This window comes from Leptodactylus fuscus, chromosome 11, assembly GCF_031893055.1.
Source record: "Leptodactylus fuscus isolate aLepFus1 chromosome 11, aLepFus1.hap2, whole genome shotgun sequence".
Classification (NCBI taxonomy): Eukaryota; Metazoa; Chordata; class Amphibia; order Anura; family Leptodactylidae; genus Leptodactylus; species Leptodactylus fuscus.
This window is the reverse complement of record NC_134275.1, coordinates 45515261-45659439: the sequence shown is the minus strand read 5'-3', so window position 1 is coordinate 45659439 and position 144179 is coordinate 45515261. Positions and strand designations below refer to the sequence as shown.

Genomic DNA, 144179 nt, shown 5'->3' with positions numbered 1-144179 from the left:
TGAAACTGGGGGCAGATGAAGGGTATATATGAAACTGGGGGAGAGATAGAGGGGGACATATAATTTACGGGTGACTGTAGGAGGATTATACTGTGTGCGGGCACATGAAAAATTAATGAGTGGGCGAAGTCAGCACAAAAGTGGGTGGGATTAAATTTGTCCCTCTTTCGGTTCTTCAAAAGTTGGGAGGTATGCCATAGCACCTGAATAAATTAATATATGTTATCCACTATATATCTGCTTTATATTGGCTTCATCTTTTAAGTGTTCTTCAATCCTTCAAGTCGGCCAAAATTCCTGCTACACTGTGTGCAAACTTGGTTAAGAACTACCGGACACACTTGACCTCTGGAATTAAAAAACAAAGGTTTCTGAACCAAATATTAACTGGAAAGTTCTGTTTTTCTAGTGTATCAAATACTTATTTTATGCACTAAAATGCAAATTAATAATTTTATTTTTTTTAATTTTTTTTTGTGTGTGTGTTTCATGGCAGCATGGTGGCTCAGTGGTTAGCACTGCACTGCTGGAGTCCTAGGTTAGAATTCTGCCAAGGACAACATCTGTAAGGAGTTTGTATGTTCTACCCATGTTTGCCTGGGTTTCCTCCCACACTCCTGTCTCTCACGGTTGAAGTGTCACCTACGATAAAAATTGTAAACTTCTCTGTGGTCGGTGCTGTTTTTTTGGGGGGGGCATTCCTCGCGGACTGTCGGGGGTGCCCTTCTGACAGTGGGGAGCTGGCGGGTCCTCTTTAAGTATTGCCACAGTCTATCAATACAACTGTAATGTTATTTTCCCTACAAGATGCAATTTTTTTCTGTTGGTCATTAAAAATGTTACAAAAAAGTGTTATGTTCCCTAAAATGGCAATAATGAAATCATTAGGTCATCCCAAAAAAAAAAAAAATTATAGACTTCTCCATTTTTTGTAGGAGGGAAAACTTGCAAAATCTCTGGTGTAACAAATACTGATTTCCCCCACTGTATGTGGTTCTACTCTGCGGTATGGGTACATGGGGATGAAGGGGGCTTGGTCCGGATAGAGCGCTATTTGGCTTTTGGAGGACAGATTTTACTGGAATAGTTTTTGGCTACCAGGTCTCATTTGCAGAGCCCTTAAAGTACCAGTAAAATGGAAAACCTCAAAAAGTGGCCCCATTTTAAAAATTACACCCATAAAGAAATGTTCAAGGGGTATAGTCAGCTTTCTGACCCCAAAGCTGGTTTATTTTTTATTTTTTTAACATTGGGTCAAATGTTCATTTACACAAGAGGTTAAAGGAGAAAATGTATCTCACAATTTGTCCCATATACAGAAATACCCAACATATTGATGAAGTCTGCTGTTTGAGCACATGGCAAGGCACAAAAGACTAGGAGCGCCATGCCGTGCCATGACACATTTGCTCGGTACAATTATGGCGACACCAAATTTATATATTTTTGTTATGCTTTAATACCTAAAATTCACCACTTTGAAAAAATTTTAAATTTCTTTCTGGAACCAAATTTTCATGTACATGTATATTTTTAACAGGGAAACTTTTTATTAATAGTTTTTATACATTCTTATTAATTTTTTGGGAGGTGAAGCAACAAAAAAAATGTTGGGGTTTTTTTTAGATTTTTTTTTTCTTGCTATACGTATGGCATACGTATTTTTATGTTTATAGTTTGGACATTTTCAGATATGAGGTTACCCAGTTTGTTTCTGTTAACTTTTGTTTATTTATTTTTATATATAATCAAGGGAAAAGGGTTCATTGAAATTTTTATTACTTAAAATTTTTGAAATACTTTTTGAAACAATTTTTTAACTTTATTTTTATATCTTCGGAGTTTTCTCACTATCAATGACATCATGATGTAATAGGACATCATGGCATGAAAGGAGTTATACAGGACTTACTTTTTTGGGGGACACATTGTACTTCATAACGGTATCATTTAATATTTTGGACAATGTATTGGGGAGATGGTATTAGCAAAAAAATGCATTTATGACAATTTCTTATGGGTTTTGTTTCCCACAGCATTTACTATGTGGTGAAGATGACATGTTACCTATATTCCGCAGGTCAATTATACAAAATTTTTGTTAAATTTTAATATATTAAAAACTTATTAAAACTTACATTAGTTTTAAATACATTTTAATTGAAAAATACCCAAAAAAATTTTTGAGTCTCTATATTCTAACACTCGTAACTTTGTTATATGTGCAAGCATAGAGCTGTGTGATGTATCAGTTTTAGCAGGGCAAGTTATAGTTTTTATTTACACCCTTTTGGAAAATGTCTGGTTTGGGGGGTTTTTTTTGTTTTGTTTTGTTTTGTTTGGGGGGGGGGCAATAGAGCAAAAAAATCTTTGCCACTTTGCCAATTTTTTTTCATCATCCATGATATTCAAGTGCTTCCAAATGTGAACTTGTATATTAGCAGGACTTGGCTGCTATTGGACATGGCCAATAATTCATATTGATGCAGTTATATGTCCCTGTAGGCATTTACATTGCGTTATAAAAAACTTTCCACTGTTAGGCTCATTTGCAGGGGTGTAGCTGAGGAGGGGGCCATGTGCCCAGATGATAGTTGTCAGGAGGTGTCAACAAGCCACTTGTATGTATGTAAGACTTTGTAAAGTCTTTTGTTTCCAACTTTGAGGGCAGCATATCCCCAGTTTATGTGGACAGACGTGACCCCAACAAACCATCACTTCAATGTCATATAAAAATTGTGATTGGTCAATAAAGAAATATTTTCTCTTATGTTGGCAAAACTCATGATCTTATACATGGGGCAACTATTGAGAACCTCCGCTCTGGACCCCATCCAGTTTGCCTACCGGCCAGGCATTGGGGTAGATGACGCCATCATCCACCTTCTTCATAGAGCTCTCTCTCACCTGGAGAAACCCGGGAACACTGTGAGAATAATGTTCTTTGATTTCTCCAGTGCGTTCAACACCATTCAGCCAGGGCTACTGAGGGAGAAGCTGAACCTTGGTGGTGTGGACCATCACCTGTCCAACTGGATCCTAGACTACCTGACAAACCGCCCTCAGTATGTGAGAGCCCAGGACTGTGTGTCTGACACTGTGATCTGTAGTACGGGGGCACCACAAGGTACAGTTCTTGCCCCATTCCTCTTCACACTGTACACTGCTGACTTCAGGCACAACTCCTCCAGCTGTTACTTACAGAAGTACTCCGATGACTCTGCTATAGTCGGCCTTATCACTGATGGCGACGATAGGGAATACAGAGACTTAAACCGGGATTTTGTTGAATGGTGCCAGCAGAACCAGCTCAGGATTAATGCTGGGAAGACCAAGGAGATGGTGGTGGACTTTAGTAAACGGAGAGGTGCTCCGACCCCGGTGGAGATCCAAGGAACATGTATTGAGATAGTCAGGACCTATAAGTACCTGGGCGTGCTCCTCAATAATAAACTAGACTGGGCTGATCACCTGGAGGCGCTGCACAGAAAGGGCCACAGCAGACTCTACCTGCTCAGGAGGCTGAGGGCCTTCGGAGTCCGGGGGACACTTCTTAGGGCCTTCTTCAACTCTGTGGTTGCCTCAGCCATCTTTTTCGGTGTGGCCTGCTGGGGAAGCAGTATATCAACCAGGGATAGAAATAGACTTGACAGGCTGATCAGGAGGGCCAGCCCTGTCCTGGGGAGCCCCTTGGACCCAGTACAGGTGGTGGGTGACAGAAGGATACTGTCTGTGGTGACCTCCATGCGGGAGAACAAATCCCACCCCATGTATGGGACCCTGATGGGACTTGGCAGCACTGTAAGCGACCGTCTGCTTCACCCCAAGTGTGAGAAGGAGCGCTATCGCAGGTCCTTCCTTCCAACCGCGACCAGGCTGTATAATCTACATCAGACCAAACGAAGATCACTCCGCACAGAGAACTAATGATTATGAGGATGACCATGAAGTCTTCCTCTTTCTCTTCTGTTTTTCCTTAGCTGCCATGGACTCCTAGTATATCTTCTCTTCTCAGCTTATCTGTGTCTACATCTGTAATATATTACTCTGTATTATCCTGTATCTGTATTACTATGCTGCTGTAACACGCTGAAATTTCCCCAATGTGGGACTATTAAAGGATTATCTTATCTTATCTTATCTTAGAAGAAGCCCCCCAAAAATTGGGCAAGTTTTATGGGTATATAGAACTTGCCTGACACTGATATAATCATGCTATAGAAGAACAGAAGATATAATGACAATGGATAAGACTGGAATTCAACAGGGCCAGGCCTAGACAAATGGGAGAGGGATTTGGCCCGGGGCACATGTGGTGTTGGGACACTTGGAGTCTCCTGATAATCTACCTTTCATATAAACAACTTTCTTTTTATCTCTTGGAGTCTTTTAAATTGCACATTCCTCCCTGGAGGAACATTCAGTGGACACATAAGTCTGCTCACACCTAGGAGTCTTAAGGAACTTAACGAAGTGCTGGATCTAATCCTCATATCTGTCAGGGTCCATCTGACATCTGGTCTAGGGTGTAATGCGGGTCGAAGAGATCAGCCAAACTTTATGTAGTACTCATTAAATTAATCAATGGTGAACCATAAGTTTCACCATGTTCATATTCCATACTGGTCAAACCCTGACACCAGCAGATGATCACCATTATGGATACTATATAACATATTAGGTCCATCTATAGTAGAACTGTGGTGCTTTGCTTCTAATACCCTTCCTGTAGCATGGCCATGGCCTTCTTCTACGGCTACGGCATGAACTATTTCCTCAGTACTGCCAAGTATCTATCTTAAAGACATATACAACCCTGTAAAGATACATTTTGTGTTATTGCCCTCTATTTAGTTGATAAAAATTCTACTCATAATGGTTGGCAGTAAATATCACCACCATTGAGGTATGTTAATATGACATTGGATTAGTAGGTTCAGAATATGGACAGAGATGCATAAACCAAATCTATCCATGGGGCCTTATTGATCCAACATATGCCAAAGAGTGCGTGTGCCCCTATGCTGTTCCATACAGCAGACACATATGGGACACTAGTCAACATATGCCACATGTTGGTAAATACTCCCTGGGTATATTTTTGATGGAATGTTCTGGCATAGTATGAATAGAGCCTAACAGCTCCAGCAGTTTCTCACTGATATCCTTCTGGTCATGAAGCAACATACTCGATAACTAGGAGAAACAACGGGACCCCAAAATTGGACATAAGACAAGGATCTAAGGATCTTCTGGCCTTCAAAGTCTTAAATAGCTGGTGGTCATTCAGATTTTACTAGAAGTCCCCATCAAAAAAGTTGCATCTTTGAGCTGCTAATGCTCACATGACCTTTGCCGAAGCCCCCAAAATGCCTGACTTCTAAGTCTTATTCATCGAGTGATGGATGTTTTTTGCATATCTATTGTGTGATGGATGATTCTATCAAATCCCATCCACACACTGTAAAAAAAATATGTGCATCAGATATGCTGTAATTTCCAAAACCATTGCGGTTTTAGAATTCGTAGCATGTCAATTATACCTACAGAAATGCCGGCGGTTTCTCTACAGGTATAATGGAAGCAGAAAGTCTTCAGAGTCTTCTGTGGACTTTCTATGAAGAGCAATGTGAGAAAAACCGTGATGCATTGCGCTGCGGTTTTTTCTGCAGCAATGTTGGGCCTTAGCGTTAAAAGCATCGAGAGTGAATAAGTCTATTCACATGTGTGTTTTGCTTTTTATGAACCAATACACTGATATGTTCTACCTTTGTCCATTTTTACACTTTTACCATTGAAGTTAATAGATCTACATTTAACAACTGTCAAAACAGATCAGTAGGTTGGGTGAAAAAGAGCAATGAAATTATTCCATTTTTTAATTTATTTTTTTTAATCTGTGTTAAAAATGAACGCAAACAAACACAGAACGGAGACACAAGTGCCATTAAAAATAGGCCAAATGGCCAAGACATGGATGACTGGGTCCATTTTGCATCTGCTCCATGCCCATTTGTCTGTTTTTGATGGCCGTCATCCATTGTTAACAGACGTTAAAAAACAAATGAATTTCATTGATATTTTTGTTTTTTTGACCCAATCCACTTAACCAGGGCATCCATTAAAAATTGACCCATTGATTTTTACCAGGTCCATTTGTCTTCCATCACTACAGACAAAGATCAAACAAGTCCATTTTTTTTAACTGACCATTTTCTCTCTCACATGACCATGTGAATAAGGACTAAGCACCATCAGAGTGTGGGTCCTTGGGCCCACCCTTTAAAAACCCCTAGGAAATAGATCATCCCTTCAAATTTGGGTGTCTTCTACTGGACTATTATTGAGTTGGGGCCCACCTGATGATTCTCTGGTACTGGTGGACCAGTTTGATACTGGGTCTAAGTGGGTTTCCATTCTTGTGTTCATCCATTTGTAGATATAGACACACGGACTAAAAATTAAAACAGATCCGCTGAATGGTTGTTAATAACAGTGCCCACGGGAACCCATTTAGTATTAAGGGATCTGTTGGATATTCATTGTTTTGGGGTCACATCATTAGGAAAAAAAAGTTGTGCTTTTCATCCATGATCTTATACTGTTTCCATTGCAAATGAGAACCTAACATGACTTTACTTAACATACCATGGAGCTCTGGGCCCTGCTGGTCAGATAGAAGGGGATAAGGGAAGCAAAATTAGCATTGAATTGTAACACCCTACTTCAAAGAAATGGTGATCAGGTCAGATCCTGTGAGTGACACATTCACAATAGAAACTAATCTATATGTAAAACACACAGAGGAGTCAGGAAGATAATGGGCTGATAACAGGGGCTGGGGAGAGGTCCTCTGAGGCCACAATGTCAATGGAGATATCTCTGATACTTCGAGTCCTGTCTCAATATCTTTACTTGTGAAACAGGTTTATTGCAGAAAATACCCTAAATTTAGTTGGGTGTAACTTATTATAGATGTGGGCACAACTGACAAGAGAATCCAATGCAAGGACATAGGTATAGGAGACACATGGGCAATGGGCCCTCTGCCAGTAGAGGACACCAGTTTTACAAAGTGGATCTCAGAAGGTGGGGACCCAGATTTAGCATCAGAGTGTGATGCCCCTAATTCATATGTAGTAAACTACAGTTATTAGACAGAAGGCAAGCGTCAAATAACATTACAAAATCATAGGCAAACCTGGCCAAGGGGAACAATATAATGTGTGTTGTCCATAAGGAAGGGGGATTATATTGTACGGGGTCAAAAAAGGGGACATTATACAATGTGGGGACAAAAGGTAACTCATTATACCATGTGAGGCCACAAAAGGGTTCATTAAACAATGTGGGATATAAGGGGAGCCACTATATTGTGTGGGGCCCCAAGAGGCAAATTATAATGTGTGGGGGACATAAGTAGAGGCATTATGCTGTGTGGGGACCACAAAGCGGACATTATACAATGTGGGAGCCACAGGTGGCAATTATTCTGTGTAGGGACTACTGGGGGTACATTATGCTGTGTGATCACTACTGGGGGATGTTATACTGTGTGGGCACCAATAGTGCATGATACTTCATTGGGGCGCTAAGGAGGTATTGTATTGTGTAGGGGTACAAAGAGATCACTCCGAGACACTACAGGGTGAGCCATAAGTATGGAGACACCCAAATAAAATGGAAGTGGTTGCTGATATCACCTTACCATTTGAGGCATATTAGTACATGGGAGGGGGGAAACATTTGAGGCGGGTGACGCCCATGGCGGCCATCTGAAAAGCCGCCATTTTGGATTCAACTTTACTTTTTTCAATGGGAAGGGGGTCATGTGACACAAAAAACACAAAGAGAATTGCACAAGAAAAACAATGGCGTGCTTATTTTTAATGTAACTTTATTCATTATCGAGTTATTGACACATTTCTTATTGTTACAGCCATTGACATGTCGCAGAGGTTAACCGACAAGGAGCGGACAGACATTGTGTCTGGACACCGACCTATCCTTCAAGTCACACGTTCAAACCCTCAACACTTCCTGCTGCCTCCAAATCAAGAACATCCACCGAATCCGCTCCTTCCTCACCCCTGAAACTACTAAGATGTTCGTCCATGCCCTCATAATCTCCAGCTTAGACTACTGCAACACCCTTCTCCATGGACTCCCAGCAAACACCCTTGCCCCCCTCCAGTCCACCTTAAACTGCGCTGCCCGCTTAATTCACCTCACCCCCCTTCATCTTCATCGGCTGCTCCCCTCTGCCAGTCCCTCCACTGGCTACCCATAGCCCAGCGAATTGAGTTCAAGCTACTAACGCTAACATACAAAGCCATCCACAACCTGTCCCCTCCATATATCTGACCTAATCTCCCACTACCTGCCCACACGTAACCTCCGATCCTCCAATGACCTCCTACTCCGCTCTCATCCGATCCTCACGCAACCATCTCCAAGATTTCTCCCGTGCATCCCCCATACTCTGGAACCCCTTACCAAGACACATAAGACTGACCCCCACAATCATAGGCTTCAAGAAGGCCGTGAAGACTCATCTATTAACCCCTTCCGGCCGATGGCACTTTTTGACTTCCTGACCAATCTCGATTTTTAAAAACTGTCATGTGTCACTTTATGTGGCAATAACTTTGGAATGCTTTAACTTACCAAAGTGATTTTGAGATTTGTTTTTCATAACACATTGTACTTCATGTTAGTGGTAAATTTTGGTTGATATGTTTTGTGTTTAATTATGAAAAAATAGGAAATTTGTTGGAAATTTTGAAAAATATGCATTTTATAAAGTTTGAAATTATGTGCATTGCATACAGATAGTCAGTCTGCCAAAATTATATCATAAATCTCATGTCCCAGATCTCTGCTTTATGTCGGCATCAAACTTTAGGCTCCCTTTTATTTTTTACGGACATTATAAGATTTACAAGTGAAACAACAATATTCAAAATTTTCAAGAAATTTCAAAAACCCATTTTTTAAGGGACTAATCCAGTTATGAAGGGGTTTTCAAAACTGCACCCCTTAAATAAGCCCAAACAACATATACCAAGTATTTCAACCCTATAAGTGCTTAACAGAAGTTGAGACAAAATGGAGGTGAAATTTTCAAATTTGATTTTATTTTACTAATATTTTCGTTTAGCCCTAGAATTTGCACATTCACAAGGGGTTAAAGGAGAAAACGCATCCCACAATTTGTTATGCAAGTTCTCCGGACTACCATAGTACCCCACTTGTGGGTGTAAACTAATATATGGACGCACAGCAAGACGCAGAAGGGAAGGCGTGCCAAAGAGCTTTTAGAGGGCAGATCTAGATGTGATCAGTTTCAGGAACCATGTCGCATTTACAAAGCCCTTGAGGAGTCAAAACAGTGGAAACCTCTAGAAAGTGACCCCGTTTTGAAAACCGCACCCCTCAAAGAATTTATCAAGTGATATAGTGAGCATTAGTAACCCCGAAGTGAATATGTAAGCTGTGCGGAGTAAATTGGGTACACCAAATCCCATTCTATTTTCCCACTAGCTCCTATGACAGTCGGGGAAGAGGGGCATTCTGGGGGATCGGCGCTGCTGTATTCTCTCTCATAAGCTCTAAATATGGGGTATCCCCTGAAAACACTCGCACAGCTTATACATTTCCTTCTAGTCGCAGCCACGTATGTCCTAATGATTTGGCGACTTTTGGGGTTTTTATCTTCACATTGTACAAGCTAGATTTTTATTTTTATTTTCTGGCAATGTGGCCATATGAGGGCTTGGTGTTTGCGGTATTAGATGTACTTTTCAATGCCACCATTTTGGGGTGCCTGTAACTTATTGACTACATTTTATTAACTCTTTCTGGGTGGGATGAACAAGGAAACTCTAGCATTGCTTTTAGCATTTTTTTTCCCGTGCAGAACAGCATAAGTAACATGTTACCTTTATTCTACGGGTCAGTACGGTTATGGCGATACCTCATTTATATTATTTTTTAATGCGTTGCTATTTGTGCAGAATAAAATTCAATTTAGGGGGAAAAAAAAAATTATTTTTGCATTGCCATCATCTGAAAGGCATAACATTTTTATTTTTCAGTAGACAGAGCTGGTTGAGGGCTTATTTTTTGCAGGATGACCTCTGATTTTTATTAGTACCATTTTGGTTTTCATCTGACTATTTGATTACTTTTTATTGAACATTTGGTAAGGAAAAGGTGGTGAATAATCACTATTTTGTGCGGTTTTGTACGGTTTTTTTTATGATGTTCGCCGTTCGGGTTAAATAATGTTTTAATTTTATTGTTCAGGTTATTACGGACGTGGTGATACCAAATATGTAATGTTTTTTTCTATTTTTATTTATTTTACATAAAGAAACATTTTATATGGGAAAATGGGATTTTGGGGGCTTTATTTATTTCTAATTTATTTTAAACTTATCTAAACTTTTTTCTTTTTACTTTTTTATCTGCTGATCTCTGCTTCACTAGATGTAGCTGCAATACACGTGTTACACGTGTATTGAAGAGCACAGGAAGCAGTCATCCTGTGCAGGACGCACAGGATGACAGCTTCCATTCCTGGCAGGATCAACCAGGTACGTGGAGGGACGGCATGGGGCAGACCCGGGGTTACTGATCAGACCCCAGGCTGCCCACTACCAACACTGGCACCCCCTGAAACCGGAGTGGGGGGTGCCGATCGGCACCATTATGCAGCGAAACCCCGGAGATGTTTGACCGCCGGCATCTCAGGGGTTAACACCCGCGATCAGACCCAGTTCCGACCGCGGGTGTAACAGGGCATTGTCAGCCGTGTGTTATGGCTGACACCCACAGGGCATGGTGCGCACACAGGTTCTGTGTGTGCACCATGCAGCCGCCGTAGTACTACGGCGGTTTGCGGGAAGTCCTTCCCGGCAGCGCCGTGCTATTACGGCGGATGTCGGGAAGGGGTTATGGAAGGCCTACAACCTCCAATAACACTATCACCACACCACCATCTGAACAGTCTCCCCCTCTCCTTCTGTCTCTATCCCCCTTCCCTCATAGATTGTAAGCCCTCGCGGGCAGGGCCCTCTAACCCACTGTGCCAGTCGGTCACTGTTAGTATTATATCTACCTGTATATTTTGTGTACTGTATGTAACCCACAAATGTAAAGCACCATGGAATTAATGGTTTTATATAAATAAATAATAATACTAATAATAATAATAATAATAATAATAATATTGTGTTGATGTCTGGTGAACGCAGCACCCGGGTCATTGCAGAAGACTTCAATGCAAGAAGCTCTACAAGACCACCCATCTCCCATGCCACAGTTAGCAAACTGTTCACCAAATTTCGTACAACTGGTTCGGTGTTGGATAAGCCCAAATCTGGATGTATGAAGACTGTCACCAGTGACTAAACATCAGTGGCTGTCCTAGCAGCAGCAGGATCTTGTAAGAGTGCCATCTGTGTGTAGCCAGTATCTATGGACATTCGACTGATGCCACACTCCAGAGACATACGGCGAGTGCTATGCTGTGGGCTCTTGGTAAATGCTGGCAGGACAGCCACTGATGTTTCGTCATACAGCTACAGCTTTCATACGTACATCAGGATACCAATCATGTTTCTTTTTTTTGTTTATGTTATGTGTGGGTTTTTTCAGGGCAGTCGTTTTATTTATTTTTTTACTTTGTATTGTTTGTTTATTTTTTTATTTTAAACTTTAATATTTTTTTTTCAAGTTTTACATATCCCGCAAGGGAACTTGAACAGGGGGAATTGTTGCTTGGCCTCCAGGCTGCAATGGCAACCCCTCAGATTATCCAAAAATAGCATCATTTATCCCATACAGTGAACGTCCTAACAAAAATACATCGCAATGTGCAAAATAACGTATTTTAGGCACTTTTCTGTTCTCAAAAAATAAAAAGTGATCAAAAAGTCATCATACACACCAAACATTGGTCCCAATAAAAATTACAACTTGTCCTGCAAATAAAGAACCCTGCCTTATCTCCACCAACCAAACAGTAAAAAAGTTACAGCTGTCAGAATACGGTGACCCCAGGAAAATCCTTCATTTTCAAAAAGTGACGTTTTATTTGTAACGGCAGTAAAATGTACGGTAACAAAATCCAATATAAATATGGTATCACCGTAGCCGTAACCGGCCGGACACAGCTGCCATGGCATTATTAATGCAGAGAGAATTCCATAGAAACAAAGTCCAAAAAATTATGATAAAATTGTGTGTTATTTCACATAGATCCTCCCCAAAAAAAATTATAAGAATAAGCCCCTACATAGCGATGCAGACAGAAAATAAAAAGTTATAAATTATGGAAAGCAGGAAAGGAATGTATTAAAAAAAGCACCGAAAACATGAAAAAAGTCGCAGAACATTAACGTACAAACTATCCGGCGTCATTAACCACTTCAGTACCGGGCCAATTTGTGGTACAGGACCAGACACATTTTCGGGGTTTTTTGTATGAGCGGTTTTGAGGGCTGTAACATTTTTCCCGTATGTCTCAGTCAACTAATTTTTGCGTCTTTTTTCAGGGACACATGGGGCTTTATTTTTATGTTGTTTTTATTTTCAAATGTGTTTTAATTTTTTTTTATATCCGGGAAAATATAAACATAATAGGAGGGAAATTGTGTTTGTTTTCACTTTATTATTATTTTTTTTATTTAATAACACAAAGTGCCACTGAAAAACTTTAATAAACTTTAATAACGGCGTTTTATTAGCGTATTTTTTTTAATTATTTTATTTTCATTTTTAAAAAACTTTTTTATTATATTTTTTTTTTTTTCAGATTGTGTCCCCATAAGGACACAATCTGATCACAATCTGGGGACATCTGATCACTTTTTTTGTTAGGGAGGCTGATTTCCCCTATAACTGAGGCTGCTGCATTTAGCCTCAGTTGCAGGAGGAATCCAGCCTCCTGCACACTGTTCTTTAGACTTAGGCTGCATTCACACTGAGTAACGCTGGCGTTTTTTGTGCTTATTTTTGCACGTAGTGCTGTGTTAACGCCGGGCAACGCCACCACAAAATAGCGCGGCGTTAACGCGGCGTATACGCGGCGCTACGCAGCGTTAATGCGGCGCTATGTGCAAAAATAAGCACAAAAAAACGCCAGCGTTACTCAGTGTGAATGCAGCCTTAGAGAGCTGATCTGGGTCCTGTAGATCCCAACAGCTCTTGTAAGACACTGAGCCCGGCGGATCACGTGCCCGCTGAGTCAGAGGGCGGTCGCATCATGGCGGCGCCTATAGCCGTGCATACAACGCTCATTGAGCGCTGTATACACAGCAATCAAGAAGGCAGGGAAGGGAATAAACCTTCCCTGCCATCTCTCTGGCAGCTCCGGCTGAAGTTACAGCCAGCTCCCAGCTTCAGCAGCTGCACAATCTCCGTGCAGATGCTGTGTTCCTATTGGACGTACCAATACGTCCTGTCAGAACTAGGCAACCACTTCCTGGATGTTTATAGTCTATGGGTGGTCCGGAAGTAGTTAAAAACAGATGCAGGTGAGTAACTCCAGCCGGTAACAGGCCTTATTTACTCGCCTCTCCTGGCTCCAGGCAGGCTTCAGGCCTACTTGTGTGATGTCCCTGACGTCACATGGCGAGGCCTGTTTCCTTATGCGGCCCCAGGTCACGTGATGTCCCGTACGTCATTGATCATGGCCAACATCAGTGGAGAGTGCAGCAAAGCCAAGGAGAGGTAAGTAACAGGGTTTTTTTATGTTTGTATCCCCCAGGGACACCGATTATTATACTCTAGGGTATGAAAAGACCCCAGAGTATAATAATTGTTCATGGTTGTCCACAATGGGACATAATACTGTGTGCAAGGGCCACTATAGGGCATCATACTGTGTGCAGGAATGGGGGGGGGGGGGGGTGTCAGTTGGTCGGGATCTTCAGCATTGGTCGAGGGGGCTCCTATGTCAAAAGTTTGCCACGGGGCCCCGCCATTCCTAGTTACGCCACTAAACAGATGTAAAACAGGTGACACTCAAAAACAGACATGGTAGTGTGAACGCACCCTAAAGCTTGCCATAGACTTTAGATCGTTTACCAAACCCACCAGTTTCTGCAGGACCTCCCCAACCATCCCTACTTTCTGCTAACATCAGATGTTAGGTGAAAAAGTTGGGAAGCAACATGCCCAATCCTTATATTCTCAAGGAAGATAAACCATTGATGGTGTCCTGCAGCAACTTTTTTTTCCTTCTCCCTATTCAGATCACATGCATGCTTGGTCAGGCCCAGTGTGCATGTACAGTGTGTATGGGGAGATCGAAAGAAATAGCTTTCAGACATTATAGCCAAATTTAGACACCATTAATTTTGTTTATCTTACCCAGAATATCTTGCAGCCCCCATGGGCATTTGCCTGAAAACATGTAAGGTCTGTGATTGGGGGGTAAACTGAAAGAAATTCTACCATCCCTCTATGAGTTGTATGGCCAGATCACTAAGGCCTGTAATGAAATGTTCACAATATGGTGGACTTACTGGTGAGCACCTCATGGTGACCATACAGTACAGATATAAGTGTGTATCATGGGGCAGTATATGATTATTACCCAGTATACACCAGGATTGCATTAGAAGACTAGCTGCCTAGATTATAAATTATTTAGAGGTCTTGATAAATTCAGGTGAGGTCCATGGTCTTTGTCCCTTCCCTTTGTATCTGTAACATGTAGGTGACCTTTCCTATCTGGAGAGAGGGTGTGGACATTTGCCTCTCTGTTTGCCCCTGGCAGGGGGTTTAATTGCTTCATTCCATTCATTGATATTTCAATAGACCCCCTTCTTGTGAGGGAGGTGCAGAATATGCGGCGTTACCCAAATCCTCATCATTTGCACACATATCACAAGGACATCTGTTGTCCTAGCTAAATCTGAGACCCAGGAATGCAGGAAGAGCGGCTCCCTGAATCTTTGACCTGAGATGAAAGAGATTCTTACCCCACTTCCCAAGTAGTCTAACCCAACTGTGACATTCCTCAGGAGGGTCTAATCTCAGGACATTGCAAGTTAAGAATCACTAATATTTTGAGAACATTGACATGAATTTATAACCTAATAGTAGCAGTCATCTCTATAATGGGAGCAGATGGTTCCCAAGTGGCAATGTAACAAGGTTCTGTCACCCAAGTATCCAAGCTATACTATGCTTCACCCCTAGGAACCCATCTGTCCTTGGTAGCTGATCATACTTGTCCAAATGAACTTTGTCAATAACTATTCCTAATGAACTCTCCAGACATATACACCAGGCCAAGCCCAGTATTCACGTCTACTGGGTTTTCTCTTCTGAGAACAAAAGGGTTAGGATGCCCCATTATATAGAAGTCAAGCAGCCAGTCTCCCTAAAATGGGACAATTTTTTTCTTATCTATAAGGGGGCCTTATATGGATATTCCAGTAACACAAAGTTAGATAATGTGATAATCATGGAGTTCTGACCAGTGGTGCTCCCAACAATCAGGAGAATTGGACTTGAGGACATGATTCATTGCTGCAAGGACAATGGCACATATTCGGGGTCATGAAACAATGCTTGACTGCAATTTGAAGACCAAGTATAATGACCTATGAATATTTCTGGACTAAAGACAATGACCCACAGACATTTGAAGGAATATTCAGATAACACAAGTTACTTCCTATCCAAAGCACAGGAGGCATCTTGCTGATCAGTAGGAGGTCCAACCTCAGTGTTTAAGCAAAGCACCCCAGTTCTCTTGATCATTGAGAGTTGCAGAGTTCAAACCCACCTCTAATAAGTAAGATAACCCTTGTTCTTTGAATAAGGGGTAATATTGTGGTAACAGGATACCCCTTTAAATTTCTGTGGGTCATTGTCCTTCATCCTAAATTATCCATGGGCTATTGTACTTGTTCCCCAAGTCGCAGGCAAGCATTGTTCTGTAACCCCAAACATATGCCATGGTCTTTGGTGTCCAAGTACATGTGGACCATTGCCCTTGGCCCTTAAGTGTCCGTGCGCCATTATCCTTAGTCACCAAGTTTATCGGAGTAATGCTCTTTCAACGCAAGTGTGGGCCATTGCCCTCTAGGTGTAAGTATCTTATTATCATAGATCACTAAAGTTACTGTGTGCATGTAAGGATATGTGGTAAAATGGCACATAAATTATATCTCTGTACTACTTGTGCTTCCACAGACCCATTCTCTGACCAGGGTACACAACAGACAGGTTTTGGAACTGTCCTGAATTTTGCTGCTGACTTGCAGCCTCACACATGGACCCGAGTGTGTATGGGGCCATAGAAAATAAGGTGAGCACACTGATCAAACACATGTTCACATGCATGGAGCCTAACAGTCCATGTACCATATTCCCTGGTTTAAGTGTACCATTATCCTGCACCCCCGGGGTCTATTCAACATTGTGCATTTTTCTCAGGATGCAGCAGGTTATTTGGGCTAATTTATCATCATCTGTGAGCAAGAAAACTGCGATATAAGGAAAAAGTTGAACATTCGCACAAGTAAAAAATTTTGGCATCCCCTGCACACCATTTTCCATAAATGAGCCTCCAGATTTATCATCACTTACACAAGAGCTGAGAGTCTGCACTTTACCAAAAATTAAGTGGAAACTTCAGTGGAGCGGTGACCATCAAGAAACCGCTGGGCTTACTAGATCAACGTCATTGTCCCTGATCCCAAAGGGTCAATGTATCTTTATTGTATTATCCCAAGGATGTGCTATGTTCCTTACCCTGCAAGCATTGATGGGACATTGTTCATTGTAAACATGCAATTGTTCTATTATCTCAGGCATGTGCCATTATTCTTAATTGCCAAGGATCAACAACTCATTCTTCTGTCACCTTGCATGTCCTTGGACCAATGTCAATGTACCATTGTTTGGTCACCCCAAGTATCCTATTCTTGAACTAAATCTCTAGCTGTGACTGGCCATTGCTCTTGTTCACCAAGCATATGTATACCATGTCTTTGCGTTTTTGGGGGAATGAGAGGGGTTGGGTTTATTTGGACTTTATAATTAATGAGCCTTAGCATCAGTCAATTAAATACAGTCAGAGGTCTGACACTCGGGCCGCAAGCTGACCTCACTGTAGAAGAAGAGCACATTACACTTGTGCAGCAGCAGCTGTGCTTGGTATCACAGTTCAGGCTATTCACTTGATGTGACTAGGCCCAAGATGCAGCACTACTCAAGGAGTGCACCTACCACTTCAGACAATCCATGGTGGACCTGGTTGTCAGATCTTCAGTTAATGGTTAGAGATGAGTGAGTACTGTTCGGATCAGCCAATCCGAACAGCATGCTTGCATAAAAATGAATGGACGTAGCTGGCACGCGGGGGGTTAAGCGGCCGGCCGCTGTCAAAGCGGAAGTACCAGGTGCATCCATTCATTTCTATGGAGCATGCTGTTCGGATCGGCTGATCTAAACAGCACTCGCTCAGCTCTGTTAATGGTCCATTCTAAAACTAGGTCAATCAATGAGTTCAAGGCAAGCCACACCCCCCCTCCCACCCACTAAGAAAATTAGACTGGTCAGTTGGGCAGGCTTTTGCTGAAAGATAGTCAAATGCCACCCACCTGACAGTAGAAAGCCTAATCTGTCTCTTGGGTGCGGACACCAACAGGATTCATTGCTCAGGAACAAATGGGGGGGGCTAGAAAAAGTCATCTGTGCTGAAATCAGTGGTGCAAAACCGCCGGCCATTTTTGGGTAGCCACTCTTGCAGTTCAACACAGGAGCCGGCCGGCGGCCATTTTGGGGTGGCCTCTCTATGCTCATATATAGAACTACAAGAGCAAGAGAAGCCAGAAGAGGCGGAGCTGCTGCAGAACAAGGAGGTGGCGCAGGAAAGAGCTCTCGGGCAGCAATGGGGATGCACTCATCGGCCTTTCAGCGCTTGGGCCCGCCCTCATTGCTGCGGAGAGCTCATTTGGATACCGGTTAAAACCGGTATTTCTACAGAACGGCGCGGCGGAGACCACATCCAAAAAGGTAGGAGACGAATAGCCTGTCTTAAGGCTATTCCGAAGTGTTCATTAGAGAGAAGAAAAAAAAAAAAAAAAAAAAAAAAGTAGTTTAATGGTAGAATCCCTTTAAAGTGATGGAAGTGTCATTTGACTTTTTTTTGAGGGACACTTGTTATGGATCCCAAATATTCCAGGTGCCCCAAATATCAGAACAAGCACAAAGTGACTGACTCAGTGTTCCCAGTCAAATGGCAAGTCTACAGTAGGTGATCTTATGACTGCTAGATCAAGGCATCATGAAAGTCCACATTTAGGAGACCTGTCCAATCTATAAGACTTTTCTATATTCCATCCCTCCGTGAACATTTACTAAGAACTGCACATGTCGACATCAATTCAATTTCAGTAATATTTCCCTCCGGGCATAGTTTGCTACAAAAGAAAGAAAACTGTATAATGAAGCCGAAGCTTCAAAATCATGTCCCTGTGGAAGAGCCAGGGGTCTTGGGATGAAGCAGCCACAGCCTCCCCCTCTTAGGGCCTCATTAGAAGTCTCGCTTTCATAACAAAGGCCACAAAGGAAAAAGTGACGGCTGCTACAACCTCAAGTGGAAAGTAGTAACATGGAATTACATGAGTAAATCTACAACCTCAAACTAATATACTTTTTTTTTTTGGATGGGTAGGAATTCTAAAGAATTAAGCAGCTAACTATGTATACCTCAGTCACCAGACACATCCCCTACAAATACCACCATAGGGAAGTGAAGTTACTGACCAATGGAAGGGAGACTATAGCCACAGACGCACCTTTCCAGCCCCACTCAGTTCAATGAGACCACCAGAAATGGCCAAGTGCTGTACTTAGATACTGCTGGTGCTCCCACTGACTAAAGTAATAGGGGGTGCATATGAACAGGGCCTGCTCTCAGGATTGGAGAGGGTCTTGGCCTTGAGACACCCCAAAACCCACACGATCAGCAGGTTTATCATCTAGACACTCCAAGGAGGGCTATTGCTACTCCACTACAACCCAAGATCAGTGTAACCCTAATACATTCTTCTCTAATGCAAGTGAAGAAAACTAGTGACCCCAAAAGTGATGTGACAATTGCAAGAATTGACCACTAGTATTGTAGGTAACTATTTGCTCAGTCAGGATGACTGATTATGTGGCCAGAGTTATGGTCAAGGTCTTATAGGTGTAACCCAACACTCAGCATGAAGTAATGCAAAGACTTGCGGTCAGCAGCTATTCCTCCCACCCATGCTGGGTATGTCAGAGCATGCATGTAGTGTCAAGGGAAAAGGTGAGTAATGCTGGACACAGTACACTTTAAATTAGTCAGAAATTCTTCTGACCCCTCAAGTATATGCATGCTCAACCAAGTGTTTTAGAGAGAACAAGGGAGATAAACACTTTTGGTGAAGTCTTATGTCCTCTGAGACTAGGATGTGGTACCAGCCTCAGTTTAGCCTAGACTTAAATATTCTGTATGTAGGGTGTGTATATTCTTTATCTAGTTAGACTAGATCTTTTCTTCCATGAGAGTTTATTCACATGAGTAAAGAGCTGACACCACTGACCTAAAGTCAACGCAAGACTATGGACCAGTTTACACCTGTCTAAATTCTAATTTTGGCCATTTTCTAGGTTCTATAGTCGAGTCTGATTAATAGGCCAATGTCACAGCATACAATTGAGAAATGTCTCGATTTTTTTTTCCCCACCTCCAAGCTCGGCTGAGGGATTGTTGATGTAGAACCTTAGTATTCCAGCACAATTTTCCTCTGCTGATTAGACCCATGTGGATAGGCCTAGTTGGCAAGGATTACCAAGCCACATAATCCATAGCAAGGTTGAGCAGGATGCCAATTTGTCCCCACACACATCTCTACCCTCCCATTGAAGGCAAATTTTAATGGAGTATGGTTACTCAGTTTTTTGGTGGGTAAAATGTAAGGCGTTGTGAAAAATCAAGGAAGCAAATGTGTCATTTAGCAACCATACATTGACTGGACATGTATGGATGAATTACCCATGAGGAGCGTAGATACACAAGTTACTAATAGTTATGCAAGTCTGAAGCTCACTTATCAGTTATATAAAGCCGGGGGGGGGGGGGGGAGGTAAGGGTTGTCTTTGGAGACCACTCCAACACTTCATTGACGAGTGGTCTCCAAAAACTGGCCTCTCTGGTATAAGTGAACATAGGATCTCCTTGGAGGTGGTCGTATCAAAGACCTACAGATAAGCAACACAGGCATAGTACTGCAAATTGCAATTTATTGAAAAGTATCAGATTCTTCTTTTAGAAAGGTGAAGGGTACTTCCATAAAACACTAGTGCAAATCATTCAGAAGTAGCAGTACCCCAACTAAGTGACAAACACCCCAGTCAAGACAAAAAGATGGACAAGAAAGCTGAGATATCAGGTGGTCTTATATATGGCTTCAAGACCTCAGGAAACTCCTTGGCCATATCCAAGTTATGCAAATACTTCAGGGTCTAAACGCAAGGAGTTTATCACAGAAGAGCCATAACAGTTGTCTACGATGACCAAGTCTTCTCCAATAGTCACAGGTTTTGACATTAGCAGTAGAGAGTCCATCTGATCATGGATGATGGAAGTTTCTGTAGAGTATTGTGACTTTCTTTAACTTGCTTGACATGTAAAATTATCCCATGCAGGTTCCTCCTTGGTCTCCACAGTTATGTTATCATACACAAGTCCCCTCCATACCCCCTTTTCCTCAAAATGAAGGGTTTCTCCAATCACTTTTGTCTTGCGGATCAGGGCAGTAAAAGGGATGGACGCTTTATCAATTTTATGAACCACTAACATAGCAGTGATTTTCCTGTGCTGTGGAACATCGACTGTAATGCTTCGCTTTTCCACTATGGACCTGTTCGTGGTTGCAACCTTCTTAAAGTGACCATTATAAGTTACACTCACTGTAACCCCCTTGAGATCAAATTCACTAGAAGTAGTAGTGTTCAGGCCCCAGGTTGTTTCCCATTCAGTAGTATCTTGGGTTCGGGTCTCCCACGTAAGAGTGAAGCTATGGCTCTGGACAGTGTCCAACTTATTGACAAAGGTCTCCTTCCTAACCACACAAGGTTTGCAGGCAAGATTAGAGATATCACTCAATACCACTTGAGATATATCAAGAGATGGCGCATACATGTCTCCCATAGCAGTACGAAACCGGCAACAATTGTCCATGGTAGGATGACTTACTTCAATGAGGTCATTGTATCGATAAGTCCTGCACACAAAGAGGCCATTGGAAGCTTTGAATAGAACTTTCTCCTCATCGTGGAACACTTCAAACTCACAATACTCATCCGGAGCGCACTTGTCTGCATCCAGATAGACAAGTTCTTCATCTGTCCAGCAGAGATACACGTTACGATAATCCTGCAACAGAACCTTGCCATTAGGGAGTAAAGATACATAAAACTTGCTATGAGTGTCCTTGACGTCGCAGGGTTGGATCCGGAACATCATGCCGATACAAACTGAACACAGGTACAACCCATTATCTGTCTGGAAGCAGACCCCTTCCTCAGCATTTACATACATGGCAAGTGGTCCAAGGCCTTTGGTAGTTCCCTGCAGGAAGAGACAACATGTAAGTCTAAGGGAATTCAGTCATATGCCATCTCTTAGTCTTACAAGGGCAGATTCCCCATTTGGGACTCCATGGCAACCATTGTTTGGGTTAGAGGAAAAAAATATTTAAAAAAATTCCCAAAGAAAAATCAAATCCAAGAGTAGAATTTATACTAGTGAAGAAAAAACCTCAAGCTTTCATACATTCAATGTGATCAGAGCAAGAATTAAATGTTAGAAGATTTTTTTTAATATATTACTTACCATCTGGAGACTGTGGGGGGGCAGATCCTGTCAAAGAGAGAATTTGTCAAAATTAGGTCATTAAGAGGAGAGAAAAAAAATTATATATAATCCCTCAGAACTTGTATTTCTGCACATTTACCGAAGTCCTACAAGGAAGCTTTAACTTGCAATAACCCTTCGCACATGTCTTAGCGATGGCGCCACCATAGACCATTCCACATGTGTCCAATTGTCAGATTCCTGCCCCCACCATGCTGACTGCCATTTCTAGGTGGAGATTAAATTGGAAGTCTACAATTCTCTCCACGCAAGCCCATAGGGGCTACAGAAAACCATTTTGGGCACCACACACACTTTAGTGCACCATCACAGCTATAGATATCTAGAAATTTTCAGCAAGTTTAATGGTAGACTCCATAAATTTATATAACATGGGGGGGGGGGGGGGACTACCATAACCTTAATGTTTCTCTATTAGGGTCAGGCCTAGTACAGGGGAAGAGCTTAGCAGATGCCCATAGTAACCAGCCAGGCCACATTGGTTGCTATGGGCAATTACTCTACTGCAGCCACACGTTTTACCCAAACCAGTTTACAGACCTATGTTGGCAGATACCAGCTGCTGATAATACATGTGCCCAGACATGCACAAATCTCAGTTTCTCAAAATTTTACCTTCAAAAACATTCAGATATTGCCCATGTGTGAACCAAGCCCTAGGCCAGCTATACACTACAGCAGGACATTATGGGGCCAGCCACTTGATGGTCACATTCAAGATGGTGACAATAAGGATGTGTGTGGGGCAATACCCATCACCCCACATGGCAGTTCTATACACATGACAAGTGAACACCTTAAAATATTATGTAGATTATAAAACCACAGGTATATACCATGCAAGGGCCTCACAACAAGTCACTGGCCCAACCTCAGAGTTTACCATCTGAGTTGTTTTGCAACATTTTTCCCAGGCCCATACACAAGCCCTTACCACATAGGCAGGCCCATACACAAGCCCTTACAGTGACCACATAGGCAGGCCCATACACAAGCCCTTACAGTGACCACATAGGCAGGCCCATACACAAGCCCTTACAGTGACCACAGACAGGCCCATACACAAGCCCTTACAGTGACCACATAGGCAGGCCCATACACAAGCCCATACAGTGAACACATAGGCAGGCCCATACACAAGCCCTTACAGTGACCACATAGGCAGGCCCATACACAAGCCCTTACAGTGACCACATAGGCAGGCCCATACACAAGCCCTTACAGTGACCACATAGGCAGGCCCATACAATGACCACATAGGCAGGCCCATACACAAGCCCTTACAGTGACCACATAGGCAGGCCCATACAGTGACCACATAGGCAGGCCCATACACAAGCCCATACAGTGACCACATAGGCAGGCCCATACAATGACCACATAGGCAGGCCCATACACAAGCCCTTACAGTGACCACATAGGCAGGCCCATACAGTGACCACATAGGCAGGCCCATACACAAGCCCATACAGTGACCACATAGGCAGGCCCATACACAAGCCCATACAGTGACCACATAGGCAGGCCCATACACAAGCCCTTACAGTGACCACATAGGCAGGCCCATACACAAGCCCTTACAGTGACCACATAGGCAGGCCCATACACAAGCCCTTACAGTGACCACATAGGCAGGCCCATACACAAGCCCTTACAGTGACCACATAGGCAGGCCCATACAGTGACCACATAGGCAGGCCCATACACAAGCCCTTACAGTGACCACATAGGCAGGCCCATACAGTGACCACATAGGCAGGCCCATACACAAGCCCATACAGTGACCACATAGGCAGGCCCATACAGTGACCACATAGGCAGGCCCATACACAAGCCCATACAGTGACCACATAGGCAGGCCCATACAATGACCACATAGGCAGGCCCATACACAAGCCCTTACAGTGACCACATAGGCAGGCCCATACACAAGCCCTTACAGTGACCACATAGGCAGGCCCATACACAAGCCCATACAGTGACCACATAGGCAGGCCCATACACAAGCCCATACAGTGACCACATAGGCAGGCCCATACACAAGCCCATACAGTGACCACATAGGCAGGCCCATACACAAGCCCATACAGTGACCACATATGCAGGCCCATACACAAGCCCATACAGTGACCACATAGGCAGGCCCATACACAAGCCCATACAGTGACCACATAGGCAGGCCCATACACAAGCCCATACAGTGACCACATAGGCAGGCCCATACACAAGCCCATACAGTGACCACATAGGCAGGCCCATACACAAGCCCATACAGTGACCACATAGGCAGGCCCATACACAAGCCCATACAGTGACCACATAGGCAGGCCCATACACAAGCCCATACAGTGACCACATAGGCAGGCCCATACACAAGCCCATACAGTGACCACATAGGCAGGCCCATACACAAGCCCTTACAGTGACCACATAGGCAGGCCCATACACAAGCCCTTACAGTGACCACATAGGCAGGCCCATACAATGACCACATAGGCAGGCCCATACACAAGCCCTTACAGTGACCACATAGGCAGGCCCATACAGTGACCACATAGGCAGGCCCATACACAAGCCCATACAGTGACCACATAGGCAGGCCCATACAATGACCACATAGGCAGGCCCATACACAAGCCCTTACAGTGACCACATAGGCAGGCCCATACAATGACCACATAGGCAGGCCCATACACAAGCCCTTACAGTGACCACATAGGCAGGCCCATACAATGACCACATAGGCAGGCCCATACACAAGCCCTTACAGTGACCACATAGGCAGGCCCATACACAAGCCCATACAGTGACCACATAGGCAGGCCCATACAGTGACCACATAGGCAGGCCCATACACAAGCCCATACAGTGACCACATAGGCAGGCCCATACACAAGCCCATACAGTGACCACATAGGCAGGCCCATACACAAGCCCATACAGTGACCACATAGGCAGGCCCATACACAAGCCCATACAGTGACCACATAGGCAGGCCCATACACAGACCACATAGACAGGCCCATACAACGACCACATAGGCAGGCCCATACACAAGCCCTTACAATGACCACATAGGCAGGTCCATATATGAGCTAAAATATAAGCCCAGCCTTCAGTCAACCAGTGAAAAGCCACAAAAATAGAGGAATAAATAGCTCCATAAACCAATGCCACAAGTGCTAACCCCAGACATCCCCTCCATAGCCCAGGACCACCATACTCACCAACAATACTGCAAGCACACCAGCTCTGCCATACTCCCACCCTCTGGGGGTATTTATCCTCCTGGGATGGGGCAGGTGATCTGGGTTATTTCTAATGAAGACCTAAATAGAGGGAACAATTTTGAGTTCAGTTCACATGATGGGATTTTTGCTACAATTGCTCCATAGCCACAACATATGACTGCAGAAATGATACAATGGGGTAATAATATCAGTACAGTTACCCCTGATCATTGCCCCAGCATCAGCGCCATTTTTATCAACCACTTTTATAAGAGTCATAAGTAAAATGTGATCCTAAGTAACATACATATAGGCTGGGGCTATGTACAACGTATGCGACATTGTGCGACTGTGATGCGATAGTCGCAGAAAACTCAAAAATGTTCAGTTTTGGTCGCAGGTTACAAGTTGCATGCAACTTTTTTTTTCTGTAGACTACAGATGCATGCGACATGTCTGTGGCTTGAGAGACCAAATATCACCTGTGAAAAAGTCGCAGGTCGGACGACTTTTGTGTGACTTTTTATATATACGTCGCCGTGTAGCCCTCGCCTTACTTAATCCTGGTCTGCTGCTGTGTGTGAACCTGCCTCTATGTAAATGTCAATGTTATGCAGAATGTATAATCTACCGTGAAAAGTTTGAAATAATCTAAAAATAGAATCTCCCCCTTAACCCCTCACCAAAAATAAGTAAAAACTTACTATAAAATTATCCACGATATTCCGCAAGGTCTCCTCACTAATACAATATATTAACTGCAGGCCTCTAATATTCAAGAAAATCTTTCCTACCTGAACAGTATCAGCGGGGAATGGGGAAGGAGGTGGGGAAGGAATTGAAGAATACAATGCAATAACTGCAGTGAAGACTGACACACTGAAAGAGGTGTGTGTGTGTGTATATATATATATATTAGAGATGAGCGAACAGTGTTCTATCGAACTCATGTTCGATCGGATATTAGGCTGTTCGGCATGTTCGAATCGAATCGAACACCGCGTGGTAAAGTGCGCCATTACTCGATTCCCCTCCCACCTTCCCTGGCGCCTTTTTTGCTCCAATAACAGCGCAGGGTAGGTGGGACAGGAACTACGACACCGGTGACGTTGAAAAAAGTAGGCAAAACCCATTGGCTGCCGAAAACATGTGACCTCTAATTTAAAAGAACAGCGACGCCCAGCTTCGCGTCATTCTGAGCTTGCAATTCACCGGGGACGGAGGTTTCCGTCCAGTTAGCTAGGGGTTAGATTCTGGGTAGGCAGGGACAGGCTAGGATAGGAAGGAGAAGACAACCAACAGCTCTTATAAGAGCTAAATTCCAGGGAGAAGCTTGTCAGTGTAACGTGGCACTGACGGGCTCAATCGCCGCAACCCAGCTTTCCGCGGATCCTGAATGGAATACACTGTCAGTGTATTCCCGTATACCCGATATATACCCCCGATACCCGTTCCAACGGTGTGCCCCCCCACCTTCACCCCAGAAATACCCTGCAAGTCCCCTAGCAATAGAATTGGGGCTATATACACCCACTATTTTTGCTACTGCCATATAGTGCCATTGTCTGACTGGGAATTCCAAGAATATATTGGGGTTACATATAACTTCAATTCCAGGAAGAAGCTTGTCAGTGTAACGTGGCACTGACGGGCTCAATCGCCGCAACCCAGCTTTCCCAGGATCCTGAATGGAACACACTGACAGTGTATTCCCGTATACCCCATATATACACCCCAAATCCCCGTTCCAACGGTGTGCCCCCCCACCTTCACCTCAGAAATACCCTGCAAGTCCCCTAGCAATAGAATTGGGGCTATATACAATTTTTACTACTGGTATATAGTGCCATTGTCTGACTGGGAATTCAAAGAATATATGGGGGTTACGTGCACCCACAATTTTTGCTACTGCTATACAGTGCCATTGTCTGACTGGGAATTCAAAGAATATATGGGGGTTACGTGCACCCACAATTTTTGCTACTGGTATATAGTGCCATTGTCTCACTGGGAATTCAAAGAATATATTAGGGTTACGTGCACCCACAATTTTTGCTACTGCTATACAGTGCCATTGTCTCACTGGGAATTCAAAGAATATATTGGGGTTATGTGCACCCACAATTTTTACTACTGGTATACAGTGCCATTGTCTGACTGGGAATTCAAAGAATATATGGGGGTTACGTGCACCCACAATTTTTGCTACTGCTATACAGTGCCATTGTCTGACTGGGAATTCAAAGAATATATGGGGGTTACGTGCACCCACAATTTTTGCTACTGGTATATAGTGCCATTGTCTGACTGGGAATTCAAAGAATATGTGGGGGTTACGTGCACCCACAATTTTTGCTACTGCTATACAGTGCCATTGTCTGACTGGGAATTCAAAGAATATATTGGGGTTACAAATACCCTCATTTCTTGCTACTGCCATATAGTGCCAGTTTCTGACTGGTAATTCAAAGAATATATTGGGGTTACGTGCACCCACAATTTTTGCTACTGGTAGATAGTGCCATTGTCTCACTGGGAATTCCACAAATAATTTGGGGATTCATTCACCCTACATCTCAGGCTCTTGCCATATTCACCCAGGTTGTCAGTGCTGCACCAGCTCGTTCCCAGACAGCTCGGCCCGAAAAACACGTTACCTATATAGAGGATTTGGACAATGAAGACAACATGTTCTAAATCTAATGTCTGCACCTTCTCCAGAATTAAAATAAAGGCAGCGTTTAACTTTCAAATAGCACTGCACAAAGGAAGAGCTTATCAGCTTGTCTCATGACATGCTACTGAAAAGTGTCATTTGTGTATCTTAATGTAAATATAGTTGTATAAGCTTTTTGGGTTTTAGGCACTGCCAAGTTATTTATTACCACCTGCTCCCTTATAATGATGATGACGCCAAAGTCACTGTGGGTGTTCAGAGCTCACAGCTTTGGTTGACATTTGTCTTGCTCTCTGTCGGTACCAGCTGTCTTTTTGGATACCGTAAAGTTATGTTGACTTTATTAACAGCTATAGAAGCTTTAGCCAGGTTGTGACGGTGTGTAACCCTAACAACACTAAGTGGGATACACATTAATAGTCAGTCTATGTACGCTAAACGTATCACTGAAGTAATTTTTTTTCCCTCTCCCCTAATATAAGAAAGGAACAGACATTAGACCTAGACCGGGGTTCGAGGCTTGTAAAAATCCAGTATTATTTGTTCTTCATGATGTGAAATATGTGTTGAAAAGCAACCCAAGATGAAGTCAGCCATGTGTGCCAGTGTGTTACTTGGCATGCCTTTGCTGGCCCCAACTGTAAGGATCACTCTCCATTTCCTCCATTTTCCACTCCCCTTCACACCATTTGTGGTGAAGCAATGGGATGCACTGAAGTGCACCCTCTAGCCTCGTGTGGGATAGGGACATCAGATGCCACTCCAACCCCCTCGTCTTCCTCCGCCAGCCAACGGTGCGAAGATGAGAGGAGTGTGCTCTGAATGTTTTCTGCCTATCAGAGGCTAGTTCTCACTTACGAAAATGGCCCCACTTTGACCTGTATATCAGGCACAATGGTGTAGGTTTCAAAGAAACATGGCACCAACAAGTTGGAAAACGTGGGCCATGCGTGGACCGTGTTTGAGTCTGGCAAGCTCCAGATCTGCTACCAGGTTCCAGCCATTATCACAGGCGCAAAAATGCCAGGCCCCAGGTGTAGCAGGGAAAAAAAAAATGCTCTTAGCCAGGATGGCATCCCTGACCTCGGAGGCACTGTGCTGTCTGTCCCCCAAGCTGATCAGTTTCAGCACAGCCTGCTGACATCTCCCCATGCCAGTGTTACAGTGTTTTCCGCTAGTAGCTGGGGTGGAGGTTGCAGCTTCGTAGGGTTTCAGTCTACTCCTGCCATGAATTTTGGCCTGGGAGAGGAGATAGGCCACCCCAGTTTGCACCCGGGGAACAGACTCCACCACATTCACCCTGCCTGTCATTAAAGATAAGCACTGCAGCATCCCTGACCACAGGAGCTTGTCCATGTGTCGATGGTCAAGTGGACCTTGCAGCAAAGCGCAGAGCTCTGGGCCCGACTGATGTTATGGGACACATGCAGGCGCAAGGCAGGGACAGCACACCAAGAGAAGTAGTAACGGCTAGGCCCAGCATAGGGAGGTGCCCCAGCTGCCATCTGCTGACGGAAGGCCTGGGTCTCCAGAAGCATAAACAAACACCAACATCTCCAGGGCCAGCAGTTTATCGATGAGGCTGTTAAAGGCTTGGGCATGGGGGTGGGTTGTGTTGTACTTCTGCCTGCAATGAAAAGCTTGGGAAATGTGGAGTGGCTGGGAAGAGGCGCATGATGGTGCAGGCCAAAAGGGCGCATGAGGGTGAACTCCCCAATGTGTCAGAGATAGGTGTGTAGGTGTCCTTGCATCATATACTTGCACCATATTTGGCTTTGGAAGTTAATTTTGTGCCAAAAAGTGGTTAAGACAGCGATCCCTCAGCTACTCCCGTTACACTATCTATTGAAGTTACCATCTGTGGAAGTGGACCACCATTTCTAAGATCCCAAAGGAAGCAGGCAAGAGATGTGCAGTTCAGAAAAAAAGATGAGAAAATAAGTGTAGGCTGTAGAGCACAGAGAGATCGGAGAGGACAGAGCTGGTGTCGGCCAGGTATTCCCACAACATGCGCCTATACTTGTCCCTCCTGGTGACACTAGGCCCCTGAGTGGCAGTAATTTGTCCAGGGGGGCCATTAACGTGTTCCAAACCTAGGAATAAGTCTTCCAACAGGGTAGAGTTTTGCATGCCTTTGCTTCTACCCACTGTTTTTGCTGCTTAGCTTCCCTCCACATCTACACTGCTTTCACCCCTAAACATCACCCCAGTTTATGCCTTTGCTTCTACCCAGGTTTTTTGTTGATTTAGCTTCCCTCTACATCTACACTGCTTTAGCCCCTAGACATCACCCCTGTCCATGTGGGGTCGGTGGCCTCGTCATCCACCAACTCCTCTTCCAATTGCGCACTGCCCCCTTACTGCAAACCGCACATGACCACAGCTTGCCTTGATGGCAACTGTGTCTCATTATCCCCACTTAGGTCCAGACAAGTCGGTGGCGGGTCCAAAACCCCAAAATTGGAAGGAAATGGCAGATGCTGCAGTATTTCTAACACCTGTTCCTGGTGCTCGGGCCTGGTCTGTGTTGTACCCTGCACCCTGCTTAACGCAGCTGCCATATCCGAAGTTATGCTGAGCGCATGCTAATGTTTCGTGTCCAGTGCAATGGATGGGATGGGATTTCACATAAGTCTGCCACCCATGGCCACTCATGGTTGAGCAACTGAGGGAGTTGACTTTGACGAACCCGAGGGTTTTGGAGTTGGAACTACATGAAAGGTCTGTGCTGCTCACACACTCTGCTCAACACATGATATGTTTAGTGCCAGCAGTGTGGAGACGTCGCACAACAGCCGTTGTTCCAGCAGGTACAGGCGTTGTAGGAGTGCATAGAGGCTAGCAGCGGCAACTATAGAATTTAAAAACTATCCGCACAAGCGCCACACTTTCACCAGTAGCTCAGGAACATTGGGGTACCTTTTTCAAAAGATTAGCAGCAATGAGTTAAAAACGTGGCCCAGGCATGGAATATGTTGCAGGCTGCCAAGCTACAGAGCCAATCCCAGGTTACGGCAATTATCACACATGACAACATGCCTGGGCCCAGGTGCAGTGGCAAAAACCACATTGCCGTCTCATCGAGGATGGCATGACTCACTTTGTAGGCAGTGTGCTGTCTGGCCCCCAAGCTGATGAGCTTCAGCACGGCCCGCTGACGTCTCCCCACACCAGTGTTGCAGCGTTTCCAGCTCGTAGCTGGGGTCAATTTAACAGCGGAGGAGGGTGATGTTTCAGCCCTCCTCCCAGGAATGTTGTGTGGGGAGACAAGTCAGGCCACCACATTTTGCGACCCGGTCCACGCCTCAACTACATTCAACCACTGTGCCCAAATTGAAAGGTAGCGTCCCTGTCCGCATGCACTTGTCCATTCGTAACTGGTCACATGGAACTTTAGGGCTAAGCGCTGAATTTAGGGACCGCCTCATGTTTGGGGGAAAGTGCTGGTGTGGACGGCACAGTGCGGTGGCGCAGTAGACACTCTGCCCAAAAAGGGCAGAGTGTCCCCCAGCCGGGATTCCAACATCTCCTGGGCCAGATTTCTTGAGATGAGGCCGTTGAAGCCTTGGGCATGTGGGTGGGTTGCGCTGTACTTTAGCATGAAATGAAAGGCTTGGGAGATGGGGAGTTGCTGGGAAGAGGCGCATGATGGCGCGGGCAAAAGGAGAAATGGCAGGAAAAGGTGAGGTGAACTCCCCAAAGTGTCAGAGGCAGATGTGGAGGTGTCCTGGCTGCTGGTCTGGACTACAGCGTCAGCCTTGTCAACAGTGGGAGAGGCAGTGGCCGCCAGGCCAAACGACGATTATCCTGCGCTTGCTCTCACCCACTGAGCCCAGGGCTTGCCTTCCAAATGAGGGCACCCGCAAGAGGTGGTGAGATTCCTCTACGCAGATCTCCAAACCATCTTGGACTTGCAAATTGCACTAAATTTGTCATGTAACTGACATGTATATGATGAGTCTATCCATTGTCTGTTCATTTTGGTGAAAGTCAGCCGTCAGTGATGATGCCACCGGCTGCTTGTACCCCCAGTTTTTGCTGCTTAGCTTGCCTCCACATCCACACTGCTTTTGCCCCTACACATCACCCCTATCCATGCCTGTGCCTCTAACCATAAGTCTGCCACCCATGGAAACTCATGGTGCAGAAAGTGAGGGAGCTGACTCTGAGGAACCCTTGGGTTTTGTAGCTGGTACTCCATCAAAGGTCTCTGCTGCTCACACACCCTGCTGAACATACGGTATCTAGGGTTAGAGCGTGTGGTGACCTCGCACAACAGTAGGTGCTTCAGGCAGATGTAGGCCTTTGCTGGAGTGTATTGCGGCTAGCTCCAGGTACTGTAGACTTGGGAAAGTGGGTGTCCAAGTGCCGCACTTTCACCCTTAGCTCAGCTAATTTGGGGTATGTTTTTAAAAATCATTGCACCACTACATTGAACACGTGGGCCAGGCATGGAACGTGTTGGAGGCTGGCAAGCTCCAGAGCCCTCCAACAAGACAAAAAAGCCTGGCCCCAGGGGCAGCGGGGATAAACAAATTGCCATCTCATCCAGGATGGCATCCCTGACCTCAGAGGCAGTGTGCTGTCCGTCTCCCAAGCTGATGAGCTTCAGCCCAGCCTGCTGACGTCTCCCCACACCAGTGTTGCAGCGTTTTCAGCTCGTAGCTGGGGTCAATCTAACAGCGGAGGAGGAGGAGGGTGGTGTTTCAGCCCTCCTCCCAGGAATGTTTTGTGGGGAGACAAGTCAGGAAAATTCTTGAAACAGGAGAGTTTTGCATCTTTGCCCTTGCTGCCTATGGACATCCCTTTGCCTCTAGCCACCATTTTCCCTGCTTTGCTTGCCTCCACATCCACACTGCTTTTGCCCCTAGACATCACCCCAGTCCATGCCTTAGCTTGTACCCCCAGTTTTTCCTGCTTAGCTTGCCTCCACATCCACACTGCTTTTGCCCCTAGACATCACCCCAGTCCATGCCTTAGCTTGTACCCCCAGTTTTTCCTGCTTAGCTTGCCTCCACATCCATACTGCTTTTGCCCCTAGACATCACCCCAGTCCATGCCTTAGCTTGTACCCCCAGTTTTTCCTGCTTAGCTTGCCTCCACATCCACACTGCTTTTGCCCCTAGACATCATCCCTATCCATGCCTCTGCCCCTAGCCATAACTCTGCCACCCCTGGAAACTCATGGTGCAGAAACTTTGGGAGCTGACTTTGAGGAACCCTTGGGTTTTGTAGATGGAACTCCATCAAAGGTCTGTGCAGCTCACACACCCTGCTCAAGATATGGTATTGTAGGGTTTCAGCGTGTGTGAATGACGGACAACAGCCTGTGTTTGGACAGATGTAGGCCTTGCTAGAGTGTTTTTAGGCTAGCAGCGACTCCTGTGCACTTGCAAAAGTGGGCGCACAAGCGCCGCATTTTCAACAGTAGCTTCGGTACATTTGGGTATGTTTTTAAAAAACTTTGCACCACTAGGTTAGACGTGGGCCAAACATGGAACGTGTTGGAGGCTGGCAAGCTCCAGAGCCGCTACCAGGTTCCAGCCATTATCACAGGCGTAAAAATGCCAGGCCCCAGGTGTAGCAGGGAAAAAAAAATGCCATCTCAGCCAGGATGGCATCCCTGACCTCGGAGGCACTGTGCTGTCTGTCCCCCAAGCTGATGAGCTTCAGCACCGCCTGCTGACATCTCCCCACACCAGTGTTTTAGCATTTGCCGCTAGTAGCTGTGGTGGAGGTTGCAGCGTCGTAGGGTTTCAGTCTACTCGTGCCATGAATTTTGGCCTGGGAGAGGAGATAGGCCACCCCAGTTTGCACCCGGGGAACAGACTCCACCACATTCACCCTGCCTGTCATTAAAGATAAGCACTGCAGCATCCCTGACCACAGGCGCTTGTCCAAGTGTCGGTGGTCAAGTGGACCTTGCAGCAAAGCGCGGAACTAAGGGCCCACCTGATGTTGAGTGACACGTGCTGGTGCAAGGCGGGGACGCCACACCGGGAGAAGTTGAGACGGCTAGGGACGGCATAGTGAGGTGCCACAGTTGCCATCAGGTCCGGGAAGGCGGGAGTTTCAACAAGCCGGAACGCCAACCTCTCCTGGGCCAGCAGTTTAGCGATGTTGGCGTTCTAGGCTTGCGTGGGTGGGTGGTTAGCGGTGTATTTCTGCCGGCGCTCCAATGTCTGAGAGATGGTGGGTTGTTGTAAAGAAGCGCCTGATGGTGCCTTTGATGGTGCAGGAGAAGGAGATAAGACAGAAACAGGGGAGGATGAGGGAGAAGTCAACAAAGTGGCGGAGGCAGATGAAGTGATGTCCTGGCTCGTCCTCTGGAGTGCATCGCCAGCACTGTGAGCAGAGGCAGTGGCATGAACGGCGGGCGACGTTTGTCCTGCCGTTGCTGCCTGCCACTGATTCCATTGCTTGGATTCCAAATGACGGTGCATTGAAGTGGTGGACAGGTTGCTCTTCTCAGGGCCCCTACTCGATTTTGAGAGGCAAATTGTGTAGACGACACTATATCTGTCCTCGGCGCATTCCTTGAAAAAACTCTACACCTTCAAGAAACGTGCCCTCGATGGGGGAGTTTTTCTGGGCTGGGTACAAAAGGGAACATCTTCGGACATTCCGGGTCTGGCCTGGCTTCGGCAAAGCAGCTGACCTCTGCCTCTGGACATGTCTTTGCCTCTAGCTACCCTTTTTGGTGCTGCACCTGCCTCAACATCCACACTACTTTCCCAGCTTGACATCCGCCTTGTCCAGGTGGGGTCGGTGTCCTCGTCGTCCACCACCTCCTCTTCCAACTCCTGTCTCGCCTCCTCCTCCTGCACAATGCGCATGTCAACTGGCTGCCCTGACAGCAACTGCGTCTCATCGTCGTCGATGAGGGTGGGTTGCTGGTCATCCGCCACCAAATCGACCGGAGATGGAATGGAGGAGACTCTAGTGTTTGAGCATCTGGACACAGATACTCGTCTGTTAGGTCCGTGGAATCGCGAAATGGAGGGGCAGGTTGCGGTACAGTCAAAGGAAGGGAGAACAGCTCTGGGGAGCAGGGACAGTTGGGGTTATTGTTCTGGGAAGATTGGGAATTTTGGGTGGAAGGAGGACAAGACTGTTGGGTAAGAGGAGGTAGAGGCTGCCTGGCTGGTGGACAATGTGCTTTAAGCGTTATCCGACAGCCATTGCAAGACCTGTTCCTGGTTCTCGGGCCTACTAATCTTTGTACCATTCAGCCTAGTTAATGTGGAACTTTTGTGCAAAGCGCAGAACTTAGGGCCCGCCTGATGTTAAGGGACACATGCTGGTACAAGGCTCAACTCACCCTAAGTGCCAAAAACACTGCTGGTGCAAGGCTCTACTCATGCCAAGGGCCTCAATCTCTGCTGGTAGCTCAGCTTAAGGTCCTGTAACTTTGTTTGGAAGGGCTCATGTTAAGGGCTAGAAAAGTGAATTTTGGAAGGTCTTACCACATCACACACACACACACACACACTCAAAATGACAGTTAAGGGTGAGGGCTTTTGGAATTCCCATTGCCTATTCCATTTGTGGTTGTCATGGGGAACGTGATTTAAAGGGGTGGTTGTTACTGTTTGTTGAGCTTAAATTGGGGTTTGTGTCCATCCATTTGGGGAGTAAAGAAGGTTTTCAGGTATTTTCCCACTTTGATAGAGGTTTTTTTGAATGTGGAAAGTGTGTAGTTGTTAGGCTGTGATGTTGGGGTAATAGAGGGTCTTTGGTGTGTTAGATGCCCCCAGACATGCTTCCCCTGCTGTCCCAGTGTCATTCCAGAGGTGTTGGCATCATTTCCTGGGGTGTCATAGTGGACTTGGTGACCCTCCAGACACGGATTTGGGTTTCCCCCTTAACGAGTATCTGTTCCCCATAGACTATAATGGGGTTCGAACACACGAACATTGAGCGGCTGTTCGAATCGAATTTCGAACCTCGAACATTTTAGTGTTCGCTCATCTCTAATATATATATATATATATATATATATATATATATATACACACACACACACACACACTATATCCTTTATTTATTTTTTTATTTATGGATTTCTTATTTATTTTTTAAATCCATTATCTATTGGTAGCAGGTGCTAAACAGTCACTTGGGATCTTCTCTAAAGGGGTTTTCCGAACGTTCATATCAGGGCAGAAGACAGAACATGTGCCGCAGGCCTGAGGACAGACTGTGAGTATGATGCCAGGAACATCACCTCCATGCAGCAGCTGAGAGCACATTACAAGCCATCATGTTTGTACAATTTATTTAAGCTGACGATGTATAAAGGTGCGATTTTTAGATGTTCTTTAAGACTCTCATTTTCAGATTTGTAAAAAAAAATTTCATTTTTTTATGTCGATTGTGAGCTCCATATAGGGCTCACCATCTACATTTTTCCCTATCAGTATGTCTTTGGAGAATGGGAGGAAATCCACGCAAACACGGGGAGAACATACAAACTCCTTGCAGATGTTCCTGACAGGATTCGAATCCAGGACTGCAGAGCTGCAAGGCCACCGTGTTGCCCCTGTATACTGTATACATAATATTTTTTTCCAGCGTATTCCCACCTTGAGGTTAGGGCTATACAGCGGTTACTGTTGCGCAACCAAAGATCTCCGAGTCACCTTGCGACTTCTTCCCTCATGTAAGTGAATAATGTCCCATTGTGTCCCCCAGACTGCTGCGGCTTCATGTCGCAAAAAAAAAAAAAAATCCAGCAATGGTCCACATAAGGGAAAGAGTCCAAAGAAAACCTGGTGATCTATGGTAGCACAAAACCTCCATGTAGCCGTCACCATAACCATAACGTAAATGCATCCTTACATCAACACATTTTTTATTTTTTCCTTTTTTGTATTGTATATTTTTATTTTTGGTTAAACACCACATTTTGGGCTCCACCACATCAATTTCTTTTCTTTTAGCCGCAGGTACTTGTCAAGGACTGGCCACATTGAGGAGAAATCTCTAAATTCATCATAAGGCTCCACAGAAGGTACTGCCTCAAGCACGTAGACCCTATATTGTTGGAGATGGCGACATTCAGTCAAGTTGTACAAGTTCATATGTAAATTAGTCAACACAAATATATATACAATAAAACTCCAGTATTTTTTTTTTACTTTCAAGATTTTTTTTTTAAATTCTTTAACTTTGTGTTCATGTTTCCACTAATCCCATGGCAAAAGCTGCAAACCGGTCAACTGTGTCCATATTTCTGGTCGTGGGTCTATCTGATGCTGAAGAACCTCAAGTCCTGCTCTTCCTCATCTTCCTTGTTATTTATCTGATCACAGTTATTGGCAATATTATCATTCTGAGCGTCATCTCCTCGGACCAGAGGTTGCACACCCCCATGTACTTCCTCTTAGCCAACCTTTCCATTATTGACATCATCTTCTCCTCCATCACTGTCCCAAAGCTTCTGTTCATCCTGATCACTGCACTGAAGGCCATGTCCTTCTCAGACTGCATAGCCCAGCTATTTTTTTTCCAATTTTTCGTGGTGGTGGAGTGCTACCTTCTTTCTGTCATGGCTTATGATAGATATGTAGCCATCTGCTTTCCACTCAGCTATACCCTCATCATGAGTCGGGAGGTCAGGTTCAGGATGGTCATTGCCTGTTGGGCTTGTGGTCTCGTGAACTCAGTGATCCAAGCCATTTCTATATCAAATCTTGATTTTTGTGGTCCAAATAAAGTGGACCATTTCTTCTGTGATGTCACTCCTTTGTTCAAGTTGTCTTGCTCTGACACACGACTTGGTGAAGCCATATTTTTGCTTATGGTTGTATTTGCTGGGGTGGGGCCACTGACCTTCATCTTGGTCACCTATGGCCGGATCATTGCAGCAGTTACAAGGATTAGCACCAGTAAAGGTCGTATCAAGACCTTCTCTACTTGCGCCTCTCACTTCACAGTAGTGGCTTTATATTATGGCAGTGGGATCTTCAGCTACATCTGGCCTTCTTCTACCTATGCCATGGACAAAGACGTTAAAGTGGTGGCTGTGCTCTACACCATCATGACCCCCATGTTGAACCCCATTATTTACAGTTTGAGAAATAGGGAGGTTAAACGGGCACTGAAGAAGATATTGGGGATCAAGGTATTAGAATAAAATTTCGATATCTAAAGATGTCCATGTTTTGTTACCTATGATCACTTAATAAACAGTTGTCTGAAATGTATGTGCATATGAAAGGGGTTGTCTAGGAATTGGTAACTTATCTGATCGATGGAGGCAGTGACCTCAATGGGGCCTGAGCTGCAGTACTGATGCCTGACCACTATACAGGGCACAGAGCCAATGTTTCTAGCCCTGTGTTGTGTGTGGCATCAGACATGGCCCTGTGCAGCTGATCTGTATAGATGTAGCCTGTCATCTCTCCACTGTTCAGATATTTATGGCCTGCCCTATGGATAGGGCATAAATTACATATACCTGGACAACCCCTTTAAATACTAAAAACATCCTCAAAAATATTTGCATTAGATCATTTTGTTCTCAGATATTTTGAAAAAATTATGTAAATGGATTAAAGTGGGCTAAAGACCCGGACTGTATTGATCTTCAGGCTACACCTACATTGTCACCACTAGTGTCAGACTAACCCACCGGAGATCCAGAGAGTCCTCTGCTGGGCTCAGGCTTTAAAACGATAATGGTCCAACAAAAAACACCCAAATATAAAGGGTACTAGGGTCTATTTCCTAAGTGTTTTTGAAGGATGGGCCCCCAGAATTATTTTCTATAGCAGGCCTAAGGAAGTTCAGTTTAACACTGAACCCAACCTCCACCAGCATGACGTATGACCATTATAGGTTGTAACCACAGCGTTGTCCTAATTTTTCATGTGGTGCCACTTTAATTGCTGTCTGCTGGTCCACCACCAATCCATATCAATGTCACCAAAAATATTACAACAGAGACCACATCCTGAAGGTAGCTTCCTCTGTCACCCCCTATCAGACAGAACATTTCCTCTCCTTATCTCTAGAAGGAGACATGTGGTCAAATCCTTTGGTCAGATTTTAACTCACAGAGAAAATAAGCCATACCCCAAGCCTCATGATGGAGAACCAAGCCAAACTAAGCTGGGCCCGGTCTCCATGGACTATAGGGCCATATGTACAACTTTTCCATTTCCAAATTTTTTTATATTTTTATTTCATTTTTTAATTTGCATTGTAAGATTGGAAGGAGCAGTAAGTAATAACACAGGTAGACCTAGAACGTGTATTAGATATTTTACTATTTTTAAACTTTTTGTAGAACTTTTATAAATAAGTGCAGAAAAAGTTTTGAGACACTGGAAATAGAAAGTCCAGGCCCATCTGTGATTTTTGTACTTGTGATTTATTTTTGCTACTAAGAATTTTTTGCAATTTTTAGGTTTTTGGTTTAAAAAAAAAAAAATTCACCTGTTTTTTATTCTTTTAGCCTATCAATAAAACATATTCAATTATAATAATAAAAATATACTAATTATACAAAATTATAACAAAAATAATAAAAATATTTTTTTGTACTGTATTTTTTACAGTACCGGCATCTGCTGTAATAGCATAGCGGATCCCAGGATGGGTTCGCTGGAACAGCCTTTCCTCGCAGTCAAGGGCCTGCACATTGTCCCACTCCTGCTGCTGCAGGAAGCCAGTGGCGGCAGGAATGGGGCAATGCTGCAACCCCACTCCCGTGCCGAAACACCCTACATTTGGACTATAAGACGCAAAACCACCATTTTCCTCCAAAATTTGGGGGCAAAAAAGTGCGTTTTATAGTCTGAAAACTACAGTAAATAGTAAAAATCACCATAGAATATTTAATACTATTAACATAAACCGTTATATGGCCAACAACATGATTAGAGGTAATGTTAACTCTCAATTAAATGTCATCTGCTTAACCCAGGAAGAAGTGCAGCGCTGCCTGCAAAACACTAAAATAGAGAAATCGCCCGGTCCAGATGGAATACCCCCCCGAGTTCTGAGGGAATTAAGCATGGTCATAGATAGACCCTTGTATCTAATATTTAAGGATTCAGTAATGACTGGGTCTGTTCCACAGGATTGGCGAATAGCAAATGTGGTGCCAATTTTCAAAAAGGGGTGTAAAAGGGAACCTGGAAACTATAGGCCAGTAAGTTTAACTTCTGTGGTGGGAAAGATATTTGAGGGCTTTCTAAGAGATGCTATCCTGGAGTATCTCAATGTAAATAAGCTTATAACACCCAATCAGCATGGGTTTATGAGGAATCGGTCCTGTCAGACTAATCTGATCAGCTTCTATGAGGAGGTAAGTTCAAGACTGGACATGGGTAATGCAGTGGACGTGGTGTATCTGGACATGGGTAATGCAGTAGACGTGGTGTGTCTGGATATGGGTAATGCAGTGGACATTGTGTATTTGGACATGGGTAATACAGTGGACGTGGTGTATTTGGACACGTTTAATGCAGTGAACATGGTGTATCTGGATATGGGTAATGCAGTGGACGTGGTGTATCTGGACATGGGTAATGCAGTGGACGTAGTGTATGTGGACATGGGTTATGCAGTGGACGTGGTGTATTTGGACATGGGTAATACAGTGGACGTGGTGTATCTGGACATGGGTAATGCAGTAGATGTGGTGCATTTGGACATGTGTAATGCAGTAGACGTGGTGTACCTGGACTTTTCAAAGGCTTTTGATACTGTACCACATAAACAGTTGGTATGCAAAATGAGAATGTTGGGACTGGGGGAAAACATATGCATTTGGGTTAGCAACTGGCTCACTGATAGGAAACAGAGGGTACTTGTTAATGGTAAATATTCAGACTGGGCCACAGTCACCAGTGGGGTGCCACAGGGGTCAGTATTAGGTCCTCTCTTGTTTAATATCTTTATTAATGACCTGGTAGAGGCTTTACAAAGCAGGGTGTCTATATTTGCAGATGATACTAAACTTTGTAAGGTAATCAATAATGAGGAGGATAGTAGAATATTACAAGGGGATCTAAGGAAACTGGAAGCATGGGCGGAGACTTGGCAAATGAAGTTTAATGTTGACAAATGTAAAGTAATGCACTTTGGGCGACGTAATAAAATGTATGACTATGTACTAAATAGTAAATTACTGGGTAAGACTGTCAATGAAAAAGACTTAGGGATTTTGGTGGACAGCAAGCTTACCTTTAGTGTCCAGTGTCAGGCAGCTGCTGCCAAGGCAAATAAAATTATGGGATGCATCAAAAGAGGTCTAGATTCTCATGACAAGGACATAGTTATGCCTCTATACAAATCACTGGTATGGCCACACTTAGAATATTGTGCACAATTTTGGGCCCCGATATACAAGAAAGACATAAGTGAACTTGAAAAAGTGCAAAGACGGGCAACCAAAATGATTAGAGGAATGGGTGGACTGGAGTACAACAATAGATTAACAAATTTGGGGTTATTCAGTTTAGAGAAAAAACGTCTACGGGGAGATCTAATAACAACATACAAATACATGAAGGGACAATACAAAGAACTTTCTAAGGATCTTTTTACACCTAGGCCTCTTCTTCTTGAAGAGAAAAATATAACAGGTTATGGACTCTAGATTATAAGGACACGTTGATCCAGGGTTTTATACTGACTGCCAGATTTGGAGTCGGGAAGGAATTTTTTCCCCTGAAATAGGGCAATTGGCACAAGCCTCATGGGGTTTTTTGCCTTCCCCTGGATCAACACTGTAGGGGATTGTAGGGTTATAGGTTGGACTTGATGGACTCATGTCTTTATCCAACCTCATCTACTATGTTATGTAGACTCCATAGTTTTCTCTACCGTTGTCCACCTCCAACCTCTGCATCAGGGTTAGAACATTGGATATATTTGGCAGGGAGTCGGGAGATTTTTATTATTACTGTTTATTAACCTTTTCTCATTTTATGATATGTCCTCTGAAACAATTATTTTATTTTATATTTTTACACCAGCTAATATAGGCCCCATTCACTTGACCGTAATTATACTATTCATCATTACAGACCTGTAATAACTAGAGAGGAGTGAACAGTGAAATATTCAAGATTTGATATTCGTTTCGAGTAGAGCCTCAGTATTCGACTACTCGATCGAATATCGAATCCCATTATAGTGTATGGGAAAAAATGCTCGTTTCAGGGGAAACCACTATTCGACTAAAGGAGAGTCACCAAGTCTACGAGCAGCAGGAGGAGAGTGTTTAGGAGGAGCCTGCGGCAAATTAACGCTGGTTCTGTAGCAGGCTCATCCTTGCTAGTCGGGAGAGCTGGCAGCTTGCTGTTACGAGGGAGCTGACTTTTTTGTCATAGGAATGCATTGACCAGCGTTGATTGGCCAGTGTACAACATTCGGCCAGTCAACGCTGGTTCTGCCGGAGGCTCGTCTGTGAGGAGGCGGAGTCTAAGATCGGACCACAATGGAGACTGCTGTGGTCCGATCTTAGACTCCGCCTCCTCACAGACGAGCCTCCGGCAGAACCAGTGTTGATTTACTGAATCAACACAGGTTCTGAATCGAATATTTACTACGAATAGCTAGTAGTATTCGATCGAGTACGATTATTTTGAATACCGTAGTATAAATGTTTCCTATCTGTTTTAAAGGAACAGTATGAAGTGGGGGGAGGGAATAAATTTGAGAATAGAATGTAAGCACTACAGTGAAGACTGACACACTGGACTAAGTGTAGTAGAGATAAATATATATATAATATATTATATACCGTATATTCTATACATGCTACATTTTCTTTCTTTTTTTTCTTTTTTTTTTTTTTTTTACCTCAATTTTCTTCCAGGTTGTGTTTTCTTAGTTATTGGCAGCAGGTGCTAAGCAGTCACTTGGGATCTTCTCTAAAGGGGTTTTCCGAACGTTCATATGAGGGCAGAAGACAGAACATGTGCCGCAGGCCTGAGGACAGACTGTGAGTATGATGCCAGGAACATCACCTCCATGCAGCAGCTGAGAGCACACTTCTGCCACATCTCCGTGTCACCTACCGCTTACAAGCCATCATGTACAATTTATTTAGGCTGCAGATATATAATAAAGGTGGGATTTTTAGATGTTCTTTGTGACTCTCATTTTCAGATTTGTAAATTTTTATACATAGAATTTTTTACAGCATCTTCCCACCTTGGGGTTAGCGATTCCTGTTGCGTGACCAAAGATCTCCGGGTCACCTTGCAACTCTTTCCCTCATGTTAGTGAATGGTGTCACATTGTGACCTCCAGACTGCTGCGACTTCATGTCGCAAAAAATCTAGCAACGGTCGACATGAAGACAAGGCTACAATGTGACTCCATTCACTAACATGAGGGAAAGAGTCGCAAGGCAGGCTGGTGATCTATGGCAGCAAAAAACCTCCATGTAGCCCTCGCCTTAACCATAACGTCAATACATAAATACATCCTCATATCTGCACATTTTTTCTGTATTTTTGTTGTATTTTTTTTATTTATTTTTTGGACTTCACACTAATTTCCATGTCTTTCTATATAGAGCAAACATTTTTTTGTGGGCTTTTTTGGTTGGGGGTTTTGTTGGTTTTCTGTACTCACCTGACAGTCCACAAGGGTTCATAATCCGCCATCTTTCTTAGATCCTTCCCATATACTTCTCATGATGATTTTGTGAGATCCTTTAAGCCAGGCCTATAAGGCCATTTTGGCCACTAGCTTGGGGTCATGGACAGGACTGTGATTTGGACCACTGCTGTGTTAGTTCGCACAGAACGCCCCAGACCATTGTCTTCAACCAGTGGCTCCCCAGTTGTGAAATTAAAGCCCCCAAACATGCTGGCAATTGTAGTTGTAAGACAGGTGGAGGGGCACAGGTTGGAGACAACTATCACATTGTAACGCACTGCAGCTGTTTGACCTTGTCAGGATGGTTTTGCAGCAAACAAGGATGGATTAATTCACTGTATTCACTGAGAGCCAGCAGAGATAGCGGGAAGAAGGTAAACTGAACAAACCCTTTAAGATTAAGACAAAGGCAGCAGACCCTGAGCCTCCAGCTAAAAGATAGGCATCACCATTCACCTCAATGTCATCGCCCCGTCAAAAAAAATAATGTCTTGCAGCAGGGATTCAGTAGTGGGTTGTCCCGTATTTTTCATTTTTTTAAGAATAATATTTCTTACTAGGGGAATGGGTCACTTTTCTCGCTTCTCAGGAACCTGCACCCTCGCTGTAGCTGTTCAGAAAGCTCCTCAGCCACTGCAATATCCATCTAGTATGAAACTGTAAATTGAAGACAAAGAGGAGGAAAAGGAAGGGGAGAAAGGAAATGCAGGTGCAGGTTCTTACAAAAGCTGGTCATACACGGTAAGGCTACATATTAGATTGTCGTCGGCCAAATTGAGAAATTTGGCAATTTCGGCCATCGAACTGCCGGCTAGTTGAACTGTAGGTGCTGTGAATCCCTGCTCATGGCTGGACAGCCATAATGTTTGGTCTGGCAAAAATAGATTGTCCATGTAGGAAATTTTCAGTTGGCTTTCGGCTGTAAATACCAGTGCTTGGCACGATCACACAATTTTAGCCAATCATTGGCCAACTTGCACAGACACACACTTCTGATCGGGCAGTTTAGTTGTTAATGTTGATGGTTGGGTCACTCAGTCAGTCCTATCCTCAATCAAACGACCACATGACATCCCTCCAAAATCTAAAGTGTACGGCTGTCTAAGGTTAAGGCTCCACGTTGCGGAAATGCAGATTTTTTTGTTGCAGATTTTGTTTCGTTTTTTTTGAGCCAAAGCCAAGAATGTCTACAAGAGGAATGGGATATATATATATATATATATATATATATATATATATATATATATATATATATATATAGTACTTATTCTTCTCCCTCCTGCTCAATCCACTCTTGACTTTGGCTCAAAAAAACCGCAACAAAAAAAGCTGCGTTTCCGCAATGCGGAGCCTTTGCCTTAGACGGCAGGAGGAGGAGCACCATAAGAAAACACCTTATTGGCTGTTACCACACCAAGAACAGTTCACCATCTGCAGGGGATATGGTTAGACACCATATTTTGGGCTCCATTACATTAATTTTTTGTCTTTTAGCTGCAGGTACTTGTTAAGGACTGGGTACAATCTCTAAATTCATCATAAGGCTCCACCGAAGGTACTGCCTCAAGGACGTAGGCCTTGTATTGTCAGAGATGATGAGATTCAGTCAGGTTGTACAAGTTCGTATGTAACATAGTAAACACAAATATATATACATTAAAACTCCAGTAATTGGTTTTTTACTTTTAAGATTTTTTTTTAAATATTTGAACTTTGTGTTCACGTCTCCAATAATCCCATGGCAAAAGCTGCAAACCGGTCAACCGTGTCCATATTTCTGGTCGTGGGTCTATCTGATGCTGAAGAACCTCAAGTCCTGCTCTTCCTCGTTTTCCTTGTTATTTACCTCATCACAGTTATTGGCAATATTATCATTCTGAGCGTCATCTCCTCGGACCAGAGGTTGCACACCCCCATGTACTTCTTCTTAGCCAACCTTTCCATTATTGACATCATCTTCTCCTCCATCACTGTCCCAAAGCTTCTGTTCATCCTGATCACTGCACTGAAGGCCATCTCCTTCTCAGACTGCATTACCCAACTGTCTTTTTTCCAATTTTTTGTGGTGGCGGAGTGCTACCTTCTCGCTGTCATGGCATATGATAGATATGTAGCCATCTGCTTTCCACTTAACTATACCCTCATCATGAGTCGGGAGGTCAGGTTCAGGATGGTCATTGCCTGTTGGGCTTGTGGTCTCGTGAACTCAGTGGTCCAAGCCATTTCAATATCCTATCTTGATTTTTGTGGTCCAAATAAAGTGGACCATTTCTTCTGTGATGTCACTCCTCTGTTCAAGTTGTCTTGCTCTGACACACGACTTGGTGAAGCCATATTTTTGCTCGTGGTTGTGTTTGCTGGGATGGGGCCACTGACCTTCATCTTGGTCACCTATGGCCGGATCATTGCTGCAGTTACGAGGATTAGCACCAGTAAAGGTCGTATCAAGACCTTCTCTACTTGTGCCTCTCACTTCACAGTGGTGGCTTTATATTATGGCAGTGGGATCTTCAGCTACATCTGGCCCTCTTCTACCTATGCCATGGACAAAGACGTTAAAGTGGTGGCTGTGCTCTACACCATCATGACCCCCATGTTGAACCCCATTATTTACAGTTTGAGAAATAGGGAGGTTAAACGGGCACTGAAGAAGATATTGGGGAGCAAGGTATTAAAATAAAATTCCAATATCTAAAGATGTCCATGTTTTGTTACCTATGATCACTTAATAAAATGTTGTCTGAAACGTATGTGCATATGAAAGGGGTTGTCCAGGAAATTGTAATTAATCTGATTGATGGGGGGGCTACAGGTGGTGACCTCAATGAGACAAGAGTTGCGATACCGGTGCCTTGGTCTTTCTACAGTCACGGACCTAACTGCTTCTGTTGTGTATGGAATCAGAAGTGATCCTGTGCAGCTGATCCATGTGGCCTCCGACTGATCACATGTTTATGGCCTATCCTAAGGACAACGCCTTAAAATACTAAAAACATCCTTAAAAATTTGCAGATTTCCATTAGATCATTTTGTTCTCAGAGATGTATGATTATGTAAATGGCTTAAACTGGACTGTATTGATCTTCAGGCTAGACTTACATTGTCACCACTAGTGTCAGACTAGCCCACCGGAGAACCAGAGAGTCCTCTGCTGGGCTTACCCTGTAGCACTATTTTTTTGTTTTCTTTTTATGATGGTAGGTAACAGTGAGTAACATCACAGGTAGACTCAGAATATTAGTTAGATATTTTACAATGTCAAAACTTTTTTTTACAACTTTTATAAATAAGTGAAGAAAAAGTTTCGAGACACTTAAACTTTTACAAAGTATTCTCAGTTCCAAGGTGATGCAAGTCACAAGGGAATCTTACTGAAGGGTTTAATATGAGAGCAGAGAAGACAGAAGATGTAGTGGATGCCGGAGGAAAGACTGTGAGTATGATGCCATCTACTTGTCATTGCCAGGGATGCACTTACTTTCTCCTCATTCATATTCCTGTATCTAGGGCACGTGCTTCTTCTTCCTTTGCACTTCTCTTACATTATTCTGTACAGAACAGATTATTCTGATATAGAAAGTCTAGGCCCATCTGTGATTTTTGTACTTTTAATAAATTTTTTGTAGTTTTTAGCTTTCTCACTTTTTTTTACACCTATTTCTTATTTTTTTAGCCTTTATTTTAGCAATAAAATGTATTCAAATGCAATAATAAAAATAGACATTATATAAAATGATAACAAAAATCATAATGCCAACAATAATAATTGGATGGACATTTTTAATAATTTTTTTAACTAATTTGTTAATTTCTTTGTACTTTTTTCCTCTATAATTTTTTTCACAGTTTTTACTTGTTTCTTATTTTTTTGGATTCCAATAAAATCTATGTAATTATAATAATGAAAATATACAAATTATACAATAATTATAATTAATAATACCAACCACAATAAGGTTTCTTGTATAATTTCTTATTAATCCACAGAATTATTTAAGAATTGATTTCTTTTTCTTGAGGATCTTGTAGACAAAATTATTTTGACACCTCTGAAGGGAATTAGAGACTTCTCAATGAAATCCTTATTTCTATTTTAAATATTATAACTAGGAGCCCCCAGACCCTAAGGACTTGTGCGGATCATATTTTTAAGGCACAGAATGACATTGTGTGAATGATGAATTATTTTAGAATTATAACAATTGTACAATACTCGGGAATATTAACCATTTAATGCCTCTGCTATCTTGGGCCATAAAGAGGACCGAACACCGGGACAAATCTCTTATTTTTATTTGATAGTGTCTGACCCAAATTTTTTTTTTTTTGCAAATACAACTAATTAAAAAAATCTAAAATAATAAAGTAAAATGTATTTTAAAAAATTACAAAAAAAATAAACATTCACCTCGGCATACACACTTTGGCATGCCATTCCTTATGCTTGGTTCACGTCTGTGTTTGGTAATCTGTTCGGGGAGTCCGAATGGGACCCCCCCCCCGCATGGACTACTGAACGCATTTGCAAGCAGTGTGCAGTGAAAGCACATGGACCCCATAGACTATAATGGGGCCCATGTGCTTGCCGCGCATTGCCCGCACGAATCATGTGGACAGGAAAGTAGATTGTGAACTACTTTTCTGTCCGCATATTCCCCGCTGAGATCTGGTGACAAGCACATGGACCCCGTTATAGACTATAGGGATCCGTGTGCTTTCACTGCACACCGCTTGCAAATGCGTTCGATAGTCCATTCGGGGGGGAAGACCCCATGTAGACTCCCCGGAAAGGAATACCACCGCAGATGTAAACGAGGCCTGAGCATAACAATAACAATATAGTAAGTCTTTTATTCACAGCCCTGATATCTCGCAAAATCCTGTATGTTCAGTCTATGCTGCAGGAGGGATGTAAAAATACAATTCTGTAGATGAAAGGAGGAAATTTGTACAATCACCACATAAAATTTAGGGTTTGGGGTTTTTTTTTTTTGTATTTTTTGTCCTTTTTTTACTAGTTATAATTACAAAATTACTTTTTTTGTGGGGTTTAGCATATTATCAAATAAAAACAGGGTTTATCCTGGTGAGAGGTCCCCTTTAGGCTCAGGCCCCACATTGCAAAAAAGCAGCATTATTTGTTACAGATTTTGCTACAGTTCTTTGCTACAAAATCGAGTGGATTTAACAGAATGGAATTATTTAATAGCTTCCTTTATATTTCCCATTTCTTTTTTGAAGCCACTCCAGACTTTAACCAAAAAAAAAAAAAAAAATGCAGCAAAATCTGCAACAAAGAAAAGCTGCGTTTCCCCAACGTGGGGATCAAACTTTAGCGTTACGCTCTACTTAGGGCTAAGGCCATACAGCAACTTTTTGCAAAACTACTGATTGATTTTAACTATTGAGCTGCAGAAAATAAGTTGTGCATAGGGTTGTATGCAATGTGGCGGAATCCAGCTAACAGAAGATAGTTAAAATCAATCAGAAACGCTACAAAAAGTTACAGCGTAGCAACGTTTTTACAATCACCATAGAATTTTTAATACTAGATTTTTCTCTACCTTTGTCCACCATCGGTCTCTGCTTCAGGGTTAGGTCATCATTAGATATATTTTCCAGGGAGTCAGGAGATTTTTATTATGAAATTATTATTATTTATTCATATATATAATATATATATATATATATATATATATATATATATATATATATATATATATATATATATACAGTCCTATGAAAAAGTTTGGGCACCCCTATTAATCTTAATCATTTTTAGTTCTAAATATTTTGGTGTTTGCAGCAGCCATTTCAGTTTGATATATCTAATAACTGATGGACACAGTAATATTTCAGGATTGAAATGAGGTTTATTGTACTAACAGAAAATGTGCAATATGCATTAAACCAAAATTTGACCGGTGCAAAAGTATGGGCACCTCAACAGAAAAGTGACATTAATATTTAGTAGATCCTCCTTTTGCAAAGATAACAGCCTCTAGTCGCTTCCTGTAGCTTTTAATCAGTTCCTGGATCCTGGATTAAGGGATTTTGGACCATTCCTCTTTACAAAACAATTCAAGTTCAGTTAAGTTTGATGGTCGCTGAGCATGGACAGCCCGCTTCAAATCATCCCACAGATGTTCAATGATATTCAGGTCTGGGGACTGGGATGGCCATTCCAGAACATTGTAATTGTTCCTCTGCATGAATGCCTGAGTCGATTTGGAGCAGTGTTTTGGATCATTGTCTTGCTGAAATATCCATCCCCGGCGTAACTTCAACTTTGTCACTGATTCTTGAACATTATTCTCAAGAATCTGCTGATACTGAGTGGAATCCATGCGACCCTCAACTTTAACAAGATTCCCGGTGCCGGCATTGGCCACACAGCCCCAAAGCATGATGGAACCTCCACCAAATTTTACAGTGGGTAGCAAGTGTTTTTCTTGGAATGCTGTTTTTTTTGGACGCCATGCATAACACCTTTTTGTATGACCAAACAACTCAATCTTTCTTTCATCAGTCCACAGGACCTTCTTCCAAAAGGAAGCTGGCTTGTCCAAATGTGCTTCTGCATACCTCAGGCGACTCTGTTTGTGGCGTGCTTGCAGAAACGGCTTCTTTCTCATCACTCTCCCATACAGCTTCTCCTTGTGCAAAGTGTGCTGTATTGTTGACCGATGCACAGTGACACCATCTGCAGCAAGATGATGCTGCAGCTCTTTGGAGGTGGTCTGTGGATTGTCCTCGACTCTTCTCACCATTCTTCTTCTCTGCCTTTCTGATATTTTTCTTGGCCTTCCACTTCTGGGCTTAACAAGAACTGTCCCTGTGGTCTTCCATTTCCTTATTATGTTCCTCACAGTGGAAACTGACAGGTTAAATCTCTGAGACAACTTTTTGTATCCTTCCCCTGAACAACTATGTTGAACAATCTTTGTTTTCAGATCATTTGAGAGCGGGCTGTCCATTCTCGGCGACCATCAAACTTAACTGAACTTGAATTGTTTTGTAAAGAGGAAAGGTCCAAAATACCTTCATCCAGGATCCAGGAACTGATGAAAAGCTACAGGAAGCGACTAGAGGCTGTTATCTTTGCAAAAGGAGGATCTGCTAAATATTAATGTCACTTTTCTGTTGAGGTGCCCATACTTTTGCACCGGTCAAATTTTGGTTTAATGCATATTGCACATTTTCTGTTAGTACAATAAACCTCATTTCAATCCTGAAATATTACTGTGTCCATCAGTTATTAGATATATCAAACTGAAATGGCTGTTACAAACACCAAAATATTTAGAACTAAAAATGATTAAGATTAATAGGGGTGCCCAAACTTTTTCATAGGACTGTATATATACATATATTGAGTTCTCCCTGTATGGTCATAATAGACCTTGGGGGCATTTTAACTTTTTTTTTTTTTACTGATTTTTCTTGTCATCTTTAGACAACTGAGGGATAGGGGATGAGAGGTGAAGACCATCATAACACTGAATGGCAAATTGGTGCTACCTAATACTCATCTGTTACCCTTTTAGACCAACCAACCATCTATCCAATGGAATACTCCAGTTGGAGAAACCAATCCTCGGTCTCTTTCTTCCTGATAGTCGGTCTTTCGGAAACTGCAGATCCTCAAATCGTCCTCTTTCTTGTCTTCTTAGCCATATACCTCATCACAGTGATAGGAAACATAATAATACTATGTGTGATTTCCTCTGACCAAAGACTACACACACCAATGTACTTCTTCTTAGCCAACCTTGCAGCAGTTGATATCTTTTTGTCTTCTGTCACTGTCCCCAAGCTCTTACTTATTTTGGCCACTGCTCAGAAGTCTATTTCTTATGCAGGATGCATCACCCAACTCTACTTTTTCCAGCTTTTCATGGTGGTGGAGTGTTATATCCTGACAGTGATGGCCTATGACAGGTACGTGGCCATCTGTTTCCCACTGAACTATTGCCTGATTATGAGTAGAGAAGTAAGAATCAGGATCGTCCTCGCCTGCTGGGCCAGTGGTCTCCTGAACTCGGTTGTCCAAGCCGTTTCAATATCTCATCTTGACTTTTGTAGTCCAAATAAGGTTGACCATTTCTTTTGTGATGTTACACCACTTTTCAAGTTGTCTTGCTCTGACACAAAAGTTGGGGAGGGATTGTTTATGATAGTGGTTGTCATTGCTGGGATGGGACCTCTCATCTTTATATTGGTGACTTATGGCCGGATAATTGTTGCGGTTACAAAAATTAGCACCAGCAAAGGTCGTCGAAAAACCTTCTCTACTTGTGCCTCTCACTTCATGGTGGTGGCTCTGTATTATGGCAGTGGGATCTTCAGCTACATCTGGCCTTCTTCTACCTACGCCATGAACAAAGATGTCAAAGTGGTGGCTGTGCTCTACACCATCATGACCCCCATGTTGAACCCCATTATTTACAGCCTGAGAAACAGGGAGGTAAAACAAGCCATGATGAAAGCAATGGGAATCAGTTCTAAACGCCAAGGTAGTTGGTCACATTAAGACTTCTGGATTTTATCTAATAATCCAATTAAATTGTATTTTAATGAGAAAATTTTTAACATTTTTGAAGGTCTATGTTCGCCTATACATAGTCATCTATGGGATGATGGTAGTGCACAAACATAAAATGAAGATTCTGATGGAGAACTATTATAATCTTTTCAATAATACACTCCATTAGCCAATTTTATATTATTTTCACATTTTTGCCACCTGCACCTATTTTTCCCCTAAAAAAGGGAACCATAGTATATATGGAGCCAAAGCTACCATGGCAACTAAATATTGGAGGATACAGTGAAAGAGACCACAGAGTATCGTATATACTCAAGTATAAGCCGACCCGAATATAAGCCGAGGCCCGTAATTTTGCCACAAAAAACTGGGAAAACTTATTGACTCGAGTATAAGCCTAGGGGGGAAATGCAGCAGCTACTGGAAAATTTCAAAAATTAAAATGGTCTGTGTTTTTGGGTGCAGTAGTTGTGTGGGTACTGGGAAAGGAGAGGGGGTGTTTTGGTTGTCTGTCTGCCCCTTCCCTGAGCTTGAGGACTGTTTTCTTCCCCCACTTGGAATTCAGTCTGGCTGAGTATAGGGTATCTGCAGTGCTCCTATTAACCCCTTCCCGACGGAACAGGAGCAATGCAGATACCCTATATTCAGTAGTCCGGGCACTTTCAGACACAGGGATACCTAATGTCCTAATGTGTATGTGTTTCACAGTAATTTTCTACTTTTGTAAGTATTCTAGGGAGAGGAGTGATTTTGAACTTTTTTTTTTTGCACTATTTTATGGGAGATGCTATACATTAATATTGTGGCTGGTCATAGACCCCCCCCCCCCCCCTCCTTAAAGAAAAAAAAAAAAATTGCTGAAAAAAAGTATAAGCTGAGGGGGGCTTTTTCAGCCCAAAAACTGGGCTGCAAATTTCGGCTTATACTCGAGTATTAACAGTATATGTTAATGTTTGTAATAAGAGAATAAGAACTGTTCCAAAAAATGTAGTCCCAGTCCAATCGAGAACTTGCTCTAGAATGATTCTACAAACCATGCTATAGCTAATATAGATGAAAACCATATATTCAGTTGCTGTAAACAAATATCCCCATGAAATTTACAATTTCAGCACCTAAATTAGACCCAAGGGACGATATATCTGTATATAGTGTAGCACAGATCTCATATCTCCGAAGAGGCAGCATGCTCCATGGTGTCGTCTTGAATACATATGTAGGATGAAGAAGGTAAAGATTTGTTTGACCTTATTTTTGGTTGTTACCATCAGTCTGTCATAGGTAAGTAGCTGGATACTATGAGTGAGTGATAATCTCTGGAATAGAAATTCTGCTCAGTTTTCTGACTATTATGGGGGGGGGGGGGTGTCATCTGGTGTACTAAACAGTATATTGGTGGAAACAAAGTTTTCCTATAAAAACTGTTCAAGTTCTTACAGAATCATACATATGTATAAAGAGCCAGACTATAACAAAAGTCAAGACACTGTGTCAGGTCTATTGTCCAAAGGGTACCCTAAGAACAAAGGGATTGGGCCTCTGCAATAATCCCACCGACAAACAACTGGTCCTATATGGATGATACTCAGGTTGTGTGTGTGTAAGCCCAGCCATACAAACTGTTGCAATAAAAAGTAAGTGAACCCTTTGGAACTATATGGAATTCAAACACAATGTAGCTAAAGTATTAACACAAAAGTTGTACCACTGATGTCCAACATTGAAAAAAACTGAGTAAGTATCCTCAGTTCAAGGCAGGAGGAGTAGGTGAACCCTTAAAATTAACAACACCAAATGTTTCTGGTAGCTACAGATACAATTGGTGTCGTGTTGAGGAGGCCTTGTGTACAGCGCCTTCTTTTGGTTAGGTCACAGCAGCTCAATAGGGTTGAGGCCAGGACTCTGAAGCATTCTAACATGCAAATATTCTTTATCAACCAATCTTCAGTTTGTATATAGGACATGTGTTCCTTAGGTCAATGTCTTGTTGTATTACACAATGTTTCTTTAGCTTCAGGTCATGGACAGCTACCTCAGAAAATGTGTAAGGATACACCATAGAATTCATTGTTCCCTCACAAGGTACCCAGGCCCTCAGACAGCAAAGCAATCCCAAGCCCTGATGCTCCCTCCACCAGAAGTCTAGCCAACGAAATCACCCAAACCATGATGCTCCTATCTTAGAGATCACACCACCAGAGCTTTGTACAGTCTTCTAGAGTTATTTTTCACCACTTCATTCAGCTTTCTTTGCTATGCTCTTGGAGTGATCTTAAGACAACCACTCAATAGGAGATAGACATGTACATACTAACAAACACTAGTAAGTCCTTGTACCACACCATAGTCTTAGCATTGTGGACAAACCTATCTTTGACCCAGTGAAGCTCTCAAATAGGTCAAACAATCATAACCAACTTTTTGTATATTTAGCGGGAAATACAAGTTTCTCTGTTGCTCACTCAAACTCGCTTACACTTGGCCCAATAGATCCAAACCCCATGAATACATTTGATATACCTACCAAATCCTTGTAACATCTGTGTCTGCAAATTTGTACAGTTAAGTGGACATGTAAAGGACATTTTTTTTGCGTAGACATGTAATGGATAAAGTTAACGTGTCAAGTGTCACAGAGTTTTATCTTCTGGGTCTCTCCAATGGCCAAGATCAGACCATCATCTTCTTTGCTGTATTTCTTTCTACGTATCTCCTGACTCTTCTGGGTAATTTACTAATTATAATTACCACCAATAAAGACCATCAGCTGAACTCTCCCATGTACTTCTTCCTTGCAAACCTCTCATTTGTAGACATTTGTTTCAGCTCTGTTACGGCTCCGCTCATGTTGGCCAATCTTCTCCGGGAGAGGAAGACCATCAGCTTTAAAGGATGCATGAGCCAGCTGTTCTTTTTGTTCTGTACTGCCAGTATGGAGTGCTTTGTCTTGGCTGTCATGGCTTATGACAGACTGGTTGCCATAAGTAATCCCCTCCGTTACTTATATGTCATGAACAGGAAGACATGTATGGTTCTTATTGTGTCCTGTTGGGTATTTACTTCATTGCATTCACTTCTACACATCTGTATTGTTTCTTCTATGAACTTCTGTGGGCCAGACAAGATTCATGAGCATTTCTGTGATCTACCCCCCTTGCTTGCCCTGTCCTGCTCAGATACGTCAATGTATGACCGCTTGGTGTTTACAGAAGGTTGCCTTGTCACAATGAGTCCCTTCGTATTTGTTGTTGTCTCCTACTGCAGGATCCTCAAAATTATCCTAATGATGCATTCATCCTCTGGAAGGTATCAAGCTTTCTCCACTTGTTCTTCTCACCTAACTTCTGTAGGCCTTTTTTTTGGCACAGTCTTTTTCAACTATTTCCGTCCATCCTCATCATATTCAGTAGAAGACAACCGGTCGGTAACTGTTGTGTACTATATCCTTACTCCGCTTCGCAACCCTTTTATTTACAGTCTAAGGAACAAACAAGTTAAGGAGTCTCTAAAGAAAATATTTTACAAGCGGTCTCTCCACCCATGAGACCATGAAAAGAGTAGAACAAAGTTGTCATCTTCCATCCAATGTGTGTTTGGCCCTGTCATGTGTAAGACAGGGAAATGAAATTGTGAGCCTCAACTGGGGTCAGAAACTGTTGATGGTTAAATAAATATTAGCATCAAGAAATTGCCGAAAGACCTTCTCTACGTGTCCCTCCCAGTTCATGGTAGTGCCACATTACATTAGTGGTATCAGATATACCACACGGTCAAAGATGTCAAAGTGGTGGATGTGCACAATACCCATTATTTACAGCCTGTACATGTTGAGACTGTTGCATTTATTGAATTGTTGCAAGAAATTGTCATTTTAACAAGAATATTTTTTGATGGATTATGTTGCTCTATTGTCACTTTTTGCATAGTCACAGTCAACTCTTTCTATAGACCAGGCACATGCTGCCATCTGTACCTATTCCCTCAATCCCCCAAAAAAGAGAACAGACTGTGTCAAGAAAGGTTGGAGGATACAGTAACATGAAAGAAAACCAGAGCTTTAGGCAGATGTTGTAAAAATTCTGCAACGTAAGAATGCTTCCAAAAATAGAAGCATTAAAGGGGCTGTCCAGGCAAAATTGGACAACCCCTTTAACTTTTAAATCAGCCGAGGGGAGTGAAACACATGCATAATCACCTGTCCCTGATGTTACAATGTCCTCCCGGCACGTCCCGATTCTTCGTCACATGACTGCTCAGGCCAAGCAATAGCCTCAGGGAGAGACCCGTGATGTCACTCCGGAAGAGAGCCGCTGAGCAGGAGGACCGGAGCACTGGGAACAGGGGAGTATGGATTTTCTTTCCACAGCTGATTTAAAAGTTAGCCTGGACAACCCCTTTAATAGATTTTGCTAACACAATGAAGTGAAGGAAGAGAAAGAAACGTAAATCCCATCAATATTTACATAGATATTGGGGAGAGTATAACAGTATATAACGTAGCACAGATCCCATCCATATGTCCATGCACCATGCCATGCAGTATGATCTCTTACGGTCATTATAAAGAAGCTGAAGAAGATAAAGGCTGCTGTGTTTTCCATTTGCTGGTTACCATCAGTCCCTCACAGGTAAGTGGCCGACAAAGAGATGATCACATAGAATGAGATTTACACAGACTGGTCATTGCTGGGTAACAGACAACCCTGCGGCCAAAACTGATAAAGGGCTCCCCAATGTCGCTAGGACAGTACAAAAGCTTTCTTGTCCAAAAAGTTTTATTTCGCAAAGATGAAAAGAGATAAAATACAAACATTGTTTCCTGTATAAATTGTCCAGTCCTAGCAACAATGTGTGTGTTATCAGTGAGCTTAGACTCCATTCACACTGTCCATGGCTTTCGCTTGTAATATAAGCCATCATGTTGGATCTCTGATATAGCAGATCCACGCGGAGTCATAGCAAGAGCACCATTAGGCTGCGTTCACACTGAGTTGTTTGGCTCAGGAATTTGGTCAGGAAACTGACTTAAATTCCTCTTCCAAAAAATGCCGCACCGTATGACTGTATCGTGAAGCGTTTTTAGGAGGAGGAATATGAGTCAGTTTCCTGACGAAAAAACTGTGTGTGAATGCAACCTTGCATGCTGCTGTATTTTTTGGGTTAAAAGTGAGGAAAAAAAACTGATAAAATTATTCAAAGCAAATGGCACAAATGTAACACACCATGAGCCTCGCACTATGGACAACCCTACAGTAAACCTGGTGTTCAATAGCTCACATATGTCTACCCTGTGCCCTCATACACCAAACATAAGACATTAGAAGACCACCATTTGCCTCTTTAGTGCAGGTCAGTTTTTCATGATTTAGGAAATGTTTATATATACTGCCCCCATGTGGTGAATGAATTATTTACAATCTTTAGATGCATCGATGATTCAATAATTTTTTGGATACAAATTGTATTGGCATTTATATACATTTGTATGTAATATTTTGTATCTTTCTAACTTCCATATTGTACTATCCACTCTGTGTCGACCCATTGGGAAAATTTTCCTATATTTATGTGTCTATGTCCCCTTTTTAAAGGTTTTTCAATAAAAAATTGTTTTATATTTGGTATACTATGTTGAGTTTACCTCATTTTTGTTATTTCTGTCACTGTCTATGATCAGAAGCTGAACTCTCCCATGTACTTCTTGCTGGGGATTCTCTCCTTTGGCGACATTAGTTTCCGCTCTGTTACGGCTCCGCTCATGTTGGCCAATCTTTTCCGGGAGAAAACGACCATTAGTTTTAAAGGATGCATGAGCCAGCTGTTCTTTCTCTTCTGTACTGCCAGTATGGAGAGCTTTGTCTTGGCTGCCATGGCTTCCGACAGACTGATTGCCATCAGTAAACCTATGTGTTACTTATATGCCACTAGCTTTTACCCGCGACTTCGTCTGCGGTGATTTGAGAATTGGGCGGACACAGACGTGTGAAACTGTAAAAGTGCTTTAAAAAGTGTGGTGGGCTAGAAAATGTGATGTGATGTGTTATATTGTGTATGTAGTGATACAGACAATGTGATGTGTTGTGTATGTCGTGATACAGACGATGTGATGTATTGTGTATGTCGTGATACAGACAATGTGATGTGTTGTATTGTGTATGTAGTGATACAGACAATGTGATGTGATGTATTGTGTATGTAGTGATACAATGTGATGTGTTGTATTGTGTATGTAGTGATACAGACAATGTGATGTGTTGTATTGTGTATGTAGTGATACAGACAATGTGATGTGTTGTATTGTGTATGTAGTGATACAGACAATGTGATGTGTTGTATTATGTATGTCGTGATACAGACAATGTGATGTGTTGTATTGTGTATGTAGCGATACCGACAATGTGATGTGTTGTGTATGTAGTGATACAGACAATGTGATGTGTTGTATTGTGTATGTAGTGATACACAATATAACACATCACATCACATTTGCTAGCCCACCACACTTTTTAAAGCACTTTTACAGTTTCACACGTCTGTGTCCGCCCAATTCTCAAATCACCGCAGACGAAGTCGCGGGTAAAAGCTAGTGTGTTATATAGTGGAAAGCTATATGTAAATGTGAGTGAGTAGAGTGAGGGCTACTCCTGAGGTGACAGTAAGGAGTGTGCAGGCAGGTTGAGGCAGGAAATGCCAGGCAGTGTGTGTGAGTCTATAGCTGGGGCTAGGAGTCCTGCTTTTGTGAGTCTCCTTCTAGGAAGCCATGTTGTTTAGTGGCACCAAAAGTAGCCTGTGACTCAATCCTAAGGGAAAACTATGTTTGTGGAAAATTGCACGCAAATCCGTCCAGGCGTTTTAGCGTGATTGAGGAACAAACATCCAAACTCACAAACATCCAAACACACAAACTTTCACACTTATAATATTAGTAGGATGAACAGGAAGTTATGTATGGTTCATATTGTGTTCTGTTACGTATGTACCATATTTTCCATAGACTTCTGTGGTCCAAACCAGATTCATGAGCACTTCTGTGAGGTGCTCCCCTTGTCCGGCTCCGATACCTCATAGTTTGACTTTATGTTATATACAGAAGGTTCTGTACTCACTACGAGTACACTCATATTTATAGTCGACTCCTACAGCAAGATCCTCAAAATCATCTTAATGAGGCGTTCATCGTCTGGAGGACAACAAGCATTCTCCACTTGTTCTTCTCACCTAACTTCTGTAGGCCTTTTCTATGGCTCAGCTTTTTTCACATATTTCCATCCATCCTCTTCAATGTCAGTAGAAGACAACCGGCCGGTGACTATGGTGCACTCCATCCTTACTCCTCTTCTCAATTCTTTCATTTACAGTCTAAGGAACGAGCAAATTAAGGAGTCTACGATTTTACCAAAGAGGTCAATCCACCCGTGAAGCCACATATCGCACTCAATGTACATACGCGTCAGACACAAAAAGATTGGAAACAAACTCATTGTAAACAAAATAAAATTTATTGAAGAAATAAGAATCTCCTCGAAAGGAGAAACTCAGTTTACAGTTACTTACGGCAAATGAAAAATAAAACTTGAAGCCTTAGAGTGGATCTCTCACCTACACACAGCGGAGGAACTAATTCTGTTTTACGGTAAAATGAAAGAATATACACGACAACCTTCCTATGACATAAGACCAGTCCACAGTCACCAGGAAATGTCCCAGTGATGGCAACTATTTAGAAAGACACAATTCCTACCAGCTGAGCCAGTACGGTGGTGGCCTCCACTGCAGGTACATGACAGATCCACATTAATAACGGTTGCCCAAGACTGTACCTGGGTTTGGCAGTGCAAACTTCTGTTTCTGAGAAGATGGCATAATACATCTTGAAAACAAGTAGGACATTTACTCCACTACGGACATGCTCCAGTGTTTTATACTAGGACACCCATACATTACTGTAGTCCCTCACAGCTGTGGGTGCACGGAATGGTGCGAAATACATAGGTAAACTAAGTAGTAGCCAAATTAAAGGGCAACTCCATCTGACTACGCATAATATTGAGTAATAATAGAATGGTTCACTGCCTACATTCTTTGGAATAGTCTGAGACTTCAAGCTGCTAAGTGGCATTAAAAGGCATGGGTCACTACGACAGACCTCTTTAAAGAGTACGTCCAGCGCGGACACACATTTTACTGTTCTATATAAAACACTAGTCAAAAAGTTAAGTTTTAAGTAGACTGCATTACTTATCTTATACTTATCCTCCAATACAGACAGCATTATCCTGCAGAGCAGCATTCACTATTCTGCTGGTGCAGTCACTGTGTACATACATTACATTACTTATCCTGTACTGATCCTGAGTTACATCCTGTATTATACTCCAGAGCTGCATTCACTATTCTGCTGGTACAGTCACTGTGTACATACATTATTTATCCTGTACTGATCCTGAGTTACATCCTGTATTATACTGTATTGTATCTGCATTAACAATAAAGTAACTTTAGAGCTGAAATGTTAAATTTAGTTTTTTCACCAGGCACTATACATTCATTTTAAAAGACTCTTCTACCATATTTTAGGAAGGGAAGTATGTAAGCTTATAGGAGGGTGTTGGACAAGAAGCTTGAGTGCAGCTCTGGAGTATAATACAGGATGTAACTCAGGATCAGTACAGGATAAGTAATGTAATGTATGTACACAGTGACTGCACCAGCAGAATAATGAGTGCAGCTCTGGAGTATAATACAGGATGTAACTCAGGATCAGTACAGGATAAGTAATGTAATGTATGAACACAGTGACTGCACCAGCAGAATAGTGAGCGCAGCTCTGAAGTATAATACAACATTTAGCAATTCAGCAACTAGTACAAGATAAGAGGAAACATTTACAACTCAACTTTTGAATAGTATTCAGATGAAGCATTTTCAAGACATTCTAATAGAGGTGAGCTATTGGGGTCATCATCCCCCCCCCCCCATTAAACAGTCCCTAACATACAGGGTGCACATTCAAGTCTGACCTCCTCCAACTTTTCAGAAGCTCCTAGAGCATAAAGAATCCCACTAGCTTACCTCTAGAAGAGGGTCTTATTTAAAGGGGTCTATTATAGTGGCAGATGGCTATTAGGCAATACAAAACATTGCTTTCTAACATAGAAGATAACCATATCCATGAAGATACCGGCCCAGGTTCACAGCTATATACAACTCTGATAGGTCAACGTGACGTACAAACCAGACCGTTCTGTATAGAATAACAAATATAAAGATATTTATCCTTTATTTAAAAAGCAGCAACTTTTTTGTATGTATTTTATCATGACGAGAGCAACGGTAAGGAGAGAAGCATAGTCTGTCCCTGGACAGGGCAGAGGCTAAAAAGGAAGACTAGTGAGACGGGTCTTGGTTAACAGATTATAACTTGTTACTACAGACATAGTATTAAAATAAAACCAACTCTGCAAAAAATAACCTGAACATAATTCAAGAAGAACTTCAACTACTTTACAATATCTGCGGCCCAGCCTCAGTTATGTCCAGTGTAGAAAAAGGAAAAACTATCTGTGTCCATAAAGCTGCTCCCCTAAATAGTGATCGCCTAGACCCAACGTATCGGAGAACAGCTCACATCACAATACAATGCACAAAAAATAGAAAACACTTTAGGCGCAGCTTATACTAGATTTGTTTTTTAAGACCCTCCAGATTCTTGCATTCACTTCAGGGGCATACATATTCATGATCTACAAATTAGGATAGGTCATCAATATATGGTCAAAGCAGGATCAGATACCTGGACCCCCGCAGATCAGCTGGTTCAGGTGAATGCTGCAGCCAGTTCATTGAATACAAAGCCCAATACTATACATATCCTAGGAGCTGTGCTTGGTACTGCAGCACAGCCCCATTCACAATATAACCGATGAACATGATGAGTGCTGCAACCTTATCAAACAGCTGGTCAATGGAGGTCCCAGGTGTCAGACCCCTACTGATGAGCTATCCTAGGGACAAGTCATTAGCATGTAAGTTTACAAAAGCCCCTTTAAAAATGGCTGACACAAGGCGCGATGACATATGACACCATGTCATCGACTCACATCACATGCAGCTCACGTGAGTGAACGCCTGTTCATGTGATGTCTGGATGCACCGGATCCAATGACACAAGAGTGCACTCAGGCCTCGTGCACAATGGAGAATATGGATCAGAAATCTCAATTTCCCACCTGAACTGACTTTGGATTCTAGTAGTCATCGGCCAGTAAGGAGACCCAGACTCCAAACAACATAATTATACATGATGCTGGGGTCACGGGGAGGCATCACAGATTATTATGTTGCATGGAGTCTGGGGCTCTTGAATGGCTAATGTCCAGCTTGGATTTTTGTCCAATATTACCCCATGTGCAGGTGGCATTACAACTAACCCCCACTCCCCCACCCATGGTTTCCCACTATGACATCTTAATCAGACAACCCCTTTACTTTGCCTATTCAGTTAATTGTAATGGGGGACTCCTCCTTCCCCTTTAAAAGGGATTTCCCACAAACAGCTTGTATCCTGTGATAGTAAATAAAAGTGCCTGATCGCTGGGAATCTGACCCCCATGAGAACAGGGTCCTTAGTCTGTATGGAGATGTACCACACATGGACTCTAGGACCTCTGCTCTTGTGATCACAGGATCAGTGTGGCCTGTGGGAAAACCCTTTAAGTTACCTCTGCGGCCTACATACATTAATATACCACTAATCATAATACATGGCTTTTATTTGGTCCTTATTACTGAAACTGGGATGGAAGCTTTAGGCGGATGTATGGTTAGATACATCTACGGACAGCTAAAATAAGGATACGGTTACCTGAAGAGCTAATAGGAAGCCCACACTAAGAACCAGAGAAAGTGGCGCTCTCCGGTCAGCTTCTTTGGAGATCTATGTATAAGGAGAAGAATTGTACATCGAGGTGCTAAACGTTAACGGTTAGGAGGATGTTTAACCACCCCCCATGCTGAACCACTGCTACCAGATACAAAGGTTTGTCCATACAGGAAAGTTTTTTTCTTCTGAATGTACATTCCAGTCCTTCCACTGCTAAAGTCTCTCAAGCAGTTCCTTGTCCCTGAGCGTCGGCCCACCCTTTGTCCTTGACTTCAGTGATAAATGCCTGATGGCCAGGGCATTGTGCAACATTCAGGGCAGCGTTCCTCATACACCAAGACAGAACAGTTTGGAGAACGTGGCCCACTTTTTGGAAGACCTGCACAAGGACGATAGGCTTCCAGGTCGCAGATGAGCTCTACTACTTCGTCCACTGTAGTGAGCCGACTTGGATGCTTACTGAACAGTTCGTGGGAAGAAGGGACAGTATAATTCCTCACCGCAATATTAAAGTGAAGTCCCGGGAGTATATGGATGATTGTCTCTGACATGGTGGACATCCTGGACCTCTGAACTAGGTGCAGGTTGGGGCCGTTGGGAGGCAGTAATTCCCAATGAGCCGGCAAAGGAATCTCATTCAACTCCTCCATAAACTCCTGCAGGACGCGATCTAGGGTAGTACTGGCATGGTAGGAGCCCAGACTGAAAATCTCCATGATCTGTAGAGAAAAAGTAAAGAGCAAAGGTTAAATCACCAGCTTAGGGTAGTACAGGACTTAGGATACCATGTTAGGAGCTCACCACTGGGGTACTCTCATCCGCCATCTCTACATCATCATCCTCCGTAACAAACTCTTGTGACTTCACCGGACAATGGAGATCCTGAAGAAAAAAGGGGGGGGGGGGGGGGGGGGGGGTCAGAGAACTGGAGAGAACCGACTAAAAGGCACTGTGATCAGAAAATGGGGCCTACCAGGGGCTGTTCGTCGTCCTCATCATCAATGGTAGTGGTCTCGATAATTTCTTCTTTTGTCCTTTTGGTATCCACACCACCAATGACCCAGCCACCACGTGTCCCCTGCAATAACCGACAGGTAGCAATGTCAAGCTCTATGGAAGACTGACCGGGCAACTAGAGCACTCCATGTATTCCATTTACCCTATCCATCGGACCCCCTATGTGACATCTAACTAATGCCCCCCACTAGACTTCTCCTCCAGAAAGTTTCTAGTAGGTGATGAATTATAGACAGATAGAAGGATGGGGTTCAATTATCTAATTAAATTATTTAAAACATCTCTGAACTTGCTGCTGCATGAAGGTTGTTTCCAAGATGTCTTCTCCTGCATCTCCATCTTTAACCCCACACAAGTCCCATCATTGGTAATGGAGGCCTCAAGACAAGGTATATGCTAGAAACCTATTTTGCATACGGATTGCAATTGTAACACACGAAAATACAAGCCTCACAATTCTTACATCTGCAGAAGGGTATCCTCCATTTTTCAGTGCAAGCCTTATCACTGGAATCTTGGGGGGTATCTGTATTTCTTCATCTTGTTTCTACAGGATATTTGAAAGAATACTGAAAAAAACGATACAAATGCTTCCAAAATAACTCATGCAGGAGTGCATACAATCGTGACCAATTGTGCGTTATTGCACCAAAATTCTTAATTATTAAATTATATGCATGTTCATGGTTAGACTACAAACACACTCTGTGTAGTCAGATCCAACAGTCATATGTTATTCACTTCCTTCCGTCTCCGCTTCTTCTGTCTTGGAGTAAAATAACACGACTTCAGAATCAGACTACAGAAGGTTTATATGTAGTCTGTAACCATAGAAACACAAACCTATAACTGTAGATTTGTAATCAAGACTATTTGCCAACCTGTCTCAATTTTCATCTCAGATGCATTGGAGCAGTAGTGCAGACTTTTATATACTGACCATAATGATCCGTTTTGTGTACACAGCTCCCATGCAGACATATGCGCCTTTCTGATTACAGACTACAGACAAACCCTGTGTAGTCAGATCCTACTGTCATATGTTATTCGATTCCCTCTGTCTCTTTTTCTAGTGTCCGTGAATAAAATAATACATGACTTCAGGATCAGATTATCCAACATTTGTTTGTAGTTTGTAACCACAGAAACACATAGCCATAACTGTAGATATATAATGTAGACTATTTGCCGGATGCTTTGGGGCAGTAGTCACAGACTTATATACACCCTCTACTGACCAGAATGACCAGGCTGTCATACACACCATGGCTTCCATGCTGTCTGCAGCCTCTGCCGCCTCTTTCTTTATCCGCTCCAGCAGTATGGGATGATTGGAAGATTTCAGATATAGTGGTATGTTTTTCTCCTAAGAAATAAATAGTCACAAGCTCAATCAAACGGGACAACACGCAATTACTTTAAGGTGTCACCCACCCACTATTCCCACACAATCACGTCTTACTCATACAGGGCACCAAAACCACAGCTAGCAGAAAATAAAATAAATCAAGACAGCATGGGATGGTTGGCCATGTGTAAGGTCACCCACACAACTCAAATGTGTTACTCTGATCCCAAATTATTTTATAGCCATCTGTAGTCTGCACACCTACCAATAGGCTAAACTGCGAGCTGTACATTTAGATTGCTCCCCCTTTAGGTATATCTATTTGAGCGATTAGACAGTAGAAATACATAGCCTCTGCAATACAAACTATAGGCAATGGGATCGGTTGACAGACCTCCCACCAATCAGGAAAGGCATTGGGGACAGGAAAAAGGTGCGCTTTGCAGCACTGGAAGGAACATTACACTGTATGCAGAACTGCATTTGACTTGACAAAGCATAAAAAGGAAGGAATTCCTTAGACAAGATCAGGCACCCATCCAGAGAGAATATTAACCCACCACGGCAAAACGCAGGCACTGCCGCCAGCGACACTTCTGCCGCTTTAGATTACGGCCACCGAATTTGGGCTTGTCTTGGCAGAAGTCACATTCGCCACAGTCCAAGTTCTTAAGGCAGGCCTCGCACTCCCCACATTTCCGGTTCTTGCGGCGGCCTGCCAACTGCGGAACATAGGGAGGAGGGACAAGGAAGAAGAGATCAGGTGCTCGGCCTCAGCCAGGTTGTGTTTAACAAGACACTGGAAAGAAGGGTGCAGTAATAGAAGAAAACTATTAAGGAGGAGATGAATATGGGGCAGGAGGGAGCTGAAGCTGCAAAAAGAATCCTCTGCAAGGTTAGAGAGAAGGTAAAGGGAAAAAAGCCCATCGCAACCCATCCTGGGAAGAACTAGATGCATGCAAATTAAAGGGATTGGTGTCTGAGGGTACAGGATTTGTTACAGGTAGGGGGAGAGGGAGCATGTTCATGCGTGAGGAGGTGATGAAAGATGGAGCTACTGTAAACAAAACAAAAATTCACCAAATTCACCATAAAAGCAGCAAAAAAAAAAGGTCTTAAGATGCATCCAAATGTAAAAACTGCACCCACACATCACTAACCTGTCCAATTTTTGGCTTCACTTTAATTTTTTTTTTCTGCAAAAAGAGACAAAATTATTAGTACACAAACAGTGGTAGACTGATCTCACCCTCCATGAGAGCAAATGGACTGGATGTGCCAAAGGGGCATCTCATGAGGACGATCCCAGGTCACATTACAGCTGGCTCTATGGATCAGGCTTTAGAAGCCGGTGGACTCAGCTAGCCATACATTTTCCCTGCAGCGACCACTACAGGTGAAAAACTGTATTGCATGTTATCCAATCAAAGTATGGACAACCATATAATATATGGATGGGCTAGAACCACAAGATTGACATTAGCGGGCAATCTCAAGCAGGGGATCTTCTCACAAGAAAGCTCCTTTAGGCTAAGGCCCCACTGGGTGGATATGCAGCGCTAAAGCGCTGCGGGAAGAACCGCGACGTGAATGCAGTGCGGTTCTTCCCACAGCGCTTTCAACAGAAAGTTTACAGAGTTTTCCGCCCAAATCGCGGTGTTTCCGGCCAGTGAGGCCCCGGCCTTAAAGTGGTTGTCCAGGACTATGATATTAAGTGACATTATCAGTCATAGGGTCCTGCTGCAACTCACTGCCATTCAAATGTATAGGGCTTATCTGCAATACCAAGTACAGTCACTATACAATGTATGGTGCTGTACTTGGTATTCGGTGAAGGGAACGAGGCGGTCACCCACAGCAATCAATATCAAACTCCCAGAATATCCCTTTGAGAACAAATATCACTTTATTTACACTATAAGTTCAATATACACAAATTTTGAGATCACATCTAAGGGGCAACAGTCAGCGTGGAATAATACCCAATGGCACAGATTTACTACTCAAGTCATATGAGAGTGTGGGGGGTGGAAACAGCACCCCAAAATTTCTTACATCTCCTGCATATTACAAGAAGTCTGCTCCTCTTGGCATATGATTGGATAAAATCCTGTATCCTATTCTCCGACTTTTGGGTAATTCCGACTACCCACATGGCAGGGCATGCTGGGAGCTGTAGTTTCCCAACAGCTGGAGAGGGAGACCACTGACAATTCAGGGAGATGTAGTCTTGCAGGATGGATATCACAGAGTTGGAGTCCTCACCTTATTGTGACACCGCCTCTTCAGACACTTTCCTTTGATCTTCCGTCCCGGGTTCTGCTGCCTTCGGATACAGAGCGAGCAGTTCCCGCAGTTTTCTAGTGTGCAGCAGCCGATACAATGACCACAGTTTCCTCCCTGTGTGACCACATCATAGAGGAGAGCGTTAATTCTGCTGTTCACCAACAGGAGGCAGTAACTCCAAGTAAGGCTCAGAAAATACATACTAGATTCAATTTCTTGGTCAACTTTTTGGACGCTGGTATAAAGAGCTTTTGTTTCTGCGAGGGAAAAAAAAAAGGAGAATAAGTACAAGGGGGGAAAAAGATAAGAAGAGAAACAGCGCCACCCTTGTCCAACGGCTCTGTCTGGTATTACTGGTCAACCCAACATACTTATGGTAGTCTTCTGCAAAATGATCAGAATGATACTGTGATATTTTGAAAAGCGGAGTAACAACACATAAGGCCAAAATTATAGTCCATTTCCTCTGTTATTTCTGGAAATATATGAGTAAACTGACAATTTCTCCTATGTGCCAACACAGTTGGTACTGTTAAAGGGGTTTTCTGGCCCCCAGGTGGTTTTTACCAATAACATATCTGAAGGTCATCAGTGTCCAATTGGTGGGGGCCGATACTCAGACATGGCACCAATCTACCTTCTGTCGCTGGAAGCTACTGCACAGGACGGGGCTGAATGCGGCTCTGCTCCTATTCAGGTACTAGGTGGTATATGAGTCTGTAGCTCTGCTCCTATTCAGGTACTAGGTGGTATATGGGTCTGTAGCTCTGCTCCTAACTAGGCAGTATATGGGGCTGTAGCTCTGCTCCTATTCTAGTAATACGCGGTATATGGGTCTGTAGCTCTGCTCCTATTCCAGTAATAGGGGGCATTCACACTACGTATACTGAAGCTTATTCTGAACATAAAACACGTTCAGAATAAGCAGCGTACAAAGCAGTTCCATTCATTTCTATGGGAGCCAGCATACGAGCACTCCCCATAGAAATGAATGGGCTGCTTTTTTCACTACGAGCAGTCCCATTGAAGTGAATGGGAAGTGCTGGCGTGTACGGCTCGGCATGAGCAGAGCTTGCCGTATACACCAGCACTTCCCATTCACTTCAATGGGACTGCTCGCAGTGAAAGAAGCAGCCCATTCATTTCTATGGGGAGCGCTCGCATGCCGGCTCCCATAGAAATGAATGGGAAGTGTTCGGCAGCCCTGCTGTAATGCCGGCGTGTACGGCTGTGATACACGCTGGCGTTACGTAGTGTGAATGCAGCCATAGGCGGTATATGGGTCTGTAGCTCTGCTCCTATTCAGGTACTAGGTGGTATATGGGTCTGTAACTCTGCTCCTATTCAGGTACTAGGTGGTATATGGGTCTGTAGCTCTGCTCCTATTCTAGTAATAGGCGGCATATTGGGCTGTAGCTCAGCTCCTACTCAGGCACTAGGTGGTATATGGGGCTGTAGCTCTGCTCCTAACTAGGCGGTATATGGGGCTGTAGCTCTGCTCAAATTCCAGTAATAGGCGGTATATAGGTCTGTACCTCTGCTCCTATTCAGGTACTAGGTGGTATATGGGTCTGTAGCTCTGCTCCTAACTAGGTGGTATATGGGGCTGTAGCTCTGCTCCTATTCAGGTACTAGGCGGTATATGGGGCTGTAGCTGTGCTCCTATTCAGGTACTAGGTGGTATATGGGTCTGTAGCTCTGCTCCTAACTAGGTGGTATATGGGGCTGTAGCTCTGCTCCTATTCAGGTACTAGGCGGTATATGGGGCTGTAGCTGTGCTCCTATTCAGGTACTAGGTGGTATATGGGTCTGTAGCTCTGCTCCTATTCTAGTAATAGGCGGTATATTGAGCTATAGCTCTGTGCCTGTTACTTGAATAGGACCAGCGGCGGGAGGTAACCAGATGCTGTGGACTTATCCTGTGGAAAGCTGAAAGATCCCCTTTAACTTTCAGAAACACAGAAAAGCCTGGTGAAAACCACTGTGGGCAGTCTAATAGTGGCCATACTCATTCCCGGAAACAGATTGTAGTTGACAGAAGAAGATGCCTCCAGGAGCTCAAAGTGATGTATTATCAGGGAGGGCCTCACCTTACTGTGACACCAACGCTTCAGACACTTGTCACTGATCTCCTGCTCGGGGTTCTGTCTCTTAGTCACACACACGGTGCAGCTATTGCAGTCTTCCTTCATTAAGCAGCCTGGACAGCGGCCACAAGTCCCTCCCTTTAGACAGAAATCACAACATTTATTTTAGGGGTGCGGCAATTCACCACCCTTATTCATACCAGGAGGAGGGGTGCTACTGCCACATAGCTTACTGCGATCATTCTGCATAACTTTCTAATATACTTTGTGTTCAATTCCTCTGCATCATCAAGATTTCTGCTTGCTGTTTGTTAAAAGAGTTGTCCTGCTTTGGTGAAAAATTGTTCACTGGCAGGGAAGGGGTGAATATAAACAGAGCATTGCCCACCTTATGAATACCCTGATACTTGGCTCCCTGCAAGTTGTTTGCGGATCTGCTGCAGTGGTGACATCAGGTCAATGGCACATGACAGCTCCATCAGTCTCTGGCCTCATCGTTGTGGCTGCAGCAGTCACGTGCTGTCAATGTGACATCAGCACTGAGGCTAGTGACTGTCTACAGTGGTCACATCTGATGTCAAACAACCAGCGGAGCAGCAAAAGCTAGGTATCATAGAAGTCTGGAAGTGAGCTTTGCTAATTTAACCCCTCCCCGCCAGTCTACAATTTTTATGCAAACCTGGACAATGCCTTTAGAGTATTACCAAGACTTATACACTGTTGACTAATCCTTTGGATGGGTCTTCAATATGGAATCAGTTGGGGTCTGACACCCAGGAACTCCACAGATCAGCTGTCTGAAGAGGTCGTAGCACTCACAAGTGACATCAGACTTAGGGTGCATTCACACTGAGTAAACGCTAGCTTATTCTGAACGTAAAACACGTTCAGAATAAACGGCGTCTAAAGCAGCTCCATTCATTTCTATGGGAGCGGGGATACGAGCGTCTAAAGCAGCTCCATTCATTTCTATGGGAGCGGGGATACGAGCGCTCCCCATAGAAATGAATGGGCTGCTTCTTTCACTCCGTGCAGTCCCATTGAAGTGAATGGGGAGTGCCGGCGTGTACGCTCCGGCATGAGCAGAGCTTGCCGTATACGCCGGCACTCCCCATTCACTTCAATGGGACTGCACGGAGTGAAAGAAGCAGCCCATTCATTTCTATGGGGAGCGCTCGTATCCCCGCTCCCATAGAAATGAATGGAGCTGCTTTAGACGCCGCTTATTCTGAACGTGTTTTACGTTCAGAATAAGCTAGCGTTTACTCAGTGTGAATTCACCCTTATAGGTCACCTGGTACAGCAGCAGCTCAGTCCCATCCAAGTGAATGGGGCTAAGCTGCAACACCAAGCACAGACACTATACAATGTACGGCTCTGTGCTTGATATTCAGAGAAGAGGCCGCAGTGTTCACCTGAAAACTGCCGCACCTTCGACCAGCTGCTATGTGGGGGTCCAAGATATCAGACCCCCACCAATCACATATTGGTGACCTATCCTAAGATTAGATTATAAATATGTAAGTCCTAGAAAGCCCCTATGATAAATATAAACTTAATGAAAGTATATTAGAAAGCTGGAGAATGATTTACGTAGTTGGACCCCCCCCCTCCACTATACTTTTACAGCATGTCTAACTAGCAAACCATAGAGGATATAAGTGGACCCTTTAACAATATGAAAGGTCTCAATAAGATTTGTGAGAAGTACAGACCCTGCCACACTCCTACTACTATTACCACCTTTATCTGTCTATATACTGGTTGGACATGTATATATTTCTCAGACCTTCCGGATAACTTGCTGGCAGCGTCTTCTCACACACTTCCAGGAACTTCCGAATTCTGGGTTTTGAGATCGGAGGAGACACACTGAGCAATGTCCGCAGTTCTCCATCACACGGCAGGCGGTGCACTTCCCACAGCCACTAATCTGTAAGTGAGAAATAGATGGGTAAAAGGCTGCGGATCACTAAAACTGGGACATCTCAAGACTGGTTGCCCTAGTCCAATAGGTGACCCTATGTAGGGAACAAGAAGTCTGACTAATATAATAATGTTCTGTAGTATCACAATGGTCATGGTCTGTCCTCACTACATGTACCAGGGACACCTCATTGTGTAGGATGAGCACTTACAGCCACACACAGACTCACCTTTAAAAGCTTCTGCTGCCTGTTGTAGGCTCGCCTGGAAGCTGCAAAGAAAGAAACGTAATATTCTGTCAGGGTGATGTCATGTGCTACTTGTCTGTAGAAGACCAAGAAGAGCAGGCAGTGGAAGTAAAGTAGTCCAGGCCTGCAGGCTCAGACTACACAGAGCTGAGTTTGTAGTCTGTAACCGTGATAACATAACGCTCTGAATAGGAACTGTATACAATCACAGGAAGGATATGTTTTGGATATGCACGTCAATAATATAGCTCAGAGATATGGGAATCTCCAGAGCGTGCCAAGTAAGCAAGCCAGAGTCTAGAGACCCCTTACTCCAGCAATCACTGGGGGAGGGGGGGGGTTGTCTTAGCTAATGGACCCCCCATCATTGAGTTTCACTATACATAAGCACTATATCATAGCCATAATCACAACTCACCTCTGCAGTCCGCGCAGTACCACACCGTCTGCTTTGATTTACCAAACTCAACTCCAGTAAACCAAGTTTTACAACCGGTACAGCACCTAGAAAACAAGAGGAACCAGTCACTACAAGGGAGTATACAAACTAATCAACCAGCACCTTACTGCAGTGGACGGCACTAAAGGTTCCTTTCATATATTCCTTCCATAACATTCATCATCAGCTCCTTCCTCTGAAGCTGAAGGGGATTGACAAGACTAAAAAACATATCTGCCTCCTTCTAGAAGCAGCGCCGCATCTGTACATACTATGTCTGGTATTATAACTTACTGAAAATGGTTAAATCATTATTTCATACTGATGACCTATACACAGCATAAGACATCATTATGTGATCTGTGGGGTCTGACACCTGGACCCTGCACAGAAGAGCTGTTGAAGCAGGATCTGGGTGTCGGAAGTTGCTAACGGGAGGAGAGAGAGTACAGCACTGAGCCTATTCATGTACACAATGGCCAGGTTTCTGGGCCACTCTTATTACTTGAATAACACTGATGATGCGCACACTCCTTTCTAGCAGCTTCCGACAACAGCTCATGGTTGTCAGACACCACAGATCACATATTGATGTGTTATCCTGTGGATAGGTCATCAGTATGATGGAAGGATTTGGAGATGGAAACTCCTTTAAGATAGTGGGTTGCACTACCACAAACAACCTGCCTATGGTGTCTGTTTTATATAACCCTCTTCTCCCTGATAGTTTGTCTCCCGCTATGGTCAGAGTGTGGTCAGTGGCAGGCCTATTCCCGATCTGATTGACCCTACAATGTTGGAGCTTAGGCCCTTTGATTACTTTGTAGCTAATCTAGGCCTCCCTCAGACAGAATGGCTTCATTATTTCCAGGTAGTTCATTTTGTTTGTTCCCTCTATGGCTCTGTTAAGAGTCTCTCCCCCTACGTCATTTGAAAAGATCTGTCAGGCTGGTACTTCTACAAGGGGCCTTATATCCTCTGTATACCAAATCCTTGCCTCTAAGACCATTGGTTCTCCTATTCGACATCGATATATGATCAAATGGGAGGAGGCATTGGGGATCTCCATCTGCCAGGGACAGTGGCGGATTGTTTGGTCTCGAGCTCAGAAATCGTCTCAGTGTATAACCTTCAGGGAAACACAATTTAAAATCTTAATGCACTGGTATCATACTTTGGCTCTTCTTCACACCCTTAACCCTGCGCATCCTGCTGAGTGTTGGTGCTGCAATCTTGCGGTAGGTTCTTTATTTCACATTTTTTGGTCTTGTCCTCTTGTCTTGGGTTTCTGGGAGGAGGTGAAAGCTTTGACGGATGTCCTCTTCACACATTCCTTTAGATGCCCTTTTATATTTACTGAACCTCCCTCCTAGACATTTGGGTAGCAAGACTTCAAGACTTTTCTCCATCTATGCACAGCCACAAAAACTCTTATAGCTAAACACTGGAGAGGTGTTAACCCTCCATCCGGCGCTGAACTTTAGCTCGTATTAAGGATACACGTAGTCTTGAATTTCTCACTGCTAATCTTAATAACACATTGGATGCTTTCCATTCTGTTTGGTCCCCTTGGGACACCTATTGTGCACTAGGTGGTCTTTAAACTTGGAACCTCCCTTCCCCCACCCTCCCTTCTATTCTGTTTTTGTATGTTCGTTGTTACCCCTTATTTTGTTTTGCTTTTAAGTTGTATGCCTATTTTGCAGTTGAGATTATGCAGTATTGCTTCTTTTTGCTATTTTGGGTATTTGTTTTGCCTGGTTTCCTTTTCTGCGTATTGTTAAATGTTTTTGAAAAATTTCAATAAAAATTACAGTTAAAAAACAAAACAAAAAACAACCTGTGAATAGGTTTGGCGCTGTTCTCTGAAGAACGCAGCCATAGTTTGGTAACCCTGCAGCCTTGTGGAACTTGACTAAGTCACATTGTGAATCTCTCCATCCTACACAGCAGTGATGCCAATATATATCACTACTGACGTCCCTCTGCCAACAAGAAAATGAAGCCTGATTGCTGAGGAGCGGACAAGATCATCATCAGAGCTCAACCACAGCCAAGAACAGATTATACTAGCTGAGCTGAATTTAAGCACTGAAGATGCACACTACAAATTCCAGCACACCCTAAAATGATAACAAGTCTAGCCATGCATGTTAAGGCCAACTTATAATCATTCTGTAGCTGACGGCATCCAGTATGGCAACCTGCAGATGCCCCCAGTCCTGCAGGGCCAAACAGGGAAGTGAAACTATGCCGCCATATACCACTAAGACTCCCCATCACACCACAGCTTACACTTACACAGTCCGTGACGACTCCACATCTTTTCCGTTCGGCAGCTCTTTCTCGGGGTCCGCAGGAAGGGGCAGCTGCTGCTTTTTAGGTGGAGACTCATCGGTGCACTTTGAAGGTTTTGGAACTCGTCTATAATTCCTAAGAGGTTTCCTCTGGGGGGTGGGAATGGAAATACAAAATAAATTGATACAGATAGAGGGTGCCAAAGATAACAAGAAGGGGGACAGAATGTAAGTTTAATAATCAAGCAGCAAATTCCATGGAAATGTTGCACTAGTACATGGAATTGCTCAGTCGGATAAAGCGCCACACATGTCCATAGGCTGGGTCTGGTATTGCAGCTCATCTCCAATAAAGTGAATGGGGCTGTGATGCAATACTGTATACAACCTGTGGATAGGTGAGGCACTGATCTTTTTACTTTTTACCTTTTCAGCTGGTAATATCGTCCCACTCCTGAAATCAAAACACGACAGGTCCACGGAGTCTCCTAAGTATTTGGACAGTTCATTCCTGCTCCTGAAGCGTTGTCCGTCAGGGCTACAAGAGAAAACATCACAATAAATAAACTATTACAACTTACATAAGGGTCAACATCCAACTTTCTAGAGCCCGGAAAATCCCATCTTCAGGAATACAGGCCTATGCATCACAGCACAACAAGGTGGTGTTATTCCAAATCTGGAAAAGCTGGGTGATCACTCATGTGGGAGCTCCAAGTCAAGCCTTTATTGGCATTCAGCTTTCCCAGCAACAGATTTAACTAAGAACAGACTTAGCAGAATTATTTTTGCATCTATTTTTGATTACCTGACCTTCAGAAACCATCACCTGAATTGCCCTGGATCCTGACCGATGCATCTGCAAACCTGGTAAACAATATGGCTACCACTGCAGCTCCCTGAGCCCCAAATAACAGCCTTACCTAAACATATGCTTTTGGACAGCCAATCAGGATCCCAGGAAAGCAATTTTAGATTGCCACCCAGCTTTCCGACAATCAGATATAGTGGCCAAATGCAGAACGTTTAGCATATTTTCCCCGAATCCATGATACCTTTGATAATAGGTGTCCGACTGCCCAGAAGATGCCCCGGATTTGCGGATGACAGTCCGTCTCTTCCAGCCAGGACCCAGTATAGGCCAATCCTGCCAGCCCTCGGACATGGCGGAGGGAGATGCCTGAGACAATAAGAAGAGATGATCAATGAGCCTGGAAGTGTGGAGCAGCTGCAGTAATAAGACATGGAGGGGGGAGACTCACGCTGGAGACACACATGGATGCTTCTCGCTCTCCGGAGTCTCTGACTCACTACATTCCTGCTGCTCCAGCCCACAACACAGGCCGTGGGAGGAAGTGGAGCAGACAGGAACACCCTGCAATGCGCTGGGAGCCGGCACTGGCCCCATATCAGCCCATCTCTGCACGCAAGCCATCTGCCTGCTGGCAAACTACAACTCCCAGCATGCCTTCACACTACAGCTAATGGGGCTTGCTGGGAATTGTGGTTTCACAACCTACAGATGGCTGAAATAAATCACAATCGCAGAACTAAGCAGCAGCCATAGCAAATCTGTATTATACGCCCTATTAACTAGGCCCGCCGACATGGCAGCCTCCGCCACTGCTATCCGTGTACATAATATAGGTCAATGAGATGTCCAAAATGGCCGCCACAGGGGTTGTCACCCAGCTTTACCAATCTAATTGGCAGATGCTGCTGGATATTTTAGTAATTCCAAAATCTTTGTTGCCCATAGCAACCAGACAGTGGCCATCTTTCATTTCATAACCTGCTCTGGGATCGGTTGCTATGGGCAACAAAATCCGGTCACAAAATTGGGCCTCCTAAAAAAAACTGTCAAAAAGGATTAAATAACTTTATTGCCCATAGCAACCGATTACAGCATAGCTTTACTTTACAACAACGGTGTACAACAGAAAGCAGATCTCTCGTCTGCTTCCTATGGGCAACAACGTCGACTTCCATAGTGAAAAGACGGTCATATTGGCTATTACTCGGATTTCCTGAAGAGAAAATATGGCTAGTTATAGAATTGTATGGAAAAGGGGACATGCCATTCAGGATCATGGGAATGCTGGGTGAGCACAATAACAGTGCAGACAACTCAGATTATACGACTGGTCTTAAACGACATTAGTGGTCTTCGGTATGCGCAATTTGCTGATCAGCAACACTAATTTCACTCTAAAAAGTCATTCCACGGACGACGTGTCCATCCGCAAAGTGCAAAAAACAACAGATCTGCAAAAAACAACAACGCGTCTCTTCTGGCTCCTCGGCTGCCGTCTCTCTCTCTCTCCTGCGTGCTTACGTACTTCTGGCTCCAGCGTCGCAATGGTGACATCTGCAGTTGCGGATATACACTGGATGTATCTTCAGTGTATATCCGCATCACAGCACACACCCATAGAGTTCTATGGGACAGTCCGTGGCGTGATGTCTGTGACTTTGCGAACATGCAGTATTCAGTGTGGACCCCGGTCACAGCACGACACACCACGGATAAAATATCTGGTGGTGTAAGAGGCCGCACTGAATACAATGTGTCCGCAATTAAGAACCTACAATTGCGGACCATTTGCAGATTTAAATTACATTCGTATAAGACCAGCCTTAAAGGGATCCCATCAGTCAGACAATTTTTTTGAAGGTACCATGTCGGAATAGCCTTAAGAAAGGCTATTCGTCTCCTACCTTTCGTCGTCTTCTCTGCGCCGCCGTTTGCCTACAATCCCGGTTTTTCTCGGTATGTAAATTAGCTCTGTTGCAGCACTGGGGGCGGGCCCCAGAGCTCAGACAGCACTGGGCTGTGACAGCAGACTGCGCATGCCCACAGGCCACAAGAAAATGGCCGCTTGCCATAGTATGCAGCCCTTTTCTCGTGGCCCGTGGGCACGCACAGTCTGCTCTACCCAAGGCCCTAGAAGTTAAAAGCCACCGCCAGAATAAGAGGCTGAAGATGACGCTGCTGAAGAGGAGGCGGCGCTGGAGAGAGTTCTCTCGCAGCATTGGGGATGTCCCGAGAGCTGTCTGAGCCCTGGGGCCGCCCCCCCAGTGCTGCGAGAGAGCTATTTTACATAACAAGAAAAACCAGGATTGTAGGCGAACGGCAGCGCGGAGAAGACGACGAAAGGTAGGAGACGAATAGCCTTTCTTAAAGCAATTCCGACGTGGTACCTACAAAAAATTGTGTCTGACTGATAGGATCCCTTTAACCCTAGATAGTATGGAAAGTCAACGCTTGCTTGTCATGTTTCCTTAGAATCAGAGGAGGATTGACTACAGGAATCCCACGATCACCTGACTGACAGAACGACGTTGATCTAGAAGACGGCAGTGCCACACAATGCGTAGTGGCCATATACTGTACTATAGCTCAGTCCCATCCATTTAAATAAGAAGGCATAACCTCTATACAATGGGTAGTGCTGTACCTGCATCTGGAGCTCCGAAGCCCCTTCAAGCATCTGAACGTGGCCATGTTGGTAGTTAGACCCTCACTAATCTGATAGACCGGAAATATTTAAGTCCTAGAAAACCCTTTTAAAGAATAGAGGATGGGGGATAAGTGTCGGATCGATGGGGATCCACCCTCTGGGACCCGTAGTGTTCAACACAATAGGGTATCTAAGTTTCTCCATAAACTCCATATGAATGAAAGTTGGCATATCAGCAGAGGCAAACCCCCCCCCCCCCCATCCCCCAAAAGGGCTGCCATAAAACACTGTATAGTGGTCATTAAAGGGGTTGTGCCTCTATGGACTCTTATGCTCAATGCACAAGACAGGGAATAAGTATCCAAATCGCTGGGAGCCTGACTGCCAGGTCCTGCAATGATCAGGAGGACGGGGGACATAAATTCCCCCTGAGGCCTCCTTGTGAATGGAGCACCAGTGTGAGTGCTGCTCCATTCACTTCTACGAGGTAGTATGCACATTATAGTCCCAGAAGCCCCATAGAAGTGAATGGAGCAGAGGTCACACAAGCACACTGGTGCTCAATTCACAAGAAAGCCACAGGGGCCCCCATCCTCCTAATAAGGGGGACCCGGCAATTGGACACTCATACCCTATGCTGTGGATAGGAGATATGTGTCCATAACGGCACAACCCGTTTAAGAGATGCTGCCCTTCCTTTATTGAGACAACAGGCAGTTTATAAGGATTCCATAGTAAATAGCTTATCTCCCAAGCAAACAGTATCAACAAGCAGAGCTGCAGTATAAAGCATAGAGGAGGAACAAAGAGGAGCTTCTGATGGGACCACATTTCATACGAATTAAAGAGGTTGTCCAGGATGTAAAGTTTTAAGCAAGGAGGTTGGGGAAGGTGTACAAAAGAAAAATCCCATACTCGCCTGTCCCCGATGCTTGAGTGTCTCCTACCCCGGACCAGTCCTGCTGCTCCCGAGGTCTTGTGCTGGCAGAAGGAATTCTGAGGCCAATCAGCAGCCTAAGGAAAGGACACGGGACGCCACGAGTGACATCCCGGTTCCTTTCCTTGGGCCAGTGATTGGCCTCAGCAGTAATGCAAGGACTTCCACTGGAAGAAGCACTGGGGCGCCGTGGGACTGGACTGTGGTGGGGGGCAGTGAGTATTGTGGTTTTTTTCCTGCTCTACTCAGCCTTCTCACTCAAAACTGTCAAGACTCCAACCAGCGACAAACTTAAGGAGGTGTCAGTGATTACTGAGAGTCTACGCAGCATCACTTCCACACCCCAAGAGAACCAACCAGGATGAAACCACCAACAAAACTCTCCCCAGGGGGGTATACAGAAGAAGTATACAGTGCAGTATATCAACAGGAAGTGGTATATAGTGGTGCAGTACAGTATACAGATAGGATGCAGTACACTATGTATGTATATAATATATAGTGACACAGTGCCTAGACGTATAACGTACAGTATACAGACAGGAGGAGAATATAGTGATACAGTGCAGTATATTGACAGGAGGTGATATACAGTGATGCAGTACTGTATATAGCTAGATGGGGGTATACAGTAATGAAGTACAGTATATATATAGAAGGGGGTATACAGTGATGCAGTATGGTGTGTGTGTGTGTATATATATATATATATAGAGAGAGAGATACAGTGCAGTATATAGACAGTAGAGGTATACAGTACAATACATAGACAGGAGGGGAATACAGTGATAAAGTGCAGTATATCGACAGGAGGGACTATACAGTAAAGCAGAACAGTATATAGCTAGATGGAGGATACATAGTGATACAGTAGAGTATATAAACAGGAGGGAGTATATAGAGATACAGTAGAGTATATAGACAGGAGGCAGTATACAGTGATACAGCACATAAACATGAGGGAGTATACTGTGGTATAGTACAGTATATAGATAGAGGGAGGGTATAGTGATACAGTGTAGTATATTGACAGGAGGTGACATACAGTGATGCAGTACTGTATATAGCTAGAAGAGGGTATACAGTAATGAAGTACAGTATATTGGGGGCATAGAGATACAGTAGAGACAGGAGGCAGTATACAGCACAGCACATAAACATGAGGGAGTATACTGTGGTATAGTACAGTATATAGATAGAGGGAGGGTATACAGTGATACAGTGTAGTATATAGATAGGGGGGATATACAGTGATAGAGTATATACATAATGTGTGTACAGGACAGTCAGGGTATATACAAAGGGGTGTGTACACATTGATAATGCTCTTGGTCATGTGACTGCGTGATTGACATCTGCGCACTCGAACCCTTCCCCTCCCTCACTGCGACGTAACGTAACCGTGACCCCCGCCGCCGCACTTACCTATCCGCCTACTAATCCTCCTTCGGTGATAACTCCGCTACGGGCGGGAGCGCTGCAGGAAGCGGAAACTAACTTCCTTCCTCTTCCGGTCAAACGGAGTACACCCCAAGCACGGCGGCCATAGCCCGCGATAACAGGAAAACAGGGCTGGAGTGCACGAGCTGGAGACACGCCCACCTCTACTGATCCGGGTGACGCAATACCTCAGGACACGCCCCCTAATGTGCTATTGGTTGTGGCTCATAAACAAGCAAAGTGAAATGGCGGAAGCATCAGAGGGCGGGGCGAAGGGGCGTGGCTATTATTAATTATTATATCAGGTGGGAAGGAACATACACGAGGAGCTAACATAGTAATGTATATAGGGGCAGTATTATAATATAGTAATGTATATAGGGGCAGTATTATAATACAGTAATGTATATAGGAGCAGTATTATAATATAGTAATGTATATAGGGGCAGTATTATAATATAGTAATGTGTATAGGGGCAGTATTATAATATAGTAATGTATATAGGGGCAGTATTATAATATAGTAATGTGTATAGGGGCAGTATTATAATATAGTAAGGTATATAGGAGCAGTATTATAATACAGTAATGTATATAGGAGCAGTATTATAATATAGTAATGTATATAGGAGCAGTATCATAATACAGTAAGGTATATAGGAGCAGTATTATAATACAGTAAGGTATATAGGAGCAGTATTATAATACAGTAATGTACATAGGGGCAGTATTATAATATAGTAAGGTATATAGGAGCAGTATCATAATACAGTAAGGTATATAGGAGCAGTATTATAATATAGTAAGGTATATAGGAGCAGTATTATAATACAGTAATGTACATAGGAGCAGTATTATAATATAGTAATGTATATAGGAGCAGTATCATAATACAGTAAGGTATATAGGAGCAGTATTATAATACAGTAAGGTATATAGGAGCAGTATTATAATACAGTAATGTACATAGGGGCAGTATTATAATATAGTAAGGTATATAGGAGCAGTATTATAATATAGTAATGTATATAGGGGCAGTATTATAATACAGTAATGTATATAGGGGCAGTATTATAATATAGTAATGTGTATAGGGGCAGTATTATAATATAGTAAGGTATATAGGAGCAGTATTATAATACAGTAATGTATATAGGGGCAGTATCATAATATAGTAATGTATATAGGAGCAGTATCATAATATAGTAATGTATATAGGGGCAGTATTATAATACAGTAATGTATATAGGGCCAGTATTATAATCTAGTAATGTATATAGGGGCAGTATCATAATATAGTAATGTATATAGGGGCAGTATCATAATATAGTAATGTATATAGGAGCAGTATCATAATATAGTAATGTATATAGGGGCAGTATTATAATACAGTAATGTATATAGGGCCAGTATTATAATCTAGTAATGTATATAGGGGCAGTATCATAATATAGTAATGTATATAGGGGCAGTATCATAATATAGTAATGTATATAGGAGCAGTATCATAATATAGTAATGTATATAGGGGCAGTATTATAATACAGTAATGTATATAGGGTATATTGTCAGTATGCAAATGAGTTCTCTCGCAGCACTGGAGGCGTCCCCAATGCTGCCAGAGAACTTTCTCCAGTACTGCCTCCATCTTAGTCAACAACGTCCTCTTCTTCCGGCGCAGGTTTCAGACTTCTAGGCCTCGCAGACTGCGCGTGCCCACAGGCCACAAGAAAATGGCCGCTTACACAGTATTGTAAGCGGCCATTTTCTTGTGGCCTGTGGGCATGTGCAGTCTGCTCTGCCCAAGGCCCTGAAGTTACAAGCCACCACCGAAAGAAGACGACGCTGCTGACGAAGATGGAGGCGACGCTGGAGAGAGTTCTCTCGCAGCATTGAAGATGTCCCCAGTGCTGTTTGAGTGCTGGGGCCCGCTCCCAGTGCCGCAAGAGAACTAATTTGCATACCGACAAAAAAAACGGGATTTCAGGCAAACGGCAGCGCAGAGACGACAACTAAAGGAAGGAGACGAATAGCCTTTCTTAAGGCTATTCCAACGTTACTCAGAAAAAAAAGCGTTTGTATGATAGGATACCTTTAATATTTATAAGGGCAGTATTAAAATATAGTAATGTATATAGGGGCAGTATATTAATATCTAAAAGAGCAGTATTATGATAGATATAGTAATGTATATAGGGGCAGTATATTAATATCTAAAAGGGCAGTATTATGATAGATATAGTAATGTATATAGGGGCAGTGTTATAAATATAGTTATATAAATGTATATGGGGCAGTATTATAATAGATATATTAAAGGGGAGTTCTGCGCAAAAAATAAAAAAAAATTTAAAGTTCGTTATTAACCCATTGATAGCAATAAGTGCACCAAAATCCCTCTAGCAGTGTTTTGAGTGACTTCCAGTATCCTTTGCATTTCTTTACATGGATAGCTTCCTGCTGTCTTAGCCTACAACTACCATGATGCACTGCAGTCCAACCCCCCTCCCCAGGGGGAGGGGGTTAGCTTTGGGGATAAGGTTTTAATTTATCCTGGACAACCCCTTTAATGTATATAAGGGCAGTATTATAATATATTAAAGGGATTCTACCATTAAAAACCTTTTTTCTGTGGATAAGACGTCAGAATAGCCTTTAGAAAGGCATGCGCGCAATTGCGGCCTCAGAACTATGGCCGCCGGCCGGCATGTGCAGTTGGCTCTACTAGGGTCTCACTGGCAGAGCCAACTGCGCAGGCATCGGAGGTGCCGCCGCCGAATAAAGACGAGGAAAGAAGGGGAGGATCCAGCAGAAGATAGAGGCGTTGCAGGATCCTGTTCTCGAGCAGCAGTGGGGATGCCCTCATCGCATTTTCAGCGCTGGGGCCCGCCCCCATCACTGCGAGAGAACTAATTTGCATACCGGTAAAAAACGGTATTTCTAAGGAACGACGCAGCAGAGATCACATCTAAAGGTAAGAGACGAATAGCCTTTCTAAAGGCTATTCCAACGTCTTATCCACAAAAAAAGAGGTTATAATGGTAGAATCCCTTTAATAAATATTGGATCAGTATTATACTGTTTCTCCAAAAATAATCCTCAGTTATAGTCATTGCTTCCAACGCTAGGTTATGTCTTGTGACGTCATAGAGACGGAAAATAAGCATACCGTAGTTCCCAACTGTCCTCAAGTGCCCCTCTAACTCCAGCCATGGCAGGCAAAATCCACTCAGCCACTCCAGAATCCATCTCCAGAGTCTTGCTTCCTGCCTCCAGACCACTACTGTGCTGTGGACTTAGTTACCTACGTGACCAGACATCAGGTGCCAGCCCTGCTCTTTCCCACTATGCAGCCGCTCTCCTACAACGTAAAGGAGAGGAGACATAGAAGACATGGTGCCATTGCCACAAACTGTTTAGAATGAGTGCTAGTAAATTTGTTTAAGACCCACTGACACTTCACCATCAATTGTCAATAACCCCGACCATTTTACAAGTTTTGTCTGGAGTGAAAGATAAAGTCCCTGAAAAACAAGATCTACCCTGAAAATAGGCCCTAGCCCTTTTTAAAGAGAAGAAAAATATAAGCCTGTCTTATTTTCGAAGAAACACAGTAGCATTTATATTCTTGTACATAGGAGGTAGTATTATAGTAGTTATATTCTTGCACATAGTGGCAGTATTATAGTAGTTATATTCTTCTACATAGGAGCAGTATTATAGTAGTTATATTCTTGTACATAGGAGCAGTATTATAGTAGTTATATTCTTGTACATAGGAGCAGTAATATAGCATTTATATTCTTGTACATAGGGGCAGTATTATAGTAGTTATATTCTTGTACATAGGGGCAGTAATATAGTAGTTATATTCTTCTACATATGAGGTAGTATTATAGTAGTTATATTCTTGTACATAGAAGCAGTATTATAGTAGTTATATTCTTGTACATAGGGGCAGTATTATAGTAGTTATATTCTTCTACATAGGAGGTAGTATTATAGTAGTTATATTCTTCTACATAGGAGGTAGTATTATAGTAGTTATATTCTTGTACATAGAAGCAGTATTATAGTAGTTATATTCTTGTACATAGGGGCAGTATTATAGTAGTTATATTCTTCTACATAGCAGCAGTAATATACCGTAGTAGTTATATTCTTGTGCATAGGAGCAGTATTATAGTAGTTATATTCTTCTACATAGGAGCAGTATTATAGTAGTTATTCTTTTACATGGGAGCAGTATTATAGTAGTCATATTCTTCTACATAGGAGCAGTAATATAGTAGTTATATTCTTGTACATAGGGGCAGTATTATAGTAGTTATATTCTTGTACATAGGAGCAGTATTATAGTAGTTATATTCTTGTACATAGGAGCAGTAATATAGTAGTTATTTTCTTGTGTATAGGAGTTGTACAGTATGATAGTAGTTATATTCTTATACATAGGAAGTAGTATTATAGTAGTTATATTCTTCTACATAGGAGCAGTAATATAGTAGTTATATTCTTGTACATAGGGGCAGTATTATAGTAGTTATATTCTTGTACATAGGAGCAGTATTATAGTAGTTATATTCTTGTACATAGGAGCAGTAATATAGTAGTTATTTTCTTGTGTATAGGAGTTGTACAGTATGATAGTAGTTATATTCTTATACATAGGAAGTAGTATTATAGTAGTTATATTCTTGTACATAGGAGCAGTAATATAGTAAATTCTTGTACATAGGGGCAGTATTATAGTAGTTATATTCTTGTACGTAGGAGCAGTAATATAGTAGTTATATTCTTGTACATAGGAGCAGTATTATAGTAGTTATATTCTTGTACATAGGAGCAGTATTATAGTAGTTATATTCTTGTACATAGGAGCAGTAATATAGTAGTTATTTTCTTGTGTATAGGAGTTGTACAGTATGATAGTAGTTATATTCTTATACATAGGAAGTAGTATTATAGTAGTTATATTCTTGTACATAGGAGCAGTAATATAGTAAATTCTTGTACATAGGGGCAGTATTATAGTAGTTATATTCTTGTACATAGGAGCAGTATTATAGTAGTTATATTCTTGTACATAGGAGCAGTAATATAGTAGTTATATTCTTGTACATAGGAGCAGTAATATAGTAGTTATATTCTTGTACATAGGGGAAGTATTATAGTAGTTATATTCTTGTACATAGGAGCAGTATTATAGTAGTTATATTCTTGTACATAGGAGCAGTATTATAGTAGTTATATTCTTGTACATAGGAGCAGTATTATAGTAGTTATATTCTTGTACATAGGAGCAGTAATATAGTAGTTATATTCTTGTACATAGGGGCAGTATTATAGTAGTTATATTCTTGTACATAGGGGCAGTAATATAGTAGTTATATTCTTGTGTATAGGAGTTGTACAGTATGATAGTAGTTATATTCTTATACATAGGAAGTAGTATTATAGTAGTTATATTCTTGTACATAGGGGCAGTAATATAGTAGTTATATTCTTGTACATAGGAGGTAGTATTATAGAAATTATATTCTTGTACATAGGAGCAGTAATATAGTAGTTATTTTCTTGTGTATAGGAGTTGTACAGTATGATAGTAGTTATATTCTTATACATAGGAAGTAGTATTATAGTAGTTATATTCTTGTGCATAGGTGCAGTGTTATTTACAACAATACATTAGCCACACATAAAAGATCCCGGCGGTCTCACATAATAGATGTCTTTGATTTGTTTTAAGTCGTTGCAGTGTCATTTTGGAATAAGTAATGTAGTGAATAATAAAAGCCTTTCCCTCAGTCCCAGTGTGTGAAATGACTTTTCTTGTAATGTATCTTTCTGTCTGTATTTGAACCCTACAGTGCTGCTGAATATGTTGGCACTATATAAATAAAAATTATTATTATTATTATAACAACCTATTAGATTCCACCATTTTTGTTCCTGGTACAAGCCAGTGTACAGTGATCTGATTGTTTGCCACAGTTTTTCCTGTTACATGACAGATTCCAGAAATTTTAAGAAACAAAATAATCTTTATTGACCAAGGACGATGGTAAGATACTATGAAGTTGCTGCACGTCCTCTGCCGCCATCGCTCAGGACAGTATTGGATTGCTGCCATTACTATTAGAAAGTCAGCAGGACATGCAGCCAATTTAAAGGGACATCCCTTAAAGGACTAACACACCTCTATTATATTCCAAGTCAGCAGTTCCCTCACATACTAATGACTCTCCCACTACACTGCAGCTCTTATCTCTGGCAGATCCACCCTAGAAATACTTATATGGACAAGAAAAATGGAGACTTACGTGGTATACAGACAGTCACGTACAAGGTGACCACACTATACAAAGGTTTACAAGACAAAAGTTATTTTCAACCCTTCCCCTCACAATCATCATCATTTTGGGGAGGCAGTAGGGCAGTATAAAAAAACACAAGTGACAAAGCCCAGATAGATGGGGTTGGCTTCAGTCCCCTCACCCCTGTCCCTTGAAACCTTCATGGTTGGACAGTAGGAGATAAGTGTAGTGTTCTCTACATGTGGAACAGAATGGATTGATTTATGCAAAATAATACTGCGCTGAACAACTGAGGCTGCATAATACTGGCATCATCTGTTAAGCCTGGCCTCAATACCTACATTTCTGCCAGCACCTGGGCACTAGGACCCAACAACCCAGTTGATCCTGTTCACACTCAATTTCCATGGGGCTGTGGGCAATGCTGGAGATTAGAGTCCAGGCAGCCCCATAGCAGTAAATGGAGCGCCAGGCACACAATTGCACTGGTGGTCCATTCACAAGAAGGCGTTAGGGCATCATTTGGTCCCCCCGTCCATCTGATAGCTGGGAGACTCATTGATCGGGAGCCACAACGACTGGACACTTTAAAAATACAGCCATTGGTTGCCCTTGGGAGTCATCTGAACACCACGTACAGTCTCCATAAAGTGGGATCCAAACAATCTATAGAAAAGGTTAGAGAAACACTGGCTGAATACAAAACCAACTACTTAGATTAAAAAAAAAAGCCCCCTCCCCCTCAGCGTTCCGTGTGTGTCCTCAGGTCCGTAGTGACGGGGTCATGCTGGATGGTTTGGTGTAACATGAGAGCCAGGAGGCCGGCTCGATTAGTCATGGCCATGCGGACATTACGTTCTTGCTCAAACAGTTCATCCAGTTTGTACCACTGCAAAGACAGAAAAGGAGAAAAGTAAGTGACGGCCTGTAGGGGGCACCGGAGAACGACGTCCTGCAGCACTAATCTAACCTCCTTTATCACCTGACATCACCCTACTCAGAGGTGCTTTCAGACAGCTGATCAGAATTTGTTGTTAGGAACTGAGCCGCCACCTTTCTGATACTGATGATCCATCCTATCCTTACAAATGCAATGTAAAGGTGCCTTCACACAGAGTTTACGCTTTTGTGTATTCTGTCTACGCTCCGTGTAGTCTGTCCATTTTACACGTGTAAAAATGCACGTGTAAAATGTAGTTAGCCATTGAGTTCAATGGCTTTTTCGTATAACACGTGTCTTTTTGCGCGTGCATAGACGTGCGCGCAAAAAGACGCGTGGCCTGGAATGGTACTGCAGTACTGTTCCCTTTCACTTAAATGATAGCAGTGCCATTCCAGGCCATCATCTACTGAAAATAATGGGAGGCAGAATAGGGCCAAGTATAAGGTGCACATCAGGATACTGATAACCTGCCCTCGATGGCCACTTTAGAACTGACTTCAGGGCATGATATACCACCCCACTGCCCATTTGATATCTGTTGTGAACCTTAACTCTTTAAGTACTATCATGGTGTCTATCATACACCACTATCATACACACATCATTATGATAGAAACCATGATAGTACTTAAGGGTTAAAGGAGTTATTCAGTTTCTTAATGTTGGTGGTCTATTCTTAGGATAGGCCATCAATATTAGAAACACAAGGGTCAGACGCTTAGGACTAGAGATGAGCGAGTACTATTTGAAATGGCCGTTTCGAATAGCACGCACCCATAAGAATGAATGGAAGCGGCAGTGACGCAGACTTTGCAGGTGGCCAGCCACTTAACCCCCTGTGTGCTGGCTGCGTCCATTCATTCCTATGGGTGCGTGCTATTCGAAATGGGAGTTTCGAATAATACTTGCTCATCTCTACTTAGGAACCCTGCCGGTTATCTGCTGTGGGACATTGTGGCTCCCAGGCATATTTCCATGTCGGGAGCCATGCTAAATAGCCATCAATTAAACTAACTGCAGCGCTGGCCCTTTGTGATCTATGGGGCAGTGTTGCAGTAATGGAATGTAAGCCTCCTATACCTTATACCTATTACCCATCCCCCTCCTCACTCTCCTTTTCTGCCCCTTTTCATTATTTAAAAAGGGTGTGGTTGTGATTATGGAGCAATTTACTGCTGCTAAAAAACGGCATCTAGTGTGAATGAGCTCCTTCAATTTGGCAAATCCTACTGGGATCTTCAAAGGGCTGTCCTTTCTTTAGGAGCTTGCATTGTCTGTGCCACATGCACATCCCATTATATGTTTGGCCGATTATCTTTACTTTTTAATTAAATTATCTACTTTTAACTGGATGATACTAAGTTCATTTTTAGTGTACTACTGTGTTTTTTTTGTTTGTTTTTTTTGGGGGGGAGGGGTTTGACCCCTTTCATTGACACATACACTTTGAAACTGATGAGAAAGGTGACAGGAGTTGTTTGCCATACAATAGATTCTATAGAATATGTAACACAAGTAAAGGACGTACCACACGAACACGCTCCAAGTCAACCTCAGCGCGGCGGAGTTTCTCCCAACAGTAATGGCGATTACACTTTCTCTTTGGGACCCTGCAGAATTCGCCGGTCAGTTCGAAGACGTCCTTCACGATGGGGCACCCGCACACCTCATCTGCTGGCACCTGAGACGGAACAGTCAATGTATATGGCGACTGCTTAGCAATTACTAGCCAAAAGAAAAAAAAAAAAAAAAAGACAAGGGCAAATTTACCTTGGGGTCTCGGGAATGCTCAGGACACAGGACCTGGAGACGTTTGCAGTAGGTTTTACTCTGTGGGTTGTACACATCACAGAAGAGACGAGTTGCCCTGAAAAACAAAATTATTTCAAGAGAGGAAGCAAATAAAGTATCTGTCTCAGGCGCTCTCTACACATAGTTATGCAGAATACAGGCTGCCATATCTAGAGCTCTGCATCGTACTGAGGGATTCTTCTAGAGCAGAAAGAATGTACAGACACGTCAATAGAATAGGTGTACAGCTAGACGGTGACTTTGGTCACGTGACTGGAAGATTGCAATGTCTCATCTAATGTACAGTAATGCAGTTGCAATGCAAGATACAAGTGCAACACAACAGGTGAAAGAATTTCAACTCATGGTTTTTGGGCACAGATCACTCCCAATGTCTAGACCTCATTGTAAATGGTGTGCGAAATATCGTACCTCTAAGAGTCGTGTGACACCAAGTTGCAGACAAATTGCACACATTATTTCCAAATCACTTACATGTGACCAAAGAGGTAGTGTAGACCTATCCAAATCCTGTAGACAGCCATCATATGTATTAGGTGGCCAAACATGAAATAACATGCACAATATACATATACAACCTACCCTTCAATTCTTGTTGGGTACATGGATCCAAATGAGGTCTGACTTTCATACTGGCAAGTAAAAAGGAACATTGTATGTAATAAACCCAAACATAGGGCCGATCAGGCTACTGTGCTGGCCAATGTACGGTCAACGTGACTAACCTTGGCGTAACAGCGCTCCATGTGCCTTAAGGCCACTTTAGGGTTAATCGGATGGCCACAAGACACACAAAAGATCTGGAGGTCGGTGTCGTCGCTGTCACCATCATTAGTCTGTTATAAGAAGAAGAAATAAATAAACACCTGTGAGCAAACATGAACCCCATCACAGGATCATGTGAGCCCCCCCAAGTCCTGCCTCCCAGGCTTGTACCTCTTCATCCTCTCGGATCTGCTGTTGCTTGGCTTTGGTGATTAAGGCTTCCAGTTCGTGAAAACGCCGCTCCATCTCCTGCAGTTTGGTGCGTGCCTGCTGCTGCTCGCGCCGAATTCGTTCTAGCAATTTCTTGCCTTGCTCCTCGGCGACACACGGGCTCTGCTGCCACTGCTGGATCCGCTGAGGAAGGATCTCATAGATGCGGCTGTATGGGACAAGGAGGCAGGAAGAAAGATAATAAATGTCCATTGTGGAGCATTAGTATAGGACAAAGCTCGGCAGCTCCAGTGTAGCATATCATGGGCAGTTTTAAAGGGATTGTACCATGAAAGACCAAGTTCCACTGTACCTAAACACCAAATTCTGGCCCAACCTAGACAGCCAATGGTGGTCTGGTTTATAGGAACAGCCAATTTCCTGATGCTAGACTGTTTCTGTATAACGGACAACCACTGACATACTGAATTTGTCAGGCAAGCTGGGGCAGTATTCTGGTGATCAATTTTGCAGACTGGTTCTGTTTCTGAGGTGGAACCCGCATCTATCAGACACATACGGCATATACCGTGGATGACTACACGAGTACAACCCCTTTAAGGAGATATTCCCATCTCATACAGTGATTGTGTATTGTGAGGAGTGATCATCATGATAAGATCAGCGTGGGACTTTTATGATCCTTTGCAGACCCACTGTGCCCCCTTCATTGGTTTTCATTGCACAACAGTATACCTGGCCACCTGCTTACCCCAGTTACTATTCAAGTGAATGAAACCACTGCTGTGCACGGTAAAACCAGATCAGGAAGGCCCTATAAGTCCACCCTATATGCAGTTCCTAGCAATATGCCATCACGTTATGAGATGGGATACTCTTGGTGCCCTGGTGATCTAGCCTGAGCTGCTGCACTCACTTGGCTGCCAGTTTCATGCCACAGTCTTCTGAGCAATACTTAGAGTTTGCCCTGGCTGGCTGCACACAACTGGGCCCCAAGCACTGGCGCAGGGAGGAGTAGTCCCGGTTTTCCATGCGTTCGGAGTGCTTGGCTTTGTCCTTGTGGCTTTGCTTTTTTTTGTGTCGCTTGTACTTATCATCTTTCTGCAAAAGACAAGTAAATAGTTTAAAAAGCCTGTAGTGAGGATAGGGCAGAGGTGTGCGACACCACAAAGGACAGTAGAAGGGCCCATTCTATTTAGTTACCTTCTTCTCTGACTTCTTCTCGCGCCTCTTCACATGTTTGACCTTGACAGCTCTTTTTCTCAGAACAGAGTCCAGAAATGGCGTGTCATCTGTATCGCTGAGCCAAGGCTGCAAGAAATAAAAGGATGGGTAAGGCAATATCAGACCCACAAGAGCCGCCACCAACCCAATGCCAAACTCATTTACCAGGTTCTGATCGTCGAAGGCTCCTCCGGCGCACAGCTCCTGATACAGCTCTGGATCCAGAGGAAGTTCATCATCAGACAGCGAGCCAGCCAGGCTAGGCGGTTCTGGCGTGTCCCTGTACACGGACATCTCATCATCCTTCACGCGCAGCATTTTCTGAACAAGAAGTACACCCAAAGCAGTGAAAATATATCGGACTACAGGAAAAGTCCTTTGATCCGGCATCAATCTTATCGGGTTATTCGCCGGTGAGTTAAACAGCCCCGATTGCTCCCTGTATAATCCCAGCCTAGAGAGAAAGCCTCATATGGGAGGCAAATTTTGGTTTGATTCTCAATTTGCAATTCACCAGCCACTGGGATACAGCAGGCAATCGATTCGCTAGGTTTGCAATTCAATACTGGTGAATTTAAGAAAACTGTAAGCAAATCAATTCCTGTGTACCCTACAGAGCGATGAATGTGCAAATCTGATGCCAAACATTTCCTCCATCTCTAGGGGTAACAAAAATAAAAGACTGACACTACGACTTTTAGAGATTTTATTATTACTTTTACTTTCATGAGCGATCTCCCGCTTGCTTCTCTCTACTTGCTCTGACTCTTTTCTCGAAGAACCTCCACATTATGTCACAATGATAGATTTTCTGGATTATTGAATTTCGGATTAAAGGCATTTCATGGTCCTTAAACTTATGTAACGTTCTATTTTATGAAGCTGAAGAAATACTTTATTTTATGTGAAGAATGGTGCACACACAGATGAGATGTAAAAGTTGTGATAAGGAGTCTCTGCACAAGATCACTGACAAGACACAACAGATAAAGTACAGATAACATGGCAGGAGAACGTATGAGATGCTACATACATTGTACATACATACCCCCCAAACTGATGCTGAAAGTAAATGATCTTGCAAAGTGTCATCATATGACAAAGCTCAATAGTCCTTATGTAGTACATCAGAGGCCGTCATAACAGGGTATGAGATGGTACCACTTTATGATCTTGCCAGTGCAGCCCCTTCAGTCTTACGCAGTACAGCAGTGCACTGGAACAGCAGTTGTACAGGTAAAAACAGTGAAGGGGCCTCAGTGCTGCAGCCCCTTCCATCCTTTGTATTGCTGACAGTCCTAGATATTGGGGCCACCTCAACCATAAAACGATGGCACATCTTAGAAATATATCATCCCTTTTAAGAGATGGGAATACCCCTTTAATGAGTGGTACATCCATAATAAAAGGTGGCATTTCCCTTTAATTAGAGCCCCATTAAGCAACATTTTGCAGAGAACTGAGAAAAACAAGGCATTACAGAAATTCTAATATTATAGCTCTTCCTTACCCTTGCTCTGACTTGACACTGTCGGAGACGGCATTTTTGGCGTATTTTGTTGGGTCCTCCAAACTTCTTCATGTCTCTGCAGAAGTCGCACTGCCCGCAGTCTTCTGTTCGGCTGCATGACTCGCACTCCCCACACATGCGGGCTGATCGCTTGATCTGATGAAAAGAAGACAGAAAGGACAATTTTCCAGCTTCCTGCCCACACTGACACTCCATATCTGAGATATAAGGCAGCCATGTAATATAGATAGACAAGCGAGGGTTCAACTGAAAGCTGACAGTCATTCTTTACGATTCCCCATACACATGCAAGCACATACAGTATGTTCTTAATAGAGAGAGGAGAATAACCTGCTGACAGACACTTCAGGCAGTGTCTTTTCTCATGTGCTGAAATCTAACATGCCAATTCTTTTCCCCAACACTTGCCTTCTGGAAAAGGTAGGGACACCCCTATCCACATCAGATAATTGTCAGGTTTGGACAAAGTTCATCTAACATGTATAGACATCTAAAGAAGTCGATGAAACCATGGCTAGTGCTGACTCCTGGCCCCCAGCGCCCATACTACATAGCCTTGCAGAGATTGCACATTACCTTGCCTCCACTGCCTGTGCTGTTCCTCCTCTTGTCATTCCTTTGTAGCTCATCATTCTCTTCTCTATCCGTATCTCTCTCCCGGTCCTTGGATTTCTTGTGTCGATACCTGATCTCCAGATGAGGATATTTCTCTAAATAGTAAAAATAACCAGAAACTTGATCTCCCAAATCTTCTAAATTTAACTGGACCCGTCCCCCATGTGACTAGCGCAGGTTCTATATGTGGTCGCAGATACACTTTCCCTGAACTTGCCAAAGATTTTATCACAATGTCCCAGCATGCATGTGGGCTGCCATGTGAGCGTTCCCAGCTAAATTTAAGAGTGTATACCTACTACTTATACTATACACAGAATATGCAGAAGTCTGACCATGGGAGAAATATAGACAAGACTGGCAGGCACAAGAGCAAGAAAAGAATAGAAAGGTCTATAGCACTATAAGAGGATAGGGAATAAGTGTCTGATCATAATCTCCAAGCCCTATTGAGAAGTCTCAATCAATGTATAATACTGGAATGTGTCGTCCATGTCTTTAAGAAAGTGTAGGAACCCTATTATATTAATATCAGATATTAAGGGGCCCCTCATTCACAAGTTTAGTGTTTACCCCATAGGCCAGACCCCCAGCGATTAAAATCATGGCACATGTCCTGTAGACAGGAAGTGTTCGTGGGAAAACCCCCTTTAGGTTCAGGATACACTAGCACAAATTAGTTACCGTGACTTCATTGGCAGACAATACACAGCAGTTTACCATTGCAGGATAGTTCAGGGGATAGAAACAAATCCCATCTATTGTGTGTAAAAAAAAAAATCTGCAGAGCTGTGACCTGAGATGCGGGTCTTAAACCCACAACATGTCAATTACTACTGCAAGTTTTACCTGGGATTTTCAACATCTGCAAGTGAGCCGCAGTAACAAAGGAATACACTGCAGACATTCAATCATGTTTTCACAGTGTGTGGCCTTTCATGTCTTCTAAAATTGGGCATCTTACATATTCAAAAATGCTGACTGTGCACTCATTTCAGTGCACTTTCAGTTTTGCAGGCATATACTCCGGTTAGAGGGATTTGTGTGCCATGGCACAAGCCTCATGGGGTTTTTTGCCTTCCCCTGGATCAACACTGTAGGGGATTGTAGGGTTATAGGTTGGACTTGATGGACTAATGTCTTTATCCAACCTCATCTACTATGTAACTATTAATTTTAGGTGAAAATACCATGGCCCTGTCACAGCTACTGATATCATTACCCCCCCCCCCCCCCTCCCGTCACCTTTATAGGCATGCTCTGTCACCGTGTAACCTTCAGAATGGCTGCTAACAGTTATACTTTTCCATCCTCAGTATTAGTGTTGCTTACCTCGGCACTGCATGCAGTACCACTCCCGGATAGCCTTCGCCATCTTCTCAGTAATATTGATACAGTGTCCATGGAACCATTCATTGCAGTGATCACAACCGCTGAACATACAAAAAGAAAAAATGATAACTTACTGATAGGACATATGCAGGGTCGCATTAACACATCCAGTCTCTTCCACTTATCACGTTCATTGGTCACATAATACAGAAACAGCTCAGTTGCATTCTAGTAAGGTGTGTCTGTGCTTTATATTCACCCGAATGCTGCAGTCATTTCAATCAGCTTGTCAGTGGAAGCTTCAAGTGTCAGACCCTCACTGATAACGTATTGATGTCCCCAAAATCCCCTTTTAAATCACTTTTACAGCACCCTAAGTACAAGAGCATCAGGGTCTCTATCTCCAGTGAAAGGTGGGGTGTGCTCTTCACTGAAATGGATGGAAGTATAGAAACTAACATGACTCAACATTCTAAGCATCAAAAAGGGTTCAAGTAGCCAAATCTCAACCTCTCCCCCACAACATGCCTTACTTACATCATAAAGCAGTTGATGTCTGGCTTCCGGCATATGCAGTACACAGGTGCATTCTCTCCATTCTCGGCCTCGCCGAGTCCAGCCATATCAGGGTCCGAATATTCACTTTCCTGTGGGACAAAATAAATTTTCTTAGTTTGGGCTGCATATAAAAGTAAGACTTGACAAAAACAGCAGGGAGCGTTGTTTTACGTGCCAGCACTGCTACACTGCAGATCTATAGAATAGTAAGGGTTACAGAGACACCACTGGACTGGATTTACATTGGTGGTAATGGCTACAGCCTCACCCAGAATGTCCAATATGAGAAATAACGGCAATGTTCAGCCATAATAATCAGATCCATTATACCTAAGCGTTTCCTTAGCACAATATGATGTTACAGTCTGGTCATTGTGGTCAGTATAAAAATAGAGAGGAATTGAGGAATAGAATCACCGATATCTGGGTCTGTCTGATTTCAGGAGATATTGACTGGCTGGACCTAAAGGTGACTACACGCTGTATACAACAGACAAACCAACTGATCCTTTTGTGTATGTAGAAGTCTCCCGACATCTGCTATCGGGGAAGAGAAGAGTCAGACACGTTGGATTTCAATATGCACAATCGTTTCGGACAACAACATACTCCTCTCTTCTGATAAAATACAATTGCATGCTCTGCCAATAACAGTGTACATGTGTACGGGGTGGCAGCTGTCAGTATAGACAGCCTTAGGATAGGTCATCAGTGTCAGTTTGGTGGTGATCTGACACCTGACACTCACTCCCTCCCCCCCCCCCCCCCACTGATAATATGAAGTTGTAGAGACAGTAGAATGTTCCATACACTGCCTAGTGGCCATGGCAGGTTACTGCAGTTCTGCTCCCATTCACAAGAATAAGAAATTATGTTTACAGCTGCTATCCTGGACATGTATGAGGATCCTAAATAAGAGGACCCACCACCCCCACACACTCCTATATTAACAGGGTTGTGCCAAAACTTAAAGAGTTTCCATCTCACCATCTTCAAAAAAAAAAAAAAAAATCCAATGTTCCCCAAAAAGGTATTAATAAAAAAAAAAAAGTATAGCTTGCCCCGCTAATAAAGAGCCCTGACACGGACCGTACATGGAGACACTTTTTGGAAAGGTTTCACGTGTCAGAATAGGAGACATTTTTACATTTTTTGAAATGCTGCATTTTTGTCAATGGCATCATTACAAAATGCAATTTGTCCGGCACAATATAAGTTATCATGTGACTCTGAAATAATAAAGTGATGGATCACGGTCACTGACAGCAAGCAGAGAGCTTGTAAGTCATGAGAAACCAATACAGACAGTATGGAGGAAACCACAGAGCAGGTGACTGTAGAATAACCAAGAACCATTCTAGACTGACAGGATATATCACATAAGCCTAATGCTAGGCCCCTATATACACAGCACCTAGGGACTCTAGGTCACCAGCACAGCGGGGGATAGGCTCCTGTACACACTGCAGGCTATCCATCAGGTGACCACTGTCATGTCCGCACAAAGGGAAAAAGCTCCGGAACAATGGCGGCTTACAGAGAGCCCGTGAGATCACTCCCACACACGGCAGACTATAGCAGTCATACCCGGAGAACATATACCGTGCACACGAGCCTGCGAAGAAGAAAAAACGCACAATTACACTGCGATATTGTTGTTTTCTTACCATGTCCGCCGCTTCCGGTCTTCTGTCTCCGCGGCAACCAGCGCGATTTCCGATTCCGGGTCAAAGCGGGTGACGTCACTAGTGCTGTAGTGTGAGCGGTGATTGTGTGAAGTGTGTTACTGTGTGCGGCACTACAACTCCCAGCATGGCCAGGCAGCTGTAAAGAGTATTAATACTTGTAGTATGTGCGCACGGTTTGGTGGTAATACCGTGTGAACACAGCCTTAGGCTTACATGACGATTTTGCCTTGTCTTGTGTCAGGTGACCACAGTTCTCCATGCTGTGACCCCCAAGGGCGCGGACACTGCAATGTCTAGTTCTGTAGCCCTGGATTTTTCTGGAACTAGGTTGCAATCTTTGGTTACATTACAGTAGTTGAGGCCAAAATGGCTGTGTAGCCCTTGGCTTATTGTCAGGCACAGTCCTCTGTATTCTTATAGGAGTCTCTCAAGTAGTAGCCGCAGAGCTATAGCACCCCAGCCCACCACTATAGGGAGCAGTAGCCTATGGCGCCACAAGGTAGCCGGATCAGCTCATCGGTGCAGGGTCCGAGTGTGAGACTCCAACCAATCCAATACTGGATAGGTCATTAAATTAAAAAAAAAATGACCTGGGGGTCAGAAAATTGGTTTACCCCATTGTGGGCCACAGCAAGTTTTGGCCTTTGTGTAGTAGAGGGGTAATTTGTCACCCTGGACCACCCTTTAAAGGGATTCTGTCATTTAGAAAAGTCATTTTGAGGTAAGCATGTCTGAGTAGCTTCTAAAGAGGCTATTCAGGTGCTGCCGCCAGTTCTGCCAAAGACCCCCCAGTGTGAGTAAAAATGGGTAAATAGTATATGTAAATGAGGCTCACTGGGTACCCTGGACCTCTGAGCACCCCACCCCCTCCACGTCACACCTTATCAAACGCCCCTCCATAGCTTGTGCTCCATTATGCCCTCCTCCTCCACACGTCCTGTACCGCCCATATCTTCAGCATTCTTGAGCGGTACTGCACATATCCAAGCATCATTTTGTTGTAGAGAACTGCATGACTGTACTGCACATGCGTAGCACGCTCATGTAGTTCTCAGGGATACTGAGCAATATGGTTGTGCAGTTCTCTACAAAAAAAATGGCGCTTGGACGTGCTCAGTAACACAACGGAGCGTTACTGCCCATGCATGGGGTTTCAACAGCCCGGAGCAAGAATGCTGAAGATATGGGCGGAACGGGACGTGTGGAGGAGGAGGGTATAACAGAGCACAAGCTATGGAGGGGCGTTTGATCAGGTGTGACGCGGGGGGTGCTCGGTGATGCTAGGTTTACACCTGCGTTCAGCACTCCGTTCTGTGCTTTCAGTCTTCTACATGCAAGAAGACGCAAAGCACAGACCGGGTGCGACGGTGAGCGTTTTATGCTCTCCGCCGCGAAACCGCTTTTCTTTAATCCGGACATAGAGTACTGCATGTCCGACTCTGTGTCTGGATTAAAAAACCCGGTTTCGCGGTGGAGAGCGTAAAACGCTCACTGTTGCTCACGGCCAGACATCTTTCTCACCCATTCAAATGAATGGAAACCGAAATATATAGAATTACCAAGCGTGGCCGTGCTAATTAAAAATTAGGTACATATGAGAATACATATAAGTCCTTGTGGACTCCAAAAATAGGTCTACTTGTATCACGTCTTTTTGGTACGTAATCAAGCTATGTTTGCTGAAAAACGTGGGGCTGCGTCTATGGCTTACGACTCTAAGGTCGAAAGAAATCACAGGACAGTGATTGAGGGATATACCCCCAAAAAACACCAAAAGCGCGCTCCCTTCAGTACCAGAGAACCCCGAAACGCGTCATCATAAATAAATCCTTTTTATTCTGATTCATCAGCATACCAGAACTCATCTTTACTGAAGGGAGCGCGCTTTTGGTATTTTTGGGGGGTATATCCCTCAATCACTGTCCTGTGATTCAAATGAATGGGTGAGAGAGACTCCTGCAGGTTTCCGTCTCCTGCTCTGTTTTATGCAGGAAATGGAAACCTGTAGAACGGAGACCGGGCGCAGATGTGAACGAGCCCTGAGCCTCATTTATTTATACTATTTACCTGTTTTTACTAAATACTGGGGCAGAACTGGAGGCAGCACCTGAGTAGACTTTTTAAAGGCTATTCAGGCATATGCTTGTATCAAAATGACTTTTCTAAATGCTAGAATCCCTTTAAGGATTTATGTATAGCCTATAGATCACTCCCTTCTTGCTCACAGTATGCCTGCACAATCCCCATACACCACTGGGTCTGGGTCTTATGGTCGTAATACCAACAGGCCTAAGGACAAATCACCTTATAGGCCGGGGACGCATGTCATGATGTTGTCATTTAGGAGGTGATGTTTAGTCATGTGACATGTCAGAAAGATTCCAAATCTGCCAATAGTAAACCACTCACCTAAATATGGACTGTGCCCCATCTTATCATAATGCCAGTGTGCCCCTATAAGTAGTGCCAATCTATATGCCCCATAGAGCTTCCTACAAATGGTACCACACCAGACTACAGAAATGTTACTGCCCCAGATCAGCCTGAACACGCCTGAAGTTTTCTGTGCGGACGTAGCAGTAAGTTGCTTTGTGGCGCTCTACACATTGTACGGTCTCCTGTAATTCTAGTATATACCGTCCTCCCGGGATCTGCCGCAAACAGTGATTGTAGGAACGCCATGAATAATTCATCCTGCCATACCGCCGCATGCACTCAGCTGTGGATTTACATCTCTCACTCTCTCCATAGCAGTAATCAATGAGAAGAGTTCCCAGTGCGCCCCCCATCCGTGCCTGGAGAGTATCCTCCTGTCATCCCGCCAGGCAGGGGCCATGTGAGTAGGAGATGGGAAGAGAAAAGTTCTTACAAGAGGATATGACCCCCTGAGTACACCCAAAAAGAGTCGATATAATCTACACAACCTTATAGGGACCAAGGAGCAGTCGGGGTCTCCCTACAGCACAAGCCTCACATGTGGGCCATTGGGTCTGTATATTAACCAGAGGCTGAGTGTGACTGCACCTCCTATATGGCCAAATCTGGTACGAGGGGGGTAATTCACTAAAAGTCCTCCCTGATAATTATTTGCCCCTTTGGGCCCTCTCCACCACTAGGGCTACAGTGTGACTGGCGCCTCTGCGTCCCCTATAGCTAATGCCCCTGCCCACTGTGCATAAGTGATTGCCTCCAGATATACCCCCATACACACATATAACAGTGTCTGCAGGTACAATGCAAATTTTTGACAATTTTCCATTGACTATATGATGGGGAGATGTGATATCGGTCCTATTATCCTACCATCCAGCAGATGATGAGCCCCATAGGGCGCCGGGCTGTTTGGCTGAGATATGGGTGCTGTTTGAGGCTCAGCTTCCTGTAGTGCTGTGTGATGTTTTCTTTTCCATCCTCACTATCCCTCTCATCTCTGTACATCTCTCCCTCCTCCCTCATCTCAGGATATGGTGACGCCAGCAAAAAAAAAAGCTTTTTAACACCATCCACTGTTTAATGATGTGAGAGAATAAGAGAGGGTGTGAATACTAACATAGAGAGTGCGGAGCGATGAGGTAATGAGGCTGGAGCCATCCATAGCCCCAATACATGCTACAGAGGTGAGTACACAAACTACACCGAGACACCAAGAAAGGACTGATGAACGTACCACAGTGTGTAGTGACTGGAGTGGACAGGCTGTGTGTAGTGACTGGAGGGGACAGGCTGTGTGTAGTGACTGGAGGGGACAGGCTGTGTGTGTAGTGACTGGAGGGGACAGGCTGTGTGTGTAGTGACTGGAGGGGACAGGCTGTGTGTAGTGACTGGAGGGGACAGGCTGTGTGTAGTGACTGGAGGGGACAGGCTGTGTGTGTAGTGACTGGAGGGGACAGGCTGTGTGTAGTGACTGGAGGGGACAGGCTGTGTGTAGTGACTGGAGGGGACAAGCTGTGTGTAGTGACTGGAGGGGACAGGCTGTGTGTAGTGACTGGAGGGGGCAGGCTGTGTGTGTAGTGACTGGAGGGGGCAGGCTGTGTATAGTGACTGGAGGGGACAGGCTGTGTGTAGTGACTGGAGGGGACAGCCTGTGTGTGTAGTGACTGGAGGGGACAGGCTGTGTGTGTAGTGACTGGAGGGGACAGGCTGTGTGTAGTGACTGGAGGGGACAGGCTGTGTGTAGTGACTGGAGGGGACAGGCTGTGTGTGTAGTGACTGGAGGGGACAGGCTGTGTGTGTAGTGACTGGAGGGGACAGGCTGTGTGTAGTGACTGGAGGGGACAGGCTGTGTGTAGTGACTGGAGAGGACAGGCTGTGTGTGTAGTGACTGGAGGGGACAGGCTGTGTGTGTAGTGACTGGAGGGGACAGGCTGTGTGTAGTGACTGGAGGGGACAGGCTGTGTGTGTAGTGACTGGAGGGGACAGCCTGTGTGTGTAGTGACTGGAGGGGACAGGCTGTGTGTGTAGTGACTGGAGGGGACAGGCTGTGTGTGTAGTGACTGGAGGGGACAGGCTGTGTGTAGTGACTGGAGGGGACAGGCTGTGTGTAGTGACTGGAGGGGACAGGCTGTGTGTAGTGACTGGAGGGAACAGGCTGTGTGTAGTGACTGGAGGGGACAGGCTGTGTGTAGTGACTGGAGGGGACAGGCTGTGTGTAGTGACTGGAGGGGACAGGCTGTGTGTAGTGACTGGAGGGGACAGGCTGTGTGTAGTGACTGGAGGGGACAGGCTGTGTGTGTAGTGACTGGAGGGGACAGGCTGTGTGTAGTGACTGGAGGGGACAGGCTATGTGTGTAGTGACTGGAGGGGACAGGCTGTGTGTAGTGACTGGAGGGGACAGGCTGTGTGTAGTGACTGGAGGTGACAGGCTGTGTGTGCAGTGACTGGAGGGGACAGGCTGTGTGTGCAGTGACTGGAGGGGACAGGCTGTGTGTGTAGTGACTGGAGGGGACAGGCTGTGTGTAGTGACTGGAGGGAACAGGCTGTGTGTAGTGACTGGAGGGAACAGGCTGTGTGTAGTGACTGGAGGGGACAGACTGTGTGTATAGTGACTGGAGGGGACAGGCTGTGTGTAGTGACTGGAGGGGACAGGCTGTGTGTGCAGTGACTGGAGGGGACAGGCTGTGTGTGCAGTGACTGGAGGGGACAGGCTGTGTGTGTAGTGACTGGAGGGGACAGGCTGTGTGTAGTGACTGGAGGGGACAGGCTGTGTGTGTAGTGACTGGAGGGGACAGGCTGTGTGTGTAGTGACTGGAGGGGACGGGCTGTGTGTGTAGTGACTGGAGGGGACGGGCTGTGTGTAGTGACTGGAGGGGACAGGCTGTGTGTAGTGACTGGAGGGGACAGGCTGTGTGTGCAGTGACTGGAGGGGACAGGCTGTGTGTGTAGTGACTGGAGGGGACAGGCTGTGTGTGTAGTGACTGGAGGGGACAGGCTGTGTGTGTAGTGACTGGAGGGGACAGGCTGTGTGTAGTGACTGGAGGGGACAGGCTGTGTGTAGTGACTGGAGGGGACAGGCTGTGTGTATGGTAACTTGCATCTGCTTACTTTTACAGGCACCACAAGATGAGTGAGGGGGCATCCAGCAGTGCTGAAGCATTAGTGGGAACATCAGAGCGTCTTCCTGCTACAAAGAAAACAGCAAAAGTCCATTTCCGGGAGATCATTGTTGATCACGGTATTGTACTAAAGGCTCAGCTTTCTATCTCATTGTAAAATGATGTTTTCTTTCAGTTTTATTTCTTATATTTGAGTTACTGGTTAATAGAACAAGCAGATCAGATCATGTGAGATATAACAGCAGCAGAGGAGTGTGCTGGCTATATGGGGTAAGTGACCAGTCAGAGGGTGCAGAGACCAGACACAATTGTAAAACCTCAGGATGTAAAGAAGAGTATTGTCATTCACTGACAGGAAGCAGAGGTCTTATAGACGTGGAGGAAATGAAACAGAAAGTGTACAAGATTGGACAATCCCATAAATCCTAGGCTGTTACCAGATGTTATACCGCACTCCATTATCTTTCCTAGGAGACATCCAGGCAGTGACGCAGCCGCCTCACCAGCAGGTTCTTAGAAGCCCAGATGTCTCTTGTAAGAAGCAGAAATCGTCCCGGAGGAACAGCCAGAGGAGCAACCTGCAGGAACCCATGTTATCTGCCAGTCATATAGAGGAGGCTGCAGGGGACGGTGAGAGATGTGTTCCAATGACGATATAGAAAAATGACACACAATGAAATTTTTAGATTTTCCTGTGTTGTGTTGTCAGATGGTGACAAGAAGTGGTCGGAGTGGGGAGGGCCCACTCTGGCACAGTAATGGGGCCAGTGCACCATCAATAGCTGTCAGCTGAATAGCCATTCCTACCCCATACACATATAGGCTTGGTTTGACCAAGTATGTTTATGATATCAATGGTGAGGCTGGATAAGGCTCCCACCCAACATCTCTGGAGGTTACTTATCTCCAAGGAGAACAAAAGGATCGGGCGCTGAAATTCAACATGCCTGAGCGGATTATGTCGGGATGTCCCTATACACATTAGATTAGTGGTTCTCAACCCTACTAATTCTGCTAACCTTTAATACAGTTCCTCATGTTGTGATGATCCCCAACCATAAAATTATTTTCATAGCTGCTTCACAACTGTAATTTTATGCTGTAATATGCAGGATCCTATAGTAGCCCCCTATATACTGTATAACGGTTCCACCTTATAATAGTGCTCCTTATATATAATAATTCCTCTCTTATAATAGCGCTTCTTAGGGCTCATTCACACGGAGTAAACGCCAGCTTATTCTGAACGTAAAACACGTTCAGAATCAGCGGCGTATAAAGCAGATCCATTCATTTCTATGGGAGCCGGCATACGAGTGCTCCCCATAGAAATGAATGGGCTGCTTTTTTCACTACGAGCGCTCCCATTGAAGTGAATGGAAAGTGCCCGCGTGTACGGCTAGCTCTGCTCTGCCCCTTTGGAGCGGTGTCTCAATTCCTAAGATCATCAGAAATATGTGTTATCTGATGGTCTTAGGCCACCCCATGAAAGGATTGTTCGACCCCCTGCAATAGATAGACTTTAACAGCTTTGTTGGCAATTAAGGGGTTTTCAGGACATTTTCTCTTGATGATCTATCTTTAGCCTATGTCCAGCGCCTGGGACCCACGTGGATCAGCTGTTTGAAGTAGCAGGGTCTCTCCCTGAGCTCCTCTTGGACTATTCACAGCTCAGTGCCATTTAAGTGAATGGACTGAGCTGCAATACCAGGTAGAGCTACTACACAGTGTATGGTGCTGTGCTTGGTGAGCAGTGAAGAGGTTGCAACACTATCCTGAACATTGTAGCCTCTTCACACAGGTGATTGCCCGGGGGCCTGGGTGTCGGGCCACTGCCTATCTTAAATTGATTACCTATATGAAGGAAAAAGCCTGGAAAACTTCTTTAAAGGGAGGGGGCTCCATGCACAAGGCTCTCATGGGGCCCCTGTGGTGTTGCTAGTGTCCACCTCTGACATGAAAGGCCTCTATACGCCTAATTGTAACTGGGTCCTTTAAAGTTGCGCTACGTTCTCACCCCATGCCGATTTTTCATTTGTCAGGAGAGCTTTTTAATAAACAGACGCATGCGGCAGCCACGGTGTCAGCTTTATGAGATATGTCTAGAGCAAAAAATAAATTAATTGGATCTTGTTGCATGTCAGCAATAATTTATATGACAAGTAGCGAGCGGAGCGCGGTCGGCACATTATCAGCTGCCAACAGGAGACCTTCCCAACCACCACCAAATCTGAGGCTGTACAGGAGTGATAGGCAAGGAACATTTCACCCTTTTACTGATAGAAATTGTTTCCGGCTAGTGCTGTGCGTGTGTGTGTGTGTATACAGTATATATATATATATATATATATACACTAGCTGGTACCCGCGACTTCGTCTGCGGTGATTGTAGAAGTGGGTATATACAGGTGTGGGTAAGGTTTTCGTGGTGTGTATAAGGTATGGGATATGAAATGTAACTTTGTATCTTGTTTTTGCTATAATTCAGAGAATACGTGAGACTTGTGTGTTGAAGTTACTTTGTATTTGAGCTGCTATACGGTTTTGTGAGAAATGTTACATAGTGACTTTGGGACAGAGGTATTTGAAGTTAACCCCTTCCCGTCTATGGCATTTTTTGATTTTGGTTTTTCATTTTTGACTCCCCTCCTTCTAAACCCCATAACTTTTTTATTTCTCCGCTCCCAGAGTCATATGAGGTCTTAATTTTTCTTGGGACAAATTTTTCTTCATGATGCCACCATTAATTATTCTATATAATGTACTGGGAAGCAGGGAAAAAATTCTGAATTTGATTTGACAAAAAAATGCATTTCTGCGACTTTCTTACAGGCTTTGGTTTTACGGCGTTCACTGTGCAACCAAAATGACATGTCCCCTGTATTCTGTGTTTCGTTACGATTCCGGGGATACCAAATTTATATGGTTTTATTTACATTTTGACCCCTTAAAAAAATCTGTGTTTAACTGTGTTAAAACATTTTTTTTTGAAAAGTCGTCATATTCCGACAGCCGTAACTTTTTTATACGTCCGTGTACGGGGATGTATAGAGCGTCTTTTTTTGCGGGACCGGGTGTACTTTTTAGTTCTACCATTTTCGGGAAATGTTATTGCTTTGATCACTTTTTATTCAAATTTTTATCAGAATCAAAAGAGTGAAAAAACGGCGGTTTGGCACTTTTGACCATTTTTCGCGCTACGGCGTTTACCGAACAGGAACAATATTTGTATAGCTTTGTAGAGCAGGCGATTTCGGACGCGGGGATACTTAACATGTATGTGTTTCACAGTTTTTAACTACTTTTATATGTGTTCTAGGGAAAGGGGGGTGATTTGAATTTTTAACCCTTTTTATTTGCTTTTATATTTTTTTTACTTTTTTTTTTTACTTTTTTTTTTGCATTTATTAGACTTCCTAGGGGTATTGACATGGGTGGGCGGTGTCGCGGATTGTCAGAGCGGTGGGGGTCGGCAAACATGGCTGCTCCGGAGCGTTAAAGAGAGCCTCCTGGAGTATCGTTAAGGGGAGGGGCAAAGTGGTAAAGTATATGTATATGAGATTGTGTGGGGTTAGGGGCGAGGCTGTAGAGGGCAATAGGAATTTTGTGGCTTGCTATGGTCCAAAGTGTGTGAGATTGCAGAGATGGTGGTGTGAGTTTGGGTTTTGTGGGGTCCTGGCACAAACGTATGTGCGCTGTTGTGACGAAAAGTAGCCTATTGCGCAATCGAGTGTAGTGACTATGTTTGTGGAAAATTTCAGCCAAATCGGTCGAGCGGGTTTTGCGTGATTGAGGAACAAACATCCAAACATCCAAACACACAAACCCACAAACATCCAAACTCACAAACTTTCACATTTATAATATTAATAGGATATATGGTAAGGTTCTTCTGTTTAAGTTCCAGATGCAAAAATAAGTGATTCAGGTGCAAAACTGCAGAGCCTTGTGATTTCTATTATTATCTAGGAGATTGAAAGCATTTTAGGCTTAGATTACTACAAAGATAATTATATCTAGAAATTATGCCCCATCAAATTACAGGATTGGGTACAGCAGATACTAGACTGCCCCCCCAAAAGTGCAGCCATATAGTGTGACTTATATACATGCCATATAGTGTGCCTTGAATACAGTTCCTGCCATATAGTGTCCTTATATACAGTCCCTGCCATATAGTGTCCTTATATACAGTGTCTGCAATATAGTGTCACCATGAACAGTTCCTGCCATATAGTGTCCTTATATACAGTGCCTGCCATATAGTATAACCATAAATAGTGCCAGCCATATAGTGTCCTTATATACAGTGTCTGCCATATATTGGGCTCCCAACCAGTGTCAGCCATATAATGTCCTTATAAACAGTGCCTGCCATATAGTGACCCTTTAACATTTCCAGCCATATAGTGTACTTATGCACAGTGCCTGCAGTATAGTGCGCCTATAAACATTGCCAGCTATGTAGACTATAAATAGTGCTAGCCATATAGTGTCCCCATAAACAGTGTAAGCCATATAGTGTCCCTATAAACAGTGTAAGCCATATAGTGTCCTTATACACAGTGTCTCTGACTTTTACTGTCACCATAATTAGTTTCAGCCATATGGTGTGCCCATCGACAGTGCCTGCCTTATAGTGTCGTCATAAACAGCAAGAGAGAGCCCTGGTGTACAGTGCCAGACAGTATGTTCCAAGTATCTTTAAAAAAGTTAAAGGGGTTTTCCAGCCACTAGCACCCCCACTAGTGGCTGTGTCAAGTTACTACAGTTCATCTCCCATTGAAGTGAGAAAAAAAAATCAAAATGTTGGAAAATAACCATGGGCCATAGACTAAATTATTTCTCACCACTGTTGTCCTTTCCCACAGTGTCGGACCTGACGGCCTCTCTGCTCCTTGCATGTCTCTTCTGCCATTTCTCAGACTGTCTGGTCCTCATCCCGGGCACCTGTACCTCGGGTATGCGCTGTCTCTGCTCCTACAGCTGTCTCCCGAACCTGTATGACCTCTGCTGCTGCCCCTCATCCTGCTGCACTAACCCCAGCTGTGAGTTCCTGGATCTGTGTCAGCATACGGCTGAGTGCCTGGAGCTGGCCATGGAAATCTCCGAACTGTGTTACCACTGACTAACCCAGGTCATTCCTTTTCTGTCCTGACTAATGTCCGTCTGTATTCTGAGGTCTCCTGTATGTGAAATCATATAATAATCTTAAAGGGGTTCTCAAAGACCAGTCATGGCTTGTGTAATAGAAAGGCAATTACTGTGTGATTGTGGGGATTTACATAGGACCACTGCTTTATATAACAGTGCCATCTATATGGCAAGGTCTGGTACTGCAGCTCAGAACAAACTCCATCTCATCTACTGGAATGAGCTGAGACACAATATCAAATCTAAAAAGTATAAAGGCAAGTGTCAAGTTCCACGGAAATCTAAGGAGCTGTCGGCAGGATAAAACAACTTTTCAGCTTCTCAGTCCCCTCTTATATGTAACTTGGGCACCTTATGTGCGAGACTAGCCCATATTGTGGCCACATCACAAGAAAAGGAGCAAGGCCATTCCTACAGGGTGGCCTCATCCAGAAGTTTTCATGACACGCTGAATGCCCCATTACAAATGTTGGCAAGTATGCTTGAAAGCCAATTCTCCTTAAATTTCTAGGAGGGTCCTACAAAAAGGGGTAACCTCTCAGAGTCCTAGAGGAGCAAACAAAACTCTCAACCAGCAGAATGCTCCCACATTGGTTGGTCACGTCAAGAAAAAGGGGCCATAAACATGAAATGTATCGATCACGTCCCTTTTCTTGATGTGACTGGCACAAAGGAGTGTTTACCAAAAAGGGGTGTGGTCTCTGGCGCTCCTGGACACTGGCATCAAAAAGTTGGCAAGTATGCCTTAAAGGCAATCTCGGCTTGTTGGACAGAGACAATAAGCTGATAATATATCTGTAGTGTCACCTACTGGGACCCTGACTAGAGACCCTCTGTCCTCTATGGTAAAATTGGACAACCCCTCAAATACAATTTTGTACATTCTGTGGTTCTACCCCAAATTATTTTCATGAGGTGCAGCATATGTTGTGCATTTTTGCTGAACAGTTCGTGGCAGTGTGATAGTCTGCAGACAGTGCCTTGCTGTCTCCTGCCTGACAGGCGTCTCTCTCCCTGCAGACAGGTGTGCCCGCTGTCTCCTGGCCGTCCTGTTTTGTGAAGTCTCCATCCTGTGTTCCTCCATCCTGGGGTGTTTAAGCTGTGGGATCTGCAGTGACGGCGCCCTGTGCGGGTCAGTGTGTCCCGATGGATTAATGTGCACCCGGCTGTGGCCTTGTGACCCTGGTTGTGCCATACTGGACGAGGGCTGCCGCTCCTCTGACTGCCTGGACATTTGCCTGGAGTGCTGTTCCCTCTGCTTCCCTTCCTGAGTGAAGAATCTGCAGTTCTGCTGATATTCAGGTGTCGTTACCTACTAAGTGGAGCGGTAGAAAATGAATAACCTGTCCAATGCCTGTACCTACATGTCAATAAAACTACTATGATCCCCGCTTATCCAGTCAGCTGTCAATCTTCTTTACTGTGTCTGTTCACTAGGGGGCAGCATTGGGGCTTATTAACACCTCACAGAATTTCATCCTGACAGCACACAGTCTTATTGACTGTTCTCACTTTTGCTCCTGGTTCAGCCATGGCCAAAATCACTGCAGAGCCCTAGCCTAAATGTGCCTAAATTGTTATCTTCAAGCCCAAAACATCTGAACTACCAGTAGTAAAATCATGTTATTTATCCTATGCAATGGTCACCTTATCGCCCCCAAAAATTGAGTAGTTTTGTATACCGCAAAATGATATACAACCATATATATAACCAATACAAGCTATAGCTCATCCTGCAAAAAACAAGCCCTGTCACAGCATTATCAATGGAAAGAATATAAGGACACAATGAAATTCTTGTGTTGTCGTCATAAATACCAATGCTGCAGAAATGTGGTATTGGTGTAACCACCCTGACCAGCGGTATAAAGGACGCGTGTCATTTATACCGCATAATGTAAGAAATAAAACCGTATAAACAATTTCTATAGTTCTAATATTTTAGGGTATACAGTGGGGAAAAAAGTAGTCAGCCACCAATTGTGCAAGTTCTCCCACTTAAAAGGATGAGGTCCGACAGTAATTGGCATCATAGGTAGACCTCAACTATGAGAGACACAATGAGAAAACAAATCCAGAAAATCCCATTGTCTGATTTGGAAAGAATTTATTTGCAAATTATGGTGGAAAATAAGTATTTGGTCAATAACAAAAGTTCATTTCAATACTTTGTTATATATCCTTTGTTGGCAATGGCAGAGGTCACACGTTTTCTGTAAGTCTTCGCAAGGTTGGCACGCACTGTTGCTGATACGGTGGCCCATTCCTCCATGCAGATCTCCTCTAGAGCAGTGATGTTTTGGGGCTGTCACTGGGCAACACAGACTTTCAACTCCCTTCAAAGGTTTTCTATACGGTTGAGATCTGGAGACTGGCTAGGCCACTCCAGGACCTTGAAATGCTTCTTACAAAGCCACTCCTTCGTTGCCCTGGCGGTGTGCTTTGGATCATTGTCATGCTGAAAGACTCAGCCACGTTTCATATTCAGTGCCCTTGCTGATGGAAGGAGGTTTGCACTCAAAATCTCACGATACATGGCCCCATTTATTCTTTCACGTACACGGATCAGTCGTCCTGGTCCCTTTGCAGAGAACAGCCCCAAAGCATGATGTTGCCACTCCCATACTTCACAGTAGGTATGGTGTTCTTTGGATGCAACTCAGCATGCTTTCTCCTCCAAACACGATAAGTTGTGTTTCTACCAGATAGCTCTACTTTGGTTTCATCTGACCATATGACATTCTCCCAATACTCTCCTGGATCACAAAAGCTCTCTAGCAAACTTCAGACGGGCCCGGACATTTACTGGCTTAACCAGGGGGACACGTCTGGCGCTGCAGGATTTGAGTCCCTGGCGGCGTAGTGTTACTGATGGTAGCCTTTGTTACGTTGGTCTCAGCTCTCTGCAGGTCATTCACTAGGTTCCCCCCATGTGGTTCTGCGAGATCTTATGTAGAGCCCCAGATTGAGGGAGATTACACTGGTCAACAGCCAAAATGTTTCGGGCATCAAACCAGTTGTTCTTAACTAATTTTGGGGTGCTGAGATTGAAATTGATGTTAAAATTTTAAAATTGGCTTTACTTTTCATGATATAGACGTGCATTTTATATTTCTATTTATATTTGGTTAAGAAAGCCTACCACCTGTATTTTGGCTGCAAAATAGGCAACCAGGAAAAGAGTTGGGCTCCACACATATGCTATAATACATGTTCTTCAACTCTCAGACAGTGGTTGAACCGAAAGAGACAGTCTATGCCGTTTGCAGTGCCAATGGTCTGGAGAGAGCCATCTGACCATAGTGACAATTGCTACTTCTGCAAGGTGCCTCCAATTGGGAAAGGAATTTCAAAAAGAAAGAAGTGGACTTTACAGTATCCGAATATTCCATCTGCGATACGCCCAGTAGCTCATTCTGAAGAATTGCCAGTTCCAAATGCTCCAGAAACATTCTCGCTCGATTCCACTGATGAGGAAGAAGAAGGAGTTTGTCATGAACCATCTACCTCGTCAGATCCAGACTTTCCTGCATCACTCTCCACTGAACCGCACCTTATATCGCAAAGTGAACTTAACGATCTTGTTAGAGATCTAGACCTGCCCAAGAGTAAGGCCGAGCTCTTAGGTTCCAGACTTCAACAGTGGAATCTGTTGGCAGATGATGTTCGAATTTCTTTCTTTAGGAACCGTCAACAGTCTCTTGTCCAATTCTTCTTCATGGAGGGTCATCTTGTTGTATGCAGTAACGTTTGTAGTTTAATGGATGCTCTCAAAATCAGCTATAACCCCGATGAGTGGAGGCTATTTATCGATTCATCAAAGCTAAGTCTTAAAGCTGTCTTACTTCACAATGGCAATGCACTACCATCAGTTCCAATTGGTTATGCTGTTCACATGAAGGAAACCTATAACAACATGAAAGAGCTCTTGAGATGCATAAACTATGATCAACATCTGTGGTGCCTCTGTGGTGACTTGAAGGTGGTAGCGCTAGTGCTTGGTCTACAGGGAGGATACACCAAGTACTGCTGCTTCCTATGTGAGTGGGACAGTCGTGCAAGGTCAGAACACTACAAGAAAAGAGACTGGCCACTCAGAAAGTCACTGCAGCCAGGGACTAAAAATGTTATGCATCCAGCACTTGTTCAAGCAGGAAAGATTCTGTTACCTCCTTTACATATCAAGCTTGGTCTTATGAAGAATTTTGTAAAGGCAATGGATAGAAATGAAGAGGCATTCAAATATCTCCTCTGTAAGTTTCCAAGGTTGAGTGAGGCGAAGATAAAAGCAGGAGTCTTTATTGGTCCTCAGATTCGTAAGCTTCTTCAAGATGACGAGTTTTACCATTTGCTGCGTGGCAAAGAAAAGACTGCATGGGAAGCATTCAAGTTAGTCGTGACTAATTTCTTGGGAAACACCAAAGCAAATAATTATGAAGAGTTGGTTGAAAATCTCCTGAAGGCATATAAAAACCTGGGATGTAACATGTCTTTAAAGATTCATTTCTTACACTCTCATCTAGACTTCTTTGCACCAAACTGTGGAGCGGTGAGCGATGAACATGGTGAACGATTTCATCAGGAAATTGCGACTATGGAAAAGAGATATCAGGGTAAATGGAACCCATCAATGCTTGCAGACTACTGCTGGACAATTATCAGAGACAATCCCATGTCTGAATACAAGAGACGTGAGTAAAGGAGCCGAATAGCAATTCAATAAGGATCTACGTTCCAAAGTTCAATAAACATACTTCATTTGTAAAAAATTCTTAGATATGACTATAAATTATAGTTGATTTTACATAGAACTAAGTTTCCTAAGAATATATTTCCAAAATTTTAAAAACAGTAAACTTGCACCTCTATTATTGCAGAAGTAATAAATATGTATCATATTCTTTACAATTCACAAAACAGTAAAATGAGAACCCTTCGATATCATAGAAACTAGAGCCAATTGACAGTTTTCCTTGTGATATTTGAATTCAGCACATAAAAATCATTAGGGAATGACTCATTTCATTTCAGAAACAAACAACTTTTGAAAATTTGTTGACCAGTGTTATCAGTGGTCTTGTATGTCTTCCATTTTCTAATTACACTGGTCTACAAATTTTCAAAAGTTGTTTGTTTCTGAAATGAAATGAGTCATTCCCTAATGATTTTTATGGGCTGAATTCAAATATCACAAGGAAAACTGTCAATTGGCTCTAGTTTCTATGATATCGAAGGGTTCTCATTTTACTGTTTTGTGAATTGTAAAGAATATGATACATATTTATTACTTCTGCAATAATAGAGGTGCAAGTTTACTGTTTTTAAAATTTTGGAAATATATTCTTAGGAAACTTAGTTCTATGTAAAATCAACTATAATTTATAGTCATATCTAAGAATTTTTTACAAATGAAGTATGTTTATTGAACTTTGGAACGTAGATCCTTATTGAATTGCTATTCGGCTCCTTTACTCACGTCTCTTGTATTCAGACATGGGATTGTCTCTGATAATTGTTAGAGATGAGCGAACACTAAAATGTTCGAGGTTCGAAATTCGATTCGAACAGCCGCTCAATGTTCGTGTGTTCGAATGGGTTTCGAACCCCATTATAGTCTATGGGGAACAGATACTCGTTAAGGGGGAAACCCAAATCCGTGTCTGGAGGGTCACCAAGTCCACTATGACACCCCAGGAAATGATGCCAACACCTCTGGAATGACACTGGGACAGCAGGGGAAGCATGTCTGGGGGCATCTAACACACCAAAGACCCTCTATTACCCCAACATCACAGCCTAACAACTACACACTTTACACACTCAATACCACCTCTCTGACAGTAGGAAAACACCTTGAAACATGTGTATTTGGCACTTGCAGTGAGGAGAGCTTGTCACCAGCAGTGAATTTGGCCCTTGTAGTAAGTTGAGGTTGGCACCAACATTTGTTTTGAAAATCAGGGTGGATTGAGCCTCTAACCAGCAGAGTTTGGGCAAATTCATGGTGGAGGGAGCCTCTAAACACCCCAGTTTGGGCAAATTCATGGTGGAGGGAGCCTCTAAAAACCCCAGTTTGGACCAATTCATGGTGGAGGGAGCCTCTAACCAGCCCAGTGTGGGCAAATTCATGGTGGAGGGAGCCTCTAAAAAACCCAGTTTGGACCAATTCATGGTGGAGGGAGCCTCTAACCAGCCCAGTTTGGGCAAATTCATGGTGGAGGGAGCCTCTAACCAGCCCAGTTTGGGCAAATTCATGGTGGAGGGAGCCTCTAAAAAACCCAGTTTGGACCAATTCATGGTGGAGGGAGCCTCTAACCAGCCCAGTTTGGGCAAATTCATGGTGGAGGGAGCCTCTAACCAGCCCAGTTTGGACCAATTAATGGTGGAGGGAGCCTCTAACCAGCCCAGTTTGGACCAATTAATGGTGGAGGGAGCCTCTAACCAGCCCAGTTTGGACCAATTAATGGTGGAGGGAGCCTCTAACCAGCCCAGTTTGGACCAATTAATGGTGGAGGGAGCCTCTAACCACCCCAGTTTGGACCAATTCATGGTGGAGGGAGCCTCTAAACAGCCAAGTTTGGACCAATTCATGGTGGAGGGAGCCTCTAAAAACCCCAGTTTGGACTAATTCATGGTGGAGGGAGCCTCTAACCAGCCCAGTTTGGGCAAATTCATGGTGGAGGGAGCCTCTAAACAGCCCAGTTTGGGCAAATTCATGGTGGAGGGAGCCTCTAACCAGCCCAGTTTGGACCAATTAATGGTGGAGGGAGCCTCTAAACAGCCCAGTTTGGGCAAATTCATGGTGGAGGGAGCCTCTAAACAGCCCAGTTTGGACCAATTCATGGTGGAGGGAGCCTCTAAAAAACCCAGTTTGGACCAATTCATGGTGGAGGGAGCCTCTAAACAGCCCAGTTTGGGCAAATTCATGGTGGAGGGAGCCTCTAACCAGCCCAGTTTGGACCAATTAATGGTGGAGGGAGCCTCTAAACAGCCAAGTTTTGGGAAATTCATGGTGGAGGGAGCCTCTAACCAGCCCAGTTTGGACCAATTCATGGTGGAGGGAGCCTCTAAACAGCCCAGTTTGGGCAAATTCATGGTGGAGGGAGCCTCTAAAAAACCCAGTTTGGACCAATTCATGGTGGAGGGAGCCTCTAACCAGCCCAGTTTGGACCAATTAATGGTGGAGGGAGCCTCTAACCAGCCCAGTTTGGACCAATTAATGGTGGAGGGAGCCTCTAACCAGCCCAGTTTGGACCAATTAATGGTGGAGGGAGCCTCTAACCAGCCCAGTTTGGACCAATTAATGGTGGAGGGAGCCTCTAACCACCCCAGTTTGGACCAATTCATGGTGGAGGGAGCCTCTAAACAGCCAAGTTTGGACCAATTCATGGTGGAGGGAGCCTCTAAAAACCCCAGTTTGGACCAATTCATGGTGGAGGGAGCCTCTAACCAGCCCAGTTTGGGCAAATTCATGGTGGAGGGAGCCTCTAAAAAACCCAGTTTGGACCAATTCATGGTGGAGGGAGCCTCTAACCAGCCCAGTTTGGACCAATTAATGGTGGAGGGAGCCTCTAAACAGCCAAGTTTGGACCAATTCATGGTGGAGGGAGCCTCTAAAAACCCCAGTTTGGACCAATTCATGGTGGAGGGAGCCTCTAACCAGCCCAGTTTTGACCAATTAATGGTGGAGGGAGCCTCTAACCAGCCCAGTTTGGACCAATTAATGGTGGAGGGAGCCTCTAACCAGCCCAGTTTGGACCAATTAATGGTGGAGGGAGCCTCTAACCACCCCAGTTTGGACCAATTCATGGTGGAGGGAGCCTCTAAACAGCCAAGTTTGGACCAATTCATGGTGGAGGGAGCCTCTAAAAACCCCAGTTTGGACCAATTCATGGTGGAGGGAGCCTCTAACCAGCCCAGTTTGGGCAAATTCATGGTGGAGGGAGCCTCTAAACAGCCCAGTTTGGGCAAATTCATGGTGGAGGGAGCCTCTAACCAGCCCAGTTTGGACCAATTAATGGTGGAGGGAGCCGCTAAACAGCCCAGTTTGGGCAAATTCATGGTGGAGGGAGCCTCTAAACAGCCCAGTTTGGACCAATTCATGGTGGAGGGAGCCTCTAAAAAACCCAGTTTGGACCAATTCATGGTGGAGGGAGCCTCTAAACAGCCCAGTTTGGGCAAATTCATGGTGGAGGGAGCCTCTAACCAGCCCAGTTTGGACCAATTAATGGTGGAGGGAGCCTCTAACCAGCCCAGTTTGGACCAATTAATGGTGGAGGGAGCCTCTAACCAGCCCAGTTTGGACCAATTAATGGTGGAGGGAGCCTCTAACCACCCCAGTTTGGACCAATTCATGGTGGAGGGAGCCTCTAAACAGCCCAGTTTGGGCAAATTCATGGTGGAGGGAGCCTCTAAAAAACCCAGTTTGGACCAATTCATGGTGGAGGGAGCCTCTAACCAGCCCAGTTTGGGCAAATTCATGGTGGAGGGAGCCTCTAAACAGCCCAGTTTGGGCAAATTCATGGTGGAGGGAGCCTCTAACCAGCCCAGTTTGGACCAATTAATGGTGGAGGGAGCCGCTAAACAGCCCAGTTTGGGCAAATTCATGGTGGAGGGAGCCTCTAACCAGCCCAGTTTGGACCAATTAATGGTGGAGGGAGCCGCTAAACAGCCCAGTTTGGGCAAATTCATGGTGGAGGGAGCCTCTAAACAGCCCAGTTTGGACCAATTCATGGTGGAGGGAGCCTCTAAAAAACCCAGTTTGGACCAATTCATGGTGGAGGGAGCCTCTAAACAGCCCAGTTTGGGCAAATTCATGGTGGAGGGAGCCTCTAACCAGCCCAGTTTGGACCAATTAATGGTGGAGGGAGCCTCTAACCACCCCAGTTTGGACCAATTCATGGTGGAGGGAGCCTCTAAACAGCCAAGTTTGGACCAATTCATGGTGGAGGGAGCCTCTAAAAACCCCAGTTTGGACCAATTCATGGTGGAGGGAGCCTCTAACCAGCCCAGTTTGGGCAAATTCATGGTGGAGGGAGCCTCTAAAAAACCCAGTTTGGACCAATTCATGGTGGAGGGAGCCTCTAACCAGCCCAGTTTGGACCAATTAATGGTGGAGGGAGCCTCTAAACAGCCAAGTTTGGACCAATTCATGGTGGAGGGAGCCTCTAAAAACCCCAGTTTGGACCAATTCATGGTGGAGGGAGCCTCTAACCAGCCCAGTTTGGACCAATTAATGGTGGAGGGAGCCTCTAACCAGCCCAGTTTGGACCAATTAATGGTGGAGGGAGCCTCTAACCAGCCCAGTTTGGACCAATTAATGGTGGAGGGAGCCTCTAACCACCCCAGTTTGGACCAATTCATGGTGGAGGGAGCCTCTAAACAGCCAAGTTTGGACCAATTCATGGTGGAGGGAGCCTCTAAAAACCCCAGTTTGGACCAATTCATGGTGGAGGGAGCCTCTAACCAGCCCAGTTTGGGCAAATTCATGGTGGAGGGAGCCTCTAAACAGCCCAGTTTGGGCAAATTCATGGTGGAGGGAGCCTCTAACCAGCCCAGTTTGGACCAATTAATGGTGGAGGGAGCCGCTAAACAGCCCAGTTTGGGCAAATTCATGGTGGAGGGAGCCTCTAAACAGCCCAGTTTGGACCAATTCATGGTGGAGGGAGCCTCTAAAAAACCCAGTTTGGACCAATTCATGGTGGAGGGAGCCTCTAAACAGCCCAGTTTGGGCAAATTCATGGTGGAGGGAGCCTCTAACCAGCCCAGTTTGGACCAATTAATGGTGGAGGGAGCCTCTAACCAGCCCAGTTTGGACCAATTAATGGTGGAGGGAGCCTCTAACCAGCCCAGTTTGGACCAATTAATGGTGGAGGGAGCCTCTAACCACCCCAGTTTGGACCAATTCATGGTGGAGGGAGCCTCTAAACAGCCCAGTTTGGGCAAATTCATGGTGGAGGGAGCCTCTAAAAAACCCAGTTTGGACCAATTCATGGTGGAGGGAGCCTCTAACCAGCCCAGTTTGGGCAAATTCATGGTGGAGGGAGCCTCTAAACAGCCCAGTTTGGGCAAATTCATGGTGGAGGGAGCCTCTAACCAGCCCAGTTTGGACCAATTAATGGTGGAGGGAGCCGCTAAACAGCCCAGTTTGGGCAAATTCATGGTGGAGGGAGCCTCTAACCAGCCCAGTTTGGACCAATTAATGGTGGAGGGAGCCGCTAAACAGCCCAGTTTGGGCAAATTCATGGTGGAGGGAGCCTCTAAACAGCCCAGTTTGGACCAATTCATGGTGGAGGGAGCCTCTAAAAAACCCAGTTTGGACCAATTCATGGTGGAGGGAGCCTCTAAACAGCCCAGTTTGGGCAAATTCATGGTGGAGGGAGCCTCTAACCAGCCCAGTTTGGACCAATTAATGGTGGAGGGAGCCTCTAACCAGCCCAGTTTGGACCAATTAATGGTGGAGGGAGCCTCTAACCAGCCCAGTTTGGACCAATTAATGGTGGAGGGAGCCTCTAACCAGCCCAGTTTGGACCAATTAATGGTGGAGGGAGCCTCTAACCACCCCAGTTTGGACCAATTCATGGTGGAGGGAGCCTCTAAACAGCCAAGTTTGGACCAATTCATGGTGGAGGGAGCCTCTAAAAACCCCAGTTTGGACCAATTCATGGTGGAGGGAGCCTCTAACCAGCCCAGTTTGGGCAAATTCATGGTGGAGGGAGCCTCTAAACAGCCCAGTTTGGGCAAATTCATGGTGGAGGGAGCCTCTAACCAGCCCAGTTTGGACCAATTAATGGTGGAGGGAGCCGCTAAACAGCCCAGTTTGGGCAAATTCATGGTGGAGGGAGCCTCTAAACAGCCCAGTTTGGACCAATTAATGGTGGAGGGAGCCTCTAAAAAACCCAGTTTGGACCAATTCATGGTGGAGGGAGCCTCTAAACAGCCCAGTTTGGGCAAATTCATGGTGGAGGGAGCCTCTAACCAGCCCAGTTTGGACCAATTAATGGTGGAGGGAGCCTCTAAACAGCCAAGTTTTGGGAAATTCATGGTGGAGGGAGCCTCTAACCAGCCCAGTTTGGACCAATTAATGGTGGAGGGAGCCTCTAAACAGCCCAGTTTGGACCAATTCATGGTGGAGGGAGCCTCTAAACAGCCCAGTTTGGGCAAATTCATGGTGGAGGGAGCCTCTAAAAAACCCAGTTTGGACCAATTCATGGTGGAGGGAGCCTCTAACCAGCCCAGTTTGGGCAAATTCATGGTGGAGGGAGCCTCTAAACAGCCCAGTTTGGGCAAATTCATGGTGGAGGGAGCCTCTAACCAGCCCAGTTTGGACCAATTAATGGTGGAGGGAGCCGCTAAACAGCCCAGTTTGGGCAAATTCATGGTGGAGGGAGCCTCTAAACAGCCCAGTTTGGACCAATTCATGGTGGAGGGAGCCTCTAAAAAACCCAGTTTGGACCAATTCATGGTGGAGGGAGCCTCTAAACAGCCCAGTTTGGGCAAATTCATGGTGGAGGGAGCCTCTAAAAAACCCAGTTTGGACCAATTCATGGTGGAGAGAGCCTCTAACCAGCCCAGTTTGGACCAATTAATGGTGGAGGGAGCCTCTAAACAGCCAAGTTTGGACCAATTCATGGTGGAGGGAGCCTCTAAAAAACCCAGTTTGGACCAATTCATGGTGGAGGGAGCCTCTAACCAGCCCAGTTTGGACCAATTCATGGTGGAGGGAGCCTCTAAACAGCCCAGTTTGGGCAAATTCATGGTGGAGGGAGCCTCTAAAAACCCCCAGTTTGGACCAATTCATGGTGGAGGGAGCCTCTAAAAACCCCAGTTTGGACCAATTCATGGTGGAGGGAGCCTCTAAAAACCCCAGTTTGGACCAATTCATGGTGGAGGGAGCCGCTAAACAGCCCAGTTTGGACCAATTCATGGTGGAGGGAGCCTCTAACCAGCAGAGTTGGTGGAAATCAGGGTGGAGGGAGCCTCTAACCAGCAGAGTTGGGGGAAATCAGGGTGGAGGGAGCCTAGTATTAGCAGAATTGTGCAACGCTTATGGTGGATGAGTATGAGGATGCGGAGGAATTGGAGAGGTTGAGTACAGACATGGAGTTTCATGTTGGGGTGCTTTACACAGGTGGGCACAAAAATGACGGCTCTACCCAGTGGTGGTTTATTTTTATCAAAGTGAGCCGGTCGGCACTCTCAGCTGACAGACGGGTGCGCTTGTCAGTGATGATGCCACCGGCTGCACTGAACACCCTCTCAGATAGGACGCTGGCGGCAGGACAGGACAGCACCTCCAAGGCATATAGGGCAAGTTCAAGCCACAGGTCCAACTTCGACACCCAATACGTGTAGGGCGCAGAGGGGTCGGAGAGGACAGGGCTGTGGTCGGAAAGGTATTCCCGCAACATGCGCCTATACTTCTCACGCCTGGTGACACTAGGACCCTCCGTGGCGGCACTTTGGCGAGGGGGTGCCATCAAGGTGTCCCAGACCTTAGACAGTGTGCCCCTCGTTTGTGTGGACCGGTGAGAACTTGGTTGCCTACTGGAGGAACTGCCCTCCCTGCCGCCAACGTCACATGCTGGAAACATCTCCATCATATTCTGCACCAATTGCCTGTGGCAAGCATTGATGCGATTGGCCCTCCCCTCTACCGGAATAAAAGACGAGATGTTGTTTTTATACCGGGGGTCAAGGATAGCAAAGATCCAGTACTGGTTGTCCTCCATGATTTTGACAATACGCTTGTCGGTTGTAAAGCACCCCAACATGAACTCAGCCATGTCTGCCACAGTGTTAGTTGGCATGACTCCTCTGGCCCCACCGGAAAGTTCAATCTCCATTTCCTCCTCATCCTCCATGTCTACCCATCCGCGCTGCAACAATGGGACGATTCGAAGTTGCCCGGAAGCCTCCTGTATCACCATCACATCATCGGACAACTCTTCTTCCTCCTCCTCCTCCTCCTCCTCCTCCATTAAACGCAGTGAAGCGGACAGATGTGTGGACCTACTCTCCAGCTGTGACGGATCGGATGCTATCCCTAACTCCTCTGTGTGATCTGAGTTATCCCTGATGTCAATCAGGGATTCTCTCAGAACACACAAGAGCGGGATTGTAAGGCTCACCATCGCATCCTCAGAGCTCACCCTCCTTGTGGACTCCTCAAAGACCCGTAGGATGTCACAAAGGTCTCTCATCCATGGCCACTCATGGATGTGAAACTGAGGCAGCTGACTTTGTGGCACCCTAGGGTTTTGTAGCTGGTATTCCATCAAAGGTCTCTGCTGCTCAACCACTCTATTCAACATCTGAAACGTTGAGTTCCAGCGTGTGGGGACGTCGCACAAAAGCCGGTGTTGTGGCACATGCAGGCGTTGCTGGAGAGATTTTAAGCTAGCAGCGGCTACTGTCGACTTGCGAAAGTGGGCGCACATGCGCCGCACTTTCACCAGTAGCTCTGGAACATTGGGGTAGCTCTTTAGGAAACGTTGCACCACTAGGTTGAAGACGTGGGCCAGGCATGGAACATGTTGGAGTCCGGCAAGCTCCAGAGCTGCTACCAGGTTCCGGCCGTTATCACAAACGACCATGCCTGGGCCCAGGTGCAGCGGCTCAAACCATATTGCCGTCTCATCGAGGAGGGCATCCCTCACCTCGGAGGCAGTGTGCTGTCTGTCCCCCAAGCTGATCAGCTTCAGCACAGCCTGCTGACGTCTACCAACGCCAGTGCTGCAACGTTTCCAACTCGTAGCTGGGGTCAATCTAACAGCGGAGGAGGAGGCGGTGGCGGAGGAGGAGGCGGTGGCGGAGGAGGAGGCGGTAGAGGAGGAGGAGGAGGGGGGTGTTCTTCTCGTGTCCCTGCCAGGAATGTTAGGCGGGGAGACGAGGTACACCGGGCCAGTTTGGGAAGCAGTCCCAGCCTCAACTACATTCACCCAGTGTGCCGTCAGTGAAATGTAGCGTCCCTGTCCGCATGCACTTGTCCACGCGTCGGTGGTCAAGTGGACCTTTGTGCAAAGCGCGGAACTAAGGGCCCGCCTGATGTTGAGTGACACGTGCTGGTGCAAGGCGGGGACGGCACACCGGGAGAAGTAGTGACGGCTAGGGACGGCATAGCGAGGTGCCGCAGTTGCCATCAGGTCCAGGAAGGCGGGAGTTTCAACAAGCCGGAACGCCAACATCTCCTGGGCCAGCAGTTTAGCGATGTTGGCGTTCAAGGCTTGCGCGTGTGGGTGGTTAGCAGTGTATTTCTGCCGCCGCTCCAATGTCTGAGAGATGGTGGGTTGTTGTAAAGAAACGCCTGATGGTGCCTTTGATGGTGCAGGAGAAGGAGATAAGACAGGACCAGGGGAGGATGAGGTAGAAGTCAACAAAGTGGCGGAGGCAGATGAAGTGGTGTCCTGGCTCGTCCTCTGGAGTGCATCGCCAGCACAGTCAGCAGTGGCAGTGGCAGAGGCAGAGGCAGTGGCAGTGGCGTGAACGGCAGGCGGCCTTTGTCCTGCCGTTGCTGCCTGCCACTGATTCCAGTGCTTGGATTCCAAATGACGGCACATTGAAGTGGTGGACAGGTTGCTCTTCTCAGAGCCCCTAATCAATTTCGAGAGGCAAATTGTGCAGACAACACTATATCTGTCCTCGGCGCATTCCTTGAAAAAACTCCACACCTTCGAGAAACGTGCCCTCGAGGTGGGAGTTTTTCGGGGCTGGGTACGAACTGGAACATCTTGGGAGATTCCGGGTGTGGCCTGGCTTCGCCTAAGCTGCTGACCTCTGCCTCTGCCTCTAGCTACCCTTTTTGGTGCTGCACCTGCCTCAACATCCACACTACTTTCCCCGCTTGACATCCCCCCTGTCCAGGTCGGGTCAGTGTCCTCATCATCCACCACTTCCTCTTCCAACTCCTGTCTCATCTCCTCCTCCCGCACAATGCGCCGGTCAACTGGATGCCCTGACGGCAACTGCGTCACATCATCGTCGATGAGGGTGGGTTGCTGGTCATCCACCACCAAATCGAACGGAGATGGAGGAGACTCTAGTGTTTGAGCATCTGGACACAGATGCTCCTCTGTTAGGTTCGTGGAATCGTGACGTGGAGAGGCAGGTTGAGGGACAATGAAAGGAGCGGAGAACAGCTCTGGGGAGCAGGGACAGTTTGGGTTATTGTTCTGTAAAGCTTCGGAATTTTGGGAGGAAGGAAGACAAGACTGTTGGGTAATAGGAGGAGAGGAGGCAGAGTCTGACTGGCTGCTGGACAATGTGCTGTAAGCGTTCTCTGACAGCCATTGCAAGACCTGTTCCTGGTTCTCGGGCCTACTAAGGTTTGTACCCTGCAGTTTAGTTAATGTGGCAAGCAACCCTGGCACTGTGGAGTGGCGCAATGCTTGCTGCCCCACAGGAGTAGGCACGGGACGCCCTGTGGCTTCACTGCTACCTTGCTCCCCAGAACCATTCCCCCGACCTCGCCCACGGCCTCGTCCACGTCCCTTTCCGGGAGCCTTGCGCATTTTGAATTCCTAGTTAGAAATTGGCACTGTATACCAGTAGTAAAAATTGTGGGTGCACGTAACCCCAATATATTCTTTGAATTACCAGTCAGAAACTGGCACTATATGGCAGTAGCAAGAAATGAGGGTATTTATAACCCCAATATATTCTTTGAATTCCCAGTCAGACAATGGCACTATATGGCAGTAGCAAGAAATGAGGGTATTTGTATTCCCAATATATTCTTTGAATTCCCAGTCAGACAATGGCACTGTATACCAGTAGTAAAAATTGTGGGTGCACGTAACCCCAATATATTCTTTGAATTCCCAGTCAGACACTGGCACTATATGGCAGTAGCAAGAAATGAGGGTATTTGTATTCCCAATATATTCTTTGAATTCCCAGTCAGACAATGGCACTGTATACCAGTAGTAAAAATTGTGGGTGCACGTAACCCCAATATATTCTTTGAATTCCCAGTCAGACACTGGCACTATATGGCAGTAGCAAGAAATGAGGGTATTTGTATTCCCAATATATTCTTTGAATTCCCAGTCAGACAATGGCACTGTATACCAGTAGTAAAAATTGTGGGTGCACGTAACCCCAATATATTCTTTGAATTACCAGTCAGAAACTGGCACTATATGGCAGTAGCAAGAAATGAGGGTATTTGTATTCCCAATATATTCTTTGAATTCCCAGTCAGACAATGGCACTGTATACCAGTAGTAAAAATTGTGGGTGCACGTAACCCCAATATATTCTTTGAATTCCCAGTCAGACACTGGCACTATATGGCAGTAGCAAGAAATGAGGGTATTTGTATTCCCAATATATTCTTTGAATTCCCAGTCAGACAATGGCACTGTATACCAGTAGTAAAAATTGTGGGTGCACGTAACCCCAATATATTCTTTGAATTCCCAGTCAGACACTGGCACTATATGGCAGTAGCAAGAAATGAGGGTATTTATAACCCCAATATATTCTTTGAATTCCCAGTCAGACAATGGCACTGTATACCAGTAGTAAAAATTGTGGGTGCACGTAACCCCAATATATTCTTTGAATTCCCAGTCAGACACTGGCACTATATGGCAGTAGCAAGAAATGAGGGTATTTGTATTCCCAATATATTCTTTGAATTCCCAGTCAGACAATGGCACTGTATACCAGTAGTAAAAATTGTGGGTGCACGTAACCCCAATATATTCTTTGAATTCCCAGTCAGACACTGGCACTATATGGCAGTAGCAAGAAATGAGGGTATTTGTATTCCCAATATATTCTTTGAATTCCCAGTCAGACAATGGCACTGTATACCAGTAGTAAAAATTGTGGGTGCACGTAACCCCAATATATTCTTTGAATTACCAGTCAGAAACTGGCACTATATGGCAGTAGCAAGAAATGAGGGTATTTATAACCCCAATATATTCTTTGAATTCCCAGTCAGACAATGGCACTGTATACCAGTAGTAAAAATTGTGGGTGCACGTAACCCCAATATATTCTTTGAATTCCCAGTCAGACACTGGCACTATATGGCAGTAGCAAGAAATGAGGGTATTTGTATTCCCAATATACTCTTTGAATTCCCAGTCAGACAATGGCACTGTATACCAGTAGTAAAAATTGTGGGTGCACGTAACCCCAATATATTCTTTGAATTACCAGTCAGAAACTGGCACTATATGGCAGTAGCAAGAAATGAGGGTATTTATAACCCCAATATATTCTTTGAATTCCCAGTCAGACAATGGCACTGTATACCAGTAGTAAAAATTGTGGGTGCACGTAACCCCAATATATTCTTTGAATTCCCAGTCAGACACTGGCACTATATGGCAGTAGCAAGAAATGAGGGTATTTGTATTCCCAATATACTCTTTGAATTCCCAGTCAGACAATGGCACTGTATACCAGTAGTAAAAATTGTGGGTGCACGTAACCCCAATATATTCTTTGAATTCCCAGTCAGACACTGGCACTATATGGCAGTAGCAAGAAATGAGGGTATTTGTATTCCCAATATATTCTTTGAATTCCCAGTCAGACAATGGCACTGTATACCAGTAGTAAAAATTGTGGGTGCACGTAACCCCAATATATTCTTTGAATTCCCAGTCAGACACTGGCACTATATGGCAGTAGCAAGAAATGAGGGTATTTGTATTCCCAATATATTCTTTGAATTCCCAGTCAGACAATGGCACTGTATACCAGTAGTAAAAATTGTGGGTGCACGTAACCCCAATATATTCTTTGAATTCCCAGTCAGACACTGGCACTATATGGCAGTAGCAAGAAATGAGGGTATTTGTATTCCCAATATATTCTTTGAATTCCCAGTCAGACAATGGCACTGTATACCAGTAGTAAAAATTGTGGGTGCACGTAACCCCAATATATTCTTTGAATTACCAGTCAGAAACTGGCACTATATGGCAGTAGCAAGAAATGAGGGTATTTGTATTCCCAATATATTCTTTGAATTCCCAGTCAGACAATGGCACTGTATACCAGTAGTAAAAATTGTGGGTGCACGTAACCCCAATATATTCTTTGAATTCCCAGTCAGACACTGGCACTATATGGCAGTAGCAAGAAATGAGGGTATTTATAACCCCAATATATTCTTTGAATTCCCAGTCAGACAATGGCACTGTATACCAGTAGTAAAAATTGTGGGTGTATATAGCCCCAATTCTATTGCTAGGGGACTTGCAGGGTATTTCTGGGGTGAAGGTGGGGGGGCACACCGTTGGAACGGGTATCGGGGTATATATCGGGTATACGGGAATACACTGACAGTGTATTCCATTCAGGATCCTGGGAAAGCTGGGTTGCGGCGATTGAGCCCGTCAGTGCCACGTTACACTGACAAGCTTCTCCCTGGAATTTAGCTCTTACAAGAGCTGTTGTGGTTGTCTTCTCCTTCCTATCCTAGCCTGTCCCTGCCTACCCAGAATCTAAGCCCTAGCTAGCTGGACGGAAACCTCCGTCCTCGGTGAATTGCAAGCTCAGAATGACGCGAAGCTGGGCGTCGCTGTTCTTTTAAATTAGAGGTCACATGTTTTCGGCAGCCAATGGGTTTTGCCTACTTTTTTCAACGTCACCGGTGTCGTAGTTCCTGTCCCACCTACCCTGCGCTGTTATTGGAGCAAAAAAGGCGCCAGGGAAGGTGGGAGGGGAATCGAGTAATGGCGCACTTTACCACGCGGTGTTCGATTCGATTCGAACATGCCGAACAGCCTAATATCCGATTGAACATGAGTTCGATAGAACACTGTTCGCTCATCTCTAATAATTGTCCAGCAGTAGTCTGCAAGCATTGATGGGTTCCATTTACCCTGATATCTCTTTTCCATAGTAGCAATTTCCTGATGAAATCGTTCACCATGTTCATCGCTCACCGCTCCACAGTTTGGTGCAAAGAAGTCTAGATGAGAGTGTAAGAAATGAATCTTTAACCCCTTAGCGACCTTTGACGTACTATTACGTCATGGACGCGAGGTACTTCGCGCACCATGAAGTAATATTACGTCATGGTGATTCCGCCCGCTCACTAGCTGAGCGGGCGGAATCGGAACTGAGTGATAGCTGTTACTGACAGCTATCACCCTTTTCCATAACCTCCGGTCGGTACTTTTACCGATCGGAGGTTTTAACCCTTTGATTGCGATGGTCAAACATGACCACCGCAAACAAAGGGTGCCGCGATCTCTCCCCCCCCCGCCGGCACCCCCCGGACCGAGATCGGGGGGTGCCGGTATCTGTAGTACGTAGTCTGGGTTCTGGTTAGTGACCCCAGACAGCCCTGAGCACTCACTTACTTACCTGGTGCTCCCGGCGTCTTCTGGAAGTGAGCTGTCCCGTCCGCACAGCTCACTTCCTGTGTCTAGAGTGAGACACGTGCAGGCTGTCACTGCAGCCTGTGTCTCAGTCTAGAGTAGAGAATCAGTGATGCAATCTTCACTGATCCATGTGTCCCATAGGGACACAAGAACAAGTAAAAAAAAAAGTGTAAAAAAAAAAAAAAAAAGTATTTGAAAACAATTAATAAAGTTATAAAGTCCCAAAAATCCCTTTTTTCTATAAAAAATGAATTATGTAAAAAAACACAAAAAATTAATAAAACAATACATATTTGGTATTGTCGCGTCCGTAACAACCTGTACAACAAAACTGAAACAATATTTAATGTACACAGTGAACGGCGGTAAAAAATAACGGAAAAAACCCGCCGGAAGTAGTGATTTTTCGCCATCTCACCTTACAAAATGTGCTATAAAAAGTGATCAAAAAGTCATATGCACCCCAAAATAGTACCAATAAAATGCACAGGTTGTCCCGCAAAAAATAAGCCCTCAACCAACACTGTCAAGCGAAAAATAAAAATGTTACGCCTCTCAGAAGATGGCGATGCAAAAATCACTGATTTATGTCCCCAAATGTGTTTTTGTTCTGCAGACTTAGTATCGCATAAAAAAATAACATAAATGAGGTATCGCCGTAACCGTACCAACCCGCAGAATAAAGGTCACATGTTACTTATACTGTACGCTGCATGGCAAAAAATGTAAAAGGTAAAACTCAATACCAGAATTGATTTTTTCTCTTTTAAATCCAGCAAAAAAAGAGTTAATAAAATGTAATCAGTAAGTTTTAGGCACCCCAAGATGGTGTCATTACAAAATACATCGCATCCCGCAAACAACAAGCCCTTATATGGCCACGTCAGCAGAAAAATAAAGAAAATATAGCCTCTACCAATGTGAAGACAAAATCACGCAAAATCGCCAAATCTTTAGAACACAACTGGGTGCGGCAGGCAGGGAATGTATAAGCTGTGCAAGCGAATATCAGGGGACACCCTATATTTACAGCTTATGAGGGAAAATATACCAGAAGTGACCCCCAAAGTGACCCCAGTGTGACTCCCCCAATCATAGGAGCTACTGGGGGTACAGTAGGGAATTTAGTGTCTGCAATGTCCTCCGCACCGCTTATATATTCCCTCTTTGCCATCCGCTGTGCAGTCACGTCCGGGATACTAATACTACACTACACCCCCTGAGAAATTCTTTTAGGGGTGCAGTTTTCAAAATGGGGTCACTCCTTTGGGGAATCCACTTTTCTGGTACCTTACAGGCTCTACAAACATGACATGGCGTCTAGATACCAAACATCTGAATCTGTACTCCAAAAGCCGCATCGCGCTCCTTCCCTTCTGCCCCCTGCTGTGTGCCCAAACTGCAGTTTATGCCACATGTATGACACTGGTGTAACCGGGGTAATGTCATATGTGAGTATAAACTGATATTAGGGCACATATATGACACTGGTGTACCCCGGATAACGAACGTAATGTCATATGTGGGTATAAACTGATATTAGGGCCCAGCCAGACACAGAAGGGAAGAAGGTTATTTGGTTTTTGGAGCACAGACTTAGACGGTTTGGTTTTTGGATGCCATGGCACTTTTGCAGAGACTCTAAAATTTCCCCTACAAAATGGGGTCACTTCTTGGGGAATTCCAGTTTACTGGCACCTCCAGGGCTCTGCAAAAACAACATGGCACCCAGAAAGTCCCTCTAAATCTGTACCCCAAAAGCTAAAAAGCGCAGTGCTCCTTCCCTTCTGAGCCCTGCTGTGCGCCCAAGCAGCAGTTTATACCCACATATATAATTTTTTTGCCCCTCGGGATGGCCCCTTAATAGTTTTAGGAGTGCAGGTCTCTGACAACACAAAGTGGGTGCAATGCATTGGATACCAAAATGGCATATTTCTTTAAAAATTTCAATTTTTGGGAAGCATTTTTAGTCTCAAAATCATAATACCACTTGATACATTCCTTGACGGGTGTAGTTTCTAAAATGGGGTCACTTTTGAGGGGTTTCTATTGTATTGATACTTTAGGGGCTCAGCAAATGCGACATGGCACCTCAAAACTATTCCAGCAATATATGCCCTCCAAAATCCAAATAGCGCTCTTTCCATTCTGAGCCCCAACATGTACCCATACAGCAGATTATGATCCCATATGGGGTATTGCCGTGTTCAGGGGAAATTGTGTAACAAACTGTGGGGGGCTCTTAATTCTCTAACTACTTGCAAAAATTAAAAATATGGCGCTAAATGGACGATTTATTGGAAAAAAAGTAATTTTTCATTTTCACATCTCAATGGTAAAAAAATCTGTGAAACACCTGTAGGGTCCAAGTGCTCACTAAACCCCTTGATAAATTCCTTGAGGGGTCTAGTTTTCAAAATGGGGTCGTTTTGGGGGGGGTTTCCACTGTTCTAGCACTTCAGGGGCTCTCCAAATGCAACATGGTGCCTGAAACAGATTTCAGCTAAATTTGCCCTCCAAAATCCCAATAGCGATCCTTCAGCTCTGGACTTTACAGTGTGCCCATACATCACTTTACATCCACATGTGGGGCATTTCTGTAGTTGGGGCAAAGTGCTTGACAATTTGTGGGGTGCATTTTCTTTTTTAACCCCTTGTGGAAATGCATAATTTGGGGTTAAAGCTACATTTTATAACAAAAAATGTCACTTTTCCTTTTGTTGGGCCAATTCTGTTACACTCCTGTAGGGTCAAAGGGCTCACTAAACCCCTTGGTAAATTCCTTGAGGGGTATAGTTTCCAAAATGGGGTGACATTTTGGGGGTTTCCACTGTTTTGGCACATTGGGGGCTCTGCAAACGGGACATGGTGCCTGAAAAGTATTCTAGTAAAATCTGGCCTACAAAATCCAATTAGCGCTCCATCCGTTCTGAGAGCGACCGTGTGCCCGTACATTAGGGTACCAGCACATACGGGGTATTGTCGTGTTCAGGAGAAATTGTGTAACAAAATGTGGGGTGCAGTTTCTCCTTTAACCCTTTGTGAAGATGAAAAATTTGGGGCTACAGTGACATTTTATTATAAAAAAAGTAATTTTTAATTTTCACATTTCAATGGTAAAAAAATCTGTGAAACACCTGTAGGGTCCAAGTGCTCACTATACCCCTTGATAAATTCCTTGAGGGGTCTAGTTTCCAAAATGGGGTGACATTTTGGGGTTTTCCACTGTTTTGGCACCTTGGGGGCTTTGCAATCGGGGCATGGCGCCTGAAAAATATTCTAGCAAAATCTGGCCTACAAAATCCAATTAGTGCTCCATCTGTTCTGAGAGCGACCGTGTGCCCGTACATTAGGGTACCAGCACATATGGGGTATTGTCGTGTTCGGGAGAAATTGTGTAACAAAATGTGGGGTGCAGTTTCTCCTTTAAACCTTAGTAAATGTGTAAATTCTAGGGCTAAATGAATATATTAGTGACAGAAATTGAAAAATGTAAATTTGACCTCCATTTTGTTTTAATTGTTGTGAAATGCTGAAAGGGTTAAGAAACTTTCTAACTGCTGTTTTAGATTCTTTCAGGAGTGCAGTTTTTAGAATGGGGTGACTTTTGGGGGGTTTTATTAGAGAGGCCTTTCAAGTTCCCTTCAGAACTGAACTGGTCCCTTGAAAAATGTGTTTTGGAAATTTTCTTGAAAATTTGGAAAATTACTGCTTGACTTGTAAGCCTTATAATATCTGAAAAAAATGAAAGGGTGCTTAAAATTTGATTGCTACATAAATCAGAGACATGGTTAATTATATTTATGAAGAAATTCGGGTAGTATGACTTTCTATTTCAAAGGCTTGCAATTTCAAAGTTTGAAAACTGCATTTTTTTCAAAATTTTCACCAAATTTCCTATTTTTTCATAATTAAAGACAAAACATATCAACGAAAATTTACTACTGACATGAAGTACAATGTGTTACGAAAAAACAATCTCAGAATCACTTGTGTAAGTTAAAGCGTCTCAAAGTTCTCGCCATTTAAAGTGACACATGTCAGATTTGAAAAAAGAGGCCTGGTCCTTAAGTCACTTTTGGGCTGTGTCTCTAAGGGGTTAAAGACATGTTACATCCCAGGTTTTTATATGCCTTCAGGAGATTTTCAACCAACTCTTCATAATTATTTGCTTTGGTGTTTCCCAAGAAATTAGTCACGACTAACTTGAATGCTTCCCATGCAGTCTTTTCTTTGCCACGCAGCAAATGGTAAAACTCGTCATCTTGAAGAAGCTTACGAATCTGAGGACCAATAAAGACTCCTGCTTTTATCTTCGCTTCACTCAACCTTGGAAACTTACAGAGGAGATATTTGAATGCTTCTTCATTTCTATCCATTGCCTCTACAAAATTCTTCATAAGACCAAGCTTGATATGTAAAGGAGGTAACAGAATCTTTCCTGCTTGAACAAGTGCTGGATGCATAACATTTTTAGCCCCTGGCTGCAGTGACTTTCTGAGTGGCCAGTCTCTTTTCTTGTAGTGTTCTGATCTTGCACGACTGTCCCACTCACATAGGAAGCAGCAGTACTTGGTGTCCTCCCTATAGACCAAGCACTAGCGCTACCACCTTCAAGTCACCACAGAGCACCACAGATGTTGATCATAGTTTATGCATCTCAAGAGCTCTTTCATGTTGTTATAGGTTTCCTTCATGTGAACAGCATAACCAATTGGAACTGATGGTAGTGCATTGCCATTGTGAAGTAAGACAGCTTTAAGACTTAGCTTTGATGAATCGATAAATAGCCTCCACTCATCGGGGTTATAGCTGATTTTGAGAGCATCCATTAAACCACAAACGTTACTGCATACAACAAGATGACCCTCCATGAAGAAGAATTGGACAAGAGACTGTTGACGGTTCCTAAAGAAAGAAATTCGATCATCTGCCAACAGATTCCACTGTTGAAGTCTGGAACCTAAGAGCTCGGCCTTACTCTTGGGCAGGTCTAGATCTCTAACAAGATCGTTAAGTTCACTTTGCGATATAAGGTGCGATTCAGTGGAGAGTGATGCAAGAAAGTCTGGATCTGGCGAGGTAGATGGTTCATGACAAACTCCTTCTTCTTCCTCGTCAGTGGAATCGAGCGAGAATGTTTCTGGAGCATTTGGAACTGGCAATTCTTCAGAATGAGCTACTGGGCGAATCGCAGATGGAGTATTCGGATACTGTAAAGTCCACTTCTTTCTTTTTGAAATTCCTTTCCCAATTGGAGGCACCTTGCAGAAGTAGCAATTGTCACTATGGTCAGATGGCTCTCTCCAGACCATTGGCACTGCAAACGGCATAGACTGTCTCTTTCGGTTCAACCACTGTCTGAGATTTGAAGAACATGTATTACAGCATATGTGTGGAGCCCAACTCTTTTCCTGGTTGCCTATTTTGCAGCCAAAATACAGGTGGTAGGCTTTCTTAACCAAATAGAAATAGAAATATAAAATGCACGTCTATATCATGAAAAGTAAAGCCAATTTTAAAATTTTAGCATCAATTTCAATCTCAGCACCCCAAAATTAGTTAAGAACAACTGGTTTGATGCCCAAAACATTTTGGCTGTTGACCAGTGTTATTGCTCCCACAGTTGATTTCTTCATACCAAGCTGCTTGCCTATTGCAGATTCAGTCTTCCCAGCCTGGTGCAGGGCTACAATTTTGTTTCTGGTGTCCTTTGACAGCTCTTTGGTCTTCACCATAGTGGAATTTGGAGTCTGACTGTTTGAGGTTGTGGACAGGGGTCTTTTATACTGATAACAAGTTCAGACAGGAGCCATTACTGCAGGTAATGAGTGGAGGAAAGAGGAGACTCTTAAAGAAGAAGTTACAGGTCTGTGAGATCCAGAAATCTTGCTTGTTTGTAGGTGACCAAATACTTATTTTCATCCATAAATTGCAAATAAATTCTTTCCGAATTAGACAATGTGATTTTCTGGATTTATTTTCTCATTTTGTCTCTCATAGTTGAGGTCTACCTATGATGTCAATTACAGGCCGACATCATCTTTTAAAGTGGGAGAACTTGCACAATTGGTGGCCGACTAAATACTTCTTTCCCCACTGTATGGTGCCATTACAAATATATAGCCATCCAACAAAAAAACAAGCCCTTATATTGCTATGTCAATGGAAAAATAAAAAAAAGTTCTGATCTATAATAAAATGCAATGAAGATAAAAGCAATAAAAACAAAACTTGTCTTTCAGAACAAGCAGAGACTGGCAGAGATTCTAGACTGCGGGATTGTTCTGGATTTCTATTGTACAGTTTCTAGTACTTATTACCCTCCACCCCATGTCCATAGTGGGGGTTGTAATCTTATCCCACCGACCATCTCATCCAACTTCCTATTCCATCAATGGAAAATTAGTATTTCTATGTCAGTGGAAAATTGATGTAGAGGATGCGAGTTATAATAGACAGGTCTGATCCCTGTATATAAGAGAAGATAAATGTTCTGATCTCTGTATATTATTAGTAGGTCAATGGTCTGATTTTTGTATATGAGGAGCAGGGGATGGGTTTGATCTCTGTATATGAGAGGTCTGATCTCTGTATATTACGTCTGAGCTCTGTATATTAGGAGCAGGTCAATGGTCTGATCTCTGTACATTAGGAGTAGATGAGAGCTCTGATCTCTGTATATTAGGTCTGATCTCGGCATATTAGGTTTGAGCTCTGTATATTAAGAGTAGATGATGGCTCCTCTTCTTTCTCTTTGCACACTATATTGCAGTGATATCTTTGCTCCCTTGTGTTGGTATATTAGATCTCTGCATATAAGTATAAGATGATGGCTCCTCTTCCTTCTATTTGTACAATATATTGCGGTGACATCTCTACTACCTTGTCTGTATATCACATGTCTGCATATTAGTATTGATGATGGCTCCTTTTCCTTCTGTATGTACACTATATGGCATTGACATCTTTACTCCCTTGTGTTGGCATATTAGGTCTCTGTATATTAGTATTAGATGATGGCTCCTCTTCCTTCTGTATGTACACTATATTGCATTGATATCTCTGCTCCCTTATGTCTGTATATTACCGTATATACTCGAGTATAAGCCGACCCGAATATAAGCCGAGGCACCTAATTTTACCACAAAAAACTGGGAAAACTTATCAACTCGAGTATAAGCCGAGAGGGGGAAATGCAGCAGCTACTGGAAAATGTCAAAAATTAAAGTGGTTGGAGTTTTTGGGTGCAGTAGGTGCTGGGGAAGGGGAGGGGGTATTTTGGTTGTCTGTATGCCCCTTCCCTGAGCTTGAGGACTGTTTTTTCTTCCCCCACTTGGAATACAGCCTGGCTGAGTATAGGTTATCTGCAGACGGAACAGGAGCACTGCAGATCCCCTATATTCAGTAGACCGGGCACTCTCAGACACAGGGATACCTAATATGTATGTGTTTCACAGTAACTTTCTACTTTTGTATGTATCCTAGGGAATGTATTCCCTCACGTCTGTATATTAGGTCTCTGTATATTAGTATTAGTTGATGGCTCCTCTTCCCTCTATTTGTACACTATATTGCAGTGATATCTCTGCTCCTTCATGTCTGCATATTAGGTCTCTGTATATTAGTATTAGTTGATGGCGCCTCTTCCTTCTGTTTGTACACTATATTGCAGTGATATCTCTGCTCCCTTGTGTCTGTATATTAGGTCTCTGTATATCAGTATTAGTTGATGGCTCCTCTTCCTTCTATTTGTACACTATATTGCAGTGACATCTCTGCTCCCTCACGTCTGTATATTAGGTCTCTGTATATTAGTATTAGTTGATGGCTCCTCTTCCTTCTGTATGTACACTATATTGCAGTGACATATCTGCTCCTTCATGTCTGTATATTAGGTCTCTGTATATTAGTATTAGTTGATGGCTCCTCTTCCTTCTGTATGTACACTATATTGCAGTGACATCTCTGCTCCCTCACGTCTGTATATTAGGTCTCTGTATATTAGTATTAGTTGATGGCGCCTCTTCCTTCTATTTGTACACTATATTGCAGTGACATATCTGCTCCTTCATGTCTGTATATTAGGTCTCTGTATATTAGTATTAGTTGATGGCTCCTCTTCCTTCTGTATGTACACTATATTGCAGTGACATCTCTGCTCCCTCATGTCTGTATATTAGGTCTCTGTATATTAGTATTAGTTGATGGCGCCTCTTCCTTCTGTTTGTACACTATATTGCAGTGATATCTCTGCTCCCTTGTGTCTGTATATTAGGTCTCTGTATATCAGTATTAGTTGATGGCTCCTCTTCCTTCTATTTGTACACTATATTGCAGTGACATCTCTGCTCCCTCACGTCTGTATATTAGGTCTCTGTATATTAGTATTAGTTGATGGCGCCTCTTCCTTCTATTTGTACACTATATTGCAGTGACATATCTGCTCCTTCATGTCTGTATATTAGGTCTCTGTATATTAGTATTAGTTGATGGCTCCTCTTCCTTCTGTATGTACACTATATTGCAGTGACATCTCTGCTCCCTCATGTCTGTATATTAGGTCTCTGTATATTAGTATTAGTTGATGGCGCCTCTTCCTTCTATTTGTACACTATATTGCAGTGACATCTCTGCTCCCTCACGTCTGTATATTAGGTCTCTGTATATTAGTATTAGTTGATGGCTCCTCTTCCTTCTATTTGTACACTATATTACAGTGACATCTCTGCTCCCTCACGTCTGTATATTAGGTCTCTGTATATTAGTATTAGTTGATGGCTCCTCTTCCATTTGTACACTATATTGCAGTGACATCTTTGCTCCTTCATGTCTGTATATTAGGTCTCTGTATATTAGTATTAGTTGATGGCTCCTCTTCCTTCTGTTTGTACACTATATTGCAGTGACATCTCTGCTCCCTCACGTCTGTATATTAGGTCTCTGTATATTAGTATTAGTTGATGGCTCCTCTTCCTTCTATTTGTACACTATTTTGCAGTGACATCTCTGCTCCCTCACGTCTGTATATTAGGTCTCTGTATATTAGTATTAGTTGATGGCTCCTCTTCCTTCTATTTGTACACTATATTGCAGTGATATCTCTGCTCCCTCACGTCTGTATATTAGGTCTCTGTATATTAGTATTAGTTGATGGCTCCTCTTCCTTCTATTTGTACACTATTTTGCAGTGACATCTCTGCTCCCTCACGTCTGTATATTAGGTCTCTGTATATTAGTATTAGTTGATGGCTCCTCTTCCTTCTATTTGTACACTATATTGCAGTGACATCTTTGCTCCTTCATGTCTGTATATTAGGTCTCTGTATATTAGTATTAGATGATGGCTCCTCTTCCTTTTATTTGCACACTATATTGTGGTGACGTCTCTGCTCCCTCATGTCAGTTTATTAGGATCAGTCTTGCACACAGTGTCAGACTGCCTGTGTATAAGGAGCAGGTGACCAGGTAGCAGTTGTGCACCTTGGAGCAGGCTTGGTCCCCTCCATCCCCCTCCCCTTCCTCGGATGCTGTGACAATGCAGCATGGGGGTGGTGCTCTGGCCCTCCCCCCGTATTCTCTGTCAGATCCCGGGCTCTCCATCCAGCAGTAACAGCATTCTCATATCAGGGCAGCGTCTTTCTGTCAGGATGGGCCCCTGTATCCTGTTGGTGGCTGTCACTGTCTGTGTGTGTGTCCCAAGCGCTCTCAGTAAGGTCAGTGTCTATGGTCTCCTATCTGTGGCTTGTCTGTCCATCTGTCCTGCTCATCCTTCATCTCTCTCCATCCTTATCCACTCCCATCCTTTGCCCGTCCCTCACCGTCCTCCTATCTATCTGCATTAGTCTTTGTGATCGCTCCCCAGGGTCTCTTTGCGTCACTGATTATTCTTTATATCTTGATACAATGTCTTTCCCCTGAGCTCCTGGAGATGAGGAGTTAAGTTACCCCCAGACTACCATCCGATGGTTTTCATGTCTACGGCTGGCATGACACTGATCTTGGGGCTTATTGCTTCCTCCAGATCCTTCCCAACCACTTGAGAGATATACATAGATCCAGACTTGGGAAGATCAGAAGATCTTTCGGTGGTGGAAACATCCACATGGCATGTCCATAGGTCCAGAGCCACCAACTCCCCATCCTCCTCAGATTCTGGTGACAGTCATGATGAGACATGGCCTGCTCTACAGATCATCTAATAAGCCCCTTCATAAGATTAGCAGCGCCCGCCATATGACTCAGCCTGCTCTCTCGCCTGGTGTTTGTATATAGACTATAATGTCCTGGCAGCCCATACAGCGCTCCCTTACCTCATTATCAGTAATGATATTTTCTCCCGGGGCTGATGGGATATTAGTCACAGATACAGATATGCCAAGGATTAGTGGGTGATCTGTGCTAATGAGAGGAAGCTGCCAATAACAGGGCTGGCATATAGGACGGCTGCACTTATATAATCCTCTATAGGTCACTATACAACACAATACGACCATTTACAGTCGTGTCTGATGTGAATAGATAATTCCGTATATAGGGTGTAAATATATACAATATACTGCAGGTCTATAAAAAATGACCCCATACAGGGACGAGATCAAAGTCTGTGAAAAACCATGGAAATACCTTTCATCATCTAGTGTCCTATTCTACCTAAATATTATCACCATATAGTGTGAATTTAATAAAAGCCATAAAGTGTCCATATAATAATAGTACATGTAGTACATAAATATTATCACTATATAAAGACTAAATGATACCACCATATAATAGTGTTATATAATACGCACATAATACTACTCCATAGATCCTACATAATACCACCATACAGTACTTACATAATAGAGTAATAAAGAGTATTCATATTGTTATGTAATGCACAAATAATGCCACTATATAAAGAATATATAGTACCACCATACAGTACTTACATAATAGCGGCATACAGTGTCCATATAATGGTGTTATATAATACACAAGCAATACAACTTTATAAAGAATATATAATACCACCATACAGTACATACATGATAGCGACATAAGGTATCAATATAATACTCTTTTATAATACATAAATAATACCACTATATAAATAATATATAATACCACCATACAGTACTTACGGTACATAATACTGGCATACAGTGTCCATATAATAGTGTTGTGTAATACACAAATAATGCCACAATATAAATAATATATTATATCACCATACAGTACTTACATAATAGTGGCATACAGTGTCCATATAATAGCGTTGTGTAATACAAAAATAATGCCAGTATAAAGACTTAATAATAACAATATACAGTACACACATGATAGTTGCATAAAGTGTTCAGATAACAGCATTATGTAGTACACAAATAATACTACTACATTGATTTTAAATAAGAGCATCATACAGTATTTATAAAATGGTAATATATAGTAACTAAATCATACCACTACTACATTAGAGCTTAAATAATACCATCATACAGTACTTACATAGGAGTGATATATAGGGGCCATATAATAATGTTATGTAGCACACAAATAGTACCTCTACACGTTGTGGGGAAGGTAGCTCAGTAGAAGCAGTGATGCAGACCCAAACAGTTAAGACAGGGACACAAACTGTGCAGCAAACTGGTTAATTTAAAAAAATAAAACAGAAAGAGAAATAAACCTTCACTTCAGGCACAAATGAACAAAACAAAATACAGCCTTAACTTCAGGCAAAAATAAAACAAATTCCTGCTCGTCCGAGTGACTAACTAAATAGAGGCAATTACCTAACTATACGTGTGGCTTACTACCAACCACACGGAAAAAAACACAAGTGCAAATTGGTCTCATCAGACTCAGGGTTGCAGGACAGACCCAGCCACCTCCTCACTTCCTGGATCTGCCCTGAAGTGCAGGCTCTGAAACCTTTTATGGGCCAGGAACAAGTTTTAGGACCCATACGTGGGTCTGCAACCTATTCCAAACCCGCACTGGACCACATATAAGTCAGGAATCTGGGGGTGATATAGCAGGACTCCAGTACTTTGCCTGTCACCTTCTCACAATATATACTACCTAATACCACAATACAGCACCATACATCATGTACATAAATAGTGGTATACAGAGTCCACATAATTGTCACATAAGTACCCAAATAATACAATAATATAGTATCCAATTACCACCAAATAGTACCATATAGTCCTTAAATAATATTGTCATATTGTGCCTACATTAGTGCCACAGAGGAAAAAAAAATCGGAACACTTATAGTGTCCATGTGATGCCAACATTAATAGAGTGCCTAATAATAATACCATAGAGTGTCCACATAGATTTCACATAGTGCACAAATTATACTGTCATATAGTGCCTAAATTTGTCCACCATATAGTACCTTATATAGCTTATATGTCATATAGTATCTACATCAGTGCCACATAGTACACAAATAATTCCACCATAATTTTCCCAAACAATGCTATCATATAGTTATCAAATATAGTACCATACACTGAATGCATCATATTGTCATAGAGCCATATTATTATATTGTTCAGATTAGTGCCAAATAGTGCCCAAATAATGCCACTACCATTCAGTACATATATAATATTGCCATAAAGTATTTATATAACAGTTATGTATTAGTATTAAAATAATAGCACAATATGGTGCTCAGATAATACCACCACACAATGTTGTAAATTTAGAGAACGCAATAAGAGGATGGGGCGGTGTGGTAACTACACCTTCTGTAGGTTACTTGAAGTTAACTTGGGATCACTTAGTGATCCAGTAGACTTCCTTTAGGGTGGTGAGCTCTTCGGTGCAGTAAACTGATGCCTGTTTTTCGTCATGGTCTTGTAATTGCCATAATGTCCTTCAATGCTGAAAGTTAAACGCATTTCTATTGATTGTAATATGGAACAGCTGAGAGCCTGGACAGCAGAGAAATCCACTTACAGCTCTTTCCTTTCCTTTATTACCCACTTGCTTCGACATCCAGCCTCTGGGTGTGTTGACCCATGATGACCTTGGAGGTGCTCGAAGGGTAAGAAGAAGCCTACCCTATGATGCTGACATGATGTCCTACGTGCCCTCAGAACCTGTCCGTAATGAGCCTTTATACCCTGACCTAAGTCAAGCAATGCTGGCAAGACTGGCTGCCTACCCTCAAGAAGAACTTCTTGCTCGAGCCTTGGAGAGGATGGGTAACTCCCGAAGAGTTGAGCCTACTCATGATAGTCCATCCCTCCAACAGTTGGTAGAAGAAAGTCAGAGAAGAGATAAAGAGACCATGTATCTGGCCAACCTTCTGCACTTGTGGAACCAAATCAACCAGGGTAAGGCCTATGTTGACCAACTTCCAGGTTTTCCAGGTCCTGTCCCATCAGACATATCAGAATATCAGAGGCCATACCAAGACTATGATGATACAGGGGTGGTTACCAGCCGAACCAGACCACAGATGTCACGAAACCAGATGGCACAAGCATTGCAGAGTCATTACAGGCAGAATCGAGCCTTTGAAGGTCCTGCTTTACACCTCCAGCCAGAGGAGACCAACGATGATGGGTATCCCATGGATGAAGAGATGTTAAGGTAGGAAAAAGTATGAAAAACAACAATATTACCAGGAGTCAATGATGTCACAGAGATGGGGTAGTGACATCACTGAGTGTATTATGGCTAGATGCTGTTGACGCAACAAAATAAGCCATGCCCCTGGAAATTTCAGACAGGGTGGAAGGTGGGTCCTTGGCATGGGTATAACAACCATAATGATCCATAGCAAAACCTGGAATGGGGTCTCACTTCACAATATGTGTTGTCACAGCAGTAAAATAATGAGCACAATGATGTCACTGCATAGAGATAATAAACACTATGATGTCACAGTATAGAAAACATGCACAGTGATGTCACAGTAGAGGAATAATGTGCACAGTGATGTCACAGTAGAAAGATAATGCAAACACTGACGTTCAGGAATTATGCACACAATGATGCCACAGCACAAGCGTAGCACGTTGTGATGTTATAGCTGCTAATGTACACAGTGACATCACAGAAATGGTAGAAACAAATAATGATGTCACAGCACAGGAATCATGCACATAGTGATGTCACTACATAAAGATAATAAACACAGTGATGTCAGAGTACAGGGATTATGTACAGAGTAATGGAATAATATTGTACATAATGATGTCACTGAATAAAGATAATACACACAGTGATGTCACGGTATCAGGATAATACACACAGTGATGTCACAGTATCAGGATAATACACACAGTGATGTCACAGTATCAGGATAATACACACAGTGATGTCACGGTACTGGGATAATACACACAGTGATGTAACGGCATAAACTTAGTTCAAAGTGATGTCATAACTTCATTCTAATTCCTACACAAACATAACAGTAGCAGAAGATACAAATAATGATGTAACAATACAGGAGTAATACAAATAGCAGAGATACAACAAGTAATATAGAAAATCTTGGAATTTGACTCCATTCAGTTTTTAACTCCTCTTTCCACTTACCTTACCTCTTCAGTGTTTGGACCACCTTTGTCATGGGGCCCCATATTAGCTACTACCCTGGTACCATGGTCCTTTGGGTCCTGTCAGCTGACCATAGACTTCTGTGAATGATCTGCCAACAAAAATCTATTAGAAGATTTCCTCAGTCGGATCAATCATTTATTACTTATGGTTATTGACTGATAGTAACTAATGATCCGACAAATCCTGACCCTAAATTAATCATTGATCAATATGGTCCTATTGATCCTGGCAGAGACTGTGAGGAAAAAAAATAGCAGATGCCCATGTCTAGTGTCATGATGGAGAAGAATAAAAGGAGATATGCATTTCTTTATAAAAATCCCTAGATATTATAGAATTAGTATCTAATGTTCTATGTCTTTCATTGCAGACTCAGATGAGTCATGTTTTGCCTTTTCAAATCCTATTGTAATTCATAGCTACATTTGTCACTTGCAATACCACTTTCTACCACTGTTCACTGCAAATATTTTTTCCATAGAGATCAATACAACAGCGCCCCCAGCTCTGTAACTTGACCAGAATAAAATAACACAGGCGTGACAGAATCTTTATTTTAATAGTAAAGAGCAGGCCATAATAATGGAAACAAATGGGAAGCCTGGTGATGTAATGTCTCCCAGCAGCACAGAGTATTTATGCAATAATTGTTATGTTTTGTCCTTTTGCCTGTGCAGGTACCTTGTCACTCGTGTCCTATCTGCAATGAATGACGCCGAAATGTCTCAGCGACTGCAGTCAAGTCCCCCTCGGCGCATGCGACGCTCATTGGATGACGACCATGATGAAGACACCCCTGCTAATCTGCTACGTGTCAAACGTCTGGACACTGATAACATAGTCCCCGATTACACCTCCAATGGGCTGCTCCATAGGAAGAGGATTGAGGGTGACCATGATATTCAGAGCCGACCCCAACACTTTACTGATCAAAGGGTCACAGAGCAACTGCTGAAGTATTTCCCTGAGTAGTTATCCACATGATCGTCCACATCATGGTCATACAACACGTCATATCCTCATGTCACACTACATACATAGCTCTGTCTGTCCATCCATTCATCTAAAATCTGTCAGTGGGACGTTGTGACTTTTCCCATGTTGGTTTCCTGCATAGCCATTGGCTAATCTAAAACTTAGTACCCAAAAAATCACTTTGGTATTGATCATTTTTATGCCATATGGGGCAATAGAGACCTATTTTAGCATATTTTAGCTGATCTCAATTTGTATGTTAACCCTCATAGAAGATTAAAGGTTCTCATCTGCTACCAGATGGGCCATAAAAATCAAACATGGCTGACTTAATGACCCCTCACTCTAGGTCTGCCCATATTCTCCAATAAAGAGAACTCTTGACATCTCTATAATTAATATGGCCAACTTTGGCCAAATAAACTGTAGATTGACTTTCTACAAAGTACCTTCAGCATGTTTGATCTAAAATTGGTCACTATGGGGACCACCATGGGGGTCACAGCTTGTCCACTGTACAGTATTGGGCCTGTCAACCATACAGTGTAGACCTTGCAGAATGTATGACTTCCGCCCAATAAAGACAGCAAAAATACTTGTCAACCTCATGTGGACCATCTATCCCGAGCAACCACCACATATGAACGAACATAATCTTGGATCTCTGTGAACAACCCCCGACAAGAAGAACCCACAGTGTTCATATTGAACGGTAGGTTACTCCCATTTGGCCCGAAACCACATCCGATGATCCCTGTAGAACACATACTCAAGAAACCTATACTGTCTTTAAGACATCTCCACTTCTGAGGTAGTGGCCATAAATTATCACTTAGACTGAAAGTCGGCATCATGTAAACATGTAGTTGGACAATTTGGGGAAATTTCAAGGGGTTCTCCAGCAATTAGTGGACATCTAGAAGCTGGGACCTCTATGACCAATGGCCGGACGAAAAGTACCCGGTTTTGGTAAAATGACATGGCCTCAGGATCAGGTGAGTCTAAGCTAGCCATAGACGTTGAAATTTTTGTTTATGGATCCAGTTGGGTTTGGTGGAATCCAACAAGAGTCCCAATATTTTCAAGCGATAAGTGGTGCCATGTCTGTTCATGGTAAGATTAAAAAACTCCCAGCTAGCATTTTATGAAAAGTATCTCAGAAGTGGAGCTGCCCTTTAAAGAGGACCTTTCACCACTTTTGGGCACATGCAGTGCTATAT

At 43.7% G+C, this 144179-nt stretch overlaps 7 protein-coding genes across 12 annotated transcripts; 6 read left to right on the top strand and 1 right to left on the bottom strand.

Annotated features, from left to right (window-relative positions):
• Positions 1-37043: 37043 nt before the first annotated feature.
• LOC142184703 (olfactory receptor 5A2-like) lies at positions 37044-37985 on the top strand. The gene has a single exon (XM_075259754.1). It carries the CDS (start codon positions 37044-37046, stop codon positions 37983-37985), a length of 942 nt encoding a protein of 313 aa, XP_075115855.1.
• A 7227-nt stretch (positions 37986-45212) lies between these two features.
• On the top strand, positions 45213-46154 carry LOC142184702 (olfactory receptor 5V1-like). The gene has a single exon (XM_075259753.1). The coding sequence runs from the start codon at positions 45213-45215 to the stop codon at positions 46152-46154; it is 942 nt and encodes a 313-aa protein (XP_075115854.1).
• A 4887-nt stretch (positions 46155-51041) lies between these two features.
• Positions 51042-52007, top strand: LOC142184701 (olfactory receptor 5F1-like). Its single transcript, XM_075259752.1, has one exon. The coding sequence runs from the start codon at positions 51042-51044 to the stop codon at positions 52005-52007; it is 966 nt and encodes a 321-aa protein (XP_075115853.1).
• A 2620-nt stretch (positions 52008-54627) lies between these two features.
• On the top strand, positions 54628-55566 carry LOC142184700 (olfactory receptor 1f45-like). The gene has a single exon (XM_075259751.1). It carries the CDS (start codon positions 54628-54630, stop codon positions 55564-55566), a length of 939 nt encoding a protein of 312 aa, XP_075115852.1.
• Positions 55567-61333: 5767 nt separating this feature from the next.
• LOC142184600 (uncharacterized) lies at positions 61334-97351 on the bottom strand. Of its 2 annotated transcripts, none has more exons than XM_075259579.1 (21): positions 97326-97351; positions 95638-95747; positions 95101-95201; positions 93730-93863; positions 93133-93288; positions 75608-75732; positions 74979-75090; positions 74557-74702; positions 72235-72320; positions 71799-71839; positions 71432-71575; positions 69646-69780; positions 67759-67812; positions 67535-67669; positions 66430-66465; positions 65830-65991; positions 65186-65287; positions 64385-64468; positions 63878-63982; positions 63706-63786; positions 61334-63623 (listed from the first exon to the last, which is right to left on the bottom strand). In XM_075259579.1, the coding sequence occupies exons 1-21, from the start codon at positions 97326-97328 to the stop codon at positions 63177-63179; spliced, it is 2499 nt and encodes an 832-aa protein (XP_075115680.1). In that variant the 5' UTR covers positions 97329-97351; the 3' UTR covers positions 61334-63176. The 2 variants fall into 2 exon arrangements, with proteins under 2 accessions (XP_075115680.1, XP_075115681.1); XM_075259580.1 differs by lacking the exon at positions 97326-97351 and adding an exon at positions 97073-97294.
• A 31-nt stretch (positions 97352-97382) lies between these two features.
• On the top strand, positions 97383-109434 carry LOC142184615 (myoD family inhibitor domain-containing protein-like). Of its 5 annotated transcripts, none has more exons than XM_075259609.1 (7): positions 97389-97416; positions 100101-100182; positions 100808-100963; positions 102896-103017; positions 103370-103528; positions 107770-107859; positions 109073-109434. In XM_075259609.1, the coding sequence occupies exons 3-7, from the start codon at positions 100953-100955 to the stop codon at positions 109321-109323; spliced, it is 633 nt and encodes a 210-aa protein (XP_075115710.1). In that variant the 5' UTR covers positions 97389-97416; positions 100101-100182; positions 100808-100952; the 3' UTR covers positions 109324-109434. The 5 variants fall into 5 exon arrangements, with proteins under 5 accessions (XP_075115708.1, XP_075115712.1, XP_075115710.1 ...); XM_075259608.1 differs by lacking the exon at positions 97389-97416 and adding an exon at positions 99724-99925 and having other exon boundaries at positions 100098-100182; XM_075259607.1 differs by lacking the exon at positions 100101-100182 and having other exon boundaries at positions 97383-97416.
• Positions 109435-136964: 27530 nt separating this feature from the next.
• Positions 136965-144133, top strand: PCSK1N (proprotein convertase subtilisin/kexin type 1 inhibitor). The gene is made up of 3 exons (XM_075259601.1): positions 136965-137120; positions 140411-141006; positions 142662-144133. The coding sequence occupies exons 1-3, from the start codon at positions 137055-137057 to the stop codon at positions 142954-142956; spliced, it is 957 nt and encodes a 318-aa protein (XP_075115702.1). The 5' UTR covers positions 136965-137054; the 3' UTR covers positions 142957-144133.
• The last annotated feature ends 46 nt before the right edge of the window (positions 144134-144179 follow it).

Excerpts from the sequence above, each read along its gene's own strand:
- LOC142184701 (XM_075259752.1), top strand. The coding sequence starts at position 51,042 with ATGGAATACTCCAGTTGGAGAAACCAATCCTCGGTCTCTTTCTTCCTG.
- LOC142184700 (XM_075259751.1), top strand. The coding sequence starts at position 54,628 with ATGGATAAAGTTAACGTGTCAAGTGTCACAGAGTTTTATCTTCTGGGT.
- PCSK1N (XM_075259601.1), top strand. The coding sequence starts at position 137,055 with ATGGGCCCCTGTATCCTGTTGGTGGCTGTCACTGTCTGTGTGTGTGTC. Across the intron at positions 137,121-140,410 it reads TCCCAAGCGCTCTCAGTAAG|CCTCTGGGTGTGTTGACCCA; the intron begins GTCAGTGTCTAT and ends TTCGACATCCAG. Across the intron at positions 141,007-142,661 it reads ATGGATGAAGAGATGTTAAG|GTACCTTGTCACTCGTGTCC; the intron begins GTAGGAAAAAGT and ends TTGCCTGTGCAG.
- LOC142184615 (XM_075259607.1), top strand. Across the intron at positions 103,018-103,369 it reads GGAGATCATTGTTGATCACG|GAGACATCCAGGCAGTGACG; the intron begins GTATTGTACTAA and ends TATCTTTCCTAG. Across the intron at positions 107,860-109,072 it reads CCCGGGCACCTGTACCTCGG|ACAGGTGTGCCCGCTGTCTC; the intron begins GTATGCGCTGTC and ends CTCTCCCTGCAG.
- LOC142184703 (XM_075259754.1), top strand. The coding sequence starts at position 37,044 with ATGGCAAAAGCTGCAAACCGGTCAACTGTGTCCATATTTCTGGTCGTG.
- LOC142184702 (XM_075259753.1), top strand. The coding sequence starts at position 45,213 with ATGGCAAAAGCTGCAAACCGGTCAACCGTGTCCATATTTCTGGTCGTG.
- LOC142184600 (XM_075259579.1), bottom strand. Across the intron at positions 95,202-95,637 it reads GACATCAACTGCTTTATGAT|CGGTTGTGATCACTGCAATG; the intron begins GTAAGTAAGGCA and ends TTGTATGTTCAG. Across the intron at positions 63,983-64,384 it reads GAGGATACCCTTCTGCAGAT|GGGACACGTGGTGGCTGGGT; the intron begins GTAAGAATTGTG and ends CGGTTATTGCAG.